A 144,179-nucleotide genomic window follows, 5' to 3' on the forward strand; every position below is an offset into this window, starting at 1 on the left:
AAAAGTGGTGAGAGAGGGCATCCTTGTCATGTTCCTGATCTCAATGGGAAGGCTGCAAGCTTTTTCCCATTGAGGATGCTATTTGCTGTGGGTCTTTCATAGAAAGATTTTATGAAGTTCAGGAATAATCCCTCTATCCCTATATTTTGAAACATTTTAATCAGGAACGGATGCTGGATTTTGTCAAATGCTTTTTCTGCATCAATTGAGAGGACCATGTGGTTCTTCTCTCTTCTCTTATTGATTTGTTCTATCACAATGATTGATTTGTGAATGTTGAACCATCCTTGTAACCCAGGGATGAATCCCACCTGGTCATGGTGGATATTCTTCTTAATGTGCTGTTGGATCCTGTTTGCTAAGATCTTGTTGAGAATCTTAGCATCCATATTCATCAGTGATATTGGTCTGAAATTCTCCTTTTTGGTAGGGTCTTTGCCTGGTTTGGGGATCAGGGTAATGCTGGCTTCATAAAAAGAGTCTGGAAGTTTTCCTTATGCTTCAATTTTCTGAAACAGCTTCAGGAGAATAGGTGTTATTTCTTCTTTGAAAGTTTGGTAGAATTCCCCAGGGAATCTGTTAGGTCCCGGGCTCTTGTTTTTTGGGAGGTTTTTTTTTTTTTTTTTTTTAAGATTTTATTTATTTATTTGTCAGAGAGAGAGAGGGAGAGAGAGCAAGCACAGGCAGACAGAATGGCAGGCAGAGGCAGAGGGAGAAGCAGGCTCCCCGATGAGCAAGGAGCCCGATGTGGGACTCGATCCCAGGACGCTGGGATCATGACCTGAGCCGAAGGCAGCTGCTTAACCAACTGAGCCACCCAGGCGTCCCTGGGAGGTTTTTGATCACTGTTTCAATCTCGTTACTAGATATCAGTCTATTCAAGTTGTCAGTTTCTTCCTGGTTCAATTTGGGGGAGTTTATAGTTTTCCAGGAATGCATCCATTTAATCTAGGTTGCTTAACTTATTGGCATATAACTGTTGATAATAACTTCTGATGATTGTTTCTACTTCCTTGGTGTTAGTTGTGATCTCTTCCTTTTTCATTCATAATTTTATGAATTTGGGCTTTCTCTCTCTCTTTTTTTTTTTTTTTTGGATTAGTGTGGCCAATGGTTTATTGATCTTATTGATTCTTTCTAAAAACCAGCTTCTAGTTTCATTGATATGTTCTACTGTATCTCTGGTTTCTGCCTCATTGATCTCTGCTCTAATTTTGATTATTTCCCTTCTTAAGTGTGGAGTTTGTTTGCTTTGTTGTTTATTCTCCAGTTCTTTAAGGTGTAGAGAGAGCTGGTGTTCTGGATTTTTCAATTTTTTTGAGGGAGGCTTGGATGGCTATGTATTTCCCCCTTAGGACGGTCTTTGCTGTATCCCATAGGTTTTGGACTGAAGTGTCTTCATTCTCATTGGTTTCCACGAATAGTTTCAGTTCTTCTTTCATCTCGTGGTTGATCCAAGCAATCTTAAGCAAGGTGGACTTTAGCTTGCAGGTGTTTGAGTTCCTTCCGAACTTTTCCTTGTGATTGAGCTCCAGTTTCAAAGCATTGTGATCTGAGAATGTGCAGGGAATAATCTCAGTCTTTTGGTATCGGTTGAGTCCTGATTTGTGACCCAGTATGTGATCTATTCTTGAGAAGGTTCCATGTGCACTTGAGAAGAATGGTTATTCCGTTGTTGTAGGGTGGAATGTTCTGTATATATCTATGAGGTCCATCTGGTCCAATGTGTCATTCAATGCTCTTGTTTCTTTTTGATTTTCTGCTTGGATGATCTGTCTATTACTGAGAGAGATGTGTTAAGATCTCCTACTATTAATGTATTCATATCAATATGACTCTTTATCTTGATTAACAGTTTTCTTATGTAATTGGCTGCTTCCATATTGGGGGCATAGATATTTACAATTGTTAGATCGTCTTGGTGGATAGTCCCTTTAAGAATGATGTAGTGTCCTTCTGTATCTCTGACTACAGTCTTTAGTTTAAAATCTAATTTGTCTAATATGAGAATCGCTACTCCGGCCTTCTTTTGAGGCCCATTGGCATGAAAGATGCTTCTCCATCCCTTAACTTTCAGTCTGGGTGTATCTTCAGGTTCAAAAATGGGTCTCTTGTTGACAACATATGGATGGGTCCTGTCGTTTTATCCAATCTGCAACCCTGTGTCATTTTATGGGCACATTTAGGCCATTCACATTGGGAGTGATTATTGATAGATATGTTTTTATTGACATCGTGTTACCTTTGAAGTCTTTCTTTCTGTAGATTGTCTCTATATTTCCATTCAATGCTATTCTTATGATTTTTCCCCTTTTATAGAACCCCCCCTTAATATTTCCTGTAGTGTCAGCTTGGTGGTCACATACACTTTTAAGCCTTGCGTGTCTTGGAAACTCTTTATCTCTCCATCCATTTTGAATGTCATTCTTGCTGGATAAAGTATTCTTGGCTGCATGTTCTTCTCATTTAGTGCCCTGAATATATCTTGCCAGCCCTTTCTGGCTTGCCAGGTCTCTGTGGACAGGTCTGATGTTATTCTGATGGGCTTTCCTCTGTAAGTAAGGAGCCTCTTTGTCCTAGCGGTTTTTAAGCGATTATATCTACAATTATGATTCCCCAATTTGACTATCAGGTGCTTGGATGTTTTTCTTGAATCTATAATCTTGGGTGGAGACCATTCGGCCTCTAGTACATGAACGCTGGTTCCATTCGTGAGATTGGGAAATTTTTCATGGAGAACTTGTTCCACTGTGTCTTCTAAACTTCTTTCTTTCTCCTCCCCATCAGGGATTCTAATAATTCTGACGTTGGAACATTTCATGGCATCATTTATTTCCCTGATTCTGTTTTCGTGGCTTCTAAGCTGTTTGTTCCAAGCTTCCTCTGGATCCTTTCTCTCTATCTGTTTTTCCTCCAGATCACTAATTCTATCTTCTGTCTTAGTTACCCTAGCTTTGAGAGAATTTAGATTAGATTGGAACTCATTGAGAGCATTGTGAACCTTATCCCTGTTAGCTTTCAGCTCTGACCTAACATTGTGGACATGATCTCTGGTTGTTTTCAGTTTGGCCCTAATCAGTTCCGTTTGGTCATCCATGGCTTTCTCCAAGCTAGCTATTCCCTGGATAATTGTTAGCCTGAATTCTCTTTCCGACATATTGTCTATGTTGATAGCCATTAGCTCTGTTGCAGAAGGCCCATCCTCTGTATTTTTCTTCTGTTGGGCATTCCTCCTCCTAGTCATTTTGGTGAGAGATGACTGAACGGATATAGCTGGATGTATTGACCATGGTGCAGTCAAGGTGCACCCTGGAACGCTTCTGAGCAATCAGGATTCCCCACCCAAATGAGAGAAAAAAGAAAAGAAAAAGAAAAAAAGAGAGAAAGAGAGAAAGACAGGAAAAAAAGGGAAGATAAAAGAGAAGGTTCAGCCTAAATGGGCCCCAAGGTAAGATTTAGGAAGTATACAAACAAAAACAGACAAACAAAAAGACTGATAAAAGTATATGACAAGAGAGAAAAAAAATATTATATATAATATATATATATATTATATATTATATAATATATATTTATAAGCCAATAAAGGAAGAACCTTGTCAAAAAGACCCCAAGTGTAAGATTTATATACTATCAGGACAAACACAAAAACAAAGAAACACTGGCAGAAGAAAATGATGGGAGAGTGATAATAAATTCTTAGTGTGGGCGAGGAAGGTTGTTTTGATTCTTCCTGGACGTATCTTGATATCTTTGTTAAAGGACTCAACTTTCCTAAGATAAAGGGGGGTTAAATGTTGGTTTACCTATAGGGGTAGCATTGATTGGGGAAAGGGGATTACCTTGAAGTTTAACTCTATATGAATATTAGAAAATAAAAATAAAAAAGGAATAAACTAGACTAAACTAAACTAAAATTTAAAAAAAAGAAATGTAAAAAATAGAAATGCAAAAGAAAAACAGGTGTATGAATCAAAAAGTTCAGGTTAGAAGGTTATTATGATGTTTGATGTACTGGACATCTCACTCACTGTGATGGTAAATAGGTTAAAAAATTATCTATATAAAAAATTAAAAGAAAATGAACGAGAATATTGGGAATGAATTAAAAATAAAAGTTTTATCTATGAAGTAGTGGTGGTTGTTCTCTTGTCTTTTTTTTTTTCTTTCCTGGTTGGCTTTCTGGGGGAGGGGCCTGCCACGTGGGTTTTCAGTCAATGGTGTTCCCTGAGTTAAGTCCTCCCACCCACCTCGAGGGGGTGGGCTCTGAGGAAACTGGTTTTTTCAGGCTTTTGTTCCCGGGAGGTTTTTATGTTTGTTCACTTTTTTTTTTTTTTTCCTTGCCTTGACTGCTTTTGATGGTTTTTCTAGGTTTAGAGGATAGCAAACTGCACCCTGACCTCCCTCTCAGAGAGAAGCCTCAGTCTGGCTGCAGAGCTCAAATAAATTCCTCCTTGGCTGCTGGCAGAGCAGGTTCCGTGTCGCGGTCCCTGGGGATGCAGGCTCTTCTGTTTGTACCCAAAACCATGGCAGTGGCAGCTGTTTGGGCAGCTCCAGACCGCCAGAGAGGTTCCAAGCAGTGATTGCACACTGAGATTTTTCCCGCTGGCCCAGGCTGGGAGTGCCTGGTCTTTCTGGGTCTAAGAGCACCGGGCTTGCCCGCACCTCTCTCAGGGGAGTGTGTGGGGTGTGCGCACGCGCGTCTTAGGCTCTAGTGGAATGGCGCGGGTCTAAGAGCACGGGGGGTGGGGGGGGGTGGGGGGGTGGGGGGGATGGGGGGGTGGGGGGGGGTGGGGGGGTGGGAGGTGCGTCTCAGGCTCTGTAGCACCTGCCCTCTGGCTCTGGAGCCTCTGCATTCTGGCGAGGATCCCAGCCCCTCACATGAGCCGAACTCCACACGATCTCGGGCGCCCTGGCGGCTCAGGACCAAGACCTGGCTTCTCTGCTGCACTCTCTCTGGCTCAGTGCCAGGGGAGGCTGTCCTGGGTCTGGGAACTTAAGCCCCTGTCCCTAGCTGCCCGGATTCCTGCAATTTCCCCCTGCGATCCATTGCTCTCTTTGAGTGCTTTCAACCAGACTCCAAGTTAATGCTGGTCCCCAGACGCAGGGCACTCTTGGATTGGGGTATTACTTTCCAATCAGTTGCCTCTGGTGGCTCCCTCCCCCTTTTGTTTATCTTCTGATATCAGTCCGACGTTCCCATTCCACTTTACCTGCCCACTGGCGTCTTCTGCCCCTGTAGAGATCTAGACGTGTATAATTCTGGTCTCAGGCTGTATTCATGGGTGATCGGAGTTCTTTGGAAGGTAATCAGCTCACTTTAGGGTACAGGTTGAAAAGGCGCCTCCTCCTACTTCCCCGCCATCTTGTCTCCGAGCAATCTATACTTTTAATGCCATTCCAATCACAATTCCACCAGGATTTTTCAAAGAGCTGGAGCAAATAATCCAAAAATTTGTATGGAATCAGAAGAGACCCCGAATCGCTAAGGATATGTTGAAAAACAAAAATAAAACTGGCGGCATCATGTTACCTGATACCAAGCTTTACTATAAAGCTGTGATCACTAAGACAGCATGGTGCTGGCATAAAAACAGACACATAGACCAGTGGCACAGAGTAGAGAGTCCAGATATGGACCCTCAAATCTATGGTCAAATAATCTTTGGCAAAACAGGAAAAAATATACAGTAGAAAAAAGACAGTCTCTTCAATAAATGGTGCTGGGAAAACTGGGCAGCTATATGTAGAAGGATGAAACTCGACCATTCTCTTACACCGTACACAAAGATAAACTCAAAATGGATAAAAGACCTCAACATGAGACAGGAACCCATCAGAATCCTAGAGGAGAACATAGGCAGTAACCTCTTTGATATCAGCCACAGCAACTTCTTTCAAGATATGTCTCCAAGGGCAAAGGAAACAAAAGCGAAAATGAACTTTTGGGACTTCATCAACATCAAAATCTTCTGCACAGCAAAGGAAACAGTCAACAAAACAAAGGCAACCCAAGGAATGGGAGAAGATATTTGCAAATGGCAGTACAGACAAAAGGTTGATATTCAGGATCTATAAAGAACTTCTCAAACTCAACACACACAAAACAGATAATCATGTCAGAAGATGGGCAGAAGACATGAACAGACACTTCTCCAATGAAGACATACAAATGGCTATCAGACACATGAAAAACTGTTCATCATCACTAGCCATCAGGGAGATTCAAATGAAAACCACATTGAGATACCACCTTATCCCAGTTAGAATGGCCAAAATTAGCAAGACAGGAAACAACGTGTGTTGGAGAGGATGTGGAGAAAGGGGAACCCTCTTACACTGTTGGTGGGAATGCAAGTTGGTGCAGCCACTTTGGAGAACAGTGTGGAGATTCCTCAAGAAATTAAAAATAGGGGCGCCTGGGTGGCTCAGTGGGTTAAAGCCTCTGCCTTCAGCTCAGGTCATGATCCCCGGGTCCTGGGATCGAGCCCCGCATCGGGCTCTCTGCTCAGCAGGGAGCCTGCTTCCTCCTCTCTCTCTGCCTGCCTCTCTGCCTACTTGTAATCTCTGTCTGTCAAATAAATAAATAAAATCTTAAAAAAAAAAGAAATTAAAAATAGAACTTCCCTATGACCCTGCCATTGCACTACTGGGTATTGACCCCAAAGATACAGATGTAGTGAAAGGAAGGGCCATCTGTACCCCAATGTTTATAGCAGCAATGGCCATGGTCGCCAAACTGTGGAAAGAACCAAGATGCCCTTCAATGGATGAATGGATAAGGAAGATGTGGTCCATATACACAATGGAGTATTATGCCCTCATCAGAAAGGATGAATACCCAACTTTTGTAGCAACATGGATGGGACTGGAAGAGGTTATGCTGAGTGAAATAAGTCAAGCAGAGAGAGTCAATTATCATATGGTTTCACTTATTTGGTTTCACTTATTTTATTTATTTCACTTATTTCACATAACAAATAGCATGGAGGACAAGGGGAGTTAGAGTGGAGAAGGGAGTGGAGGGAAATTGGAAGGGGATGTGAACCATGAGAGCCTATGGACTCTGAAAAACAATCTGAGTGTTTTGACAGGGCGGGGGGTGGGAGGTTGGGGGAACCTGGTGGTGGGTATTGGAGAGGGCATGGATTGCATGGAGCAATGGGTGTGGTGCAAAAAACAATGAATACTGTTATGCTGAAAAAAATAAAAGTATATGACAAGAGAAAATAGTATATATAAAAGCAAAACAAACAAAAAAAGAACCTCATCAAAAAGAACCCCAAGTATAAGATTTATATACTATGAGGACAAACACAAATACACAGAATCACTGGTGGAAGAAAAAGATGGCAGAGTGGTTATGAATTCTCAGTGTGGGTGATGAAGCTTATTTTGATTCTTCCTGGATGTATCTTGATATCTTTGTTAAAGACTCAACCTTCCTAAGATAAAGGGGGATTAAAATTGGTTTACTAAGGGGTAGCATTGATTGGGGGAAGGGGATTACCTTGAAGTTTAACTCTATATGAATATAAAAAAATAAAAATAAAAAAAGAATAAACTAATCTAAACTAAACTAAAATTTAAAAAAAAATTAAAAAATGGAAAAGCAAAGGAAAAACATGGGTATATGTACCAAAAATTTCAGGTTAAAATCTTATTACAGAATTTGATGTACTGGACATCTCACTGTGATGATAAATAGGTTTAAAAATTATCTATATAAACAATTAAAAGAAAATGAACGAGAATATTGGGAATGAATTAAAAATAAAAGTTGTATCTATGAAGTAGTGGTGGTTATTCTCTTGTCTTTTTTTTTTTTCCAGTTCCTTTCTGGGAGAGGGGCCTGCTGCGTGGGTTTTCAGGCTGTGTTGCCTGAGTTAAGTCCTCCTGCCCCCCTCAAGGGGGTGGGCTCTGAGGAATCCGTTTCTTCAGGCTTTTGTTCTCTGGAGGTTTTTGTTTGCTTGTTTGTTTGTTTTCTCTCACCTTGACAGCTTTTGATGGCTTTTGGAGGTTTAGAGGAAAGCAAACTGCACCCAGAACTCCCTCTCAGAGAGAAGCCTCAGTCTGTTCCCCTCTGGGTGCTCCAGAACACATAAGTTCCCCCTCAGCCGCTGGCATAGCACGTTCTGAGTCATGGTCCCTTGGGACACAGGAACTCCTGCTTGTACCCAAAACCACGACAGCAGTGGCTGTTTGGGTAGCTCCAGACTGCCAGAGAGGCCCCCAAACAGCAATAGCACACTGAGATTTTCCTGCTGGCCCAGGCTGGGAGTGCCTAGACTTCCTGGGTCCGAGAGCGCCAGGCTGGTGCCTGCACGCACCTCTTTCAGGGGAGGGTGTGGGACGTGACTCAGACTCTGGTAGTGTGGTGCGGTGCATGTGTGGGGACTGCAAAAAGGCTGTGCTTCTGCCTGTTGGCGAGGCTCTCAGTCCCTCGTGGGAGCTGCACCCCACATGCTCTCAGAGGCGCTCGCAGCTCAGGGACCAAGACTTGGTTTCTTCCTCACACTCTCTGGCTCAGCGCCAGGGGTGGCTGTCCTGGATCTGGGGACTTAAGCCCCTGTCCCTAATCGCCCTGATTCCCACAATTTCCCCCCACCATCCTTTGCTCTTTTTTGAGTGCTTTCAACCAGACTCCAAGTTATTACTGGTCCCCAGTCGCAGGGCACTCTCGTATTGGGGTATTACTTTCCAATGGGTCACTTCTCGTGGCTCCCTCCCCCTTTTGTTCATTGTCCAATATCAGTCCGATGTTCCCAATCTGCTTTACCTGTCCACTGGCATCTTCTGCCCCTGTAGAAATCCAGACTTGTATAATTCTAATCTCAGGCTGGTTTCATGGAATTCTTTGGTAGGTAATCAGCTCACTTCAGGGTACAGGTTGAAGCGTGTCTCCTCCTATTTCCCCACCATCTTGTCTCCTCAGGTACACATATTTAAATGTAACCCACCTTATGTTGATGGCTGAGGAGTAGGAGACCTTAGTTTTTGTCTAGTTCCAGGAATTCTGCTAGATAGCTAGCAAATCATTCTGAACACCTGTGAACTCAACTGGAATCTAAGAAAGAAATAACTGCAACTCTATAAATAGAAAAGCGACCACATTCTGCGAAAATGATAAGATGAAAAAAAAAAACTCCTCAAAAAAGATACAAGAATCAGTACTGGCTGCCAAGATCCTAATCAGTGTGGACATAGGTAAAATGTTGGACTAGACTCAGAATAATGATTATAAAGATACTAGCTGAGCTTGGAAAAGCATAGAAGACACTAGAGAATCTTCCTCTAATTGACTTATTTCACTTGGCATAACACCCTCTAGTTCCATCCATGTCATTGCAATTGGCAAGATTTCATTTTTTGATGGCTGACTCCTGTGTGTGTGTGTGTGTGTTTTTGTGTGTATATATACCACCTTTTCTTCATCCATACATTGGTTGATGAACATCTGGGATCTTTCCATAGTTTGGCTATTATGGACATTGCTATTATAAGCATTGGGTGCAGGTGCCCCTGTGAGTCACTACATTTGTATCTTTGGGGTAAATACCTAGTAGAGCAATTGCTCAGTCATAGGGTAGCTCTATTTTCAACTCTTTGAAAAAACATACTGTTTTCCAGAGTGGCTGCACCAGCTTTCATTCCCACCAACAGTGTAAGAGGGTTCCCCTCTCTCTGCATCCTTGCAAACATCTGTCATTTCCTACCTTGTTAGTTTTACCTATTCTGACTGGTGTGAGGGGTACCTCTGGTGTAGTTTTTGATTTTTATTTTACTGATGCTGAGTGATGTTGAGCATTATGTCTCTTTTGGATGTCTTCTTTGGAGAAATGTCTGTTCACGTCTTCTGCCCATTTCTTGATTGGATTATTTGTTCTTTGGGTGTTGGGTTTGATAAGTTCTTTATAGATTTTGGATAATAGTCCTTTATGTGTTATGTCATTTGCAAATATCTTCTCCCATTCTGTCAGTTGTCTTTTGGTTTTGTCGATAATTTTCTTTGCTGTGCAAAAGCTTTTTATCATGATGAAGTCCCAATAGTTCACATTTGTCTTTGTTTCCCTTGCCTTTGGAGACATGTTTAGCAAGAAGTTTCTGCACCCAAGGTGGAAGAGGTTGCTGCATGTGTTCTTCTCTAGGATTTTGATGCATTCCTGTCTCACATTTTGGTCTTTCATTAGTTTTGAGTCTATTTTTTTGGTATGGTGTGAGGAAAAGGTACAGTATCATTCTGCATGTGGTGGTCCCATTTTCTGAAAACCATTTGTTGAAGAGACTGCCTTTTTTAAAATTTCAATCTTCTTCTTTTTTTAAATTTCTTTTCAGTGTAACAGTATTCATTTTTTTTCCTTTTTTTAATTTTTAATTTTTTCAGCATAACAGTATTCATTATTTTTGCACCACACCCAGTGCTCCAGGCAATCCGTGCCCTCTACAATACCCACACCTAGATCCCCCAACCTCCCACACCCTGCCCCTTCAAAAACCTCAGATTGTTTTTCAGAGTCCATAGTCTCTCATGGTTCACCTCCCCTTCCAATTTCCCTCAACTCCCTTGTCTTCTCCATCTCCCTTTGTCCTCCATGTTATTTGTTATGCCCCACAAATAAGTTAAACCATATGATAATCGACTCTCTCTGCTTGACTTATTTCACTCAGCATAATCTCTTCCAGTCCCGTCCATGTTGCTACAAAAGTTGGGTATTCATCTTTTCTGATGGAGGCATAATACTCCATAGTGTATATGGATGACATCTTCCTTATCCATTTGTCCGTTAAAGGGCATCTTGGTTCTTTCCACAGTTTGGCGACCATGGCCATTGCTGCTAAAAAAATTAGGGTACAGATGGCCCTTCCTTTCACTACATCTGTATCTTTGGGGTCAATACCCAGTAGTGCAATGGCAGGGTCATAGGGAAGCTCTATTTTTAATTTCTTGAGGAATCTCCACACTGTTCTCCAAAGTGGCTGCACCAACTTGCATTCCCACCAACAGTGTAAGAGGGTTCCCCTTTCTCCACATCCTCTCCAACACATGTTGTTTCCTGTCTTGCTAATTTTGGCCATTCTAACTGGTGTAAGGTGATATCTCAATGTGGTTTTAATTTGAATCTCCCTGATGGCTAGTGATGATGAACATTTTTTCATGTGTCTGATAGCCATTTGTATGTCTTCATTGGAGAAGTGTCTGTTCATGTCTTCTGCCCATTTTCTGACATGTTTATCTGTTTTGTGTGTGTTGAGTTTGAGAAGTTCTTTATAGATCCTGGATATCAACCTTTTGTCTGTACTGTCATTTGCAAATATCTTCTCCCATTCCATGAGTTGCCTCTTTGTTTTGTTGACTGTTTCCTTTGCTGTGCAGAAGCTTTTGATCTTGATGAAGTCCCAAAAGTTCATTTTTGCTTTTGTTTCCTTTGCCCTTGGAGACATATCTTGAAAGAAGTTGCTGTGGCTGATATCGAAGAGGTTACTGCCTATATTCTCCTCTAGGATTCTGATGGGTTCCTGTCTCACGTTGAGGTCTTTTATCCATTTTGAGTTTATCTTTGTGTACAGTGTAAGAGAATGGTCATGTTTCATTCTTCTACATATAGCTGCCCAGTTTTCCCAGCACCATTTATTGAAGAGAATGTCTTTTATTCACTGTATATTTTTTCCTGCTTTGTCGAAGATTTGAGGGTCCATATCTGGGCTCTCTATTCTGTTCCACTGGTCTATGTGTTTGTTTTTATGCCAGTACCATGCTGTCTTGGTGATCACAGCTTTGTAGTAAATCTTGAAATCAGGTAACATGATGCCCCCAGTTTTATTTTTGTTTTTCAACATCTCCTTAGTGATTCGGGGTCTCTTCTGATTCCATACAAATTTTTGGATTATTTGCTCCAGCTCTTTGAAAAATACCAGTGGAATTTTGATCAGAATGGCATTAAAAGTATAGATTGCTCTAGGCAGTATAGACATTTTAACAATGTTTATTCTTCCGATCCAAGAGCATGGAATGTTCTTCTTTTTGTGTCTTCTTCAATTTCTTTCATGAGTGTTCTGTAGTTCCTCGAGTACAGATCCTTTACCTCTTTGGTTAGGTTTATTCCCAGGTATCTTACGGTTCTTGGTGCTATAGTAAATGGAATCGATTCTCTAATTTCCCTTTCTGTATTTTCATTGTTAATGTATAAGAAAGCCACTGATTTCTGTATATTGACTTTGTATCCTGCAACATTACTGAATTGTTGTATGAGTTCTAGAAGTTTGGGGATGGAGTCTTTTGGGTTTTCCATATAAAGAATCACGTCATCTGTGAAGAGAGAGAGTTTGACTTCTTCATTGCCAATTTGGATACCTTTTATTTCTCTTTGTTGTCTGATTGCTGTTGCTAGGACTTCTAATACTATGTTGAACAAGGGTGGTGAGAGTGGGCATCCTTGTCATGTTCCTGATCTCAATGAGAAGGCTGTGAGCTTTTTCCCATTGAGGATGATATTTGCTGTGGGTCTTTCATAGAAAGATTTTATGAAGTTCAGGAATGTTCCCTCTATCCCTATACTTTGAAGCGTTTTAATCAGGAACGGATGCTGGATTTTGTCAAATGCTTTTTCTGCATCAATTGAGAGGACCATGTGGTTCTTCTCTCTTCTCTTATTGATTTGTTCTATCACTTTGATTGATCTGTGAATATTGAACCATCCTTGTAACCCATGGACGAATCCCACTTGGTCATGGTGGATAATCTTTTTTTTTTTTAAATTATTTTTAATTTTTTATTTTTTCAATTTTTTTATTTTTATTTTTCAGCATAACAGTATTCATTATTTTTGCACCACACCCAGTGCTCCATGCAATCCGTGCCCTCTACAATACCCACCACCTGGTGCCCCCAACCTCCCACCCCCCACCCCTTCAAAATTCTCAGATCGTTTTTCAGAGTCCATAGTCTCTCATGGTTCACCTCCCCTTCCAATTTCCCTCAACTCCCTTCTCCTCTCCATCTCCCCTTGTCCTCCATGCTATTTGTTATGCTGGTGGATAATCTTTTTAATGTGCTGTTCGATCCTTTTTCTAGGATCTTCTTGAGAATCTTAGTAGAAGAGACTGTCTTTATTCCATTGGATATACCTTCTTGCTTTGCCAAAGATTAGATGACCATAGGTTAAGGGTCCACTTTTGGTGTCTTTATTCTGTTATGTTGATCTATGTGTCTGTTTTTGTGCCTGTACCACAACTGTCTTGATTGCAGCTTTGTAATAGAGCTTGAGGTCTGGAATTCTGATACCATCAGTTGGGTTTTGTTTTTCAACATCCTTTTGGCTATTCAGTGTCTTTCTGGTTTCATTCAAATTTCAGGATTATTTGTTCCAGTTCTGTGAAAAAAGTTGATGGTACTTTTATAGGAATTACTTTGACTTTGTAGATAGCTCTAGGTAGCATAGATATTTTAACATTTGTTCTTCCAATCCAAGAGCATGGAATATTTTTCCATTTTATTCTTTCTTCCTCAATTTCTTTCACAAGTATTCTATATTTTTCTGAAAACAGATCCTTTGCCTCTTTAGTTAGGTTTATTCCTAGGTATTTTACGGTTTTGGGTGCAATTGTTATTGGGATCAAATTTCTCCTTCTTCTGTCTCATTGTTAGTGTAGAGAAATGCAAGAGATTTCTGTGCATTGACTTTATATCTTGCTACTTTGCTGAATTCCTGCATGAGTTCTAGCAATTTGGTAATGGAGTATTTCAGGCTTTTGACATAGAGTATGATGTCATCTGTAAAGAGTTCAACTTCTTTGTCAATTTGGATGGCTTTTATTTATTTTTGCTGTCTGCTGAGGCTAGGACTTCTACTATTTTGTTGAAGAGCAGTGATGATAGGGGACATTCCAGCAGTGTTCCTGACCTTAGGGGAAAAGCTTTTTTTACACCATTAAGAATATGAAAAACAATCTGAGGGTTTTGAAAGGGTGAGGGGTGGGAGTTTGGGGGAACCAGGTGGTGGGTATTAGAGAGGGCATGGTTTGCATGGAGCACTGGGTGTGGTGCAAAAACAATGAATACTGTTATGCTGAAAAGAAATAATAAAAAAAAAGAATGACATTCACTGTGGGCTTTTTGTAAATGGCTTTTATGATATGGAGGCATGTTCCCTCTAGCCTTACACTGTAAAAAGTTTTAAAGGATGCTGTACTTTGTCAAATGTTTTTTCTGCATCTACTGAGAGGATCATGTGGTTCTCCTTTCTTTTTCTTTCTTTTTTCTTTTTCCTTTTCTTTCTTTCTTTCTTTCTTTCTTTCTTTCTTTCTTTCATTCTTCTTCTTCTTCTTGTTCTTTTTTTTTTTTTTTTTGTAGTGCATCCCACTATGCAGCCCAGGAATAAATACCACCTATTAGTGATGAATAATCCTTTTAATGTACTGTTGGATACTATGAGCAGGATCTTGGTGAGTATTTTGGCAACAATGTTCATCAGGGATTTTGGCCTCTAATTCTCCTTTTTGATGGGGTCATATCAAGGTAATGTTGGACTCATAGAACGAGGTTGGAAGTTTTCCTTCTATTTCTATACTTTGAAATAGCTTCAGAAGAATAACTATTAATTCTTCTTTAAATGTTTGGAAGGATTCCCCTGGGAAGCCATCCAGCCCTAACTCTTGTTTGTTGGGAGATTTTTGATTATTGATTCAATTTCTTTGCTGGCTCTGGGTCCATTCAAGTTTTCTATTTCTTCCTCTTTGTTTTAGTAGTTTGTAATTCTCTAGGAATACATCCATTTGTCCCAGATTGCCCAATTTGTTGCCATATAGTTGCTCATAATAGATTCTTATAATTGTATTTTTTTGGTGTTGGTTGTGATTTCTCCTCTTCCATTCACAATTTTATTTATTTGGGTCCTTTCGGTTTTCTTTTTGATGAGTATGGTTAGGGGGTTATCAGTCTTATTAATTCTTTCAAAGAACCAGCTCCTAAGTTCATTGATCTGTTCTATTGTTCTTATGGTTTCTATTTCATTAATTTCTGCTCTAATCTTTCTTATTTCTCTTCTCATGCTGGGTTTAGGCTCCCCCGCCCCGTTCTTTCTCCAGCTCCTTTAAGTGTAAGGTTAGATTGTGTATTTGAAACCTTTCTTGTTTCCCGAGAAAAGTTTGTAGTGGTATCTATAAGCTCCCCTTTAGGACCACCTTTGCTACATTCCCAAAGATTTTGAACAGTTTTTTTAAATTTTCATTTATTTCCATGAATTTTTAAACTCTTCTTTAATTTCCTGGTTGACCCTTCATTGTTTAGTAAGATGCTCATTAGCCTCCATGTATTTAAATTCTTTCCAAATTTCCTCTGTGATTGAGTTCCAGTTTAAAAGCATTGTGGTCCAAAAATATGCAAGGAATGATCCCAATCTTATACCATTTGGGACCTGGTTTGTGATCCAGTATGTGATCTATTCTGGGAAATGTTTCATGTGCACATGAGAAGAATGTGTATTCTGTTGCTTTTGGATGGAATGTCCAATACATTGATCTGAATACATCTATGAAGTCCATCTGGTCCAGTGTCATTCAAAGCCCTTGTTTCCTTGTTGATCTTCTCCTTAGATAATCTGTCCATTGCAATGAGTGGAATTTTAAAGTCCCCTAGTATTATTGTGTTATTATCATTGTGTTTCTATAATTTTGATAGTAATTGGCTTATATACTTGGCTGCTCCCTTGTTAGGGGCCTAAATATTTACAGTTGTTGGATCTTCTTTTTGGATAGACCCTTTCATTATTATAGTGTCCTTCTTTGTCTCTTATTACAGTCTTTGGTTTAAAATTTAATTTGTCTAACAGAAGGATTGCCACCTCAGCTTTCTTTTGATGTCCATTAGCATGATAAATGGTTTTCTATCCCCTCACTCTAAATCTGGAGGTGTCTCTGGGTCTAAAATGAATCTCTTGCAGACAGAATAATGATGGATCTTGCTTTTTTAAAATCCAATCTGATAGCTCGTATCTTTCAATTGGTGTATTTGGCCCACTTACATTCAGAGTAACTGTTGAAAGATACGAATTTACTGCCACTGCATTACCTATATAGTGACTGTTTCTGTAATTGTCTCTGTTTCTTTCTGGTCTATGTTACTTTAGCACTCTCTTTTTGCTTAGAGGATCCATTTTAATATTTCCTGTAGGTCTGATTTGGTGATCACAAATTCTTTTAGTTTCTGTTTGTTCTGGAAGCATTTTTATCACTCCTTCTATTTTGAATGACATCCTAGCTGGATAGAGTATTCTTGGTTGCAGTTTTCTTATTTAGCACCCATGCCTTTCTGGCCTGCCAAATCTCTGTGGATAGGTCGTTGGTCAATCTAATTTTTCTACCTTTGTAGGTTACAGACCTCTTGTCCCAAGCTGCTTTGAAGATTTTCTCTTTGTCTCTGAGATTTGCAAGTTTCATTGTTTTATTTCAGGGTGTTGACCTATTTTTATTGATTTTGAAGGGGGTTTTCTGTGCCTCCTTGACTTGGATGTCTCTTTCCTTCCCCAAATTAGGGAAGTTCTCTGCTATAAGTTGCTCTAATATACCTTCTGCCCTTCTTGCTCTTTCCTCTTATCCTGGGATCCCAATTGTTTTAATATTGTTTCACTTTATGATATCAATTATTTCTCAAATCCTCCCCTTGTGATCCAGTAGTTCTTTATCTCTCTTTTTCTTACCTTATTTATTGTATATCATTTTGTTTTCTATATAACTAATTCCCTCTTCTGCCTCATTTATCATAGTAATTAGAGCCTTTTTTTAACTGTATCTCATTAATAGATTTTTGATTAGACTTGGTTAGATTTCAGTTCTTTTATTTCTCCAGAAAGGGATTTTATTTATCCAAAAAGGGATTCTGTAGTGTCTTCCATGCTTTTTTCAAGCCCAGCTATCACCTTGATAATTGTCACTCTGAACTCTAGTTCTGACATATTACTAAAGTCTGTATTGATTAGGTCCCTAGCCATAGGTACTGGATCTTGTTCTTTCTTTCCTTTTTTTTTTTTTTTTTTTTTTGTTTATGAGTTTTGATGCCTTGTCATTTTATCCAGATAAGAATAGATGAATGAGAGAACAAGATACTAAAAAGGTAGCAAGGACCTCAGAAAAATATACACTAATCAAAGCAGCTGAAACCTGAAATTGGGGGGAGAAGAAAGGGGTAAAAAAAAGAAAAAAAAAGTATATATATTAGAGGGTGAATAGAACAGAGCCACACACTTGATTTTGGGTGTGTTTTGGTCTGTTAGAAGAAACTACCTCCCAAAATTTTAAAGAAAGAAAAACATATATATATATATATATATATATATATATATATATATAAACAAAAATAAGGGTAAACACAATGAAGGGATGGAATATGACTGTAAAAATGAAAATTAAAAAAATTCAAAAAAAGGAATTGATAAGATAAGAAGTTGGTTGAAAAAAAACAAAAAAAAAAAAAAGGAGGAAAGAATATGATCAGTCTGGAAACTAGAACAAAGCCATGCACTAGACTTAGGGTATATTTTGATCTATTAGAAGAAATAGTATCCCAAAATTTTAAAGAAAAAAACCCCAATATGTATACAAAAAATAAGTTTAAATACAATGAAGGAAAAATTAAAGATTTTTGAAAGGGTATTGATAAGGTAAAATGTTTAACAAACTTTAAAATAGGAAAGAGGAAAAATAAAAAGAAAAATAGAATAAGGGACACCTGGGTGGCTCAGTGGGTTAAAGCCTCTGCCTTCAGCTCAGGTCATGATCCTGGGGTACTGGGATTGAGTCCCGCATCAGGCTCTCTGCTCAGCAGGGGACCTGCTTCCTCCTCTCTCTCTGCCAGCCTCTCTGACTACTTGTGATCTCTCTGTCTCTGTCAAATAAATAAATAAAATCTTTTAAAAAAATAGAATAAGAAAAAATAAAATTAAAAAATTTAACTTTGAAAGACTAAAAGATCATGGGCCATAAATTCTATGTGTCTGTTTTCCTCTAGCTCTGGAATTCTGCAGTTCTCATTGATGAAGGAACTTGGTCTTGGCTGGATGTTCTTGCTGATCTTCTGGGGGAGGGGCCTGTTGCAGTGATTCTCAAATGTCTTTGCCCAAGGCAGTATTGCACTACCCTTGCCAGGGGCCAGGCTAAGCAATCTGCTCAATTTTGCTCTCAGTAGCTTTTGTTCCCTGAAAGCTTTCTTTACAGTTTTGGAGGATGGGAATGAAAATGTCAGCCTCCCAATCTCCTGTCCTTTAGGAGCTGGGAGACCAGGGCCCTACTCCTCAATGCATTCTCAGAGAAAAGCAGTTAACCCCTCCCCTCACCCTGGTCTCCGGTCGCACTCTGAGCTCACCCAGCCTGTGACTGAGCTTTTCCATCTCTGGCACAGGGCCCTGTTTGGTCTGAGTCTCCAAACTCAGATTCCTGAGTGCACTCCTGAACCACTCCTTCCAGAGCAGGAAGGAGGGGGTCTCTCTGGATCTGCCACTTATGAGGTTCCTCCTCCAAGGGCAGTGGCTCGATTCCCTTGGACGGTTTAAGGTAACCCCAAGCTGAGATCCCGGTCCTTGGTTCCATCTCTGCAGCTGGCTTCCCTGCTTTGATACCTGGGAGCTCTGCCACACTCAGACACCCCTGGTCCTTTTGTGACCCCATAGGTTCTGGGACCACACTGTCCCTGTGAGGGCTACACCACTTGCTTAGCCTAGGGAGTGAGATCCCTCAGTGGAGCAGATATCTAAAAGTTCTGATTTTGTGCTCTGCTTCTCTCACTTGCTGGGAGCTGGCCCCTCTTCCCACGGTCTTTCTTCCCATATGTTGCCTCGGATTCACTTCTCTGCACATCCTACCTTCCAGAAAGTGGTTGATTTTCTGTTCCTAGATTTGTGCTCTTCTCTTATCTCTCCTGATGAGTTTGTAGCTGTTCAGAATGGTTTGAAAACTATCTAGCTGAACTCCTGGAACCTGATGATATTTAGGTCTCCTACTCCTCTGTCATCTTGCCCCTCTGCTAATTCTATTTTATGTGTAAAGAACTTGATGCTCACTGTGAGCATCAATTGGTCAAGGTCAGAGAAGCTAATCTTTGGTAGACCCTGGATTTAAATACAAATGCATCTAATTCCAAGTCTGATCTCTAACAGTTATGCTGTGGTAGCAGTTAGACATTGATTCTGTGATGTGTCTCATGCACTGGAAATGATTGGCATCAGGGTGCAGATTCAGACCCTGCGGGATTATGTAGAGTCTCTGGTTCTCCCAGCAGTGGCAGGCAGCACACATTCCTCAGACAGATCCCAGGTGCCTCAGTGACCATAAGGAGAGCCACAGAGAAAGGAGGACATTTTTTATCTTCCTTTCCTACCTTGACTCCAATCTGAGAGATCCACTTAAATGTTATCTTAGAAGTCATGTTTCTTGAAATTTCCTGATGCCTGCAGAGTGGAAGGAAGACCGAGTAGATATTCAGACTGAGGACCAAGGACATCCTCTACATGAATGGGGTGTGCTGGTTTCCTAGAGAAATAATAAACCAAAGCCATAGATGTGGGTGAGATACCCAGTTCTTCTATTTACAAGATTCTATGTATGTCATTTCACTTACTAGAACCTGAAAATGAGCCCTATATAAATGGACATTATTGGGAAGAATACTGGAAGATTGCATATTAGTTCATCTGATGAATGTATTATACATAGAACATAATTAGAAAATATTTTCTGAAATGAATTGAGAAAATTTTTGCATTTTCTACTATTGTGATACTGTTGGCATCTGTTGAATCCTGGCTAAGCTTTGGGAGCTTGGCTATGTTACTCACCTTCCATATGCATCAGTTTCCTTTTCTGAAAAATAGAGATAACATTATCTCATGGAGTTGTTACAAGAATGAAATTAGTCACTGAGTGGAACATCAGCCTGTGGGTGAATAATTTTTGGGAAGGGTGAAACCTGATATGTTGACATGCCACAGGATAAAGCTAAGAAGGAAGTGTGGGGGAAAGGCAGAGAGAGAGAGATTGATTAGAGATGTAGGGAGAGCAGTCAGTGGAGGCAAATTAGGTGTGGCAGTCACTGTCACCCACAAAGTGGCTGTTTCCTAGGTTCTTTCTTTCTTTCTTTCTTTTTTTTACTGTTTAAGTTTTTATTTATTTATTATTTAATTTAATTTTTCATTGTAACAGAATTCATTGTTTATGCACCACACTCAGTGCTTCATGCAATATGTGTCCTCATAATACCCACCACTAGTCTCCCCCAACCTCCCACCCCTCGCCCCTTCATAACCCTCAGATTGTTTTTCAGAGTCCATAGTCTCTCATGGTTCATCTCCCCCTTCAATTTCCCTCAACTCCCTTCTCCTCTCCATCTCTCCATGTCCTCCGTGTTATTTCTTATGCTCCACAAATAAATGAAACCATATGATACTTGACTCTCTCTGCTTGACTTATTTCACTCAGCATAATCTCTTCCAGTCCCGTCCATGTTGTTACAAAAATTGGGTCTTCATCCTTTCTGATGGAAGCATAATACTCCATAGTGTATATGGACCACATCTTCCTTATTCATTTGTCCGTTGAAGGGCATCTTGGTTCTTTCCACAGTTTGGCGACCATGGCCATTGCTGCTATAAACATTGGGGTACAGATGGCCCTTCCTTTCACTACATCTGTATCTTTGGGGTCAATACCCAGTAGTGCAATGGCAGGGTCATAGGGAAGCTCTATTTTTAATTTCTTGAGGAATCTCCACACTGTTCTCCAAAGTGGCTGCACCAACTTGCATTCCCACCAACAGTGTAAGAGGGTTCCCCTTTCTCCACATCCTCTCCAACACACGTTGTTTCCTGTCTTGCTAATTTTGGCCATTCTAACTGGCGTAAGGTGGTATCTCAATGTGGTTTTAATTTGAATCTCCCTGATGGCTAGTGATGATGAACATTTTTTCATGTGTCTGATAGCCATTTGTATGTCTTCATTGGAGAAGTGTCTGTACATGTCTTCTGCCCATTTTCTGACATGATTATCTGTTTTGTGTGTGTTGAGTTTGAGGAGTTCTTTATAGATCCTGGATATCAACCTTTTGTCTATACCATAATTTGCAAATATCTTCTCCCATTCCATGGGTTGCCTTTTTGTTTTGTTGACTGTTTCCTTTGCTGTGCAGAAGATTTTGATTTTGATGAAGTCCTAAAAGTTCATTTTGGCTTTTGTTTCCTTTGCCTTTAGAGACATATCTTGAAAGAAGTTGCTGTGACTGATATCGAAGAGGTTACTGCCTATGTTCTCCTCTACGATTCTGATGGATTCCTGTCTCACGTTGAGGTCTTTTATCCATTTTGAGTTTATCTTTGTGTACAGTGTAAGAGAATGGTTGAGTTTCATTCTTTTACACATAGTTGTCCAATTTTCCCAGCACCATTTATTGAAGAGACTGTCTTTTCCCACCAGCTTCTTTTTTTCTAAGGAAACTCCATTTCTTCCAGTGTTGGGGGAAAGTGTGGCAGATCCTCAGGCCATAGTTGTGACACTGGATTAGTCTAAAACAATTATGGTAGTGCCCTCCTCTTTTCAGTGATCAATTTAAGAGCAGGCATGTGACAACATTTTGGCCAAGGAGAGAAATGAAAAACTATGGGATTTCTTCTGGGTGATGCTTCTCTGTTCCTAAAAAGAGAATCAGGAGAATAATTTTTCTTTCCTAGTAATGCCTTCCATAAGCGATGTCAGAATTGCCACCCAGAGATGCATCAGTGGGCTTTTGAACTGGGAAGTTGCCTCAAACAGCCAAAGAGTGTACAGTTTACAAGGTGATTGATAGGTTGTTATTGGACTTTATTTGAACTGCTTTTATTTTTACTGAAGGATATAACATTATTTTGAGATGTGTAATACCCATAAGTCCCGGGATATATCAGACAATCATTCTAGTAGGGAGGGAAATGAACAGAAAATTTATTTTATTCATTAGAAATATAAGTACAGGATTTATGAAAGAGGGAACCCATTGCACATATGAACAAGTCACTGCCTTGCCTTTGAGCCCTACATTAGATCCTTCTGTGGAGTTACTTACCCTCTTAGCTGAATGGGTCCTTCCCTATGATCAATTTACAGTCGGTGCCTATTTGGTGTATAGATGGTGTCTTCAGTGTGGAGAGCCATCACTCAGTCTGAAAAATGGCTGAATGGAAGCTGATTATTGAAAAGGAAACTATAAATCCACTCAGTGTGTTAAGAATGGTGTTCTTTTGGTACCAGAAGATCCTGATTATAAGAATAGTGATATAGTATGACTTTTCTTAGGTTTGGGCAATAGTCAATGGACTGGCAATGAACCTGATACAGGGGACTTGGATAACTGGAAGATGTGGGAAACCTAGGGTTATATCAAATGAGGGGTCCGAGTGAAAATTAAATCGATAGCAAGAAGTAATTGTTGTTAGAAAGGGAGCATCCAATCAATAATAGTGTAACTGTTATTTGGTTTAATATTATCATTTATAATTGGTAGGATTAATTTGATTTCAACAAAATCTATAATACTTAAATTGATGATCAAATATATTAGGAAGTGGAATAAACAAAATACTTTGTGTTTGGGGGCAGTTAAAATAAGTGGAGACCTGACACTAAAAAGAATGAAAACCACAAACAGGATTATCCTTCTGTAATTGTTCTATTTTGCTATTTTCACTCTAAGTACGCAGTCTTATTTAGAGAATGACAGCCGGTCAAATTTTCAGAGGCTACTATACCAGTCAGTTATTCTAAACTCTTTTATGCTAAATATGAACATCTTCCCAGTACTACTCTTAAGTCTGATCTCATTTATCTTCCTCCTTAAGAACTGCATAGCTTGTTTTAAATAGCTGAAACACCTGTGATACACTAGCAAGTTTGCTTTGAGGTACTCTGTTAATGCTCTGGTATGACCAGAGGAAAAAGCAAGCATTATTAACTATGAATGCAATCCTTACCAACACAAATTGAACTTTTTCCCCTATAAAAAAGCTAGTCCAGAAAAATATGTTCATTCAATGAAATCTGATTGGTTAGAGGAGGAACTAGGATTAGTTAATTGTTACAGTAAATCTACCAATTGATAATTTTCATACAATTTTAATTTCTCTAGTCAAGGGAGATTAAATAGTTCTCCAACTTGTGCTTGTTTGTGATTAAGTTTATGGTGGAATATTTGGTTAGCTGAAATGCTTCTTTAAACAATACCAATCCTTTATTTGATGATACAAGATATCAACACTTTGCACTTGGTCTGTTATTTTACCTGTTCCATAAATCATGCAAAACTTGCAGGAGAAAGAATGATTATGAGTGGTTTAGTCTTGACCAAGAGTCAGAGAGTGGAGTGTGTAAGAAAGGGTTATTTTACTACTCAATAGGAAAGTCTTAACTCCAGTCATGCAGGGTTGTGACCATTGTGTAAGACAAGACCAGGGAAATTTTTGATGTATTTTTAAAGTCCCAAACTCCCCTGATGATGTCAAGAATTTTTCAAAAAAATTTATTTATTTATTTATTTATTTATTTATTTATTATTTCTTTTTACTGTTGGCTTTTACTTAGCATAACTGACTTGACCAGAGGGACATGAATACCTCATGGCAAACTTCTTCCCTGAGCTTTCATGCTGATCTTGGTGGTTCAACTAGAGATGAAGCTTGTTTGTCTGTGTGAACAAACACTCTTGGGCTATTGTTTGGACATCTCTTCAACCTTCAGTGCTTGCCTGTACTCTGTTTCTCAGTTCTCAGTATCATTGGTCTTCAAAAAATTATATTATATGATTATGCTTTGTGATTTATTGTGAGTCCCTTCAAATATGCCAACTTGTGCAATCTTTGCAGTTGATGTCTCCACAAAAAGTGATTTTGGGGTTAGTTTGGATAAAATGAGATGAACAAAGATACAATTCCACAAATTTACATCTTCACCGTTTCACAATATTTTTCCTTTGTGTTGCCTGACACAGATCACCATTACTTGTTTAAATTTATGTATACTGAGGGAAGCTAATATTGATGCCCAACACACAATATCTTTGGAATTAAATTTGAAAATATGTATTCCTAAGATACTTTAGGGTGGATCATAACCTCATCCCAACTGCAAATGTAGCCCCATTTCCAAATGTCAAGATCAGTCCTTTGATTCCCTTGTTACCAGAGATGAGGATATCTGCCTGGGTGTGTGCCCAAAGATGTATTAGCATAGCTCCTGTTATAGTCAGTCCTGTGGAAAAATGGAAAAATTGTATGGTTGAGCTAAAAAATGAAAGGGGTAAATCAGAGGGGGAGACAAACCAGGAGAGACTATGCACTCACAGAAACAAAGTGAAGGTTTCAGATGGGAGGGAGGTGGGAGAATTGGTTAGCCCGGTGATGGGTATTAAGGAGGGCACATATTGCCTGGAGTACTGGTGTTATATGCAAACAATGGATCATGGAACACTACATCAAAAACTAATGAAGTACTGTATGGTGACTAACAAAACAGAATAATAATAAAAATTTTTAAAAAAGTGAATAAGCCACTTAGAAAAAAAAGAAAAAAGGAATTTAATATTGAAGTGTAACTGATGTAAAATGTTATCAAGGTTGACCTGTACCATGTTGGGATTTGACAGTTCTATATTCAGTGCTCACCAAGGTAAGTGTAGTCACCCATCTGTCACCATACAACAGTATTACAGTATTATTGATTATATTCCTTATGCTATACTTTTTAACTCTTTGATGTATTTATTGTATAGTGAAGTTTGTATCTTTTAATCTCCTTTACCTATTTCACTCTTCTCCCCACAACCACCTCTGGCATCTGCCACTGGTAACCAGCACTTTGTTCTCTTACTTGAGTTTGTTTGCTTGTTTTGGGACAACATATATATGAGAAGGGAAAGGGTCAGAGGGAGAAGCAGACTGCCCACCAAGCAGGCAGCCTGATGCGGGACTCGATCTAGGGATTCCAGGATCATGACCTGAGCCGAAGGCAGTCGCTTAACCAACTGAGCTACCCAGGCACCCGGGACAACATATATTTTTAAAAGGCCTTCATGTATAGTTAGATCTAACCTGATCTAAAGTCCTGAGAACATGAGAAATGCTCACATCACATGATATTCAATCCCTGGTTGTGAAATCACCCTCTGAAGACAAGTTTCTGAGCTCTTCCTCAGGAATCCCAAGCTCTGTGCAGAGATAGGTCTGTTGGTTTCTGGCACTGGGCTCTCCCTTCTCCTTCTCCCAGAGTGGCAGAAGGAGATCCATCATCAGGGAGAGCTTTTGAAATAAGTTCTGCTCAGACATGTCATGGTTGCTCCAGCCAGCTCCCCATTGGTTATTGCAGAGATGTTTAAGGGCATTTGTGTCCTAGACTGGGGAGTTGGTGGGGGGCTGGCTTTTAGTGTCCAGAGATCAGCTAACAGTTCCCATTAGATTCCTTGATGAGAAAACTCACTGCTATGCAGTTCCTACTCATGCCTTTTATGACATTTGAAGTACAGTGAGGCTGGCATAGATGTTTGGTCTTCCTGTGATCATGGTTAGTGAATGATGGTTGGTAGTGGTGTTCTTGGGCTCCTCTTGTCAGCAACCATTGACCCTGGCTTACTTTCTGTGCTTGTGACATCTCTGAAAGCAGTAACCATATCTGAGCAATATCACTAGTTTTTAGCTGATTCATTTTTTTCAATCTAAATTGTTTAATTTTTACAGCCTGAGAGTATGCAATGCTATGTCCATTTAACAGGTTGAAAAAATCAGTAGAGAGATGAAGCACAATGGTTACATTGACAAGGGTAATTAATGCAGGAGACAAGATGAGTAATCAAATCTGGTTGATCCAAAGCTTTAAATCTCTGACTTCAAAGCATCTATTTCTGAATTATTTTTGAATTTCCTTATACAAATATTATGAATTATTTTCTGTAATCCAGATCTGTGGTCATTGTTGTTCAGTTTTGTGACACAGACTTATTCCTATGTCACTGGTAATTTCCCATCCCAGCTATTTAGACTCTTCCTTTGTCCTTGTCTAAAATGCAATTTATTTATTTATTTATTTTATTATATTAGTCCCCATACAATACATCATTAGCTTTTGATGTATTGTGCCAAGATTGGTTGTTTACATATAACACCCAGTGCCCCATGCAATACATGCTCTCCTAAATACCTACCACCAGACTCATCCATCCCCCCAATTCTCCACACCTCTAAAACCCTCAGTTTGTTTCTTGGAGTCTACACTCTGTCATGGTTGGTCTTCCCCTCTGCTTCTACCCTTCACTTTTCCTTTCCTTAACCTAATATCCTCCATGTTATTCCTTATCCTCCACAAGTAAGTGAAACCATGTGATAATTGGCTTTCTCTGCTTGACTTATTTCACTCAGCATAATCTCTTCCAGTTCCATCCATGTTGATGCAAAAGTTGCGTATTCATCCTTTCTGATGGCTGAGTAATATTCCATTTAAAACACAACTTTAACATACAGTTGTTTTCTGCCTTAACTCTACAAACTTGATCAGTTATATTTCTTTTGCATCAGTCAGTTCTGCCTCTAATTCTTCTGCAGACAATTGTATACTGCAGGGAATGGTGGTGATGTAAGTTTTAAAATGTACCTTCGTGTGCAAGTGTTCTCTTATTGGGACTGCAAGAAGTAAAGAATTCTTTATTGCTGTAGTGCAGGGATATTTATTAACCTCTCAAATTCAGGAAGATAAGAAAAAGTATATTTGGATGGAAGTACTTCTTAATGACTCACTGGCTTTCTATATATTATTGCATATATAGAACTTTTCCTCTTATAAAATAAAACTTCATTCTAGCTGTAGTGCAGGGTGTAGAGAGTATTGAAAATATTGCTGCAGAACCATTTCATACCAACAATCAGGGCAACATTATGACTTCTGTGGCCCCCTTCTACTTTGTCCTCATGAGTCCTTCTCCATAAAAATTATTAAAGATAATATTTTATGAATGCATTGGTATAACGGTGACATACTCCAACTTGGATTTGGATTATATTCATTTTTTTCTTCTTATTTTAAAAGAAATTAAGCATTTCAAGGGATCCTAGAATTATTGTGGGCTCTAGGCACTGTTCCTACTATTCCTGGGTGGATATGTTGACCCTACCCATAAAATATATGATCCTGAAGAAAAGCAATCCAAACAGGAAAATTGACTGTCGCACATTTAATCAAGTAAGAAGGGGAATAAATCTCTCTAAATTTTCACTAGATAGTTTAATGTAAATACTCTAATCCCAAGATTAATTATCACCAATTTTTGTTATTTGCCTCCAGAGTTTCTTCATGACATTTTTCACTTCTGCATTTCTGAGGGTGTAGATTAATGGGTTCAACATGGGAGTAACTAGGGTACAAAACACAGTCACAGCTTTGTCAGCGGGAAAGGAGGTCATGGGTCTCAGATACAGGAATGAACAAGGTACAAAGAATAAGATGACAACAGTGACATGAGAAGTACAGGTAGACAGGGCTTTGCGACGCCCTTCAGAGCTTTTAGTCCTCAGGGAGTGCAGGATGACAATATAAGAAGCAACTAGCATAGAAAAAATGAGCAGACATAGTGACCCGCTGTTGGCAGCAATCAGGGGCCCCAAAGTGTGAGTGTCTGTACAGGCTAGTTCCAGGAGAGGTATTAAATCACACATAAAATGGTCAATAACATTGGGGCCACAGAATGGTAACTGGACCATGAACAGAACCTGGATCCCTCCATGAATAAAGCCTAAAATCACAGCCATTCCTACCAAGAAAGCACATACAAATTGGCTCATGATGGTCATGTAATGCAAGGGCTTACAGATGGCTACATAGCGGTCATAGGCCATGGCAATTAATAAGATGATCTCAGCTGCTGCAAAGAAATGTTCAGCAAAGAGCTGAGTCATGCAGCCATTGAAGGATATGGTGTTCTTGTCAGAGAGCAAGTCAAAGATCATTTTGGGTGCTATGGATGAAGAGTAGAAACCATCTATAATGGATAAATAGGACAGAAAAAAGTACATGGGAGATCCCAGGGCTGGGCTGATGAAGATGGTGATGGAGATGAGGAGATTACCTGCCAGTGTGATCAAGTAGGTGATTAAAAGCACAGCAAATAGGAATTTCTGCAGTTCTGGATTCTGGGTCAGGCCCAGCAGAATGAATTCTGTAACATTGCTCTTCCTTTCCATCAAGTCAGCTTGAGTTATGAGCCTATGGTCTATCTGGAAAGATCACTGAATTTCTGAGTAGTATTTTGAATTCAACACTGAAATCTTCCATCACCTCTTTAGTCTTGGCCTCTGGGGTTGTTGGAGCCACACTTTCCACTCACCTCAACCACTTTGGAGACTGTTATAAAAGAGAGTAGATAGAGGTAGATAGAGGTTAAGTTTCTCTTACTCATCTAAATTTTAGAATGACAATATGTTTCAATCACCAGGAAAAAAAGGAAAGTGTTATTATGACGGTTGACTCCTGATTGACTTCAAAGCTCTGGCTCTAAAATCTTATGGATGGCTCTTTTCCCTTTGCTTTGGGTACAGATTTCATCAATAGCAATTATTCTGAGATTATAGTTGCCCATTGACATGAATATTTATGGGTATATGAACACAATATTCTTTAAAATGTGAAATGTACAGCAGATAGGAAAGTGCTATCCTTCCTATATCTACATCAGCAGTGCTTTTTGAGCTAGGATTCCTTTCTGTCAAATGAATGCACGTGCACACTGAGAAACAGACCTGCAGATGGTATGTTTCCCCTTCAGGATGCTAAGGGCCCATCTTTATAACAGCTCTTTGAGCTGCATTCATTCCACTGCCCTGGATATTGTATCTGACTCCGAGAGACTGATACACACTCACTCTTCTCACATCTTTGGATGCAGAAATGGAAGCGGTCCAAAGTTCACTGAAAACTCCTCAGTAATTCTTAAGTTAATTTTCTGTGCAACTGGTCTTTAATCCCATAGAATAATGGTCTGGTGCAGAAAAGGTGGTTTTATTAAAGCACGGGCACATGACCTGTGGGCAGAAAGAACTGTTGCATCAGGGTTGTGAGGGGTGGCTGCTTGTATACTTGGGAGTTGGGGAGGTAAGGAAAAAGAAGGTTTCAAAAAGATTTTCCTATGTTAAAGACTCAGAGGATCCTGGAGGCTTTGCCTTTGTCAAGTTAAGGTTGTTTTTTCTCTCTAGCAAGGCATTAACATTAAGACATTTGGGAGCTTCCTGTCACCCATATCCCACCTCTGAAATAGATTAATAATTATTATTAATAATAATTAATGATCCTAGTCATATTTTACAAATGGAATTAAATGAGTCAGGAAGTTTCCCTGAATTTCCTATTGTCTTGGGAAAAATGTTATCTAAGATAATAGAAGTTTTTCTTTTTGACACTAAGTTTAATCATGTGAGATGAACTTGAAAGTTTCATTGCTAATTGGTTGAAAAATTGAATATATACAAGAATATATTCTTTTTTTGAATGATCTGTACAGGGATTTTCAATAGTGAGTACATGTTACACATGATCATAGGATATTTAATTCCTTCTACCCTTCTCTTTCTCCTTTCCCTATCGCTGCTGAAAAATGTAACAACTTATTTTTCCTCAAAAGTTTCTGGACACAGAAGTCAGCAGTCAGCATCATGACCTTTCAGGGCCAGTAAAAGGCGAAGAGGGGTGCCTGAGTGGCTCAGTCAGTCAAGTCATGATCCTGAAGTCCCAGGACTGAGTCCTTGGATTGAGTCCAACATTGGGGTCCCTGCTTAGCAGGGAGTCTACTTCTCCTTCTGCCCTTCACTGTGCTTTACTCTCTCTCTCTCTCTCTCAAATAAATAAATAAAACATTAAAGAAATAAAAGTGAGGAAAGTATCTTTTGTTTTTCAGAAAGCTCAGTCTCTTTAGTTTCTTCTCTATCCATGGCTTCTATAGGTGGGAACTATGTGCTTCATCATCCCTAATAGATTTACTCCACTAATTCTAACTTCAGTGTGGCAATGTAAGTCATGAAAAGGGGAGCCAACTTGAAATAATCACATATAGAAACCTACCAAAGCAATCTACTTCTACATATACATTAACCATAATTTTTAAAAAGTGACCTTAGTTGTTCTCAACAGCATCTTGTGTGGCAGCATTACAGATCACGTTTTACTGGTATTTTCATGTCATCGTGTTCAAATTCTTATTAAGAGAAAAAGGCTAACTTCACTTCACAGAATCTAGCTATAAAAACTATTCAGTAAAAGTAATTTGTGAAAATTAATTTAATCTGTTTAAAATTTGTGGAAAAAGATTGAGTTATTACTGACCTGGATCTAGTTGGTTGTGGATTCCAGTGTTTTTACATTGCACCCAGTCATTGTTTTCTTCCCCTGACAGCATAGCCCCATAGCTGCAAATATACTTTATGAACTAACAAGTGGGTCACTGGAATTCTCCCTCTGAGAACTCTCCCAGTCTTGGTCATTTTAGTCTATTTTAGTTCCCATTATCAGTCAGAATTTACCCAGAAAATGAGCTGTTTTAGTTAGGAAACTTCAATACTTTAGGATAAATTTCTACTTACTTTCTTGGCCTCCTTTGAAAGTACAAACACGTCTTCAAAATACATATATTTTTCAAAGATCAGAAGTACATTCAATCTAAAGTAAGAATAATGGGACAAAAATTCATGAAAAAAGCTAGTATATAGAACTAAAACATGTAGAGGTGCAACCACTTGATTGGATATATATATATTTTTCAAATCTTGCCAAATTTATGCTTCCCAGCAAGTCCAAGAGTAGTGTGGAGAGAATTCTTTTAATTCCCACCTTTAACCTGCTAAGATTGAGAACATGTCTCCTCTATGAATCTTAAGCTTGTTGGTTCATGCTCTGCCTCTGTCATTTACTTAAATGCCCTGTAATTCTTTCTTCATAGACTCTAGAGAAATATTTAAATAGATTTTCACGAAGTACAGGATTTGCTAGTGCATTGACCTCTTAAGTCCTCAGAGGATTAGTAATTGGTCCTGTTTGAATCTTTGCTGGAAGCCTCAGCCACAGTTTTTTGCTTACTCCTCCTTGGCACTCAAAAACATCATTAGAAGCCAGTTTTAGAAATGGGGGTGTGCTTTGGTGAGACATGTGTCTGTGGCTATAGTTTAGGGTGAGATTTTGTTAAGACAAGTAGGAAAGCTTCCTGATAGGGCTTTGTTGCTCATTTTGACATTGTTGAGCCTGGCACAGGATGGGGGTGGTTTAGGCATAGGTCAGAGTTCAGAGGATGGATTTCTTTCTGAACATATCACTGTTCTAAGTTTATAGTTGTCCTGAGAATATAAATACCAATTTTCAAGGTTATGTGCTATGTAACTCTGGGAGACTGACATTTTTATTAGTTGCAACAATGGAGGCTGATATGGCAGAATTCTCAGATACCAAAGATTGGATAATTTATGAGCTATAGATCCATCAACTTCCTTTGGTGTGTGTATCTATATGAAGGATTCTCATGATTTGTTCATGGGAATGTAGCTTTTTTCTCTATAGCTCACAGAAGGAATTGTGCAGATTTACAGTAAAGAACAGTATTTCCACATGGTAGGGGTTGAGAAAATCCCACTGAGCCCAACATTATACATGAAGACATTCAGAGGTAGAGGATGGAAAAACTACAGAAAGGAGGCTTTTCTCCCTCAGTTTCTGGGGTGTCGAGGAGCTTGTTGAAATCCTGCACCATTCACCTCGAAAAAGTCAACATTGGATTGGGATTTTGATAGGGATTATACAGACTCTAGATCACTTTGGATAGTATGAACATCTTCACAACATTGATTCCTACATTTTAGAAAGACATGATGGCTTTCCATTTATTTGCGCTTTTTTTGTTTTAATTTTCTTTCATAAATGTTTTGTTGTTTTCAGTTTGCAAATCTTTTAAAATTTTTTTAAATTTATTTTCAGTGTAACAGTATTCCTTGTTTTTGCACGACACCCAGAGCTCCATGCAATCCGTGCCCTCTCCAATACCCACCACCTGGTTCCCCCAACCTCCCACCTCCCGCCCCTTCAAAACCCTCAGATTGTTTTTCAGAGTCCATAGGCTCTCATGGTTCACCTCCCCTTCCAATTTCCCCCAACTCCCTTCTCCTCTATCCTTGTCCTCCATGCTATTTGTTATGCTCCACAAATAAGTGAAACAATATGAAAATTGACTCTCTCTGCTTGACTTATTTCACTCAGCATAATCTCTTCCCGTCCTGTCCATGTTGCTACAAAAGTTGGGTATTCATCCTTTCTGATGAGGGCATAATACTCCATAGTGTATATGGACCACATCTTCCTTATCGATTTGTCCGTTGAAGGGCATCTTGGTTCTTTCCACAGTTTGGAGACACCGTGGCCATTGCTGCTATAAACATTGGGGTACAGATGGCCCTTCTTTTCACTACATCTGTATCTTTGGGGTCAATACCCAGTAGTGCAATTGCAGGGTCATAGGGAAGCTCTATTTTTAATTTCTTGAGGAATCTCCACACTGTTTTCCAAAGAGGCTGCACCAACCTGCATTCCCACCAACAGTGTAAGAGGGTTCCCCTTTCTCCACATCCTCTCCAACACACGTTGTTTCCTGTCTTGCTAATTTTGGCCATTCTAACTGGCGTAAGGTGATATCTCAATGTGGTTTTCATTTGAATCTCCCTGATGGCTAGTGATGATGAACATTTTTTCATGTGTCTGATAGCCATTTGTATGTCTTCATTGGAGAAGTGTCTGTTCATGTCTTCTGCCCATTTTCTGACATGATTATCTGTTTTGTGTGTGTTGAGTTTGAGGAGTTCTTTATAGATCCTGGATATCAACCTTTTGTCTGTACCGTAATTTGCAAATATCTTCTCCTATTCCGTAGGTTGGCCTCTTTGTTTTGTTGACTGTTTCCTTTGCTGTGCAGAAGCTTTTGATTTTGATGAAGTCCCAAAAGTTCATTTTCGCTTTTGTTTCCTTTGCCTTTGGAGACATATCTTGAAAGAAGTTGCTCTGGCTGATATCGAAGAGGTTACTGCCTATATTCTCCTCTAGGATTCTGATGGATTCCTGTCTCACGTTGAGGTCTTTTATCCATTTTGAGTTTATCTTTGTGTACAGTGTAAGAGAATGGTCGAGTTTCATTCTTTTACATATCGCTGTCCAGTTTTCCCAACACCATTTATTGAGGAGATTGTCTTTTTTCCACCGTATACTTTTTCCTGTTTTGTCGAAGATTATTTGACCATAGATTTGAGAGTCCATATCTGGGTTCTCTACTCTGTTCCACTGGTCTATGTGTCTGTTTTTATGCCAGTATCATGCTGTCTTGGTGATCACAGCTTTGTAGTAAAGCTTGAAACCAGGTAACGTGATGCCGCCAGTTTTATTTTTGTTTTTAAACATATCCTTAGCTATTCGGGGTCTCTTCTGATTCCATACAAATTTTAGGATTATTTGCTCCAGCTCTTTGAAAAATACTGGTGGAATTTTGATCGGAATGGCATTAAAAATATAGATTGCTCTAGGCAGTAGAGATTTTAACAATGCTTATTCTTCCGATCCAAGAGCATGAAATGGTCTTCCATCTTTTTGTGTCTTCTTCAATTTCTTTCATGAGTGTTCTGTAGTTCCTCGAGTACAGATCCTTTACCTCTTTGTTTAGGTTTATTCCCAGGTATCTTATGGTTCTTGGTGCTATAGTAAATGGAATCGATTCTCTAATTTCTCTTTCTGTATTTTTATTGTTAGTGTATAAGAAACCCACTGATTTCTGTACATTGACTTTGTATCCTGCTTCATTACTGAATTACTGTATGAGTTCTAGTAGTTTGGGGGTGGAGTCTTTTGGGTTTTCCATATAAAGAATCACGTCATCTGTGGAGAGAGAGAGATTGACTTCTTCATTGCCAATTTGGATACCTTTTATTTCTCTTTGTTGTATGATTGCTGTTGCTAGGACTTCTAATACTATGTTGAACAAGGGTGGTGAGAGTGGGCATTCTTGTCATGTTCCTGATCTCAATGGGAAGGCTGCAAGCTTTTTCCCATTGAGGATGATATTTGCTGTGGGTCTTTCATAGATATATTTTATGAAGTTCAGGAATGTTCCCTCTATCCCTATACTTTGAAGCCTTTTAATCAGGAATGGATGCTGTATTTTGTCAAATGCTTTTTCTGCATCAATTGAGAGGACCATGTGGTTCTTCTCTCTTCTCTTATTGATTTGTTCTATCACATTGATTGATTTGCGAATGTTGAACCATCCTTGTAGCCCAGGGATGAATCCCACCTGGTCATGGTGGATAATCTTTTTAATGTGCTGTTGGATCCTGTTTGCTAGGATCTTGTTGAGAATCTTAGCATCCATATTCATCAGTGATATTGGTCTGAAATTCTCCTTTTTGGTAGGGTCTTTGCTGGTTTGGGGATCAGGGCAATGCTGGCTTCATAGAAAGAGTCTGGAAGTTTTCCTTCTGCTTCAATTTCTTGAAACAGCTTCAGGAGAATAGGTGTTATTTCTTCTTTGAAAGTTTGGTAGAATTCCCCAGGGAATCCATCAGGTCCTGGGCTCTTGTTTTTTGGGAGGTTTTTGATCACTGCTTCAATCTCGTTACTAGATATCAGTCTATTCAGGTTGTCAATTTCTTCCTGGTTCAATTTGGGGAGTTTATAGTTTTCCAGGAATGCATCCATTTCATCTAGGTTGTTTAGCTTATTGGCATATAACTGTTGATAATAACTTCTGATGATTGTTTCTACTTCCTTGGTGTTAGTTGTGATCTCTCCCTTTTCATTCATAATTTTATGAATTTGGGCTTTCTCTCTTTTCTTTTGGATTGGTGTGGCCAATGGTTTATTGATCTTATTGATTCTTTCAAAAAACCAGCTTCTAGTTTCATTGATATGTTCTACTGTATCTCTGGTTTCTACCTCATTGATCTCAGCTCTAATCTTGATTATTTCCCTTCTTATGTGTGGAGTTTGTTTGCTTTGTTGTTGATTCTCCAGTTCTTTAAGGTGTAGAGAGAGCTGCTGTGTTCTGGATTTTTCAATTTTTTTGAGGGAGGCTTGGATGGCTATGTATTTCCCCCTTAGGACCGCCTTTGCTGTGTCCCATAGGTTTTGGACTGAAGTGTCTTCATTCTCATTGGTTTCCATGAATTGTTTCAGTTCTTCTTTGATCTCCTGGTTGATCCAAGCATTCTTAAGCAAGGTGGTCTTTAGCTTCCAGGTGCTTGAGTTCCTTCTGAACTTTTCCTTGTGATTGAGCTCCATTTTCAAAGCATTGTGATCTGAGAATATGCAGGGAATAATCTCAGTCTTTTGGTATCAGTTGAGTCCTGATTTGTGACCCAGTATGTGGTCTATTCTTGAGAAGGTTCCATGTGCACTTGAGAAGAATGAGTATTCTGTTGTTTTAGGGTGGAATGTTCTGCATATATCTATGAGGTCCATCTGGTCCAATGTGTCATTCAATGTTCTTGTTTCTTTATTGATTTTCTGCCTCGATGATTGTCTATTTCTGAGAGACGTGTGTTAAGATCTCCTACTATTAATGTATTCACATCAATATGACTCTTTATCTTGATTAACAGTTTTCTTATGTAATTGGCTGCTCCCATATTGGGGGCATAGATATTTACAATTGTTAGATCATCTTGGTGGATAGTCCCTTTAAGAATTATGTAGCGTCCTTCTGTATCTCTGACTACAGTCTTTAGTTTAAAATCTAATTTGTCTGATATGAGAATCGCTGCCCCGGCTTTCTTTTGAGGCCCATTGGCATGAAAGATGCTTCTCCATCCCTTTACTTTTAGTATGGGTGCATCTTTAGGTTCAAAATGGGTCTCTTGTAGATAACATATGGATGGGTCCTGTCTTTTTATCCAATCTGCAACCCTGTGCCATTTTATGGGTGAATTTAGGCCATTCACATTGAGAGTGATTATTGATAGATACATTTTTATTGACATCATGTTACCTTTGAAGTCTTTCTTTCTGTAGATTGTCTGCAAATCTTTTAAATTTTTTAGTTCAGTTTATTTCTATGTATTTCATTTCTCTTTCATTCATTCATTCATTCATTCATTCTTTCTTTCTTTCTTTCTTTTTTTTGTAACAATAATTCTGACCTTATAAAGGAAGTTCAGGTGTGTTTTTCTTTTTCAATTTTTAGAAGTGTTTGAGGATTGGCATTTATTCTCCTTAAATGTTGTGTTGTAGATTTCACCAGTGAAGCCCTCTAGTCTTGGGATTTTCTCTCTTTAGAGGTTTCTCCTTATGAATTTAGTTTTCTTGTTCATTATTGATATGTTCAGGTTATATATTTCCTCATGTGTCAGATTTGATAGATTCTATGTTCCTAGGAATTTATCTATTTCTTCCAGGTTAACCAACTTTTTAAGCATATAATTATAGTAGTGTCTTATAATCCTTTTATTTCTGTGGCATGAGTTTAAATGTCCTCTGTTCCATGTGTGATCTCTTCTTAGACCAGGTAAAGTTTGACAATTTTGTTTTACTTTAAAAACTACTCTTGGTCTCAGTGATATTTTTCTATTGTTTTCCTAGTCTCCACTTCATTGATTTCCACTGTCATCTTAATTATTCCTTCCTCTGGAAACTTTGGACTTAGTTTTTTTTTTTTTTCTTTTTCATTTCTTGAAGCATAGTGTTTGGTCCCTTGAGATCTTTTTAAATGTAGGTGTTCATTGCTATAAATTTTTGTCTTAATATTGCTTTTGCTGCATCATATAGGTTTTAGTGTGTAGTTTAAATTTATTTTGTTTTGACATATTTCTAAGTCTGCTTTTTATTTCTTCTTTGACACAAAGGTTGTACAATAATGTGTTATCTAATTTCCATGTGTTTGTGAATTTTTTAGTTTTCCTTCTGCTATTGGTTTTGTTTCACTTCACTGTGTTCAGAAAAGATACCTTTGTATGATTTCAACCTTAAGTTTTTTTTTAATTTTTAATTTTTTATTAACATATAATGTATTATTAGCCCCACGGATACAAGTCTGTGAATCACCAGGTTTACACATTTCACAACACTCACCATAGCACATACCCACCCCAATGTCCATAACCCCACCCCTCTATCCCTACCCCCCTCCCCCAGCAACCTTCAGTTTGTTTTGTGAGATTAAGAGTCTCTTATGGTTTGTCTCCCTCCTGATCCCATCTTATTTCATTTTTTCCTTCCCTACCCCCCAAACCCCCATGTTTCCTCTCAAGTTCTTCATATCAGGGAGATAACTGTCTTTCTCTGATTGACTTATTTTGCTCAGCATAATACCCTCTAGTTCCATCCATGTCATTAAATGGCGAGATTTCATTTCTTTTGATGGCTGCATAGTATTCCATTGTATATATATATCACCTCTTCTTGATCCATTAATCTGTTGATGAACATCTAGGTTCTTTCCATAGTTTGGCTATTGTGGACATTGCTGCTATAAACATTCAGGTGCACGTGCCCCTTCAGATCACTGCATTTGTAGCTTTAAGGTAAATACCCAGTAGCACAATTGCTGGGTCATAGGGTAGCTCTATTTTCAACTTTTTGAGGAACCTCCATGCTGTTTTCCAGAGTGGTTGCACCAGCTTGCATTCCCACCAACAGTGTAGGAGGGATCCCCTTTCTCTGCATCCTCGTCAGCATCTGTCATTTCCTGACTTGTTAGTTTTATCCATTCTGACTGGTGTGAGGTGGAATCTCACTGTGGTTTTGATTTGTATTTCCCTGGTGCTGAGTGATGTGGAGCACTTTTTCATATGCTCCAGATGTGCTTTTCATGTGCTTTGCAGAAATGTCTGTTCATGTCATCTGCCCATTTCTTGATTGGATTATTTGTTCTTTGGGTGTTGAGTTTGATGAGTTCTTTATATATTTTGAATACTAGCCCTTTATCTGATATGTCGCTTGCAAATATCTCCTCCCATTCTGTCAGTTGTCCTTTGTTTTTGTTTTTTTTTTTTTTTTTTTTTTTTTTTTTTTTTTTTTTGACTATTTCCTTTGCTGTGCAAAAGCTTTTGATCTTGATGAAGTCCCAATAGTTCATTTTGCCCTTGCTTCCCTTGCCTTTGGCAATGTTTTTAGGAAAAAGTTTTGCTTTGGCTGAGATCAAAGAGGTTGCTGCTTGTGTTCTCCCCAAGGATTTTGATGGACTCCTTTCTCAGATTGCAGTCTTTCATCCATTTGGAGTCTATTTTTGTGTGTGGTGTAAGGAAATGATCCAGTTTCATTTTTCTGCATGTGGCTTTCCAATTTTCCCAACATCATTTGTTGAAGAGACTGTCTTTTTTCCATTGGATATTCTTTTTTGCTTTGTCAAAGATTAGTTGACCATAGAGTTTAGGGTCTATTTCTGGGCCCTCTATTCTGTTCCATTGATCTATGTGTCTGTTTTTGTGCCACTACCACACTCTCTTGTTGATGACAGCTTTGTAATAGAGCTTGAAGTCTGGAATTGTGATGTCGCCAACTTTGGCTTTCTTTTTCAACATTCCTCTGGCTATTCGAGGTCTTTTCTGGTTCCATATAATTTTAGGATTATTTGTTCCATTTCTTTGAAAAAAAAAAAAGGATGGGATTTTGATAGGGATTGCATTAAATGTGTAGATTGCTTTAAGTAGCATAAACATTTTGACAATATTTGTTCTTCCATTCTATGAGCATAGACCATTTTCCCATTTCTTTGTGTCTTCCTCAATTTCTTTCATGAGTACTCTATAGTTTTCTCAGTACAGATTCTTTGCCTCTTTGGTTAGGTTTACTCCTAGGTATCTTATGGTTTTGGGTGCAATTGTAAATGGGATCAACTCCTTAATTTCTCTTTCTTCTGTCTTGCTGTTGATATATAGAAATGCAATTGATTTCTGTGCAATGATTTTATATCCTGACACTTTACTAAATTCCTGTACAAGTTCTAGCAGATTTGGGGTGGAGTCTTTTGGGTTTTCCACATAAAGTATCACATCATCTGCAAAGGCTGATAGTTTGATTCCTTCTTTGCTGATTTGGATGCCTTTAATGTCTTTTTGTTGTCTGATTGCTGAGACTAGGACTTCTAGTACTATATTGAATAGCAGTGGTGATAATGGACATTCCTGTCATGTTCCTGACCTCAACGGACCTCAGTTTTTCTCCATTGAGAATATTAGCTGTGGGTTTTTCATAGGTGGATTTGATGATATTGAGGTATGTACCCTCTATCCCTACACTTTGAAGAGTTTGATCAAGAAAAGATGCTGTACTTTGTCAAGTGCTTTTTCAGCATCTATTGAGAGTATCGTATGTGTCTTATTCTTTCTTTTATTTATGTATTGTATTGCATTGATTGATTTGTGGATATTGAGCTAAACTTGCAGCCCAGGATTAAATCGCACTTGGTTGTGGTGAATAATCCTTTTAACGTACTGTTGGATCCTACTGGCTAGTATTTTGGTGATAATTTTCACATCTGTGTTCATCAAGGATATTGGTCTGTAATTCTCTTTTTAAAAAAGATTTTATTTATTTATTTGACAGACAGAGATTACAAGTAGACAGGCAGGCAGAAAGAGAGAGGAAGGGAAGCAGGCTCCCTGCCGAGCTGACAGCCTGATGCGGGGCTCGATCCCAGGACTCTGGAATCATGACCTGAGCCGAAGGCAGAGGCTTTAACCCACTGACCCACCCAGGCACCCCTGTAATTCTCTTTTTTGATGGGGTCTTTGTCTGGTTTTGGGATCAAGGTAATGTTGGCATCATAAAATGAGTTTGGAAGTTTTCCTTTCATTTCTATTTTTTGGAACAGTTTCAGGAGAATAGGTATTAATTCTTCTTTAAATGCTTGGTAGAATTTTCCTGGGAAGCAGTTTGACCCTGGCTCTTGTTTCTTGGTAGATTTTTGATTACTGCTTCAATATCCTTATTGGTTGTGGGTCTATTCAGGTTTTCTATTTCTTCCTTGTTCAGTTTTTGGAGTTTATATCTCTCTAGGAATGCACCCATTTCTTCCAGATTTTCAAATTTGTGGGTGTATAGTTGTTCATAATATGTTCTCATAATTCTTTTTATTTCTTTGGTGTTGGTTATGATCTCTCCTCTTTCATTCATGATTATATTAATTTGGGTTCTTTCTCTTTTCTTTTTGATAAGTCTGGCCAGGGGTTTATCAATCTTATTAATTCTTTCACAGAACCAGCTCCTAGTTTCATTGGTTTGTTCTACTGTTCTTTTGGTTTCTATTTCATTGATTTCTGCTCTGATCTTTATTATTTCTCTTCTTCTGCTGGGTTTAGGCTTTCCTTTCCATTCTTTATCCAACTCCTTTAAGTGTAGGGTTAGGTTGTGTACTTGAGACATTTCTTGTTTCTTGAGAAAGGCTTGTATCACTATATACTTTCTTCTCAGGACTGCCTTTGCTGTGTCCCACAGATTTTGAACAGTTGTGTTTTCATTATCATTTGTTTCCATGAATTTTCTAAATTCTTCTTTAATTTTCTGGTTGACCCATTCATTCTTCAGTAGGATGCTCTTTAGCCTCCATGTATTTGGGTTCTTTCCAAATTTTCTCTTGTGATTGAATTCTAGCTTTAGAGCATTGTGGCATGAAAATATGCAGGGAATGATCCTAATATTTTGGTACCATTTGAGACCTGATTTGTGACCCAGGATGTGATCTATTCTGGAGAATGTTCCATGTGCACTAGAGAAGAATGTGTATTCTGTTGCTTTAGGATGAAATGTTCTGTATATATTTGTGATGTCCATCTGATCCAGTGTGTTATTTAAGGCTTTTATTTCCTTATTGATCTTTTGCTTGGATGATCTGCCCATTTCAGTGAAGGGAGTGTTAAAATCCCCTACTATTATTGTATGATTGTTGCTGTGTTTCTTTGATTTTGTTATTAATTGGTTTAGATAATTGGCTGCTCCTATGTTAGGGCTGTAGATATTTAAAATTGTAAGATCTTCTTGTTGGACAGACCCTTTGAGTATTATATAGTGTCCTTCCTCATCTTTTATCATAGTCTTTGGCTTAAAATCTCATTTATATGATACAAGGATTGCCACTCCAGCTTTCTTTTGATGTCCATTAGCATGGCAAATTGTTTTCCACCCCCTCTCTTTAAATCTGGAGGTGTCTTTGGGTCTAAAATGATTTTCTTGCAGACAGCATAGTGATGGGTCTTTTTTTTTTTTTTTTTTTAATCTATTCTGATACCCTGAGTCTTTTGAATGGGGACATTTAGCCCATTTACACTCAGGGTAACTCTTGAGAGATATGAATTTAGTGCCATTGTATTGCCTGTACAGTGACTGTTACTGTATATTGTCTCTGTTCCTTTCTGATCTACTACTTTTAGGCTCTCTCTTTGCTTAGAGGACCCCTTCCAGTATTTCCTATAGGTCTGGTTTGATGTTTACAAATTCTTTCAGTTTTTGTTTGTCCTGGAAGCTTTTTATCACTCCTTCTATTTTCAATGATAGCCTAGCTGGATATAGTATTCTTGGCTGCATGTTTTTTCTCATTTAGTGCTCTGAATATATCATGCCAGTTCTTTATGACCTGCCAGGTCTCTGTGTATAAGTCTGCTGCCAATCTAATATATTTTTTTAAAGATTTTATTTATTTATTTGTCATAGAGAGAGAAGCGAGAGTGAGCACAGGCAGACAGAGTGGCAGGCAGAGGCAGAGGGAGAAGCAGGCTCCCCGCCAAGCAAGGAGCCCAATGTGGGACTCGATCCCAGGACGCCGGGATCATGACCTGAGCCGAAGGCAGCTGCTCAACCAACTGAGCCACCCAGGCGTCCCCAATCTAATATTTTTATCATTGTATGTTACAGACTTCTTTTGCTGGGCTGCTTTCAGGATTTTCTCTTTGTCACTAAGATTTGTACATTTTACTATTAGATGATGGAGTGTGGACCTATTCTTACTGATTTTGAAGGGGGTTCTCTGCACCTCCTGGATTTTGATGCTTGTTCCCTTTGCCATATTAGGGAAATTCTCTACAATAATTTACTCCAATAAACCTTCTGCCCCCTCTCTCTTTCTTCTTCTTCTTCTTCTTCTTCTTCTTCTGGAATCCCAATTATTCTAATATTGTTTCATATTATGGTATCACTTATCTCTCTAATTCTCCCCTTGTGGTCCAGTAGTTGTTTGTCTCTTTTTTGCTCAACTTCTTTATTCTACATCATTTGGTCTTCTATATCACTAATTCTCTCTTCTGCCTCATTTATCCTAGCAGTAAGAGTCTCCATTTTTTATTGCACCTCTTTAATAGCTTTTTTTGATTTCAGCTTTATTTTATTTCTCCAGAAAGGGCTTTTATTTCTTCAGAAAGGGATTTTATTTCTCCAGATAGTGTTTCTCTAATATCTTCCATGCCTTTTTTAAGCCCAGCTAGCTCCTTGAGAATCATCATTCTGAACTCTAGATCTGACACATTATCAATGTCTGTATTGATTAGGTCCCTAGCCTTTGGTACTTCCTCTTGTTCTTTTATTTTGTGGTGAGTTTTTCTGCCTTGTTATTTTATCCATATAAGAATATATGAATGAGAGAATAAAATACTAAAAGGGTGGCAAAAACCCCAGAAATGTGGGCTAACCAATACAGAAGAGACCCCAAATCGTGGGGAGAAGAAAGGGGGTAAAAAGAAGTTCTAAAAATTTTTTTAAAAAAAATTTAAAGAAATATACATATTAGACGGTGAGTAGAACAGAGCCACCCACTTGATTTTGGGTGTATTTTGGTCTCTTAGAAGAAACTACCTCACAAAATTTTAAAGGAATTAAAAATATATATACATATATACACACAGACAAAAATAAGGGTAAACATGATGAAAAGATGGAATATGACTATAAAGATGAAAATTTAAAAAAAAAATTCTAAAAAAGGAGTTGATAAGATATGTTGTTTGGTAAAAGAAAGGAAAAGAAAGTGGAGAGTTTTCTCAGGCTGGAGACTACAACAAAGCCCTGTGCTAGATTTAGGGTATATTTTGATGTATTAGGAGAAGTTGTATCCCAAATATTTTTAGAAGGAAAAACCCCATGTGTGTACAAAAAATAAAGTTAGATACAATGAAGGATGAAATATGACTGTAATAATAAAGGTTCAAAAAGATTTTTTCTTTAATAAATGTATTGTTAAGATAAACTAGTTAAAAATGTTAAAAGAGGAAAGAGTAAAAGTTAAAAAAAATAGAATAAGAAAAAAATTAAAATGAAAAAGAAGTAATTAACTTTGCTAGACTAAACAATCATGGGAATAAGCCATGAATTCCATGCTTTGCTTTCCCCTCCTCTGGAATTGCACTGTTCTCCTTGATCAGTGAGCTTGGTCTTGGCTGGATGTTCTTGCTGATCTTCTAGGGGAGGGGTCTGTTGTAGTGATTCTCAAGTGTCTTTGCCCAAGGCAGAATTACACCACCCTTGCCAGGAGCTGGGCTAAGTAATATGCTGGGTTTCACCCTCAGGAGCTTTTGTTCCCTGAAGGTTTTCTGTAGAGTTCTGGAGGACGGGAATGAAAATGGCAGCCTCCCAATCTCTGGCCCAGAGGAGCCAAGTGCTTGGGGCCCCACTCCTCAGTGTACCCTCAGAGAAAAGCGCTCTCACTCCCATCTTCCTGGTTTCTGGCTGCACTCCGAGCTCACCTGGCCTGTGTCTGAGCATTTCTGTCTCTGCACACAGCCCTATTTGGTGTCTCCAAACCCAGCAGATTCCTGCCTCCAGATAAGGTAGGCAGATCTGCCACTTGTGGGGTCCCTGCTCAAAGAGCAGTGGCCTGATTGTGCCACGGATCACACTTTAAGGTATTCCTGAGCTAAGAGCTCACTCCTTGGCTCTGTCTTGGTAGCCAGCTTCCCCACTCTGATACCTGGGAGGTCCGTTACACTCAGACACCCCCGATCCTTCTGTGACCCTGTGAGAGCTGAGACGATGCTGTTCCCATGAGGGCTCCACCCCACTTAGCCTCTGGAGCAATGTCCTTCGGTGGAGCAGACTTTTTAAAAGTTCTGATTTTGTGCTCCATTGCTCTGTCACTTGCCGGGAACTAGCCCCTCCCCCCACGGTCTATCTTCCCATCACTTCGGATTCACTTCTCTGCTTCTTACCTTTTAGGAAATGGTCAATTTTCTATTTCTAGAATTGCTGCTCTTCTTCTCTTTGAGCGCCTATTGGATTTGTGGGTGTTTGGAATGTTTTGATAACTATCTAACTGAACTCCTGTGCCCTGATGTCATCTCAGCCTGCTACTCCTCTGCCATCTTGGCTGCCTGTCAACCTTCTTAAGTTTTTGAAGACTTATTTTGTGACCTAACATATGATCTTTCATAATCTTCCTTGTGCACTTGAGAAGAATGTATTTTCCACTGCTATTGGGTCAACTGTTCTATGCATGTTTGGTAGGTCCATTTGGGAACAGTTTCAAGTCCACTGGTTTCTTATTGATTTTTTGTCTATATATGTTCTATCCATCATTGAAAGTAGAATATTGAAATCTCTTACTATTACTGTGTTGTTGTCTATTTCTGCCTTTGTATCTGTTAATATCCGCTTGATGTATTTAGGTATTCTGATGTTGGGTGTATAAATATTTATAATTATTATATCTTGCTAGTAAACTGACCTTTTATCATTATATAAAGTTCTTATTTGTGACAGTTCTTGTTTTAGAGTCTATTTCATCTGACATAGGTATAGTCTTGCCCTCCTGCCCTCTTTCAGTTGCCATTTGCATAGAATAACTTTTTCTCAGCACTTTACTTTCAGACAATGTGTGTCCTTAAATCTTAAGTAAGTCTCTTGCAGACAGCATAGAATGGGATTAAAAAAATCCATTTAGCCACTCTAAGTCTTTTGACTGGGGAGTTTAACCCATTTACATATAAAATAATTATTTATAGCTAAGGACTTAGTCTTGACATTTTGATTTCTGTGTGTCTTGTAATTCTTCTGTCCTTTCTTTTCCTTCCTTCCTTTCTTCATTCCTTTGTATTTTGTTGATTTTTTGGTATTGTTATGCTTTCATGATTTTCTCTTTCTTTTGCAGAACTTTTGTCTTGGATCAAATTTGGATCTCCTTTTATTTGAGTTCATTCTCTTAGAATGGTACTGTGTCTTTATCTCAGATTAATTCCCATTGCATTGATCTGCAAGTGTTCTAAATGCTGGCTTTCCAATTTGGATGTGTAGACTTTTTGTCTTGCTTACTCAATTATCATTAACTCTCTCTTTTTTCCTGGATACTTTTGTTCTATCACCTAAGGCAGAAATCCCTATAATAACAGCTAGTTCAGAGGTGAAGTTGTTTAGAGTATATCTTTGATAAAAAATATTCTACAGTTGTCTTCTGTGTAGGAAACGTGCAAGATTGTGCCATTGCTATATCAAGAAGAATTTTATATTTCTTTTTGGCTTTAGGAAGAGAAAATAATTTGTTCTAGGAAGAGCCCAGATTTCAGTATAAATGATGCCCATGGAATTGTATAAGGCAGCATTAATTTTGGGATGAATCCTCTTGCATTATTCAATACTCATTCATTTCTGGTTAATCTTTATTTATCAACCCTATAAATATTCTTTGACTACATAGTTGGGAGTGAAACTATGAATTTTCAGCAGAATACTTAGACATTGTGCCTTTTGTTTAAATATTTTAACTATCTCATTTGTATATAATCTAACCCAAAGCTTTACACAGAATTGTTCCACTAAATATATAACTCTGAGATTTTCTATACATGTGACATTTTTATGCTGATTAGCAATGTCCCTTTGATCAGCAGCTTGTAAATGCATAGAGGTTTCTAATTGGAAGAAACTAGAGTCATCATTTAGTCACATATTGATATGAAAGAGGAACCATTAAAGATTAAAGAAAGCAAGGGGTGCACACTATACTTAAACTCACTAAACTCACGTAGTTTGACGTCAAGGACTTCATTCTTTCTATGAGTCATATTGTTTTTAATATATGAATGAGTTTTTGTTTCTTCTCTGGTCACATGAATTATTACCCAAGATTACTCTGTGGCTCCAGAGCTTCCTCATGGCATTTTTCACCCCTGAGTTTCTGAGGGTGTAGATTAAAGGTTTATTAACATGGGTATTAATATGGTATAAAACACTGCCACTGCTTTGTCAATGGGGAAGGTGACCATGGGCCAAAGGTATATGAATAGGCAGTATATAAAGAATAGGATAACTACAGTAACATGGGAGGTGCAGGTGGAAAGGGCCTTATGCTGTCCTTTATTACTGTGAGTTCTTAGGGAGTAAAGGACGAGGACATAGGAGGTGACAAGAATAGAAAAAATGAGGAGACACATCAGCCCACTGTTGGTAGCAACAAAAAGTCCAAAAATGTGAGTGTCAGTGCAAGAGAGTTTTAGTAGAGGGCAGAGGTCACAGATGAAGTGGTCATTGACCCTGGGGCCACAGAATGGCAACCAGACCTTAAAAAAAATTTGAACCAGAGTGTGAAGAGATTCCCCAGCCCAGGCCATGGCCACCAGGTGGTCACACATTTGCCTGCTCATGGCGATCCTGTAGTGTAGGTGCTTGCAGAAGGCCAGGTAGCGGTCGTAGGCCATCACAGTGAGCAGGATGATCTCCACTCCTCCAAAGAAATGCTCTGCAAAGAGCTGAGTCATGTACCCACTGAAGGAGACAGTTTTCTTTTCTGTGAGTAAGTCTGGTATCATTTTGGGAGCCATGGTAGAAGAGCAGCAGCTGTCTACAAAGGACAAGAAAGACAGAAAGAAATACATAGGGGAGCCCAGGGCTTTGCTGGATTTGATTGTCATGACAATGAGTAGGTTGCCTGCCCCATTGAGAAAGGAGATGATTATAAACACAATGCACAAGAGTTTCTGCACATCTGGGTTCTGTGTCAGGCCAAGCAGGGTGAATTCTGTCACATTGTTCATTAGTTTATGAATCCACTGTGGCATCTGGACAATTGATTTGTCTATGAATAGCACAGGGATTGCAATTATGGCAGGTGAATTTTGATCAAGCAAATCGTTTCTGTCAGAATTGCTTTCTTTCAGAAAGAAGGCAACTCCAGGCAGATAAACAGACTTAAAATTGGGCCTTATTACCAGTTATAATGAACACATTGCCTCTTCACCCTCTGACTGACACACAAACATATTCACACATACATGCATTCACACATACACTCATCCATATCCACAAATACAGTTTTACAAATGCACAGCCCTTCCTATAATTACACATAGTTGGATATTCATGCCATCACCAAAAAAAAAAAAAAAAAAGACGCAATAGAGTGTATTAATGCCTTCAAATAAGATATAGATTTGTTCAAAAAGAGAAATCAAAAAAATAAGTTTATATGTAATTTCTGGCTGAAGAAGAGCATCTAAAGCAGATACAATGGTATGAGAAACAGGACAAATTAATGGATTCAGTTAAATAAAGGTCTGCAACACACTGGAAATAACTTGAAACAAGTACAATAAGTAACCATTTTTATGCAAATGGTTTTTGCAAAAAAGATCTACTCATACCATTGTGAAAATAAGGGCATAGTCATCAAAGAAGTATGTTTAAACAGTGAAATGCTTTTGATTGACGGGTTTTCCAAGATTTATGATAGTTACATTACCCAGTGCTGGTGACTGTGTGTTGATATAAATTCTTCTGGAAAGAAGTTTGACTCCATGTAATAAGGGCTCTATAACTGGTTATGTCTAGTATTCCTTCAGTTTGGGAATCTATTCCAGATTAAAAAAATGGATAAAAATTAATCATGCAGGTTGTATTCCATAATTTTTTGATGATAATAAATAAGTGAACATATTCCAAATATTTGCATTAATATGAATAATTAAGTGCATTATAGTAATGAAATATCAGGTGGACATTACAATTATTTCAAGAGTTTGTAGTGTGGAAAGATTTTTATTCCAATATAATATTGAGTGGAAACCACAAAATATAAAACAGTTTATGTATTATGATCTAAAATGTCCAAAATGACATGTATACATAGAAAGGTATCTGTAAAAAAATACACTATAGAGATTAATAGTGTTTACTTGAGTTATGAGTTAAGGGCATTTTTACATTCTTTAAAAAATTTTTTGAACCAAGTTTTCTATAGTAGATTACCTTCATAACCAGTGAAATAATTCAGTAAAAGTAATATTATTTTCTTATCTCTGGTGTGGGTTGGTTCATAATCTCCTGAGTGACTGTGCTTTTTTTAAATAAACTAAATATAGTCATTATGCATAAAATTCTGTGAAAGTAGGTACACATATTTAAATCTAACTCACCTTAGGGACCTAGTATTACTTTGAGAACAAACTACTAATAAAAAAATCAGTGTACCTACCTGTTGATGCCTTTGAGAAAGAAGTAACAGATTCATTCCAGAACAGGTGTCTTCTCTTAGAGCACACTTGGCATGAAGGTTGCTGTCACTACCCATTCCCAGCAACTGTTCTGCAAGTTCAACCATTTTTATCTTAGGTCTATTTCTTTTGCTCACTTAGTTCCTTGAAAATTATTGCTGAGAGAGACTTCCTAAATAATCAAGTTTATCAGCTGGGTTTAGTTTTGGATTCTAGGGTCACACCTTCCTGTGAGTGCCATGCAGGAGTATCCCAGGTGAGACACTTATTCTTTTCTTTTCTTTTTTTAAAGATTTTTTTAAAAAATTATTTATTTGACAGAGAGAGAAATCACAAGTAGGCAGAAGTAGACAGAGAGGCAAGCAGAGAGAGATGGAGATGCAGGCTCTCTGCTGAGCAGGGAGCCTGATGAGGGGCTCAATCCCAGTACCATGGGATCATGACCTGAGCTGAAGACAGAGGCTGAACCCACTGAGCTACCCAGGCACCTTATTCTTTACTTAGCTTCTAAAGAGTTGGACTTCATAAGAAATTGAGGGGAAAGCTTAAACAATGGGGGGACTTCTCTCTCCAACCCACCGTACTTCACATTTGCCAGTTTTTTTGTTTGTTTGTTTGTTTTTTTGGTGACAAGATGAAGTATATTGTAAAGACTACTTGATCTGAGATCCACACTGATATAAAGCCATGAAAATAGCATACTTTATTAAAGCACAGACATTAGGGATTGCAAGCAGCATACAATCAGCAACAAATGCAAGATCCCTGAAGTAGCAGGCAAGTTAACTGCAGTTAGCTCTTATAAGTCTTTTTCTTAGTAAGCCTGTGCTCAGCCCAGAGTTATTTTCTTTGGTCCTTGGGAGTCTGGATCCAGCTATGTTGGAAACTCAGAACCAAACAGCTTCTGTGACGTGTGGCTGGTTATTTTTATGTGGTCTTCCTGGGTCCATTTTTATTAATATTTTCATGGATGGTTTTAGGGAAGTTTTATTTTTTTTAATTTTTAAAAAGATTTTATTTAATATTTGACAGAGAGAGATCACAAGTAGGCAGAGCAGCAGGCAGAGACAGAGGGAGAAGCAGGCTCCCCACTGAGCAGAAATCCCAATGCGGGGCTTGATCCCAGGACCCTGAGATCATGACCTGGGCCAAAGGCAGAGGCTTAACCCACTGAGCCACCCACACACCCCATTAAGGAAGTTTTAAAATGGGTATTAGGTGTTAGGGAGGCTCTGATCTCCCAGCTCCCAGAGGATCAGAATTAGCAGCTTCAACCAAGATGGCAGCCAGGTCAGTTTATCATTTCTCTCCGGGGACCATGGCATCTGTGACCTAAGGGGTGGGGGAGAGCCAGCTGAGCTGGGTTAGCAGCCCCTCTATGATTATGTTTAGGAAGTGGTCCTAGGGCCTGGGATGAAAGGCACAGAATGTTCTATTCATGGGGGTATGGATGCATGAGCCAGTCAGAGTCTATAAAATAGTCTTGATAATACCTATCTCACGGAGCTCTCGGGGTGGGGGGGATTGAGCAAGATGACACAGGATAACATCGAAGCCAGTGAAAAACGGTATTCTAATGCTAATGCCCCAATGGTCTACACCTGTAGGCTAGAGAAGGTGCTCTTAATAATAGATATCTGAATCATGCTGAAGAGAAAAAATTTGCTGGTTCTTCTATTTGCTAACTGTGTGACACTGGACAAGTTCCTTAGCCTTTTTATACCTGAGTTCCCACATTTGTAAAAAGGGGTTGATAATGGTATCTATCAGAGGACTGTAGTAGGGTTCTATAAGATAAAGAGCAAAGATTCACTGCTGTCTGTTATTTTCTGTGCAGATATCAAAGCTCATGGTGTGACCAGTTTGTTTGGGTTCCTGGCAAGAATATATATATATATATATAATTATATATATATATATATATATATATATATATATATATATAATTATATATATATATATATATATATATATATATAATCTCCATTAGTCTTTTGGTTGCTAGACTCTGTACACATATAGAAAGTAGAGACGATCTATTTAAAGTAGCAAATACTGATTCATAGGACATTTTAATTTTAAAATCTTTCTATCAAAATTTGATTTGTCACCACTAAAGAAATCTGACAGTGAAGTTGGGAGTTCCTGAAAAAGTTGTAGGAATAAAGCAAAAAGGGACACAATGAGTACTGACAAGTAATAAATTAATGTCACTCTGCTAAGTATGGTATTTTATATAATTCTTATATAATCCCAAGAGGACGGTACTGCTAATTCTGTTTTATGTGTAAAGAGGTCAGTGTTCACTGTGAACATCGTTGGTCAAGATCAGAGACACTAATCTTTGGTAGAGCTTGGATTTAAATGCAGGGATCTAATTCTAAGCCTGAGCTCTAACAATTATGCTGTGGTACCAGGTAGACACCGGTTCTGTGATGTGTCTCATGCACTGGGAATGATGGGCATGGGGGTGCTGATACAGACCCTGGGGGATTATGTAGGGTTCTCCCAGCAGTGGCAGGCAGGACACGTTCCTCAGACAGATCCCAGGTGCCTCAGTGACCATGAGGAGAGCCACAGAGAAAGGAGGACATTTTTTTATCTTCCTTTCCTACCTTTGGCTCCAATCTGAGAGATCTGCTTAAACATTATCTTGGAAATTTTCTCTCTGAAAATTTCCTGCAGAGTGGAAGGAAGACCAAGTAGATGTTCAGACTGAGGAGCAGGGACATCCTCTACATGAATGGGGTGTGGTAGGTTCCCAGAGAAGTAATACCTCAAAGCGATGAGCCTGGGTGTGAAACCCAGTTCTTCTATTTGCAAGACTCTATGTATGCCATTTCACCTACTAGAGTCTGAAAAAGAGCCCTATATAAATTGACATTATTGGGAAGAATATTGGAAAATTGTGTAAAAGTTCATCTGATGAATGTGTTATACAGAATTTACTTAGAAAATACTTTTCTGAAAAGAATTGAGAGAAGATTTTGTATTTTCTACTATTGTGATACTGTTGGCTAGTATTTGTTGAATCCTGTCTAACTTTGGGAGCTTGGCTGTGTTATTTACCTTCCACATGTGTCAGTTTCCTTTTCTGCAAAATAGAGATAACATTATTTCATACAGTTGTTACAAGAATGAAATTAGTCACTACGTGGAACATCAGCATATGTGTGAATGTTTTTTTTTTAAAGATTTTATTTATTTATTTGTCAGAGAGAGAGAGGGAGAGAGAGCAAGCACAGGCAGACAGAATGGCAGGCAGAGGCAGAGGGAGAAGCAGGCTCCCTGATGAGCAAGGAGCCCAATGTGGGACTCGATCCCAGGACGCTGGGATCATGACCTGAGCCGAAGGCAGCTGCTTAACCAACTGAGCCACCCAGGCGTCCCCTGTGTGAATGTTTTTTAAGATGGGAGAAACTTGATATGTTGAAATGCCAGGGGATAGAGCTAAGAAGGAAGTGTGGGGGAAGGGGAGAGAGAGAGATTGATTAGAGATGTATGGAGAGCAGTCAGTGGAGGCACATTAGGTGTGGCAGACACTGTCACCCACAGTTGGCTATTTCCCAGCTTCTTTCTTTCTAAGGAAACTCCATTTCTTTAGGTGTTCAGAGGAAAGTGTGGTCCATCCCCAGGCCACAGTTGTGACCCTGGATTAGTCCAAAACAATTATGGTAATGCCCTCCTCTTTTCAGTGATCAATTTAAGGGCTGGCATGTGACAAAATTTTGACCAATGGGAGATAAGAAAAACTTTGGGATTTCTTTTGGGTGATGCTTCTCTGTTCCTAAAAAGAGAATCAGGAGAACAAATTCTCTTTCCTAGTAATGCCTTCAGTAAGGGACGCCAGCATTGCCACCTAGAGATGCATCAGTGAGCTTTTGAACTAAGAAGTTGTCTCAAACAGCCAAAGAGTGTACACTGTTTACAAGGTGATTGCTAGCTTGTTGTTGGGCTTTACTTGAAACTGCTTTTATTTTTATTGAAGGATATAACATTATGAGATGTGAAATACCCATGAGTCCCGGGTTATATCAGATAATTATTCTAGTAGGAAGGGAAATGAACAGAAAATTTCTTTTATTAAATAAAAATATAAATACAGGATTTGTGAAAGAGGGAACCCATTGCACACATGAACAAGTGACTGCCTTGCCTTTGAGCCCTATTAGATCCTCCTGAGGAGTTACTTACCCTCATAGCTGAATAGATCCTTCTCTGTGACCAATTTTTGGTGGATTCTTAACAAGCAGTTTGGTTTATAGATGGTGGCTCTGGTGTGGAAAGCCATCACTCAGTCTGGGAAGTAGTTTCATAGAGGTCAATTAATTGAAGAGGAAAATATAAATATACTTAGTGGATTGAGCTAAGGGTGGTGTTCCTTGTGGCAGCTGAAGTTCTGGATTATAAGTATAGTGATATATGGCTCTTCTAAGCCTAGGGCAATAGCCAATGGACTGCCAATGCAGTCTGCTTCAGGGGTCCTGGATGACAGGAAGATGTGGAAAACCCAGTGTTACATCAAATGAAGGATTTGAGTGAAAATTAATTCAGTAGTAAGAAGTAATTGCTGTTAATGAGGGAGCCAGTCAATCAATAATAATGTTACTGTTATTTGGTTTAATACTGGTATAACTGGTAGATTTAATTTGATTTCCACAGAATCTATAATACTATTATTGATGATCAAATTTATTAGGAAATTAACTCCTTCCATGATATTCATAAAATGAAATCTGGTTAGAGAAGGAATCAGAATTAGTTAACAATCAATTAATTGTTATACTAAATCAACATATTGATACTTTTCATAAAATTTTAATTTCAGTAGTGTGATAAGATAGAATAGTCCTTCAACTTGGGCATGATTGTCAACAAGTTTGTGGTAGAATATTTGGTTAACTCAAGTGCTTATCTAAACAATACCCATCTCTTATTTGATGATACAAGTAGTGAGCATTTTGGAAGTTGTATGTTTTTTCCCTGTCCTATAAATGGTACAAAATATGCAAGAGAAGGAATGATTATGAGTGATTTGAAGTCTTGACCGAGAGTCTGAGGGTGCACTATGTATGAGTCATTTACTACACAACAGGAAAGTCTAACCTGATCTCTGGTTATGCCTGGTTTTGAATCTTGGCTAGGATAAGACCACTGGGAGTTTTGATCATTTTTGTAAAGTCCCAAACTCCTTTGATAGTCCCAAACACACCAAGAATCATTTTTTACTAATGGCCTTTACTCAACATAACTGGCTTGACCAGAAGGACATAAACACCTCATTACAAACTTCTGCCTTTGTTTTCCTGAAGCCAGGACTTATCTCATGGTGATCTTGGTGGTTCAAAAGGAGATGAAGCTTATTTCTCTCTGTGAATAAGGACTCTTGGGAGATTGTTTGGACATTTATAGAATCTTCAGTGCTTTCCTGTATCCAATTTCTCTTTTGACAGTAACAGTGGTCTTAAATACATTATGTGAGAATGCTTTCCAAGGTCTTGTGAGTCCTTTCAGATATATAAACTTGCGAAACCTTTGCCATTAATGACTCCACTAGAAGTATTTGCAGGATAGGTAGGATAAAATGAGGTGAACACTTATGCAATTCCACAGTTTATATCTTCACCATTTCACAACATTTTTCTTTGGTGTTGTTTGACCCTATGAACATCATTATGTGTCTAAACTTATGTGTATTGATGGAAGCTAATACTAATGCCCAAGACATAATATTTTTTCAATTAAATTTGAAAACATGTATTCCTCAGATACTTTAGGGTGGACATATCTTTATCTCATGTAGCTAAATTACGGATAACTACAAATTTAGCCCAGTTACCAAATGACAAGTTCAATAATGTGATTCTTTCCCTATCAGAGCTTAGGATATCTGCCTGGGTGTGTGCCTAAAGATGTGTTAACACAGCTATTGTCATATTCAGCCATGTGGAAAAATAGAATGGTTGAGCTGGGAAATCTGGTGATAGGGAGAGATTGTGGAACAAAAGTAGTAATAAATGGAAAGACGTTGAAACACTTGTAAGTGGATCATAATTCCAGAGAAGAAAATCATGCTATTTTCAAGCATTTCAAGCATTTTTTTCTTTGGAAAAAAGAATTAGTACTATTACCACTTCTCTCATAGGCTACTGATGAAAGAAAGACTTACTAGAGAAATCCTGTGGACTTGTTTTCTCCATAGTAGTGAACTTGCCTTCCTGCTCAGGCTCTACCTAAAACCCCCCCAACTGGATAATTTGGAGAAAAGAAGTGAGGTTACACATTGACAACTCCATTCATGGGTAGATGACTATAGGTATAGTTTGGCTTAAGCTTTATAGGTTATATTTATCATGTGGTTATTTTTCAGATGATCTGAGAAACACTACCGATAAATCAGACACGAGATACAATGTTGCATAATAGACATTCTGTGTGGTCACAAGTGGATATGATAAATTGCTAATCTTACAGATAGAATGGAAGGTAGATTATTGCTGACTTCCAGAGCTAGCAGAGCTTCATTTGCTCCTTTGAATATACCAGATGTGGAAGTAGAATGAATGTGTTTAGGAAAGCAGAAATAAAACCCAGACAGACCTGAGGGAAGCCAACTTGGGTTTGATAAAATGGCCCCGTATTTCTGACTTTTCTCCTCTGGAGGTATGTAAAGGACATTCCTGGGAAATGCTATGACACACCAGATGGAGCAGTATTTGGGATAGAACATAGCCAATTGATAATCTAATAGGGCCATGCAACACTTTTTTGTGAAACCTTTTCCCCAAATTGCACAAAACCATCAATGTCCAATGGCAACAAAAGATCTGGTGATTTAATTAGCACTGTTATTTAATTACCACCTTGCTTTATAATCTGCAAGAATTTTAGTCTCTGATTTTGGGCGTATTGAATCTATCTAAAATAATGTTCACAGAGGCTAATCATGATGAGAAAGATTTGCTCCCCCAAACAGGGCCACCAGAGGGCTCTCTGTTGCAGGAGATAGACTGTGGCTTGAAATTGGTTTGGGGTAAGGTAAAACTGTAGTGAGTGGAGAAAGTGGGTAATTGTTATAATGCAATACCATATCTATCACTGTTGATGGGAGGAAACTTGCACCTTATGCGGGAAAACATATTGACTATTTTAATCACTACGTAATCCAGTGTCTGTAAAGTCTAATGGCCAGAAGAGCTAGAGGTCCAAGGCAAAGAGGAGGTTTCTATAGGAACATTATGTAAGCTTAATTTATGGCAGGATGTTATTTCACAATGTTGCCTTTATTGTTTTGTAATGGCCTGATACCACAGATATATCTGTCAGTTTTATTTCCCCTGTGGTTTGATTTTTTGGGAATGAACAGATAGAGGAAATAGATTGTGTTGATCCTATTAGGGAAGGGGTGGCAGATGGATAGTGTTACACAATGATACTTGGAAGCCAGTGTATGAAACTAAACCTGTACTATGATATCTGGAATCTGATTATATACACACACCAGTAGGAATCCAGAATTTAATAAAAGGTGACCTCTATTTCAGTCACTGGGAATATGTAGTGCATGGGAAAATTTGTTGGCAAGGAAGAGAATGATCCTGTAAGTTCACTAGCTTTATGGTGGTGGAACACTAATCTTCCTGACATGGCTTTCTGGTAGAACAGAGGATTTGTGAGTTTGTTGATGAAAACATATTTTGGAACGTTGATTTGATGCCCACAATTGTTATAATACCCATGGAATTTGGTTGAGCAAAAAAGAAGTGAATTTGTTCTTAGAGAAATTAAAACTGTATGAAATGGCCCCATTAATATGTAAAAACATTTTAAATAAGTGGATAATGTAAGAAAAGCCTAGCTGCAAAAAATATTCAGATTTTTGTAGGGATTACTAATTACGAGTGGTATGCTTTGTTCACAGAATTTCTAAGTTTGTATTGAATGTGGCCAATCCTGGTGGTCACCAAAGAATTAGTAGGCTTATTTTTCTATATAATTTATTGTTGAAAGTGTTATGAGCTAAATTTTAAAAGATGCATGAGAATATGTTGAAAAGAGATATTGACTGAGATCATAGGTTGGACTGGGAAGCAAAGAGTTAGAAGCTTGTTAGCAACACATTTTCTCTCTATACACAGGCCTCAGGCAAGAGGGTTAGTTGATTCCTTTAAAAGACTATAGAAACATGTTAATGAGCTCTTGGGAAACACACTCATGGTATTTACCAGGGGGAAAATTCTTGAAGCAGTATGCTATGGAATGCTTGAAGCAGGATTTATCTCATTTACCTAGAATTACTAATGGAAAACAAACCTAGAATTCTGTGGGTTTATGGGACATGGCTTTCTGGAAAAATCTCCCCCTCCCCCAGGAAAATTTTTTAATTTAATTTAATTTTTATTTTTTTAAAAGATTTTATTTATTTGCTAGAGAGATAGAGAGAGCCAGAGAGCACCAGTGGGGGGGGGGGGGAATGACAAAGGGAGAAGGAAAAGCAGGCTTCCTGCATAGGGAGCTCAATGTGGGGCTCGATTCCAGTACCCTGGATTCATGACCTGAGCTGAAGGCAAACACTTAACCAACTGAGCCACCCAGGTGCCCTGCTTTCTGGAAAATCTTGCATAAGCTGTGTGGCTATTAGAATATAAAGTGTCATGACCAAAATAGTTTCCTTTTATGTAAATGATGGCTGAATGGATTACTTACCAAAATCATATGTTATGTATCAAGCAGAGAGCACTTGAATACAGTAAGAAAGGGCCTAAAGGGTGATACTGATAGTCCTGAACTTCTCCAGTTTTCTACAGTATCTCATGATTACTTGTATCCTTTCAGTTATTAATAAAACTTGAAACCAGATAAGATCTTTAATTTTTGTACATTTGACCTTGCAATCTGATTCTGTTTTCTCAATCAATAAAGTCAGATGTTTATTTTTTGAAAAGACTTAAAAAGTTGATGAATTATGAACAAGACTAGTTAAGAACAAAAAAGAGAGAGAGGGAGAGGGAGAAAACAGTTATCCACATGAGGGATGAGAAAATTACTATAGTTTTTAAATTGAAATTAAAATAAGAGGCTTTTATAAAAGCTTTATGACAATAAAAGTGAAATTTTAGATGAAATAAAAAATAAAAAATAAAAAATAAAAAAAATTATAGATCTTATCAAAACCTGTAAAAGAGGAAATTTGAACATTTCTCTTTATATTCATTTAATTCTCTAATTAAAGCCTTACCTCAAAAATTATAGGCTTGATGTCTTCCCTGGTGAATTTACAAAATATTTAAGGGAAAATTTTTCAAGAGAAAAAGAAAAGGTGAGGGTTGTATAACCATGAGACCAAAACCTGACAAAGACTTTACAAGGAAGAATTACAGGATGATTTTGATATAAAAATCCTAAATAAAATATTAGTAAATTTAATCCAGTAACATTCAAAAGAGTAAAACAACTTGGCCAAATTGTATTTGTTCCAAGAATGCAAGATTGTTTTAATATTAAAAATTTAATCAATGTAATTTATCACCTTAGTAGAATAAGTGAGAAAATCTGTAGAATTATCTCAATGGATGTGGAAAAAATGTGATAAAATTAATGGGACTATTTTAGATTAGAATCTTCAGCAAATACTAGGTACTAGATATTTATAAATCCTCCAGATGGTAATATTTGTGCAGAGAGAAAAATGAATGAAGAAAAAAAATGAACAGAGCCTCAGATACCTGTGGAATACCAGCAAGATTACCAAAACAGGAGCATAATGGGAGTTCTAGAAGGAGAGAAGATAGAGAAGCAGAAAGAGTATTTGAAGAGATAGTGGCTTGTATCTTTCAAGAACATTAATCTACCATCCAACAACAAACTCAAAATAGGATAAATACACAGATATGAGGTAACAATCAAATGACCTGAAGCCAAAGACAATGAGAGAATCTTGAAAGTAGAAGGGGGAGGCAACTCACCATGTACAAGTGATTCTCATTGAGACAAACAGCTGATTTCTCATCAGAAATGGTGGGGTCAGAAAGCAATGGGATGGTATATTCCAAGTTTTGTCAACTAAGAATTCTATATTTAATACAAGTATCTTTCAAAAATGAAAAAGAAATTAAGAAATTTCCAGATAAACTAAAACCAGAAAGGTTTCATCACCAACAGACTTGCTCTCCAATAAATACTAAAGGGAGTCCTTTAGACTGAAATGAAGTTGATACCAGGCAGTAATTTGAATCTACATGCAGAAATCAAGAACTCTGGTAAAAATAACTACATAGGTAAATATAGAAGACAATATTTGTGTACTTAGTTTGTATCTCCATTTTCCTTCTATCTGATTTAAAAGGGATCTGCATAAAGCAGCAATTATAAATCTGTGCCAATGGGCTTACAGTGTATAAACATGCACATTGTATGGCAATAAAAACACAAAAGGAGAGAGGGACTAGAGCTACACAGGAATAAAGTTCTTATGCAGTATTGTAATTGCTCTAGTATTAATCTGAGTTGTATTGTTTAAGATTTTAACTATACTTTCCAAAGAAACCAAAATAACTTAGTTATAAAAAGTTCTATTAAAAAAAACCCTAAAAATACAGTAAAATAAGCAGTAAGAAAAAAAGAACACTATGAAATATCTATTTAGCCCATCAAAAAAGGCAGTAGCAAAGAATAAAGACATAAAAAAGAAAGGACAGTAGAAAACAAATAGCAAAATAGATGTAAATTCTGTCTTAACAGTAATTACATAAAATATACATTTTGGAACTCCATTTAAAAGGCAGAGATTCACAGAATGGATACAAAAATATGATCTACATACAGTTGAACCTTTTTTCTTGTTATTTTTCTTTTTTGTTTCAAGTTTTTATTTAAATTCTAGTTAGTTAACATATAGTATAATATCTGTGTCAGGAGTAGAATTTAGTGATTCATTACTTACATGTAACACCCAGTGCCCTTGAACAGCATGGGTTTGAACTGTGTGGGTCCACTTACAGGCAGATTTTTTTCAATAAATATAGTACAGTACTATAAATGTATTTTCTCATCCTTAAGATTTTATTAACATTTTCTTTTCTCTAGCTTACCTTATTGTAATGGTACAGTATATAACACATATAAAAATATGTGTTCATTGATTATGTTGTTGATAAGGCTTTCAGTCAACAATAAGCTATTGTTAGTTAAGTTTTGGGGGAGTCAAAAGTTATATGTGGATTTTTGACTGAGGTGTCAGTGTCCCTAACCCCCACTTTTTTCAGGGGCCAACTGTATATTTCGTCTATAAGAGATATAGTTTAGATTCATAGACACAAATAAGTTAGGAAGGGAAAGTATGAAAAATCTATACCATGCAAAAGGTAATCAAATGAGAGCTGAAATGGTTATAGGTTATTTTATATTAACATAAGATGGGATAGACTTTGAGATGTAAATTACTAGAGACCAAAAAGATACTTTATAATGATGAAATAGTCAATTAATCAAGATATGATAATTATAGACTTATATGCAGCTAATAGAGCCCCAGAATTCATGAACACATGTATAATACTGACACAGTAGAAAGAATACACAGACATCTTCAACACTAATAGTTGGAGACTTTAATATCCCACTTTCAATAATGGATAGAGAGCTTACCAGTTCAACAAGAAAACAGGAGGCTTAATACTATAAACCAACTATACCTAACAGATAACTAATATAGCTCTTCAACAACAGCAGACTGTAAATTCTTCTCAACCTCATGGAAAACATTCTTTAGGTTGGATCATATATGAAGACATAAAATAAGACTCAATAAATTTAAAAGTATTGATCCTACAAAGTATGTTCTCTGACCACAGTGTAACAAAATTGGAAATTGTAATAGGAAGAAATTTGGGAACTTTACAAATGTGTGGAAATTATACAACATACTCTTAAATAACCAGGGGGTCAAGAGGAAATCATGAGGAAAACTAGAAAATACTTTGAGAGGAATGAAAATGAAAACACCCCATACTGCAACCTGTAGAATGCATCTAAATCAGTGATTAGTGGGAAATTTATACCTGCATATACCTATATTAAAAAAAGAAGAAAGGCTTCAAATAATCTAACCTTCCCCCTTAAGGCATTTGAAAAAGAAGTGCAAACTAAAACCAAAGTAAACAGAGGAAGGAAATAACAAAGATTAGATCAGAAACAAATGAAGTAGAGAAAAGAATAGAGAATAGAAAAACAATCAAACCAAAAGGGGGTTCTTTGAAAAAAAAAACACTGAAATGCCAAACCTTTTGCTAGATTGACCAGGAAAAAAAAAATGGAGGGAAGACTCAAACAGCTAAAATCAGGTATAAAAGTGGGGACATTATTATGAACCTTAAAAAATTAAAAAAAAAATCATAAGGGGATCCTATGAACAGTTGTATGCCAACAGTTTATAAAATTTAGATGAAATGAACAAACTCTAAGTAAGATACAAACTAATGACTCAAGTGAAATAGATAATCTGAATATACATATAACAAGTAAAGAGATTGGATTAATAATAAAAAAAAAAACTTGCCACAAAGAAAAACTCATGCCAAGATGGCTTCATTTTGAAGTGAATTTCATCAAACATTTGGGATAGAATTAACACCATTCTTTCCCAAACTCTTCCAGAAAATAGGAGAGGAGGGAACACATTCTATAAGACCAGTATTGCCCTAATATCAAGACTAGACAATGATACCATCGGAAAACTATAACCAACATCTCTTATGTAAAGACACAAAAATCCTCAAAAAAATATTACTAACCTGAATCCAATAGTCTATAAAAATAATTATATACTGAGAGCAAGTGGGATTTTTCTCAGGAATGCAAGTTTGGTTTAATATATGAAAATCAATCAAGGTACTACACCAAAATGAGGGAGGAAGGGACATAGGGCTTAGTAAGGATAGCTGCTGTTACATTTTTCCTGGTCTGCCATCTACTGCATAGCCATACATTTGAATATAGCCGCTGCTTCAGTTCTCATGATATGTGATTTTAATAATACCTTTTTCCTTCAGGTCAGAGTACTTGCTACAGTATATGTTTGCAAGACCACAGAACATTCTGATCTCCATTGACCTGGGAATACTATGTGTGAAGAAAATTTGAAGAAATCTGTTTGCCTAGGAAAGATTTCCACTATCAGGTGGCCAATAGAACTCCAGATTTCTAAAAAAAGGCCATTGAAAATCCATCAAAATCTGTGTTTTTTAGATTTCTACATCAGACAAGTTGGACAAGAACTTTTGACCTCCTTTTGGCCTCCAACTCTACATCTTAGTCTGCTTGAAAATATATCAAGTCCAAATGTTCTTATGTGTTTATTTATAGTATAGTCGAGAGGTTGACTTACTATCTTAACCTTCTCTGGTGCCCTCAGCCAAGGAAGATATTTCCTTGGGGATAAGCAATCTAAATGAAACCCCATGTTGTTTTTACAGCCTTTAGCGCCCATTTTGTGATACCCAAGGGCTGGGAGGAGGAATGCTTTATCACATAATTTATAGACCAAGAATGTAGTTTATGCCACATAGGCATAAACTGCAGGGAAAAGAGACATTTGGGTGAAGATGTGTTGTTCACAGATGCATTCTCTCAAATAGTCATTTCTAAGGCAAATCTTTAAAAAACAGAGATAATTAATTCCTGAGAGAGCAAAGCCTTAGATAGAAAGCCTTGATGCTCTCAGTATCATCTCTAAACATGATGACTCAAGAGGAAGTTGTTTTCTTATTTTAAGGGCAGAATAAGAGAGTTGTGTAAAGTGATAGAAATACGTGTGTGTTTTTTTTTTCTATAGCCATAGAGCTAGGTGCTGAAGATTAGAAGATTCTCAGTACCTAAGGACTTTGAATTCCATGTTCGAGATAACAATTTCTTTTCCTTTGACTTGAATATCTAAAGCGTTGGAGCTTTGAAAATGCCATTGTCCTGTTGGTGGGGACTTGAGAAATATACATGTATATGGCATGATGTTTGAACAGTTACGTATAATGGTTATTTCTTTTTCCTGAATACATTGGGCATTCTCCTTAACAACAGAGGCAACCAGGTAAGTTAACTAGAATTGCTGATTTTTAATCCAGTTTCTTACATTTCCATTTTCCCTCAAGGGGTTTTGAAACTAAAATCGTTGAAATATTGCTTTCTGATATTTTATGGGCGACCACTTTGAGATATTGTAGGATATTTTGCAGAAATATTTGTTCTCTTCACTCTATATGGATATATCCATAATATATCAGGAATAATTTTACATTTTATGGATTTCTGTCAATTGCTAGGCTTTTGAATGTGGAGACAGTGCAGTAGAGCAGCAAATTGGAACTGGATGGTCACTGAAGGGTTTCCTTCAGCATTAGGGCATATAGTGTGGGTAGCTTGGATAGCCAGGGACTGGCTTATGTATGGTCACTCATTTCCTTGAAGTAGTACTCTGATTTTCATAATTTCTATGGATGAAAGAGGGGGAAAATCTCTTCTAATGATAGGAGCAGATATGAGAGGCAACTGAAAAGAAACAAAGGGAAATTTGAGGTGAAGCCAAGACAGGCTGTGTGACTTTTACTATCGTCAAGATAGGTCAGCATGGAAGAGAGGAGAAGGACAATGTTTGGATTCTGTTTCTTAAAGGAAATCTTAAGCCCTAAAACTGAGAACCATGAGGAGGGTGCATTAATATATAAGATCTGCAAGAAGGAATGTACCTCCTGCCGTGGTTGGGAAACTACACTAAATTTCAGGCTTGGAAGCACTTGTTATTCTGACTCTTAACCTTTCTTGGATTTCATTCTAACTTAGGTTATTTCTGCTATAATGGATGTAGTCCCAACAGTATGGGATGGCATTTTTGCATCCTTAACTCACAGTTAGCTCCCCCCACCCCTCCCTCTTTTTTTAGAGATTCAAGGCAGGCATTGCTAAAGATAAGAGAAGAAAGTTAATTCTCTTTGTTACCTTAGGGTGATTTTTTTCTTGTAAACATTCATTTCAAGGGAAGCAAGATGTGATGGTAGAAAAAAAAATCACTGCATTGGGCACTAGAAGACTTTTTCCTGTGGTCTGATCTAAACAGTTAGCTGTGTTTTCTTGGACTTTATCTCTCTGCAACTTAGTGTCCTCATCTTTAAAGAGCATATATGTTTTCATTGCAAGGAACTAGAGCATTTTTACTGTACAACAATTTTAGCATTCAATGGACCCTTGAACTCATTAGCATCTGACTCTACATTTCATAGTTTAGCGAAATAACTGCCATGGATTTTATATGGTCTCAGGTGGTGGCTTTAGTTACCAACCCACTTGTCCAAACTCTGACATTGGCTGATTCTCAGAAGTAAACTGGATCTGTATTGGAGATGCATTTAGTGCTGACGAGCTAGAGACAGACATCCTGGGTTTAAAAGCAGTCTCTGCCCCCCCCCCTTTTAAAAATCATTATCACTTTTGGCAAGTCATTTACCTTCTCTCTCTTTTTTTTTCAAGATTTTATTTATTTATTTGACAGACAGAGATCACAAGTAGACAGAGAGTCGGGCAGAGAGAGAGGAAAGGAAGCAGGCTCCCTGCTGGGCAGAGAGACTGATGTGGGGCTCGACCCCAGAAACCTGAGACCATGACCTGAGCCGAAAGCAGAGGCTCTAACCCACTGAGCCACCCAGGTGCCCCCATTTACCTTCTCTTAACCAGAGTTTCATTTTATTTTATATATATATATATATATATATATATATATATATATATATATTGTGTACCCATGTCATAGCACTGTTGTGAAGATTAAGTGAAATAATGCATGTGAAGTATTTAGTATGGTGCCTAGCACATGACCACCACTCATTAAAAATGAACTATTATTGTAGGACCTACATAGTGTAAAAATAAATCTCCACATGCTATTAATAATGGAGTAAAACAGAGCTGTAATAAAAATTTCCATTTTGAAATGTTTGAGTATGTGAATTTAAACAAGTAACAAAGATTTCTGTGCTTAGAAGAAATTTATCTGAAATAAGAAGTAAGTCGTTACTTTTTTTAAAAAAAGATTTTATTTATTTATTTGACAGACAAAGATCACAAGTAGGCAGAGAGGCAGGCAGAGAGAGAGGAGGGGAAGCAGGCTCCCCACTGAGCAGAGAGCCCAACGTGGGACGTGGGGCTCGATCCCAGGACCCTAAAATCATGACCTGAGCTGAGGCAGAGGCTTAACCCACTGAGCCACCCAGGTACCCCCATAAGTCCTTACTTTTAATTGTAGTCTGAGGATTCTTTTATGGAAGACCAAGTTCATTCTGTTTGATCAACACTATTCTCCATTTCTCACTTATCCAAAAATATGAGTATTAGAGGGTTTGAGTAGTAATAGGTACATTATTGGTCTTTGGATTAGGACAAGAAAAGAAACTGATCCTGTGCTTGAGTCTTTCAATTAATAGAGGGCACCAAACACATTAATTTTGACATAAGACCAAGTTGTGTTTGTATGTTTGTTTCTGTATGGTGTGGAACAAAAAGGGATAAATGAAAATTATAAAAGACAAGCATTTAAAAAATATACTCAAATTACTTCAAGATTTGCAAGAAACAAGTAAGTGAAATAATAGTAATGAATGAGTCAAATTTGGGGTTTTATGTCTGATTTTGATCATAAAACCCAACTTTTGGCCTGGACCTTCAGGAAGCTATAAAAAAATATTAGTTGGTTGTTGGTTCTCCCAAAGGATTTCTCCTTTAGAGAAGAGTTGGCAATTAGAAGTGCACTCAACTTTCTTCTCAAGGGTTCTCATCGCTGGAAGGATTATCTGATGCATTGGGCTTCCGAAGGGAGACCACTGTCTTGGGGCTTGGACTCTAAAACTACCTTTTCAGTAAAGCATTTATGGGATCATCTGGAAGAGGTGTTCTTTCCATGTAACTCATATGTAACTTGCCCATATGTAAGAGGAACAGTTTATCTTAATCTTCTCTGCCTTTGTGATTTAAGAATACACTGAGATACAGAGAATAAAGCAACCTGAGGTCCAGGAAAAAGTGAGCATTAACAATGGCAAAACTTAGCTTTAAATACTATATTGAAGTTTATTTCCATGTCCACTAAGAGAAGTTTTGACCTACCTATTCCTAGAAAGTTTTGGAAAGGGAAGGAATCATCTGAGATTGTTAGACTACTGTTAAAAGTCAGAGTTTTGTACTGTTTGATGATTTTATGGTTCCTTATTTCTTATTTCTTTCCTTTTTGTTTTTTAGAAGTAAAGCATTCCTTCCTGAAGTTTTTTTTATCCCCCACAGCATATAGATGGAGAATAAAAGAAATGTGACTGAATTTATTTTAATAGGTCTTACACAGAACCCCATGATGCAGAATATAGTGTTTCTGGGATTTTTGGTTCTGTACTTGGTAACACTCTCAGGCAACCTACTCATTGTGGTTACCATTACCACCAGCCAGGCTCTGAACTCTCCCATGTACTTCTTTCTGACTCATCTTTCCTTGATAGACACAATTTATTCTTCTTCTTCAGCTCCCAAGCTGATTTTGGATTCCCTTCATGAGAAGAAAACTATCTCCTTTAACGGGTGTATGGCTCAAGTCTATGCAGAACATATTTTTGGTGCTACTGAGATCATCCTGCTGACAGTGATGGCCTATGATCGCTATGTGGCCATCTGCAAACCTCTGCACTATACAACTATCATGAACCACAGGCTGTGCCTTCTTTTGCTGGGAGTGGCCTGGACTGGAGGATTTCTCCATGCAACGATTCAGATCCTCTTCACAGTCTGGCTGCCCTTCTGTGGCCCCAATGTTATAGATCACTTCATGTGCGATTTGTACCCTTTGTTGAAACTCGTCTGCATGGACACTCATACCCTTGGTCTCTTTGTTGCTGTCAACAGTGGTTTCATCTGTCTTTTAAACTTCCTTCTCTTGGTGGTGTCCTATGTGGTCATCCTGTGCTCCCTAAAGAGCTATAGCTTGGAGGGGAGGCGCAAAGCCCTTTCCACCTGTGTCTCTCACATTACAGTAGTTGTCTTATTCTTTGTGCCCTGTATATTTGTGTATCTGCGCCCAGTGATCACTCTGCCCATTGATAAAGCTGTTGCTGTCTTTTATACTATGGTGGTCCCGATGTTAAATCCCTTAATCTACACCCTCAGAAATGCTGAGGTAAAAAATGCTATGAGGAAGCTCTGGAGAAAAAAAGTTACTTCAGATAATAATTAAATGAATCTTTGATATAGAAGTAATAGAAGTAATCTAATACAAGCTTCTTGATATATAGATGAGGACATCAGCTCTAACAAGAATTTGGATAACACTTGCCAATAGCCACTTAAATGCAAAACTAAGGGTTGAACTGGAATCCATACTTACTGTCTCCCATCCCACACTCGTTTCATTACAATTTGCTGCTTCTTACTCCATAAATATTTACTTATTACTTAGAATCTCAAATATCCTTAGAACTAAAAGATATGAATCTAGAATATTGTACTGGTATTAAAATGATCTTATATAACATTAAGATATTGGTTATTACTGATTATTAAAAATAATAGGTTTAATGATATTCCTTTACTTTGCACTCTAGCACCAATATAAATTCTTCCCTTTGTGAATTCTCTTGTCCATTAAATTTTGGTTATACAGGAAAAAGAGATACTATTTATCAAATACCTGTAAGTCTGTTGTTGTATTAGGTATTTTCCATGTTGTATCTCAGGGCCTAATTAGGAGACAGATAACATAGTAATTTGAACAGGGAAGGGTTACATACCTTCATGTTCATTATAGCAGAGCATTAATTGGAAAGGGCTACTGATTACTCTAAAGAATTCCCTGGGACTAAGAGGTGAATATCAAAGGAAGGAATAAATTTAAAAGGTAGAATTCCCCCCCAAAACTAGGATTCATCTTTTGGAGAAGGAGTAGTTATTGCCCATTGGATGGTGAAGTTCACTAGGTTATCTTGGCCGGGACTAGTTTATGGTAGCTGGAGAGAGACTGACAGGAAAAAAAAATGGACTGGTAAGCTGGGAACCTCCCTCTGGGTTGCTGATAGCCTGAGGCTGCTAAGTAGAGGACTGTGGCCTGGACTGGCAAGAAGGAAACAACCCTCTAAGGCACAGATGGACCAAGGCTGGTGGAAACCACCCCAACTAAGGTGCAGATCCACTGAACTGAGAACCTGATCTCTGAGTGCTTGTGTGATTTACTGGAATTTGCCTGCAGAAGTGCCTCTGAAACTCATTGGGAAATCATCTATGGAGGTGGCAGTGTCAGCACCACCAGATGTTTCTCCAGCCTCCTCCCCCAAGCAGGCACTCTTGGAAGCTATGTAGAACAAGCTGAGATGAGAAGCATATCCAAGAAATCATTACCCAGGCCAATGTCAATAAGCTTTTTCCATATGTTTTCTTCTAGCAGTTTTATGGCTTCAGGTCTCACATTTGAGTCTTTAATTGATTTTCAATGGATTTTTATATGTGGTACAAGATAAGAATCCAATTTTGTTCTTTTGCATGTGAATATCCAGTTTTCCTAATACCGTTTATTGAAGAGACTATCCTTTCCCCATTGAGAAGTCTTGATATCCTTGTCAAATATTAAGGGGCTGCATATGCAAGTGTTTATTTCTGGACTCTCAATTCTGTTCCATTTATCTAGGTGTCTATTTTTATTCTAGTACCATACTGTTTAGATTACTACTGATTTGAAATATAGTAGTTTGAAATCAGGAAATGAAAGTGTGATGCCTCCAGCATTGTCTCCTTTCTGGGGTTGCTTTGGCCATTCAAGGTCTTTGGTGGTTTCAGATATATTTTAGGATTCTTTGTTCCATGTCTGTGAGAAATGCCATTTGAATTTTGATAGGCATTTTATTGAATCTATGGATTGCTTTGAGTAATATAAACATTTTAACAATATTAATTTTTCTAATCCACTAACATGGGATCTTTCCATTTATTTGTGTCTTTTTCAATTTTTTCAATCAGTGTCTTATAGCTTTCAGTGTGAAGAATTTTCACTTACTGATTACATTTATTCCTAAGTATTTTTTTCTTTTTGATGCTATCATAAATGGAATTATTTTCTTCATTTCCTTTTGGTATAGTTTATTGTTAGTGTAAAGAAATGCAAATAATTTTTGTATGTATTCTGCATCTTTATTGAATTCATTTACTAGTTTTATAGTTTGTGTGTGTGTGTAGGTTTTAGGGTTTTCTATATATATGATCATGTCATCTAGAAACAGATAATTTTACCTTTTTCTTTTCAGTTTGGATGCCCTTATTTATTTTTCTTGTCTGATGGCTTTTGCTGCTACTTCTAGTACTATGTTGAATAGAAGTGGCATGAGCTTCCTTGCCTTATGCTGGATCTTAGGGGAAAATGTGTCAGTTTTAACCACTGATCATCATGTTAGCTTTGAGATTTTCACAGATCATCTTTTTTTTTTTTTTTCTTTTTGGCATGTGTGTTGAGGCAATTTCTTTCAAATCTATTTTGTTGAGAATTTTTATCATGAAAGATTGTTGAACTTTGTTAATACAATTTTGTGAATCTATCGAGATGATCATATGGTCTTAATGTGATGTATCAGATTGATTTTTTGCATATTTTAAACTAACCTGGCATCCCAGAGTTAATCCCATTTGGTCATGGTGTATGATCTTTTGAATCCATTGAATTCAGTTTGCTGAGGTTTAATTCTTGAACAATTAAATTTATGAGTCTTTGTATGTCTGAAAATCTATTCATTTTATTCTCATGTTTGAATTCTGTATTGCATGATACAGAATTAGTTGTTACAGTCCTTTCCCTTGAGAACATTAAAAAAATTTTTCATTAACTCCCAATTTCTACTTTTGCTGGCAAAAATTTTGATGTCTGTCTGATTTTTAAAAACTTCTTTCATAGCCTGTTTTTATTTTATAGGTTTGGTGTTTCACTGAATTTATAATAATAGACCAACTGACATTTTTAGAGTTCTATTTTTTTTTTAAAGTGATGGCCTGAGGCACAGGCATCTTTTTTTTTTTTAAGATTTTATTTATTTATTTGACAGACAGAGATCACAAGTAGGCAGAGAGGGAGGGAGAGAGAGAGGGGGAAATAGGCTCCCTGCTGAAAAGAGAGCCTGATGTGGGGTTTGATCCCATGACCCTGAGGTCGAGACCTGAGCTGAAGGCAGAGGCTTAACCCACTGAGCCACCTAGGCACCTCTAGAGTTCTATTTTAAGATCAAATTTTTTTTGTTTTCTTTCTAGAAATATCAAAATAGCTATTTGATAGACCACTGAGGACCACCCATAGTTGACCAAATCATACTCCTCATAGCTGATATCTAATACTTCTATGGTTTTTTTTTTTAATTTTTTATTTTTTCAGCATAACAGTATTCATTATTTTTGCACCACACCCAGTGCTCCATGCAATCCGTGCCCTCTACAATACCCACCACCTGGTGCCCCCAACCTCCCACCCCCTGCCCCTTCAAAATTCTCAGATCGTTTTTCAGAGTCCATAGTCTCTCATGGTTCACCTCCCCTTCCAATTTCCCTCAACTCCCTTCTCCTCTCCATCTCCCCTTGTCCTCCATGCTATTTGTTATGCTCCACAAATAAGTGAATATGGTTTTTTTTTTAAAGATTTATTTATTTATTTGACAGAGGGACAGAGAGCACAAGTAGGCAGAGAAGCAGGCAGAGAGAGAGAAGGAGAAGCAGGCTCCCCCACTGAGCAGAGAGCCTGATGTGGGACTCAATTCCAGGACCCTGAGATCATGACCTGGGCTGAAGGCAGAGGCTTAACCCACTGAGCCACCCAGGTGCCTCTACTTTTATGGTTTTATTGGCCTTCTATGTGTTCAAGTTTTCTACATTTCTGTGGCCTACATCTTTCTGAGGATCAGAAACATATATTTAATTGTACATTGTTACTTAAAGGTCATCTAACACATTAAAAAAACATTAATCTTTTCTCTGTTCCATCCATTTGGTAATCTACTCTAGAAACTGGATATCATTGATGAATCCTCTCTCAAATCTTTATCCTCAGACACATGAAAAAATGTTCATCATCATTAGCCATCAGGGAGATTCAAATTAAAACCACATTGAGATATCACCTTACACCAGTTAGAATGGCCAAAATTAGCAAGTCAGGAAACAACATGTGTTGGAGGGGATGTGGAGAAAGGGGAACCCTCTTACACTGTTGGTGGGAATGCAAGTTGGAGCAGCCACGTTGGAGAACAGTGTGGAGATTCCTCAAGAAATTAAAAAGAGAGCTTCCCTATGACCCTGCCATTGCACTACTGGGTATTTACCCCAAAGATACAGATGTAGTGAAAAGAAAGGCCATCTGTACCCCAATGTTTATAGCAGCAATGGCCACGGTAGCCAAACTGTGGAAAGAACCAAGATGCCCTTCAACGGATGAACGGATAAGGAAGATGTGGTCCATATACACTATGGAGTATTATGCTTCCATCAGAAAGGATGAATACCCAACTTTTGTAACAACATGGACGGGACTGGAAGAGATTATGCTGAGTGAAATAAGTCAAGCAGAGAGAGTCAATTATCATATGGTTTCACTTATTTGTGGAGCCTAACAAATAGCATGGAGGACAAGGGGAGTTAGAGAGGAGAAGGGAATTGGGGGAAATTGGAAGGGGAGGTGAACCATGAGAGACTATGGACTCTGAAAAACAATCTGAGGGTTTTGAAGGGGCAGGGGTGGGAGGTTGGGGGAACCAGGTGGTGGGTATTAGAGAGGGCACGGATTGCATGGAGAACTAGGTGTGGTACAAAAATAATGAATATTGTTATGATGAAAATAAAAAAAAATTAAAAAAAAAGCAAAAAAAAAATCTTTATCCTGTATCAAATTTTTTTATTTGTAGTACCAAGTATTTCTTGAGCACTTTTCTATCTCTGTGTTAGTTTGGGCTCCCCAGATGCAGACTTTGAGATGGGAATTGGACACAGTTGTGTCCACCAAACTCTGCCTCCTCACTGGCACCACCAGACTTCAGACCTCAATCCTTTTGCACCCAAATCACCCCTGTGACCTCTAACTACTCTCCTGTGGGTCTCATCCCCTTCAAACCATTTCCCACACTGTAGCCATAGTTATCATTCTAAAACTCAAAGCTTTTTTTTTTTTTTTTTTAATTTGACACAGAGAGAGAGAGAGAGATCACAAGCAGGCAGAGAAGCAGGCAGAGAGAGAGGGGAGGAAGCAGGCTCCCCGCGGAGCAGAGAGCCTGACGCGGGGCTCTATCCCAGGACCCTGGGATCATGACCTGAGCCGAAGGCAGAGGCTTTAACCCACTGAGCCACCCAAGCGTCCCCCCCTTTTTTTTAAATATTTTATTTATTCATTTGACAGAGAGAAACACAGCAAGAGAGGGAACACAAGCAGGGGGAGTGGGAGAGGAAAGCAAGCTTCCAGCAGAGGAGGAGCCTGATGCAGGGCTTAACCCCAGGACCCTGAGATCATGACCTGAGCCAAAGGCAGACACTTAATGACTGAGCCACCTAGGCTCCCCTCAAAGCTTTTTTTTTTTTTTTAAAGATTTTATTTATTTATTTTACAGAGAGTGAGTGAGCACAAAGCAGGGGGCGTGGCAGGCAGAGGCAGAGGGAGAAGCAGACTCCCTACTGAGCAAGGGGCCCCATACAGGACTTGATCCCAGGACCCTAGGATCATGCCCTGATCCAAAGGCAGATGCTTAACCAACTGAGTCACCCAGGCACACCCACTAAAACTCAAATCTAACTGCATCATTCACTAGCTAAAAACAAACTTCCAGTGTTTTTGAATTGATTACCATATTGAATTGGTTAGGTTTCCGGTGTACTCTTTTTCACCTCCTGGCCTTTGTTATGTATTCCATTTTCTAGGACAGTCCACCAATCCCATTCCTATTCATTGTATCAGCGGACTTATTTTTACCACTGCGTTCTGTTTTTTACATCTTTTCATCTAGGCATCTTCTTTTGATCCTGTATCCCTCCAATGTGGTTTCATAGCACCTTGTGATTCTGCTCTCTTATCATTTATACTTGTTGTAATTTTCTGCTTCATCTTGGGAGACTTTCAATGGATTCTAAGCTCTGTGGAGGCAGAAACTTGTTCTCTTTTGTTCACCACTGAGGGGCCAGCAACTATCAACCTGCCTGATACATTTCTTGGGCTCAAAAATATTTGTTGATTATGAAGATAGGACAAAAGGGATGAATGGAAAATATCCTGAGATAGCTTTGTGTGTAGAAAGAGCCACATATTTTAATAATGGCATGGTACCAAAAAGTAAACTGATTAACACAGAAACATAATATAAGCAGACCACATTCATAAGGTAATAAAATGTCAGTGAAAGCGGGAGAGTATCAAGGTAAACTATTTTGCATATTGTAGTTTCATATGCTGTGAATTGCAGTTTCAATTTCTTTCTCATCCTTAGTATAAGCAAGAGTGAAAACAAACTGTAGTTTCCCCAAGAGGTCTAGCCAGATTTCTCCTTAGAGTTGAATCAGATAAAAGTGGGAAAGAATTCCCTAGCCTCCAGTACTGCTTTCTTGCTCTTTATTTTTGAATTTATTCATCTTCCTTTATACTTTTAATTAATTAAGTAATTAATTCAATACTTATTGTGCACCAGACATTATGCTACCTTGGGGAGACTATTGTTACACAGTAGGCAAGTACTTTATAGAGTATGACTGTATATTCAGTAATCAGAAATTTCTGTCCTACATCAAAATTTTTGAGTCATTACTCTTTCTGATAGGGTATCAGCATAAAATGAGTGATATGAACAATGCAAAATGGTTCTGAAGCCTACAAGGGAACCTGGAAACCTGGAATAGTCTTCATTACCTACCCCTCAGAGGTTAAACCGCTAATGGTTCTATAGCCCTAAATAGTTACCTACCACAATGTTATAGGCAACATATAAAATCAATTGTGATATGTAAAAACCAAGCAGTTATTCATGAAAAATTATTAGGCTTTTGTTATAGATAATGAACTAATATATACATTGTGTCCAGTGCAGTCTCTGGCTCAGTAAATGTTAACTATATATTTATCTGTTCTTTTGATCATTGTTGCCTGGCAGTTAACAGCAGTTTAGGACATGATCTGGGAAATCAGTCAATTCTGGTTGCTGGTTTTCCAATATATCTGCTTTGGTACCTTTCCATTTCTATCAGTTTTCTCACCTGTAAAGTGGTGATAATTTCAGTGCCTACCTCCTTGGATTGTTAAAGAGATTATTGCTTGATAGCAATAAATTCTAGTATTTCTTTAAGTTGTTATTAGAAGGAAGGCATACGAATCCATATATTTGGTTGAAGCTAGCAAAACTAAACTCCAACTTGGTAGAATTTTCTGAATAAGCAGTGGTCCTTGTTTATGTTTTCTCTCTTTTCTTGCATTTATTTCTGATATCCTCAATGCAAAATTTATGATTAATAGTGGTTAATTTATTTCTCCATCCTTTAAGTATTACTTGCTGAAATCATGCAAAATGTCCTTTTGAGCTTTCTTTCCACTGAATCAGTGTTGAGCTCCAGGCACATTTATTTGTCACGTGAAATAGTTTTCATACTACACAATTTCTTAATGGCATTTTTCATTTGGGCATTTCTCAAGGTGTAGATTAAGGGGTTTAACATGGGAGTTACAATAGTGTAGAACACTGCGACTGCTTTATAAATAGATAAAGTAGCTGCGGGTCTCATGTACACAAATATGCAGGGCACAAAGAATAGGATGACCACTGTGATGTGGGAGACACAGGTGGAGAGGGCTTTGCGCTTTGCCTCCAAGCTGTGATTCCGGAGGGAGCACAGAATGACCACATAGGAGACCATCAAGAGGAGGAAGTTTAACAGACAGATGAAACCGCTGTTGGCAGCAACGAAGAGCCCTAGTGTGTGGGTATCAGTGCAGGCAAGATTGAGCAAGGGGTTCAGATCACACATAAAATGATCTATGACATTAGGGCCACAGAAGGGTAATCGGAAGATGAAAAGGATCTGTATGGTTGCATGAAGAAAGCCTCCCACCCACACTACTCCCATTAGCAGGCCACACACTCACCGACTCATGATGGTTGTGTAGTGTAAAGGCTTGCAGATGGCCACATAGAGGTCATAGGCCATCACAGTAAGCAGGATGCCTTCAGCACCTCCAAAAAAATGTTCCCCAAATATTTGGGTCATGCATCCATTGTATCCGGTAGTCTTCTTTTCATGGAGGGAATCTATAATCAGTTTGGGAGTATTGACAGAGGAATAACAGGCATCAATAAAGGAGAGATAGACCAGGAAAAAGTACATGGGGGACCCCAACAATGGGCTGGCAGTGATGGTGATCACAATGAGCATATTACCTACCACAGTGATGGTGTAGATGACAAAAAACACGACAAATATAATTTTCTGCATCTTTGGATTCTCTGTAAGCCCCAGTAGAACAAACTCTGTCACATTGTTCCTATTCTCCATGTGTTTCACCTGATAGTTAATTACATTGCCTGAAAAGAAAACAATTTTTATTAACACAACCCTGAATTTACTAAACTTTCCATTCTAATATATAATGCATTCTTGGATTCTATTGAATCATGAATGCTTTTGAGGTTCTGTGTGTGTTGGAAATAAAGATTCTGAGTTATTGGAAATTAATCAAACTGCCCCCACTGAAGTTATTGACAAGATTATGGACATGAAGAACTTTTGTAAACACATAGGCAGGAGGCCATGTGTGCACTTAGTCATCCCAAATGACCAAGAGTCTACGTTGTAGTAGTAGATTGTACACATTGTGCTAGTCAAACCTAAAAAAGTGGTAGTAGATGGATGTAGAGCTTCCAAATGCAGAGCTTCAGAATTTTCCCTTTAATATCTAGGAAATGGGGAACCATGGAAGTTAATTAAGAATATGAGTGGGAGTATAAAGAAGAATGTGAAGGGGGGAAACTTAGACATTTTTTATTCTCCTAAAGATCTTTGTATTCTTTGACTGAAATGGGTTGAGGTTCAGTGAGGGGGTGGAAGGAAGACACAGGAATCCCAGTAGCAAACTATTGATAGTAGTTGAATAAAGAGTAACAGGTGATGGGAATGTAATGAATGGATTCAAGAGCTACTTAAAAGTACTCATAATGTATGTTTCCCAAGTCAAATAACTTTAAAATAGCTAGTAATATATACTTTCGAATGATTGATTGCTGTGTGTGTGGCATGTAACAAATGCTTTGTATACATGGTAATTTTTCATATGATAAACTGTGTGGATGGTGTTATAGCACTCATTTTGCAGAAGAGGAAACAATCTCAGAGACTAATATTAATAATTATAATAATGATGGCAATACTAACTAAAGCTTTCTGAAAAGTTAGTAGTGTACTCTAAGTATTTTTGCAGACATTTGGTTATTTAATCCTCACTACAAACCTACAGAATGGTTACTGCTATCATTTTTATCCATATTTTACACATTAGGAAATAGAAGCATAGAGAAGTTAAGGACCTTGCCCAAGATGACTGAGCAGCTAATACAGACTGGAGCCAAGAAATAACTCAGGTTATACTTGCTAACTGTTTTGCCTCCCAATTTTTAATCCATGCCCTATATTGTTACTTTATAATAAACAATGTTGAACTAGTAATCTCCTTTTGATATAACCATGATATCTGTAATTACTTTAATACTCATTTAGAGTCAAGCCCATGTGGAGCAGTTTCATCAGTAGACACAAAACACACACAGTGGCATATTGGAACTCTCAAATATTAAGAAAAATGTGGCACAGCTTTCATCAAATAACCCTTTTATCTTGGCCTCTCTCCTAGCCCTAAGTGTTTCTTATTGTAATATATATATATATATAAAATGGGCCACCAGACTCTTCTGCAAAATATCAAAACAAATGATCCCGTGGTTAATTGCATTGGTTTGGAAATCAGGAAGACCAAAGTAGAACCCTTGTTCTTCCACTTGTAGTTTCTTTTATCTGGACTATATTACTTTAGACCTTACATCTCTGTTTCCTCATCTATAAAGCAAGAATGATAATACCCACCTAAAAGATTATCACAACAATTATTTGAGACATTGACCACACCTGTTTAGGATGTACACAGGATTTTCATTTAATTTTATGACTGTGAATGCCCCTACAAGATAGGAAGGATTGGCAGTTTGGGCAATAATACAGAGAAACATTTAACTATGCAATTGAAGGTTCATCACCAATTTTACTCTCAAAGGAACGATAGAGACTTGTGCAAGACATAGCAGTGGATCCCAGAAACTGTTCTCTATGTTTGTGTTTGGGTGAAATAGCTGGTGACTCATATCATTTAATTTTCATATTTGTGTGTTTGAAATGTAATAAATTTTTGTTTTCATTCTCATGATTTTTCTTCATTATTAGGAGATGTCTCCTGGCCAAAGCATGGTATCTGGTGTCAGAGAGCTGGGTCCTACCATTTGCTTAATCTCTATGAGCCCCCAATTTTTTTTAACTGTCCAATTAGCTAATGATATTCATGAATTATCTTTTGAAGCATTGGGATAAGGATAAATTATTTTATTACTATGTCTGAAAAGTTGGAAAATAATTAATAGTATATGTGGAAAGTAACAATCTTTAATAAAGCATCAGCACTATTGAAAAACTTACCTCATCTCTCTTAGATGATCTTAATGATGTTTGAGGGTATTCAGAAATAGTCCCGTCTTCAAACTGACCTCTTCTTGTAATAAGTAATTTTCAGTATGAGAAATGTGTCACACTTGGGAAGAGCCTATTCAGATAATTCACTCTCAACAGTTATTAAGTAATTGTATACATTGAATGTATGCACTTTTGGGTGCTATATAATTTATAACTCCACGAGTCTACTAAAATGAGAGTGTTCTTATGAGTCCAAATCTTTACATCTAGCCTAAAACCTCAAAACTTTTTCACAGAAAATTTGTTTGAAATGTGTTTCCTGGTTTTGAATTTAGAATGGATTCACTTAAGACACTACAGAGAAATGATCTATACATGGCTCTGGTCCTGCAAGGCAAGAGGAAAACAGTGTGGAGAAATCACATTCAGGTGGTTCACTCTGCCCATGATGAATTTTGCTCTGGAGAGGTGGAGAAAAACATTTTCACCTTGCCCCGTATGGATAGTTAAGAGGTTTCCATCAAGGTTCAGGGACCTTGTCTTGTAGTTCTTGCTTCCTCTCCCAGGAATTAATTATCTCTTTTGATGGAAGGTCTTTGTCTTAGAAACAGTATTCTAAAGAGACATGTTGAGAAACACTCATTCTTATGTGGGGAATTGTATTCCCTACACTTGGAACCTAAGCCTGTAAGTCTCCTTCCTCTATGTCCTGGATTTTTAAGAAAGCTGAATGCCATGTGAATAGCAAGGTGCCATAATTCCAGCGGTGCTGTGACGTAGTTTCCCTACAGGCTAATGTCACAGAAGAGTTTCTCTTTTCTCATCAATATTAAACCTTTATTGGAAAACCACAACTGATTGCTTGACAGCTACAGCAGTGAAAGCAAATGGAAATGGCTGCCATTTTAAAGTTCTTGGCTCTAATAGCTCTTTTTCTTTGATTTATTGAAGAATCACAAACAAACAAAATTGTGTGTATTTAAGATGTATAACTTGGTATGTTAACATAAGAATGCATTGTGAAATAATCATCACAAAGAAGCTATTTAACATTTTCATCACTCACAGTTACTATTTGTGTGTGTGTGCGTTTGTGTAGTGAACACTTAAGATCTGCTCTTTCAGTAAATTTCATATATATGATAGAGTATTAACTACAATCACATTGCTGTATAATTATCTATTTTGCATAAATGAAACTTTCTTTCCCTTGATCAATATCTTTCTATTTGTCCCTTCCCCAGCCTCTGGCAACACTCATTCTGTTCTCTGCTTCTGTAAGTTTGACTATTTTAGATTCCACATCTAAGCAGGATAATATAGTATTTTACTTTCTTTCTCTGATGTATTTCACTTAGCATAATGTTCTGCAGGTTCATCTATGTTGTCACAAATGGCAAGTTTCCTTTTTTTAAAAGGTTATATATTTCATTGTATATATGTTTCACATTTTCTTTATCCATTCATCCACCAAGGAACATACAGGTTGTTTCTGTATCTTCCATATCTTGGCCATCATGAATGAAATTAGATGTAGAATAAATTCCCCAAATGTATATATTTTTTTCTTTGAGAATGATTAGCTATTCTAGGCACTTTTGAATTTCTACATTTCTGTATAGATTTCAGAACAGATTTATCAATTTTTCCAATAGTCCTGTTGGGGTCTTGATTGAAATTGCATTGAAAATTTAGAAATAAAATGGTAAAAAATGGGTTTTCTATTCTATCAACATGGTACATCTCTCCACTTATGTATTTAATTTTCTTAGCAGTGTTTTCTAGTTTACATACACAGATGTTGAATATATTTAAAAAAGGTGGGCGCCTGGGTGGCTCAGTGGGTTAAGCCGCTGCCTTCGGCTCAGGTCATGATCTCAGGGTCCTGGGATCGAGTCCCACGTCGGGCTCTCTGCTCAGCAAGAAGCCTGCTTCCCTCTCTCTCTCTCTCTCTCTGCCTTCCTATCCGTCTACTTGTGATCTCTCTCTGTCAAATAAATAAATAAAATCTTTAAAAAAAAAAAGGTAACCTTAATATTTCATTTTTAAAAAATAGTATTGGACATAATTTCAATTTCTAATTGTTTAATATTATAGCAGAAATATAGTTGATTTTTTATATAGATTCATAAAGTATGACTTTGTTAAGTTCACTGAATAGATCAACTATTTACCTTAGCACACTTAATATTTTCTCTGCACACAATTATGCCATCTGCACAAAAACATTTTTATAATTTTGCTTCTTCTTTTCTTATTTATTCAAGAGAGAGAAAGAGAGAAAGAACAGTGGTGAGGAGGAGCAGAGGGAGAGAGAGACCAGAGACTCAGAGACTGCCTGCTGAGTGGGGCTTGATTCCAGGACCCAGAGAGCATGGCATGAGCTGAAGACAGTTGCTTAACCGACTGAGCCACCCAGGTGTCCCAGCTTCTTTGTTTCTAATTACTGGGTGTTTTATTCCTTTTTCTTTTCTTGTTTCAATGGCTAGACCTAGAGTACAATATATAATAGTAATAGTGAGTGTATATCTCTACCTGTCTCCAAGATCAAGAGTGGCATGCTGGCATGCTCTTAGGGAGAGAGTATTCATCATTAATGTGATGACAGTTATAGATTTTATAAAGATGTTCTTTATCAGGTCAAACAAATAACTTTCTATTGTTCATTTGCTAACTTCTAAAAGAAATCTTAAATCTGGGTTGAAATTTACCAATTTTTATGCATCTTTTGACGTGATCATGTAGTTCTTCTTCTTTATTCTGTAGTGACTGATACTGAGAGATGGTTGGATGTTAAACCAACCTTTTATTCTTCAAACTCTGTAAGATTATGGTGCATTCTTAGTTTTAGAAATTACTGATGGAATCGACTAACTGGTATTTTGTTAAATGTCCTTTGCACATGTTCATAATGGATATGTGTCTGTCAATTTCTTTCTTGTAATGTCATTTAGTATTTAGGGAATGCAGGGTCATATAATGAGTTGCATAATGTTTTATCCTCTATGTTTTGAATGAGTTTGTATGGGATTAGTTTTATTTAGTTAGTTATTTATTTCTTGGGTCCGTCAGTTTTTTATCGAACATGTTACAAAAAAGTTTTAGTCAAAAAGACCAAAGTTCATGACATCATCACACTCCTCAGATTCTTCTTTCTCTTCCCACTTTCTTCTCCTCAGCTGAGGCAGTGATGGCAGAGAGAGAAGGACCTCCTGCCAATGCAGTGGGAGCTGCTGGCCAGGTTCACCTGCCTTAATGTTGCAGGCGAGGCTCCTGATGTTGACATTGGCCAGGGCCTTTACAAACAAGCCTGGCCAGAAAGGTTCTACTGACTGCTTTAATGATGTCATTGATCTTTCCCACATTCACCATATTGTGGTACAGGATGAGGGCTGAATAGATGCAGGTAAGGTCTGAAACACAGGTGATAGTGTGTGCAAGTGCTGGGTTGCTGGGTTTGGTGCTAGTTGCAGCATGAAGTTAGGGCCTCACCACAATGTAGACTTACCCTCTTCTGAAGGACTGAGGAATCTTAGCAGTAGCTAAGGAAAACAGTAATACTTATTTTTATAAAATATGTAGTAAGTAAAAATATGTAATTAAAAAGTGAAGCCATTGGGCCTGGAGTTAGTTTTGAGAAGGATTTAAACCACACATTGTATTTCTTTACTGATATAAGACTATTCTGGTTTTCTATTTCTTCTTCAGTCAGATTTTGTAATACTTTTAAAATAATTGGTTTTTAGGTTGTTGGATTTTTTGGCTTTAATTTGTCATAATATTTCCTACTATCCTGTTAGTGTCTGTAGAATCTGTAATACTGTATTATCTTTTATTCTTTTTTTTTTTTTTTAAGAGAGAGTGTGTGTGTGCACATGTGTGAGTGGTGGGGGGAAGGTCAGAGGGAGAGAAAGAGAGAGAGAATCTTAAGCAGGCTCCACACCCAGTGTGGGTCCTAACCCTGGGCTCTATCTCACAACACTGAGATCATGACCTGAGCTGAAATCAAAAGGTGGACACTTAATTGACTGAGCCACCCAGGTGTCCCATCCTTTATTCTTGATATGAGTAATTTGCCTATATTTTTCTCTCTTATCCTTTCTCACATTTCCTCCTTCCTTGTCCCCTTCTCCTCATTATTCTGGCTAAGACATTGTCAATTTTGTTTAAGCCTTTCAAAGAACCAGCTTTTTGTTTCATTGATTTTTTTTCTACTGTTTTTCATTTTTGGTTTAATCAGTTTTTATTCTTATCCTCATTATTTCCTATCTTCTACTTTCTGCTTACTTTCCTCTTATTTTCTACCTCTCTAGGTCAAAATCTTTGATAATTGATTTTAGACATTATTTTTTTCTAATATATACATTTAATGGTCCAAATTTTCATCTAAGGACTTTTAATACTTTTAGATATTCTGATATGTTGTGCTTTCAATTTTATTTCTTTCAAAAATTTTTTTGTCTTGTGATTTTCTTTTTTGATTGAGGTAAAACTCACATATCATAAGAGTTACCATTTTAAACATTTAAAACTTTACAATTCATCACAAATGTAGTACATTTACAATGTTGTGCAATCATCACCAACTACCTACTTGCAGAACATTTATATCAGCCAATACCAGTTAAATAGTCAATTTCTATTTCTCCCCTTACCTAGCCCCTTGTAGTCACTAACCTGTTTTCTGTTTCTACAGGTTTGTTCATTATGGATATTTTATATGCATAGAATCATACAGTATATAGCTTTTGTGTCTGCCTTTCACTTAGCATAATGTTTTCAAGGTTCATCCATGTTGTAGATGTAACAGTATTTTATTATTCTCTATGGCTGAATAATAATCTACGGTATGGGTATACTACAATTTAGTTATCTATTGATCAGTTGATAGAAATTTGAACTGTTTTAACCTTTTAGCTATTGTGAATGTTGCTGCTATGAAAATTTTTGTACAAATATGTTTGAACACCTGTTTTTAATTCTTTTGGGCATATATCTAGAAGTAGAATTGTTGAGTGGTATGATAATTTTAAATTAAATTTTGAGGAACCACCAACTGTTTTTCCACATCTCTAGACCATTTTATTATTTATGTATTTATTTATTTATTAAAATATTTATTTATTTAATTACAGAGAGAGAGAGAGAGAGAGAGAGAGGAGTAAAAGCAGGGAAGGAAGCAGGAAAAGGGAGAAGAAAGCTTCCACTGGGCAGAAAGCCTGATCCAGGTCCCTGAGATCATGACCTGAGCTAAAGACAGATGCTTAACTGACTGAGCCACCCAGGTGTCCCTCTAGACCATTTTACATTCCTATAAGCAATGTATCAGATTTCTTTTTTTTTTTAAAGATTTTATTTATTTATTTGACAGAGATCACAAGTAGGCAGAGAGGCAGTCAGAGAGAGAGAGAGGGAAGCAGGCTCCCTGCTGAGCAGAGAGCCCGATGCAGGACTCGATCCCAGGACCCTGAGATCATGACCTGAGCCGAAGGCAGCGGCTTAACCCACTGAAACACCTAGGCGCCCAATTTATCAGATTTCTAATTACTCCTTCCTTGCCAACACTTATTAATTTCCTTTTTTGGAAAAAAATATGGCTACTTGAAGGATGTAAACTGGTATCTTATTGTGAGTTTTATTTGAATTCCCCTGATTTGCAAATACAGATAGTTCTTTCTGTTCAATTTGGGTGCCTTTTATTATTATTTTCTAAACCTAATTTCCATGGTAGGAACTTGTAATGAAATGTTGAATGGAAGTATTTAGAGTAGATGCTCTTGTATTGTCCTGACTTTATGAAGGAGGCTTTTTGGTGGGGTGTAGTTGTTTGCTGGTTTAGTGTCTTTCTGAACTATTTTTGAAAAGACTGGAGGTCTTACTGCAATAAAGAAGAAAAAAATGATATAGTTTGGAAGGGAATTAAACTATGTATTTCCAAACTTTGTGGTTTTCTATGTAGAAAAATCATGACTGCATAATAAGTGAATGTAGCCATATTGCTGTATAAAAGGTCGATATATGAAAATATGTTCTCTGTACCAAGAATAAAAACATTGGAATATTAAATTGCAAAACACTATTGACATTAGATAAAAATGAAAACACTTAGGAATAAACTTAACAGATTATGCAAAAGAGATTTGGAAAGTTTATACTACCTGATTCCAAGACTTCATATAAAGATACAACAATCAACATAAGATAAATATATACAAATCTATAGATATATAGAACAGAATAGAGAGTTCAAAAATAAGCCAGCACACACAGAATTAATCTATTTTCACAAAACATTGTCAAAAGAGTTATGGAGAAAGGAAAAGTCTTTCCACCGAAAGATGCTGGAGTAAGTAAATATTCATATGGATAATAATGAAACTTACCTTGTAAGTCACATCACATAAAAAATTAATTTAATTAATTTAAAAATTAATAAAAAATTAATGAGGTGAATCATATACATAAAATAAGAGTAAAAGCTATAAGTCTTCTAGAAGAAAGCTGGAGCATATCTATGAAGACTTGGGTTTAACAAAGATTTAAGTTAACATCAGTTAGTTTTAGAATTTAAATATCAATAGCCAAACATCAACTATTTCAGAAGAAAATACAGGTGAATATCTTTGTGACCTTGAGGTGTGCAATTTTTTTCTCAAAGAAAACAGAAAAACCTTTTTTCATAAATAAAATATATATAAACATCAATATTTAAACTCTGAAATGCTGTTAATGGGAAGAACTTTAAAATAAATGTAAGGACTAGAAAACATTTGCAAGATATTTAAGTTACAAATGATTATTGCTTACAATAATAATGACCTTATGTAAGTTGAAAACAGAGACAATTGGAAAATGGGCCAATGATACTAACAAGCATTTCAGCCAAAAGAAAGATGTGAATAAACATGTGGAGTGATAATCAGTTTATTAGTAATTTTGGAAATCCCAAGGAAACCCACAATGAGATAACATTCTACATTTGTTTAATTTGCAAAAATTAAGAAGTTTGAGACTAACATGTGATCCAGAGGATATGAACAAATGGGATGTATGTTACATTGCTGCTGGAAGTATATATTAATGAAACTATTTTGGAAAATAATTAGGCATTATCTAATAATCTTGAACTTCCAATAACCTTGATTTATAGGTTCAACTCCTACATACATACTCAAGCAATTGTTGGCATGTGCCCATCTGGAATTGTGTACCAGAGTTGTCACAGCAGTCTGTCAGTAATACTGAAAACCTGGAATTACACAGAAGTCTGTCAACCAACATCAGCTGAAAACAGATTCTTAAAATTTTGGTGGAAATTTCTTCTCAAGTTTGAGATTTTTTTCTTCTGGTAGGAATATGACTGTCAAATGTCTACAATAGTCAGACTGTGGAAAGAACTGAGATGTCCATTGACAGTGATGGTCAAACTGTGGAAAGAGCTGAGATTGTCCATCGATGAATGGATAAAGAAGATGTTGTATATATATACACAATGCAATAGTACTCAGCTATCAGAAAGGATGAATATTTACCATTTACATTGATGTGGATGGAACTGGAGGGTACTATGCTGAGCAAAACAAGTCTCTCAGAGAAAGACAAGTATCATAAGGTCTTAACTCATATGTGTAATATAAGAAACAGGGCAGAGGATCATAGGGGAAGGGAGGGGAAACAGAGTGGGAAGTCATCAGAGAGGGAGAAAAACCATGAGAAACTCTTAACTATAGGAAAGAAACTGAGGGTTCCTTGAGGGGAGGTGAGTGAAGGATTAGGTAACTGAGTGATGGGGATTAGGTAACTGATTGATGGGCATTAAGGAGGCACATGATGTGATGAGCACTGGGTGTTATATGAAACTGATAAATTATTGAACACTACATCTGAAACTAATGATGTACTATAAGTTGGCTAATTGAATTGAAATTTAAAAAAAGGAAAGAAAAAGAAATATGGCTTTCATTCATTCATTTATTAATTCCCATGGGTCTCTTTAACCCTCAAAACAATAAGATGTATTGTTAGTCCCTTTTTGGAGATGAGAAAAATTAAGTCTGAGAAAGCTAAATAACTTATTTCAAGGTAAGGAAACACTTGACACTGCTTAAATTGGAGGCTGGGTCTGTGTTTATGTGAGGTCCAAGTCCTTTAAGCTGTCTTTGTTCCTCTTTCAAATGAGCCAGTTATAACTGGGGTTTTTCAGTTGCTTGATGTATTTGAACTCTTCTGCTCAAGTAATTTTCAGCTGATTGATAGTGACAATGAAAGCTTATAGTCAACTTGAATATGTGATTGGAAAAGTACAATTGATTGGACATAACTCTAACAGAATGAAACCACAAATGCTCTTGGTGGGCTCACACAGAAACCTTATTCATTGGTCACATTCACCACATGGTATAGTCCCACTCAATCCCCTCTCCTATATATCTGTTCTCAACCTTGGGTAGTGTTTTTTTCTTTTTTTTTTTTCTGTCTTCAACTTAAACATCACTTCGTCCCTGAACATTCTACCTTCACCCCAGTTTAACGCATGTTCCCATCACAGCACTGTGTTCTTTTTTATAATGCTCACCACTGTCTTTTTTTAATAGTTGAATTCTTGCATGTGAGGGCAGCGACACTTTCTGAGCTATGGGGGCAGATATGTATTTAAATCCTAGTTTTATGGAGTGCCTGGGTGGCTCAGTCAGTGAAGCCTCCAAATCTTGATTTTGGCTCAGGTCATGATCTTGGAGTCCTGAGATTGAGACCTGTTTTGGGCTCTTCACTCAGTGGGGAGTCTGCTTCAGGATTCTCTCCCTATCCCTCTGCCCCTTGTCCCACTCCACACATGCCCTCTCTTTCTCTGTGTCTAAAATTAAATAAATAAGTAAATAAATTTTAGTTCTGCTGCTACTCACTTCTGATCTTGGGTAAATTACCATACTCACAGTGCCTCATTTTCCTCATTTGTAGAATGAAAATAATAATAGTGCCCATCGTAAAGGGTACCTCATGTAATGCATTTAATAAATGTTTAATGTGTTTAGCACTTAATAGTTACTGTCATTATTAACATTGAACAACACTGTACTTGGTACATTTTAGATGTTCCATGAACATTTATTGGAAAAAAAAATGAAACATCTAGCTTGATGTTTAACTGTAGCTTGATAATTATCCTATTCCTGTAGATCAATTCTAACGCTTGCAAAAAATGTCCTTCTGTGGTCAGAGGGACTATTGGAGGAAGGGAGAAGCATTTTGCTGCCATTTTGGCAAAGGTGATAAAATTAACCACTCTTCCCTTGGGAAAACAGCATAGAGGTGAGTCACCACTTAAATAAAACTGGTGCCTTTTGACTGTGAGAACTGAATGAGTTGAAAAACAGGACTCTGTGGATTCCTTGGCAGAGTGAACCACAAAGGCAGTGACTTTCCCTGGCTATGTCTGTGGCTAGACATGGGGAGCTAGTGAAATGATGGGAGAAGGGGGGTGCATCCTCAGGACCAAAGTATGTAGTTCAGCACTGAGCATAGGTGTTCTGAAAAAAGGCTCAGAAGAATTGGCTTCAAGAGATTCCTCATCCCAGAGACTTTTAGTCAACTGCTGATGTTTTGGTAATTGGATTTTCTTTTTGGCTCTAGAAATGGCTGCCATGTTCTTATGGTCTATATTAAGTCTCTCACACCAAGTTCTGCAGAAAAAACTTAAAAACCTATAGATTTATATGAATACCATAGAAATAGAAATGTGCTAAGCTGCTGAAATCTCCCCACACCCACAACCCAAATTACATTTAAATACAAAGTGAATGTGTCTACTGTCTGGGTTTGCTTATTATCTGAACAAGTCAGGCCAGGGTGACAAGTCCCAGACAGACAAGATATGGGGAGGATTGGTATGTAAGAAGAGCACAATTTTCTTCTTTTTTTTTATTTAAAGTTTTTTTATTTATTAATTTGACAGAGAGAGAGAGAGACAAGCAGGCAGAGTGGCAGGTGGCGGGGGGGGGGAGCAGGCTCCCCACTGAGCAGAGAGCCCCATGCGGGGCACGATCCCAGGACCCTGAGTTCATGACCTGAGCCAAAAGCAGAGGCTTAAATCACTGAGCCACCCAGGAGCCCCACAATTTTCTTCTTTTTGATTTTACTTCAGAATTTTCTTTTCTGGAAACACTTTTTTTTTAACTGTAAGTTTACATAAATTAACATGACCAAGACTCTGGTTTTATATACCTTGGATTGAATGGAGTTTAAGTATTCTTGAGTCTGCAAAGACCAACTGACAAGACAATTGTTTACAGCCCTCAGCACTGAGTTAGGCAAAAATAACTTTTTTTTTTTCCTGACAAGTTTGTATGTAAGGACAACCTATGACTTCTTGATTTGTCAGCATTTTTCTCTGATGTTGATCCTGAGGGCCATAATCAGCAAACAAGTTTGATAAAAAGTTCAGACTTCAAGTACAGCGGTTATTGGAAATTTTACAACACACTTATTAAGTCTTTCTTAGATGACTTTGTAGTGTATCTACTTTTCTCTGTTTGCCTTTTTTTTTCTCTTTTCCTTTTTGGTTTTACATTTTCTCCTCTTCTCCCTTTCTGTCTCTATATCCCCTTTGTTGCTCTCTCTCTCAAATGCTTTCTAATATATTGGCTATCACTGTGGATGTAAAATTGAATAGGATTATAAAACTAGTAAAACACAACACTGTACAAAGCATTTATTTGAATAGTGAACAGGATCTACATTTAGATTCCTGTTTCCTGGAAAAATCTATACTTAGTCTTAGAGTCAAATTTGGAAGGAGTACATTATTTTATGCTTAGGATATATCTTCAGCAAATCAATTAATGAATAGACAATAAATCCTGAAAACAAAGCAAGCAAATAAACAAAAAACAAGTATTTATATTAAAGATTCTTTTAGTCACTTGCTGTAATTTTTTTAAAGATCTTATTTATTTATTTATTTGACAGCCGGAGATCACAAGTAGGCAGAGAAGCAGGCAGAGAGAGAGGAGGAAGCAGGCTCCCTGCTGAGCAGAGGGCCCCATGCAGGGCTTGATGCCTGGACCCTGGGATCATGACCTGAGCCAAAGGCAGAGGCTTTAACCCACTGAGCCACCCTGGTGCCCCATAAAAATTTTTTTTAATCTGATGACCTTTCTTTTTGACATTTGTCACTGTTTTTCTTTTTTTTTTAAGATTTTATTAATTTATTTGACAGAAAGAAAGATAGCAAGAGAGAACACAAATAGGGTAAGTGGGAGAGGGGGAAGCAGGCTTCCTGCTGAGCAGGGAGCCCAATGAGGGACTTGATCCCGGAACCCTGGGATCATGACCAGAGCTGAAGGCAGATGCTTCTCAGGCATCCCTGTCACTGTTTTTCTTATTCTCCTGTTTCTTCTCACTTGTTCAGCTTATATTTTCAGAATCTTTGCCTTTTGGAGATGTTCAGGGGCAATTTTGAAATATTTCTTTGATGATGCTCCTGTGAGAACAATAAAATCATATTAGCAACAACAGTAAATTTAAAATTATTTAACCTCACAACACTCCTAAATACAGATACATTTAGTCCCTACTTACACAGATGAAAAAAATTGAGGCACAAAGAGATAAAATAATTTGATGTATAGTTAGTTAGGGGTGCATCCCAGATTCTAAGCTTTCTTTGGATTTTAAACCCATTTCTCTTTGCTCTTTTTCCTTTATTTCTGTCCCTCTTTCCTTTGCCTCTTGTTTATCTTCTCCCTTTCTCAGAGAATGCTTTATGAGTGTTTACTTTTTGGGAATACAAAAATGAGTAAGATTACAATTTCAGTAAGGCACATTTTTGCCTTCAAGGATACACCCTGTTGAAGAAAAAGAGATGAGTAGGAGATAATGTGGCCAGTACTCTAAGGGCCATTTACCACCTTCTCTGATATTGGGAGGTGCTAGCAACACCGTTTTTAGTCCTGAGGAAGCTGAGAAGCTACCAAACAGAGAAAGTAGGAAAAGAAAATGGCTTGTGAAAGAATTTTTATGTCTTTGAGTCTTTTCATTTGACCTTAATTAGAACAAATTAGATTTTTCACTGGTAAACATGTCCAGCAATGTTGGAGGTAAAATAGGTAAATCTTTGGGTATAAGTGAAGGTACCACATGTATGGCTATATCATGGATTAGTTCTTCCATATTGTTGCATGATATTTTTATGATTTTAAACGTTATACATTTTTGTTGTAGAAAATTAAAACAAGGAGTTCCTGGGTGGCTCAGTTGGTTAAATCTTTTTGACTCTTGTTTTCAGCTTAGGTCATAATTTCAGGGTCATGGGATTGAACCTGCTCTGGGTGTGGAGCCTGCTTAAGATTCTCTCTCTCCCTCTGCCCACTTGTGCTGTCTCTTTCTCTGTCTTTCTCTGTCAAAAAAAAAAATCAGGAAAGTATAAAGAACAAAAAAATACCACCTCTATTGTTATTTGTAAGAATATAAGAAAATGAGACCGTTGATAGAGTTTTGTGCTTGTTTTTGCCTTCTGTAAAACTAGAAAAAATAAGGCACTCCATGAATATTTATTCATTAGGTAAAGATGTCTTTATTGAGGATGAGTGTGACTTTCTTTTCAGGGAAGTTGCTTGCCGCCTAAACTGAATTGATGGAGAAGGTGAATAATGTGACAGAATTCATCCTCCTGGGCTTGACTCAAAATGTGGACCTTCAGAAATTCTCATTCGTTGTGTTTTTAATTGTCTACTTGGTCACCTTGGGAGGCAACTTACTCATCATGATCACCATCAGCACCAACAGGGCCCTGGAAACTCCTATGTACTTCTTCCTGTGTTACTTATCTCTTATAGATGGCTGCTGTTCTACCTCCATGACCCCTAAAATGCTTGCTGACACTCTTACTGTGAGAAAAATAATCTCTTTTAGGGGATGTATGACTCAAGTCTTTGCTGAGCATTTTTTTGGTGCTGCTGAGATTATCCTTCTCACAGTGATGGCCTATGATCGCTATGTGGCCATCTGCAAACCCTTGCACTATACAACCATCATGAGTCAACAGGTGTGTAGCCTTCTTGTGGGAGTGGCCTGGGCTGGAGCCTTTGTCCATGCAACCATTCAGATCTTCTTCACAGTCTGGCTGCCCTTCTGTGGCCCCAATGTCATAGATCATTTCATGTGTGACTTAAACCCTTTGTTGAAACTCATCTGCACGGACACTCATATCCTCGGTCTCTTTGTTGCTGCCAATAGTGGGTTCATCTGTTTGTTAAACTTCCTCCTTTTGGTGGTCTCCTATGTAGTCATTTTGCACTCCTTAAGGACCTATAGCTTGGAGGGGAGGCGAAAAGCCCTCTCTACCTGTGTCTCTCACATCACCGTGGTAATTTTATTCTTTGTGCCCTGCATATTTGTGTATCTGCGTCCAGTGATCACCTTTTCCATTGATAAAGCTGTGGCTGTGTTTTATACCATGATAACTCCCATGTTAAACCCTTTAATCTATACCTTGAGAAATTCAGAGGTGAAAAATGCTATAAAGAAGCTCTGGATCAAAAGTTGACTTCAGTGGAGAAATAATCAAAATGGTGATTTGTGATAAAATGGCTCCATCTTTTAAACAGGAAAGAGAAAATATAATGTGTATGGTTCAGGGCCAAGTGAACACTATAAGTAAAAGTATTTTGATGTTGGCATATAAATTCTCTGAGGAAAGGCCCTGGCAGGAAATTATGATTTTAAAATATCCCATTTAGATTATTTATGGCCCATTTAGTTGTCAAACTTTGATTACTTTCAGAATCAGTTGGAATTCTTATTAAAATGCACGTTTCCAGGATACAGGCTCTAGAGATTTTAATTCAGTGGGACTGTTCCTGGATTGGCATATTTGCATTTTAAACAAATTATGCAGATGTTTCTAAGCAGGTGATGTATACATACACTTGGAGCAATACTGCTTTAGATTATGTTTGCATCATTGGCCTATTAACGGATCACTTTGTTAAAGCATTTCCTGGGAACTATCTTTCATAGCAGATGCTATGAGCCTCATGAAACTCAATTCTTCATAAGTCATGCAATGCAAGATCTCTACCTTTGCCAAAAATGTAGTATTCTGTGAAGGTATAAAAGCTTTCTGTATTCTTTATCTTCACTTTCCATACTTTTGAATCTTTTGCTACATCGGGTCTGATTCTCTCTTTTCCTCTTTTACATCCAAAGAGAAGGTTTACTATTCTCACCGGATTATTTGGACCAAAATTCATTGCTATTATAATAGGAACTAGTCATTTACATTGGGAACATTCTCTTCATGATTTTGCTATGTGAAGGAGATTTTATATGCACATTTGGAGGAATGGGTTTAGTATATCACAATCATTAAGAGAATAGTTCTAAGTAAGATAGTTCTGAGATCAAAACTTAGTTTTGCCACATACAGTGTGAATTTTAGCAAATCATAACTTCTTTGAGTTAAAGGATTGTGTTACAGATATTATCAGGATTAATAAATAATTCTTGTGAATCTCTTATTACCAATAAATTCTTGATAACTGTTAGCTATTATGAAATTTATTACTGGAATCTCTATAACATTACAGAATTTCTTAATCTATTTTTAAGCATTAGAATGGATAATGCATAGTTTCTTTGTACCTTCTGTGAGGAATAATACTTGGAGCTCACTGGCCTTGTAAAATTCTTGGGGGCTGGAATGTTTCCCAACATCCTTGGCCATTACTTTCCTACAATCTCCTGTTTTTCTCATTTCCATTGTCCTTATGCTTCTTAGGCCTTGGGGTGATCCATTTGTGGGTATGATTTTCTTCTGATGAGTCTGAATTGAAGGGCCAAAGAAGTAATTTTATTATGGACCTGAGGTCAACAATAGCAGGCACCTGCTGTACGAATGGAATTAAGTGAGATATTTGTTTAGAGAAGGTGGTGTGGTGGTGCAATGTTATTTTACCTTTCGATAGCATTTTTTTATTTGTAAAAATGATAATAATAATAATAATACTTATTTCATAATATTTTCGGATATTTATGTAGGCTTATATATGTTAAGTGCTTATGAAAGTTCCTGGCACATAGTATACATTAAAAAAGTATGTTTAGAAGGGAAAAAATCCTGGTGTTGGCCCTACTCTTAATATGGACAGATTTTTGCTTATATCTCTTGAACTTGCAAGACCCTCATAATGTCTGGGTCAGGACCTCTATGGATCTTGCTTTTGTCCCTGTCTTTTAGGTGAAAAAGACAGCTCCTTGTATGACCAATACTATGTCAGATAACTTTTCCCTTGAACTTTATATAAGAGTGTTATTGACTTTTAGGTTATCATTCAGCCTCTGAAAGTTAGTGCTAGTGGCAGCTTTGGGTGATGTGGAGTAAACAGAATTAGTAGTGAATTCTGTCTTATTAAGTTTTTGTTACATGTGAATTTCATCAACTCTCAGGATTTTATTTTAATTTTAGTTCACATGGACAGTGAAATGGTAATACATTTTTCATACTATAGTTTTAAGCATTAGATGAGACATTGTATCTGAAATATCCAGGACAATGCGTGTCACTTAGTTACTTAATAAATGTCATTGTCTTTGTTGCTCCCTCACTAATTTGTTTGTGTTCTATTTCTATCTGACTTTAAAAAAAACCCCTCTGATTTATACATGTTATTCAGCTCCATGTAGATATTTCTGTTAAGAGATCATGAGGCACTTCAAAATTCTGAGAGTAAAGCCTGCAAAATTACACAAGATGGATGAGATTCACTCTAAAAAAATCACCTTAAAAATGTGAATGTCTCCAAACTTACAATTAGGTTAAGGAAGATACCAAAATTTAATACACTTTTTATGACAAATAAAAATCTGTAGTACAATAATTAGTAATTATAGTAAAAGTGATTCCCTACTTATTACAATTTGGCTGATGCTACAAAGGCAAGTTACTGTTTAATCCCCTAAGATCTCTATGAAATAGGTAATGTTATTCCTGCTTTCTAGAAGAACTGAAGTGTGGAAAATTTCAATAATTTACGGTAGGTCACACTAGAAAATGCCTAAGATGGGATTTAGAACTTGCACTCTTAAACACTGTGATGTACCTCATAACAATGACAGATCACATTAACACTTTCTAGTGGAGGGAAATAGGCAATAAGCAACTTAACATATATAAAAAATGTTACATTTAAGGAGAAAAGTGCTTAAAAATTGAAGGATGTGATGTGATAGTGAATCAGAAGGCTGGGTCCCTCTCCAAGTTTTGTGCTCGAGAAAGACCTCAAAGCAAGAATTTATAGTGTTTATCTGTGTTTAGGCATGAGAGACAGTGAGCTGAAAGGTCACAAGTAAAACCACTAGAGAGGAGTTTCTGTATGTAGGAAGAGGAGTTCTATCTGACATGGGTGAGTGTCATTAACTACTCTCTTCTGACTCGGAGATCACCTTAACCTTACAATTATTTCAGTGATAATTAAAATGAATATGAAGTGAGGTGAGCCTTGGTGGCTCAACAGTTAAGCATCTGCCCTCAGATCAGGTCATGATCCCAGGGTCCTGGGATCGAATCTCACGTCAGACTCTGTTCAGCGGGGAGCCTGCTTCTTCCTTTCCCTCTACCTCTTCCCTCCTGCTTGTTCTCTCTCTCTCACTCTCCTCACAAGCTCTCTCTCTTTCAAATAAATAAATAAAATCATTTAAAAAATCAGGATAAGTGAAATAAAACAACTGTACTCAAGCAGTGACCTTTCCCCAGAACTTGTGTGTGCTTTCTGGCAGATGTTTTCTTTGGTGGACTTGGTATAGTCAATGACATTAATCTCCACTTTGCCTCTTCATGGCTTCTTTAATTTCTACAACTTTTTCCCATGTGAAAGCATTTGCTTAAATGGTACATTTCCGTACAGTTGTCCCACTCGAGCACATCTCTTTGACCCTATCATTTTATTTTCTCCCTTGTTCACTAGCTCCAGCTGCAATGGCCTCATTTTTGCCTTTAGGCCTTTGAACTAGTTCTTTATTCCCCAGTGATCTTCCTCTAGACATTCCTATGCCTGGGTCATTATCCCCACTCAGTCTGCAACTCAACTGTCACCTCGTTAGAGGTCTTCTTTAACCACCATATAAAGCCACTCTCTATCTCCCTGAGTTATTTTGTCACATCACTCACAATTTCTCTATAGCATCTTCACCATCTGATTATCTTATTTAATCATTTATTCTCTCTCTTTTCCAATTAGCATGTAAGTTCCATGAAAGTAGATGCATTGGCTGTTTTGTTCACTACTGTATTTCCAGCAACTAGAGTAGATTTGACACATAGTAAATGCTTCCTACATGCTTACTGAATAAAAGGCCATCATCTCCACTTAACTCCCTTAAGAATAAATGCATTTTTAAAAGTTACCCTTGTTAACTGGAAGCTCCTGAAATTGGCGACTTTTCATTCTTGGTGATAAATTGAAATGGAGAATTTTACATCAGTTAGTAGATCAGCTGGGGTTCTTAGCTAATGATGCAGAATCTCTGTAGCTAACTTAAGTAGAAGGGATATATAATATGCAATTAAATAACTTATGGCTATTTGGAAGAGTGGGAATCACAGATTCTAGGCTGAGCTATCAGGAAGTGCTCGCAGAAGCACAGCTGACTGGACTGGCATGCTAAGGGAGCTACTGCCTGTCCTGTAATCAGGATCACCCAGCCCTGTGATGGTACACACATTACTGACCTCAGAGCCACTCTGATGCTTGGAACCACCTAGCCCTAGATAATCGACTTCCAATCCAAGACTTGCACACATACTGTTGGTTGACATCACATGCCTGTACCAAAGTGGCAGGGTGACAGGGAAAGCAAATGAGGTTCTTTGGATTTTACATTGGAAAGTGGATAATATTTTGGAAACTAACATGTGCAGGATGCTTATAAGAGATTTTTGGGCAGCCACACACTCTGGATGTGCACAGTGGAGGATGGGAAGTCACAAAATGGATTTCATTTCTCCCGTAGTTTTTAATTTCCACAGAATTTAAGGGTGTCCCAGTCTCTGTCCTACATCTAGGGGGAAGAGCAGAAATAAAGGACCACAAGGAAGCTGAGAGCAGGAAAATTGTTGATACCATACAGTTATTCATATCATTTATTTTTCCCAAATAGCTGCTGTGCTTAGTTGTGGTTAGTGCTAAAGTAGAAACACAAATGGACAGCATGGTCCTTCACCTTGTTCATTAGCATAGTGTAGCATTTGATGCAGTGGCACTTCCCAAATACCTCTTCTGCCCTAACTTTGAGCTGTTTATTAGGAGGAAGATTTCCTCAATAAGAAACAAAAATGCTTGTCTTACTTTAGTGACCCTAATCCTTTAAAAAAAATCACCCCCAAATATATTGTGTACTACCATGCATCAAGCACTTTGCATACATTATATCGCCCAGTCATTATAATTTCTGGAAGTACATACTATTCTCTTAAAGCTAAAAAATGAGGCTTAGAGATATTTAAAATAAGGTTCTCAAAGTTATGCTATTATAATTAAGAAGACTAACTAATCCTGGTCACCTCTCCCCAACATATTTGGGATTCTGTTTAAAATCCACAATGGCTAAGTTCAAAATGGTACACTCATTCCATCTTGCCTCATATCTCTGTCTGTTTGGACCTTGGCACTTAATGCAGGTCCCCAGGCCGTCCAGCTTATCCATATGCACTTACATGCTTCCTCTTCCTGGACACATATCACCTTAAAAAACTAATAAGCTTTACTTTTAGGAATGTTTTCAGCTTCTGGTTATTTGAGAAGAAAGTACAGAGAGTTCCTGTATAATCCTTGTTCCCACACATGCAAATTTCTCCCACTATGGACCTCTCATATGACAGTGGTACATTTGTTACAACTGATGAATTTATATTGAAACATTACTATCACACAAAGTCCATACTTTGCATTAGGGTTCTCTCCTGGTGCTGTACATTCTATGGTTTTGGACACATGTATAATGACATGTACCCACCAGTAGTATCATAAAGAGTAGTTTCGTGGCCCTAAAAATGCTGTGTGCATTGCCTGTTCATTCTTCCCTCTCTCCTAACACCTTGATAGCCACTGATATTTTCACTGTGTCCATAGTTTTCCATATTTCCATAGTTTCCACAATTTCATGTCATTGGAATCATTCAGTATGTGGCCTTTTGAGATTGGCTTCTTTCACTTAGTAATACACATTTGAGTCTCATCTATGTATTTTCCTGACTTTTTAGCTCATTCTTTTAGAGATGAATAATATTTATTGTCTGGATGTACCACAGCTTGTTTATGCACTCATGTACCCAAGGGTGTCTTGGTTGCTTTCATGTTTTGACAATTATGAATAAAGTTGCTAGAAACATCCAGGTATAGGTTTTTTTTCTTGTCAACTTGATTAAAATATAACTGACATATAATATTTTATAAGTTTAACAGGTACAATGAGATTTGGTATACATACATATTGTGAAATTGTTACCACAAAAAGGTAGGTTAAAACATTGGTCACCTCACATAATTACTTTTTTTGGGTGAGAATGTTTAAGATCTACTCTCAAATATGGAACACAGTATTGTTAACTATGTTACCATACTAATTATTAGATACCCAGACTTTATTCATCTTAAGCTGGAAGTTTGTAGTTTTTGATCAACATCTTCCCCTTTCCCTATTTCCAGCTCCTGGCAACCAATGCTCTACTCTGGTTCTGAGTTTGACTTTTCTTCTTCACTTTTAAGGGATAATACACAGAGCACAGAAATTTTGGTTGGTGTTTGTTTTTTCTCTCAACATTAAATACTTTACTCCATTCACTTCTTTCCTCCATGGTTTCTGAGGAGAAGCTAGATATAACCCTTGCCTCTGCTCCTTGTGGTGGTCCCAAACTACTGATAGTGATGATGTTGTCCAGGAATGCCTGTGGCACTCACCTGGGCTCATATTACTTGTAGTAAGTCCCCACAGACATTTCCCCTGCTGAGGTGTTGTGGCTGGACTGGCTCTTATGGTTCTTATTATGATTGCAGGATACACTTGACTGCAGTAGAAATGATCAGGGAACTTTAAGGTATGATATATTATGCACTAGTCCGGAGGGTGCATGGCATATCTGAGTGCCACACTGCAGGTTGCAAGTAAAGAGAGCAGGAGAGCACAGAGCTGGTCCTCTGCCTTTATTAGGGTCTGGAGGTGGTGGGGAGGTATCTAGGGTTTCGTGGGTTCAGTCTTTATTGGCTAAAGTATAAGAGTGGGAATTAGAGCATGGAAAAGGAGAAGCAGGGTCATTCAAGTGGTCATTTATTGAAGTTACACAGGGCTTTCTGAAAGAGGGAACTTCATGAATGGAGATGACTTAATTCCTTATCCTGTTGCTTTGCTAGTAGCTGTGTCATAAACTGGCAATATGTTTATTCACGACGGATGCCTTTTGAAGTGGATGCTTTGGCAATCAAAAACTTAATGTCAAGCACTTACACTACAAGAGTTTAATATCAGATACTTACCCTTCTACAGGTAAGAACTTTTTTCCTCTGGCTGCTTTCATAATTTGAAAATTTATTTTGACTTTCTGAAGTTTGATTATGACATACGTCTATATGGTGTTTTGTTTGTTTGGCATTCATCTTATGAGGTATTCTCTGAGCTTCCAGAGACTTGGGTTCAACATTAATTTTGGGGAAAATTCTCAGTCTTTTGCTTCAAATACTGCTTCTGTTCTTTTCATTTTTTTCTTCTTTTCCTGGTATTCCCATTACATGTATGTTACCCCATGGATAGTTGTCCCACCTTTTTTGCATAATCTGTTCTGGTTTCTTTTTCTGGGACTGTATAGTTCAGCAGTAATTCTTGTCCAACTTCTCTGTAATGTAATAGGTCTGAAAGTATCCTTACATACAGATTCTCTTTTAAATTTTTTAAATTTGGGGGAAAATCACAGTGAATAAAATGAAGCAAGAGTCAGTCTTGGACATACTCCCAATTGTATGACTCGATGATATATCTGGTTAGAAGGTGAAAAATGACCTGTGATATTTGTCTTTACTGGGGATAAGACACTATTCTCTTCAGGACTGTTACAACTCTTTCAGGAGGAGATTTCATGAATGTCCTCTCAAGATCTCAGTCCAATTAGTTTTGCCATACTAACAGAATAAGATGGCTCCAAAATGTGGATGGTGATTTTTCTTTTCTGAGGGTACTAAAAATAAGTTCGTTTCTAGGGAACAATTTCCCTTTTGAAAGAGCCTGTTATTGACTTCTTGTGTTACATAGGTTTGCCTGCCTTGATAAATTACCCTAATATTTTTATAATAATTATATTATCATATAATTTATTATTATTACTAATTAATAATGTGGAATATTTGGTTTTTCTGTTTGTATCATGGAATTCCTTTTAAATAGATCTACAATAAATAATAACAATTTTCTGATGTACTTAGAGGCCTCTGTGTAGAAAATGGACATACATAGTCATGTGAAGCCAAAAATATCCTTAAGGACTAATGCAGCTTTTTGTCCTTGGTAGTGACACCAAATGGAAGAGACATTGCCAGGTCTTTATGAGTTAGTTAAAAAGTCCTTTTGCTGACTGTGAACAAGCCTTCAAAAAGTAAGCCATTGAGAGGTAATAGTGGAAGCCAGGTTTTTCAATTGTGTGAATTATTTTATTATGCAGGAAATTCTTATAAATAAATAAATTCTTATAAAATTGATTTTATAAGAATTGAAAAGTTGGAAAGTTCTTTGGAATCACAGGAGATCTGAGGTCAATTGAAGTTAGTTTTTAATTCCATCTCTGTCACTGAAGGGTGTATGACTTTGAGAAAATTAAGTATTTTAAGCCCATTTCTTCAACTATAAAATGGGGATGAAAATACTTGCTACTGTAAAGATAAAATGTGGTACATTAAATGTGATTCTATATAAATGTGCATATAGAGATGTAGATATATATATGTATAGGTGTGTATATATTATAAATACACACACAGTGTGTGTATTTTGTACACATATAATGTGATGAAAAATATTTTGTACCATATAATGAGATGGAGGTCATTTAGGAAGGAATAGGTTTATTGTGGAAAATGAAAAGATTATCTTAAAAATAATTAATTGGTACCTATTTGGAAATGTCAGTTATGTAATTGTATACAGAGAACCATTCATAAATTGTTCTCCCACTTTGAATATGTAAGTTACCTTAAGTGATTCTTCACTTAGGAATTACACTTTATGTATGACTTTTTACATGGTGCATCTTTCATGGAATTTCCTTTCCATCTTCTCTTGTTCTCTCATGTCTCCTTCAAAACTCAGCTAAAGCACTGAGTGTTATGTAAACAATGAATCTTGGAACACTACACCAAAAACTAATGATACAGTGTATGGTGGCTAACGTAATACAATAAAAAAAAAAAAAGGAAAAAAATAAACTCAGCTCAAGTACTGCTTTCTCTGGAAGCCTTCCCAGATCGGATGTTGATTTATGTATTCTGGCACAGGGAACCCTTAGTCTACATGAATGTACTTACAGTGACTCTTGTTAAACTGGTATGTAATGATCTGTCCCCTATGTAGGAAATCACCGAGAGGAAGAAACCATGTTGTGTTCAACTGGGTGATATCAGTTATGACAGGTTTGACATAAATAGATTTTCCATGTGTATTGTTTATTGAATAAATAAAAAATTAAGTTTATAATATATTAAATGACTTTTCCTTTTTTTTTTCTTTTAAGGGAAGCTGTTTCTGATAACTTAAATCAGCACCTATAAGGAATAGAGAGAGCCAAGGAATGGAACCAAAGAACAACGTTACCGACTTTGTCCTCTTGGGCCTCACACAGAATCCAAAGGAGCAGAAAGTACTTTTTGTTATGTTCTTGCTCTTCTATATTTTGACCATGGTGGGCAATCTGCTCATTGTAGTGACTGTTTCTTTCAGTAAGACCCTGGGATCACCTATGTACTTTTTTCTTGCTAGCTTATCATTTATGGATGTCATTTATTCCTCCTCTATTTCTCCTGAACTGATTTCAAGTTTGTTCTTTGGGGAAAATATCATATCCTTCCAATCTTGTATGACTCAGCTATTTACAGAGCACTTTTTTGGTGGCTCAGAGGTCTTTCTTCTGCTGGTGATGGCCTATGACCGCTATGTGGCCATCTGCAAGCCCTTGCATTACTTGGTGATCATGAGGCAGTGGGTGTGTGTTGTGCTGCTGGTAGTGTCCTGGGTTGGAGGATTTTTGCATTCAGTAATTCAAGTTAGCACTATTTATAGGCTCCCATTTTGTGGCCCCAATGTCATTGATCATTTTTTCTGTGACATGTACCCCTTATTGAAACTGGTCTGTACTGACACGTATGCCATTGGCCTCTTAGTTGCAGCCAATGGAGGGCTGATCTGCAGTATTGTGTTTGTGCTCTTGCTCATCTCTTACGGTGTCATCTTGTACTCTCTAAAGAATCTTAGTTCAGAAGGGAGGCGGAAAGCCCTCCAGACCTGTGGTTCCCACATCACTGTGGTGGTCTTCTTCTTTGTTCCATGTATTTTCATGTATGTAAGACCCGCTAAGACCTTCCCCATTGACAAGTCATTGAGTGTGTTTTATACAGTCATAACTCCCATGCTGAACCCATTGATCTACACCCTGAGAAATTCTGAGATGACAAATGCAATGAAGAAGCTCTGGGGAAGAAATATCATATCTTGTAGTAAATGATCACATCTTCCACCATGAAGAGAGTCATTTGGCATTGGGTTCATTTCCTTAGAATGCAGAGGTCTTCTTATATCTGATTCTGACTCTCCTTTCTTCAAAGAATTTCTGATAATTATGATTAAAGAATGGACTTGATGATTGTACTGTAATAAGCTTTCTTCCCTGCTAGAATATAAGGTCTATAATGTCTTCTGTATCACTTCACTTAGAATGGAGTAATGCCTTCATAGCAAGGAATCCATAAATAGGTAATGCATTAGTGCGGAAATTTTTATAAGATTGCACTAAATTTTTTTTAAAGATTTTATTTATTTATTTTACAGACAGAGATCACAAGCAGGCAGAGAGGCAGGCAGAGAGAGGGGGAAGCAGGCTCTCTGCTGAGCAGAGAGCCCCATGTGGGCCTCGATCCCAGGACCCTGAGATCAAGACCTGAGTGGAAGGAAGAGGCTTAAATCCACTGAGCCACCCAGGTGCCCTTTTAATTATATTCTTGTCATTTAGTCATTTTATTACACTATTTAAAATATTCAGTCATGGATGGAATGTCCTCCTTGTTAAATTTCAGTTACCTTATATAAGAAAAGTTGAAGTGTAATAGCTAATAATAGCAAAAATGAGAATCTTACAAAATAAGATAAGGTGTAGCATAAATTTCTTACTTATTTCTCAGCATGGTCTCTAGTCCTCTTCCCCAGGGACAGTCACTTCATCAGTTTCTTAAAATTTGTCAGGTAATAATCTTTACAAATGCCTGTACATTTAATTATACGCATATGCATTTTTTCTGTGTATGTAAATGTTTGCTTTTACTATGCAACATCTTTAAAAATATTTCTTTACTAGTTTATTTAAGTTCAATTCATTAACATATGGTATGTCATTAGTTTCAGATGGAGAGTTCAGTTATTCATCAATTGCATATTATACCCAGTGCTCATTACATCATGCCCTGCATATCACTTATGCAACATCTTTTAAATACACTTTTAATTTTATGATTGTTTTTATATATTTTTATTTTTGTTTTTAATTGAAATATACTTGACATACTGTCTTAGGTTCAAGTAACATAGTGCTCTGACAATTATACAGATGACAGAATGCTCACCGTGATAAGCATAGTCACCATCTGTCACCATACGAAGGTATTAGGACAGTGTTTATTATATTTCCTATGCTGCACTATACCCTTGGGCTTGAATATTTTATAACTGGACGTTTGTACCTCTTAATCACCTTCACCTATTTTGCTGGTCCCCTCAACCCCTCCCCTCTTCCAATCATCAGTTTGTTCTCTGTATTTGAGTCTGTTTTTGTTTCTATTTTTTTTTATTTTAGATTTTCTGTAGAAGTGAAATCATCTGCAACATTGAAGACATTCCATACCATTCTATACAGATCTAACTCTAGTTTTTCTTGTACTAGGTAATCCTGCTATAAATATATACTGAAATTAATGTATGCATTTCTCTTTGGATTGTTCCTAAACTTTCAGTATGACAAACAATTTTGCAATACATATATATTTTTGAATATGTGCAAAGATGAGTTCCTAGGAGTAGAGTTGTTGCTATCTGTATTTGAGTTAATCAATGGTCACATAGTTAAATCTCATTGTTCACACTTATTGCCAAACTGCCATCCTTGAGGTGGTACTTACAGCTACACTGCTGCATCCAAGAGGCCTTCTATCCACATTCTCAACAACGTGTGCCTATAAATACTTAAGGCATAGAACAATCTGATTAGAAATATTTTATTTCATTTTTATGCTTTAATCAAAATCATTTTCTTTTAAATCTTCTCATATAATTGAGTTTGAACAATTTGATTAAAATTATTTTATTTCATTTTTATATCCTTTTTTTCAAAATCCTTTTTGGTATGGTATGTCATTAGTTTCAGATGGAGAGTTCAGTTATTCATCAATTGCATGGGTATTTGCAAGGTGCTCTGAGTTTGAGCACCTTGTCATATATTTAGCATGATTTGTATTTTTTTTTTTCTGTGGATCATCTATTAAAGCTTATTTCATTCAATTGTTGACCTTTCCCATGATGATTTTTATGAGTCATTTGTGTACTAAAGAAATGATCCTTTTTACTGTTGAATATATTATTATTATTTTTCTGACTTGTGATATTTTTAACTTTTTTATACTAGGCATATGTGATATTTTAACTTTGTATACTACTTTTTTTTATTATGTTCAGTTAGCCAACATGTAGTACATTATTAGTTTTCGATATAGTGTTCAGTGATTCATGAGTTTTGTATAACACTAGTGCTCATCACAACATATGCCCTCCTTAATACCCATCACTGGGCTACCTCATCCCCGCCCCCACCAACCTTTCTGTAACTGTCAGTTTGTTTCCCAGAGTCCAGAGTCTATATTTTGTCTTACATTATACATTTAATGTTTTTTTGCTTTGTATTTTTTTTAAAGATTTTATTTATTTATTTGACAGAGAGAGAGAGAGAGATCACAAGTAGGCAGAGAGGCAGGCAGAGAGAAGGGGAAGCAGGCTCACTGCTGAGCAGAGAGCCCGATGCGGGGCTCGATCCCAGGACCCTGAGATCATGACCTGAGCCGAAGGCAGCGGCTTAACCCACTGAGCCACCCAGGCGCCTCTTTTGCTTTGTATTTTGCTTAAAATGACTTTCCTTACTTCATTCATGCCAAAATATTCTTCAGCTATTTCTAGCACTTAATTTTTAAGTACTTCTTTTGGTCTTATATTAAAATTGTTGATTCATTGGGAATTTATTGTGATATAGGGATTAACTGGGGATTGAATTTTTTTTTCTAATTTTTAGTTGTTCTTTTAAATAGTTATCTTATATAACTATAATTATAACTATATAACTATATAGTTATATAATTATATAACTATAATTATCTTTTTACCATTGACCTGAAATCTTGACTTTTATATTCTAATGACCCATTGGTATTTGGATCCAATTTAGGACTATTCTGTTTTATTGATGTTTTTGTTCAAGTCCCAATTGAGATACAATATATGTTTCATATATATAACACATATTGATATGTGATGAGACTAGCGGTGTCTCTTTTCTGTTCTTTTTCAGATTTGTAATTAGTCTTGCATATTTATGTGTCAAATTCAAGTTTAAAATAATAAGTTTATATGTAAATAAGATAAATGTTTAACATTAAAAATGTTGATAATTAAGTTAAAAAAAGTTGAACATGGTTTCGTTACAAAACAAAGGCAGTTATCATGTTTAGGATGAATCAGTTTAAGATTAATTTAAGAAGAGTTTATAGCTTTCCAGTACTGAGACTGTTATCCATGAGCAGGTCTTTTCATTCAACAAGTCATCTTTCATGACTTTGGGTACTGCTTCCATTTTCTTCCTGTGTGAGTTATGCCTTCTAGATATCTCCTGTTTTTCATCCATGAAGCTGAAATGTTGTTTGGCACTTTTGCTATAAGAAAAACCATCTCTTTCAGGAAGTGTGTGACTGAAGCCTTTGCTGACTATCCATGTGGCCATCTGCAAATACATATACTATCTAATCATTACAAGTGACAGGGATAGGGCTGCTTCTTTCAGTTGACATGTCCTAGAGGCTTTGTCCTTGCAAACATTCAGGTCCTCCTCACAGTGTGGCTGCTTGTGTGCAGCTCCACTGTCATATACCATTCATGCATGATGTAAACCCTTGGTTGAAACTCATTTAGATGGACACTCATACCCTTGGTCTCTTTGTTGCTGTCAACAGTGGGTTCATCTGCCTATGAAAATTTTCCTCTTGATGGTCTCCTAGGTGGTCACCGTATGCTCACTGAGAACCTGTAGCTTGGAGTGGAGACACAAAGCCCTTTCCTCCTGTGTCACTCACATCACTGTGGTGGTCTTAGTATTGTGTCCTGAATATTTATATATTTGCACCCAGTCACCACCTTCTCCACTGATAAAGCTGTGGCTGTGTTGTATAGCATGGTAACTCCTTTGTTAGACTTAAACTTGCAGACTCAGAAATTTGGAGGTGAAAAATGTCATGAGGAAGATCTAGGGTAAAAATGGTAAGTTTAAGAGATATCCATAAATTTATAAGATAAATTTGTCTCTTAAATGGAACAGAGAAAAGGTTATTCCTATGTTACAGAGGCACATGAACACTATTTGTCCAAGGTGTATTTATTTTAGCATATAGACACTGGGAGGAAGGGTCAGGGACAAATTATCATTGTAAAAATACCCTATTTTAGATATATGTATTGTCAAATTGACTGTCAAAGTTCAATATACTGAGAGAATTAGATTTCTCATAAAATCCAGATTGTCAGGACACAGCTCTGGAGATTTTAATTTACCAGTTTTGTTGTTGGAGGACATATTTACTTTTAGAAAAATTACTCAGGTGTCTCTGAAGCCAGTAATCTTTGCATATACTCTAGCTTTTATGCTATAATTTGTGTTCACAACATGAACCTATCAGTGAAATCAACTTAGTTCTTTTTTTTCTGGTACTCTAAATTTTTTTTCCCTATATTTTTGTATTTTTGAAATTCCAATATAATTAACATTTAGTGTTATATTAGTTTCAGGTGTACAGTGTAGTGGTTCAACAATTCTATGCAATACTCAGTGCTCATCACAATTAGTGTACTCTGGATCTCCTTCATCTATTTCATCCATCATCCCACCCACTTCCTCTTTGGTAACCACCAATTCTCTATATTTAAGAGTCTGTTTTGTTTATCTCTTTTTTCCCCATTGCTCATTTGTTTTCTTTCATAAATTCCACATGAGTGAATTCATATGGTACTTGTCTTTCTCTGACTGACTTATTTCATTTAGCATTATAACCTCTAGATCCATCTGTGTTGTTTCAAATGGCAACATTTCATTCTTTTTTATGGCTGAATAATATTCCATTGTATATACATACCACTTTTTTATCCATTCATCAATCAATGGACAGTTCCATAATTTGGATATTGTAAATAATGTTGCAAAAAACCTAGGAGTGCATTTATCTTTCCAAACTAGTGTTTTTGTTGGGGTGCCTGGGTGGCTCAGTCAAGTTACCCATCTAACTTTGGCTCAGGTCATGATCCCAGGGTCCTGGGATCTAGCCTTGGGTCAGGTTCCCTGGTCAGCAGGGAGCCTGCTTCTCCCCCTCTCCCAGCTCATGCTCTCTCTTGTTATCTCTCCTTCTCTCAAATAAAGAAATAAATAAATCTTCAAAAAATTGTGTTTGCATATTCTTTGGGTGAATACTCAGTAGTGGGAGTACTAGATCATATGACAATTCTATTTTTAATTGTTTGAAGAGCCTCCATGCTATTTTCCACTGTGGTCGCACCAATTTGCATTCTCTCCAACAGTTCCCTTTTCTTCACATTCTTGCCAACACTTGTTATTTCTTGTGTTTTGATTTTAGCCATTCTGACAGGTGTGAGGTGATATCTCACTGTATTTTTGATTTGGATTTCCCTGATGATGAGTGATGTTAAGCATCTTTCCATGTGTTTGTTGGCCATCTTTATGTCTTTTTTGGAGAAATATCTGTTCATGTCTTTTGCTTATTTTTAGTTGGATTATTTGTGGGGTTTTTGGCATTAAATTGTATAACTTCTTTATGTATTTTGGATACTAACCCATTATTAGATATGTCATTTGCAAATATCTTTTCTCATTCCTAGGTTGTCTTTTAATTTTGTTTATTATTTTCTTCACTGTGCAGATTTTTATTTCTATGTAATACCAATAGTTTATTTGTGGTTTTCTTTCTCTTGCCTCAGGATGGTGGGGTTTTAGAATATAGCTGAAATTTGGTGGGGTGAGTTCCAGAGCTGTCAGCCAAGAAAGAAATCTTGAGATGTCTCTGGTGCAAAAAGGTGGTTTTATTGAAGCATGTTGTCAGGACCCATAGGGATAAAAAGCTGCCCAGGGTTTGTGAGGTGTGGCTGATTATGTTTGGGATTTGGGGCAAGTAAGGAAAAAGGTGGTTTCAAAAGGATTTTTGTATGTTAAAGAAGACTCACAGGATACCAGAGGCCTTGTGAAATTAAAGTTGTTTTCCCTTCTAGTAAGGCATTAACAGTAAAAGAGTTGGGAGCTTCCTGGAGGAACAAAAATTTCACTTCACCTGCTTCAAGTTTCTGTCAATGGGCTGCAGATTATAAGGACCTTTAATTGTATTTACATTCACTTCTTGAAGCTATACCATTGATAGAAATGTGATTGGAAGGGGAGGTGAACCATGAGAGACTATGGACTCTGAAAAACAATCTTAGTGTTTTGAAGGGGCGGGGGGGGGTGGGAGGTTGGGGGAACCAGGTGGTGGGTATTAGAGAGGGCATGGATTGCATGGAGCACTGAGTTTGGTGCAAAAACAAGGAATACTGTTATGCTGAAAATAAAAAAAAATAAAATTTAAAAAAAGAAAAAAAGAGAAATGTTTCGTTCTTGTAAATTGTAAGAGTTTTGTAAATTTAGGGAGACTCATGTCTTGTAGGATTGTAATCTCTATAAATTAATTTGTTTTTCCTTTAGAGCAGCCAGGAATGCCTGAGGACTGTCACATATATCCCATGGAGTGGTGGGCTGTGGACTGTCATCTTCTGCCTGTCCTCAGTTAGTCTTCTGCTCCTTCATCAAGGAGACATATCTAGAAAAATGTAACTGTGGCTAATGCCAGACACAGTACTGTCATTGCTCTGTTTTAAGGTTTTTATGTTTTCAGGTTTCACATTTAGGCCTTTAATCTATTTTGAGTTTATTTTTGTGTATAGTGTAAGAAAGTGGTCCAGTTTCATTCTTTTGCATGTAGCTGCTGTCCAGTTTTCCCAGCGCCATTTGTTGAAGAGACTGTTTTTTCCTTACAACATATTCTTACCTCCTTTCTTGTAGATTAACTTCCAATAATCATGAGTTTATTTCTGGGTTCTCTATTCTGTCTATTGAACTGTGTGTCTAATTTTGTGCCAGTAACATACTGTTCTCATTGCTACAGCTTTGTAGTATATCTTCATAGCTGGGATTGTGATACCTCCAGTTTTGTTCCTCTTTTTCAACATTGCTTTTGTAATCTGGGTCTCTTGTGGTTCCATGCACATTTTAGGTTACTTGGTCTTGTTCTGTAAAAATGCTGTTGGTATTTTGATAGGGATTGCTTTAAATCTGTAGAGTTCTTAGAGTTATTATGGACATTTTAACAATATTTGTTCTTCCCATCCTTAAACATGAAATATCTTTCCATTTGTTTGTGTCATTTTGAATTTTTTCATCAGTGTTTTATAGTGTACAGAACTTTCACCTCCTTGGTTAAGTTTATTCCTAGGTATTTTATTATTTTTGGTGCAATTGTAAATGGCACTGTTAATTTCTCTTTCTGCTACTTCATTATTTCTGTAAAAAATGCAACAGATTACTGCATATTGATTTTGTATCTTGTGACTTTAGTGAATTCATTTGTTCTACTGTTTCTTTTTGGTAGAGTCTTTAGGGTGTAGTTTATATAGTATCATGGCATCTGTTAATAGTGAAACTTTTACTTTTTCCTTGCCAATTTGGGTATTTTTATTTCTTTTTGAGGTTTGATTTCTGGGCTACGACTTTCAGTACTATGTTGAATAAAAATGGTGAGAGCAAACATCGTTGTCTTATTCATGACCTTAGGGAAAAGCTCTCAGTTTTTCACCATTGAGTATGATGTTTGCTGTGGTTTTTCATATATGGCCTTTATTATGTTAGGGTATGTTCCCTTTAAACCTACTTCGTTGAAGGTTTTTATCATGATGTTGCACTTTGTCAAATGCTTTGTATGCATCTACTGAAAGAATTATGTGGTTTTTATCGTGTTCTCTCTGATTTATTGTGTTGATAGATTTATGAATATTGGAACACTCTTGCAACACAGGGATAAATCTCACTTGATCATGGAGAATTTTTTTAATAATTATTTAATTATTATTGAATTAAGATTACCAATATTTTGTTGAGGAGTTTCGCATCTATATTTATCAGAGATGTTGACCTGTAGATCTCTCTCTCTCCCTCAGTCTCTCTTTTTTTTTTGTAGTGTCTTTATCTGTTTTTGGTATCAGGGTAATGCTGGCCTCATCAAATGAATTTGGAAGCTCTCTTTCCTCTACTTCTTCTTCTTCTTTTGAATAGTTTGAGAGGAATAAGCATTAACTTTTCTTTAAATGTTTGGTACGATTCACCTGTAAAGTCATCTGGTTCTGGACTTTTGTTTGTTGGGTTTTTTGATTATTGATTCAATTTCATAGATAGTTATTTGTTCAAATTTTCTATTTCTTCCTGACTCAATTTTGGTAGGTTTTTTTCCCCTCTAGGAATTTATCCATTTCTTCTATGTGTAGAATTGATTTTCATAATATTCTCTTATAATCCTTTGTATTTCTATCATGTTGGTTGTTATTGATCTTTAATTTGTGATTTTGAGTTCTCTCTTTTTTTGATAAAAAAGCTAAGGCTTTATCAATTTTGTTATCTTCAAAGAATCAGGTCTTCCTTGCAATGATGTCTTTCATTTTATTATTATTATTATTATTTTTTTGGTTTCTAGTTTGTTGATTTCTGCTCTAAACTTTATTATTTCCTTTCTTTTACTGGTTTTATTTGTTTTTCTTTTTCTAGTTCCTTTAGCTATAAGGTTAGGTTTTTTATTTGAGATTTTTCTTGCTTCTTGATGTAGGCCTATATTGGTGTAAATTTCTCTGTTAGAGGAGCTTTTTGCTGCTTTACAAAGAATTTGGATTGTTATATTTTCATTGTCATTTTTCTTCATGTATATTTTGATTTCCTCTTTGATTTCTTGCTTAACTTCTTTATTGTTTAGTAGCATGTTATTTAACCTCCATTTATTTGTGTTGAGTCTAGGTTTTTTTTTTTTTCTTTTTCTTTTTTGTGGTTGATTTCTAGTTTCACAGCATTGTGGTCAGAAAAGATGCATAGTATGATTTCAGTCTTTTTGAATTTGTTGAAACTTGTTTTGTGGCCTAACAAGCAACCTCTTCTGGAGAATGTTCCATGTGAACTTGAAAAGAATGTATATTCTGCTGTTTTAGGGTGGAATGTTCTGAATATGTCTGTTAGATCCACCTGGTCCAATGTGTCATTCAAAGCCACCATTTACTTGTTGACTTTCTCTTTGGACGATCTGTCCATTGGTGTGATTGTGATGTTAAAGTCCCAACTTTAATTGTTGCATTATTTATTACTTCCTTTATGTTTGTTAATAGTTGCTTTATGCATTTGGACGTTCCCATGTTTGGTGCATAAATATTTACAATGTTATGTGTTCTTGATGGATTCTTCCCTTTGAGGATGTAGAGTTCTTTTTGTTTCTGTTAACAGTCTTTGTTTATTTTTTTTTTTTTACTTTTTATTTTTTTATTTTTTTTTAAAGATTTTATTTATTTATTTGACAGATAGAGATCACAAGTAGATGGAGAGGAAGGCAGAGACAGAGAGAGAGGGAAGCAGGCTTCTTGCTGAGCAGAGAGCCCGATGTGGGACTCGATCCCAGGACCCTGAGATCATGACCTGAGCCGAAGGCAGCGGCTTAACCCACTGAGCCACCCAGGCGCCCCAACAGTCTTTGTTTAAAAGCCCATTTTTTCTGATGTAAGTATTGCTGCCTGGCTTTCTTTTCACTTTCATTTGCATGGTAAATGTTTTTCTATCCCTTCACTTTCATTCTGCCTGTGTCTTTAGGTCTGAGATTAGTCTCATGTAGGCAGCATATAGATGGGTCTTACTTTTTTTTTTTTGTTTGTTCTTTCACTCTAAGTTGTTTGATTGGAGCATTTAGTTCATTTATGTTCAAAGTGATTACTGATAGGATGTACTTATTGTTATTTTGTTACTTGTTTTATGGTTGTTTTAGTAGTTCTTCTCTATTCCTTTCTTCTCTTGCTCTCTTCTCTCATGGTTTGTTGGCTTTCTTTAGTGATATACGTGGATTCCCTTCTCTTATTTTTTCCATATTTATTACTGGTTTTAGTTCTGTGTTTACCATTAGGTTTATATGTAATATCTTAAGCTTATAGCAGTCTCTATTAAGCTGATGGTTACTTAGGCTGGAAGCCCTTATAGAAGCACTACATTTTTCTTCTCCTCCGGCCATGTTTTAGGTATATGGTTTCATAATTTACATCCTTTTATTTTGCGAATCCCTTGACTGGTTTTTATAGATATTTAATTTACTGCTTATGGAAGTTATCTTAGTTTTTAAGTTTAGCTTTTAAATTGTGGTAAAATATATGTGGCAAATGTACAGTTTTAGCCATTTGTACATTCATAGTTCAGGGACATTAAGTTACTTCACTATGTTATAATAACATCACCACCATGTGTTTCTGGTACTTTTTCATTTTCCCAAACTGAAACCGGACACCCATTAAATACTAATTGCCATTCCCTCTCCCTGATGCCTAGGCAGCCACCATTCTATATACGATCTGTGAATTTGATATGCTAAGTACATCTTGTAAGTAGGAACAGACAGTGCTTGTCCTTTTGTGACTGCCTTATTTCACTTAGCAGAATCTATTATAGGTTGGTATGTTTTGGCATGTGTCAGAATTTCCTTCATATTTCAGGGCTTAATAGTATTCCACTGTGTGTGTACACCTCATTTTATTTATACAGTTACCTGCTAGTAAATGCTTCAGTTGCTTCTTCTTACTGGCTATTGTGAATACTGCCATGAAAATGAGTGTAGAAATATTTGATTGAATTCCTAATTTCCATTACTTTGGGAATATACCCAGAAGTGAAATTGCTAGATCATGCAATAATTCTTTTTTTTAAGAGTTTTTTTTTAAAATTTATTTGACAGAGACACAGAGAGAGAGAGATCACATGTAGGCAGAGGGACAGGCAGAGAGAGGGGGAAGCAGGCTCCCAGCCGAGCAGAGAGCCCGATGTGGGGCTCGATCCCAGGACCCTGAGATCATGACCTGAGCCGAAGGCAGAGGCTTAACCCACTGAGCCACCCAGGGGCCCCTCATGCAATAATTCTTTAAGTATTTGAGAACTACCATAACATTTTCCATAAAGCAATATCATTTGACATTCACAACAATAATGCACAATTATTCCAGGTTTTCCACATTCTCTCCTACATTTATGTGTGTGTGTGTGTTCTTTAATAGTTATCTGTGTTGGTCTGAAGTGGTATTTCATTATGGTTTTAAAATCCATTTTCTAATGATTAATGATACTGAGATCTTTTATTGTGCCCACAGGCCATTTATATATTTTCTTCTGAGAAATGTCTATGCAAGTTCTTTGTTTTAATCTGGTTGTTTATTTCATCATATTTTTATTTTTATTTAGTTATTTTTCTTTAAAGTTTTTTTATTTATTTGAGAGAGTGAGAGAGCTCACACAAACTAAGGGAAGAGGCAGAGCAAGAAGCAGACTCACCGCTGAGCAGGGAGCCTGATGCAGGGCTCAATCCCAAAAGCCTGGGACCAAGACCTGAGCCAAGCCTAAGGCAGATGCTCAACCAACTGAGTCACCCCCCAGGTGCCCTTCATTATGTTTTAAGATGCAGAAATTCCTTATGTACTCTGGATATTAATACCTTATCAAATATATTATTTGCAAATATTTTCTCCACTTTTATGTGTTGTTGTTTCACGTTGTTGGTGGTGTTGCTTGATGCACAAAAGTTCTTAATATTAATAAAGTACAATTTATCTATTTCTTTTTGTCTGTGTTTTTGGAATCATTGCCAAATCCAAGGTCATGGCTTTTCTTCTATGTGTTCTTATAAGAGTTTTATAGTTTAAGCTAGATTTTAGGTCTTGATCCATATTGAGTTAATTTTTGCATATGATATGTGTTAAGGGTTCAATTTCATTCCTGTCTATACAGGTATCCAGTTTCACAGCACCATTTTTTTGAACCACCTGTCTCTACCCCATGACTACTCTTGACATCTTTGTTGAAAATCATTGAATACATATGCAAAGGTTTATTTCTAGGCTCTGAATTTTGTTCTATTACTATGTCTGTTTTTATGTCAATATCACACTCTTTTGATTACCATAGCTTTGTAGTAAGTTTTAGATCCAGGAAGTTTTCCAACTTTGTTCTTTTTTTTCCCTCTTTTTCTTTCCAATATTATTTTCTCTGTTTGTGTTCCTTGACATTCCATGTGAGTTTTTGGATGGATTTTTCTATTTCTCAAAGAACATTTCTTTTTTTGGGGGGGGGGGTTTATAGGGATTACATTGAATCTATAGATCAGATTAGGTAGCATTGACATCTTAATGGCATGAACTATATCAATCCATGAAAGTCTTTCCATTTATTTGTATCTTTCAGATTATCTTTCAGCAACATTTTGTAGTTTTGCACTGTAGAAGACTTTTGCCTCCCTACTTATGTTTTTTTCTTAAATATTTATTATTTTTGATGTTGCTGTAAAAGGAATTATTTTCCTAATCCTCTCTGGGTTATTCATTGGTAACATAGAAATTCAATATACTTTCATGAAAAAAGTAACCTCTCAACAAATTGGGTAGAGAAGGAATGTACCTCAACATAAAAGGCCATATATAACAGATCCACGTGTAACATCACATTCAACAAGGAAAGGTTGAAAGCTTTCCCAGCACACTCAGGAATGAGATGAGAGTGCCCACTCTCACCGCTCCTTCTCCCAAAAGCATTGGAATAAAAATCCCTGTGATATTTTTAGCAATTTCTACATGTAGATCAGGCCATCAGTGAAGTGAGTTCATTTTACTTACTTAATTTTTACTTAAAATTACTAGCTGTGACAATGTTTCTTTCTCTTTTTTCTTTTTAAATATTTTATTTATTTGTTTGACAGAGATCACAAGTAGGCAGAGAGGCAGGCAGATATTGGAGGGAAGCAGGCCCCCTGACCACGACCCCAGCTGAAGGCAGAAGCCCCAACCCACGGAGCCACCCAGGCGCCCCTGTGACAGTGTTTCTGATGTTGGGAACTATCTCAGATTAAACATTATCTTTGAAGAAAGGCCTTCACTGATCATCTTCTTCATAGTAGAATTCTCCTTGGGTACCTTGTTTGCCTTATTATTAGCACTGAAAAGATTATGTATAGTATGCTAAATTGTTCCTTTATTTATTGTCTGATTCTATTATGAGAATATAAGGTCCATGGAGGAAGGACCCTTTGCATAATTTTTGCCTATTTCATTTATTGCTGTGTCCTCACTCATAGCACGGTTCTTGGCAGTAAATAAGTGTTCCAAATTTAAAATTTAAAATTTTAAAATTAAAAAAAATAACAATTGAATAATTATTATGTCTAAATCTGTGAATAAATATCTAGAACATCTAACCAAACTGCAAGGTAACATAAATTGACTATTAAATGAAAGGAAAGAAAAACTTGCTATGACAAGTGGGGAAAGACATGATAAATTAATTTTCCCTAACACAACATGGCAGAGCTGAAATTTTATTCTTGATTAATGGTAGTCTTACAATGGTTCTAAGGATATATATATTTTTTATGACCCTAACTATGTGATTTGACTTAATAGCTTCCTCCTAAAGATATTTTTAAAGTTTTTGTGGAAATTCCCAGCGAATTTAATTAAGCAAGAATTAGTCTTGGACACTTCCCAATTCTAGAACTTAATGAAGAGTTTGGTTAGAAGGCATAAAATGTTCAGCGATCTTTGCTTGTGTTGGGAAGAAGATGCTATGCTCCTAACAACTGATATATATTTTTTAGGGGGGTTCTGTTAGGCTTACAGCATTACCTAAAGAAAAGCATAAGAATGTCTCTTAAAATATCAAGTCAGCTAATCTGAGCAAACCGACAGGACAGAATGAAGTTAACTAAAGAGTTGAATGGTATTTTTTCCATTTTCCATTTTCCATTAGTAGGAGAGAAGTTACTTGAGAAAAGACTCCCTCGGGAATGTCTGGTTGCTATTTCCTTATGTAAGAATAGGAATTCCTTGTCTTTTTGATAAATTCTCCTAATTTGCTAAATTTTTGATTTCTGTGTGGACCCTGGATTTCCTAGGAAGTATTTTACAGTACAAATAAAAGCAACTTTATGAATAACCAGAAGACTCCATGGAGAGAACGGACAGACAGTTGAATGAAATAAAATATGTCCTCAAGTAATAATGCAGCTTTTTACCTTCTCTTGTCAGACTGGATGATAGAAGAATACCAGGTTCCTGTGAATGAATAAAAAGTGTTCCTTCAGATTGTGGACTTTCCTACCTAAGGTAAGAATAACAGTAAATAGTGGAAACCAGGCGTTGCAATTGTGTGAGTATATTTATTATGTAAAAAAGATTACTTTAGATAAAGCAAACTTGGATTGCAATTCTAGCTTTATCACTTAAAAATGAATGACTTTGGAAAAATTAATTAGATGTTCTGAGCCTCGGTTTTTCAACTATGAAGTGAGGATTATAGTTCCTGTTACTGTAATAGAAATGTGGTTCCTTAAGTTGTGAGCCCATGAGTAAAATCCCCTATAGTTGTGAGCAGTGGCATTATCAGATCAGAATCAGATTTAAAAAGGATCATTTGGACTGCATCAGGGCCACACACTGATGGAAGCCAGAATGAAAGGGGAGGGATGTTGTGGGAGGCTAGTGCAGTGGACCAGAAGTGGTGCAGGGAGGTAAATGATCAAGTTAGTGATATATTTTAGATGGGGTTAATAAGATTTATTAAAGGTTTCAATAAGCGATACAAGAGCAAGAATGGCATGAAGGACATGGCGATAGTTCTTGTCTGAGCAATGACATGGAAGGTGGTACCATTTAATTAGATGGGAAACACAATATGTTTATTGATGAAAACTAAAAATTTAGTTTTGAAAGTACTGAATTAATATCCAAGTGGAAATGTCCAGAGTTGGAGACTATATATATATATATATATATACCTATAGATATACATACATACATACATACATACATACATACATAGTTTAAAAATTAAGGGAGATACACAACACTGGAGTGCTTTCTCATTTATTGGTCAGGAAAAGAGGCCATATCCAACCAATCCTATGAAAGAAGTCTTAGCGAAGATGCAATCGAGGGCTGCAAACTTCCATTCCTAGTTTGATCCACTCACTTCGAATATGTCAAACCTTAAAGGGGCCTCAAGTATTTAGTTTTATGATTTTATAAACTGTGTACCTTTGCATGGAATTCCCTTTCCTTCTTTTCTGGTCCTTTCAATTTTCCTTTGCAACTCAGTTAAAGCATTGCTTCCTCTGGGAAGCCTTCTCTGACTGCTGTTTGCTTATGACCTTCACACTGCACAACTATCTTTATAGTATCGCTTATTACATTGGTGAGTATTACGTATGCTATCACTGAGTGTTGGAAACCATGGCTTATTCAACTTGGAAATCACAATGTCTGTGACACATGTGACATAAACAAGTACTTCTGCCATAATCTTTTAATTGAATGAGTCAAAAAAGAGTAATCTTATAATGCATTTAAAATTTTCCCCTTTCTTTTGTAGATCACTTGCTTCTAATATGAGAAGTCAGTTCCTGATGCAGACAGATGGAACCAAATAGCAGTGTAACTTACTTTGTCCTCTTGGGCCTCACCCAGGATCCAAAGGAACAAAAGATCCTTTTAGTTATGTTCTTAGTCTTTTATATTTTGACTGTGGTGGGAAACCTGCTCATTGTGGTGACTGTAACTGTCAGTAAGTCCCTGAACTCACCTATGTACTTTTTTCTTGCTAGCTTATCATTTATGGATGTGATTTATTCATCTTCTATTTCTCCCAGATTGATTTCAGACTTGTTGTTTGCAGAAAATACAATATCCTTCCATGCTTGTATGACCCAGCTATTAACAGAACACTTTTTTGGTGGCTCAGAGGTCTTTCTTCTGCTGGCGATGGCCTATGACCGCTATGTGGCCATCCGCAAGCCCTTACATTACTTGGTGATCATGAGGCAGTGGGTGTGTGTTGTGCTGCTGGTAGTGTCCTGGGTTGGAGGTTTTCTGCATTCAGTAATTCAAGTTAGCACTATTTATAGGCTCCCATTTTGTGGCCCCAATGTCATTGATCATTTTTTGTGTGACATGTATCCCTTATTGAAACTTGTCTGTACTGACACGTATGTCATTGGCCTGTTAGTGGTGGCCAATGGAGGGCTGATCTGCAGTATTGTGTTTGTGCTCTTGCTCATATCTTATGGTGTCATCTTGCACTCTCTAAAGAACCTTAGTGCAGAAGGGAGGTGGAAAGCCCTCCAGACCTGTGGTTCCCACATCACTGTGGTGGTCTTCTTCTTTGTTCCATGTATTTTCATGTATGTAAGACCTGCTAAGACCTTCCCCATTGACAAGTCATTGAGTGTGTTTTATACAGTCATAACTCCCATGCTGAACCCATTGATCTACACCCTGAGAAATTCTGAGATGACAAATGCTATGAAGAAGCTCTGGGGAAGAAATATTATATCTTTGAGTAGATAAATGTATCATTCACCATGAAGAGAATTATTTGCCTTTAGGATCTATATCTTTGGAGTAGAAATCCTCTTAAGTTTGATTTTGACTTCCTTTATTTGTAAGAATTATAAGTAAATTATTATTAAAGTATGAAAAATTTCCCTTGAGGCTAGAATGTAAGGTCCATAACACCTTGTCAATCTCTAATTAGAAATGTGTGATGCCTCTATAGCAAGGAATCGATACTAGGTAATGAAACACTGAGGACATTTTTATATGATTACACTAATTTTTAGTTATTTAAAAACTTTAAAAACATTTTTTTCTGAGGCAGTATTATTTTTTTTAGATTCTATCAGTTAAGTTTATCCTTTTATTATATTATTTGAAATAATGCTATGTAGAGTTTTCCATATTAATTTTTGGTTGCTTTACATAAACATATGTAGACTAATACTTTTAGTTTATATAAGAAAAATTGAAGTGTAATAGCCAAAAATAGATAAAAATAATAATATTGAAATCCTTTCAAAAAGAGATACAGTGTAGGATTAAGTTCTGTTTTACTCTCAGCATTGTTTCCAATTCTCCTCCCCAGAGGCAGTTGCTTGATCTGTATCTTTAAACTCATCAGGTAATAATCTTTACAAATGCAAGTGTAAATTTAAATATCTATGTGTGAGTCTTTCAATGTGTATGTAAATGCTTTCCTATAGAACTTTTTATCAATAAACTTTTAATTTTATAATAGCTTTATTGATTTTTTAAAAGATTTTATTTGTTTATTTGGCAGACAGAGATCACAAGTAGGCAGAGAGGCAGGCAGAGAGAGAGAGGGGAAAGTGAGCTCCCTGCTGAGAGAGCCTGATACAGGGCTAGATCCCAGGACCCTGGGATCACGACCTGAGTGGAAGGCAGAGGCTTGAGGCTTAACCCACTGAGCCACCCAGGCACCCCTATTGATTTATGTTTAATTGAAATATAGCTGACATACAATATTATACTAGTTTCAGGTTTATACCATCGTGATTCAACAGTTATGTACATTATGATAGTGTGTGGGATTAAGGAGGGAGAGAGGTGTTGAACAGTCCCTTGGAGAGCCCTCATTTTTCCAGACCCCTTGGCTTGGGCTCCTTCTGTTCCCCATGGCAGGATGCCTGGCCTCTGACTTGGCATTCTTGTATCCACAAGGGGATGGGAGTGGACGGGATGGGCCAGGAGGGCTAGAGCCCTACTGGGTTAACCCTCTCACCTGGCTGACCATCTGTTACCCTCCTGGTGGGTCAGGAATTGAATCAGGGTTTGGGCCAGTTGCGGAATTTTGGGGGGTTCCCCTATGCCTCCCTGCCATATGAGTTCTGCAGAGGGACAGCATACTGTGGCCATGAGGTTAAGGTGGAGTGGGTGCTTCAAGGTAGCCTGGAGACCTCTCAGGGGGAGGGCAAGCTAGGAGCTGAAGTGGAGAGCCAGCTCCAAGGATGCTTTCCCTGAGCAGAGGAAAAGCTGGAGCTAAACCCCGCAGAGCCCCAGGACATCAAAGTTCTTCAGAAAGACCTGGAACAATTTGCCAAGCCCCTGAGGCAGAAGAGGATCAATCTAGGATATACCCAGGCCCATGGGGGCTCACCCTGAAGATTCTTTGGGAAGGTGTTTTGCCAAATAACCTTATCTGACCCTTTGAGCCTCAGCAGCTCAGTTTCTACAACACATGTACGCTGCGGCCCCTGCTGTAGAAGTGGGTGGTGGAAGCTGACAACAACGAACATCTGCAGGAGATATACAAAGCAGGGACCCTTGTCCAGGCCCTGAAAGCGCAAGTGAACAAGTCTGGAGAACTGTTTGAGGTAACCTGGAGAACATGTTCTGGTAGTGCCTGAAACCCACCCACGTGCAGATCAGCCCCATTGACCAGCAGCTGGGGCATGAGAAGAATGTGGTCTGAGTGTACTTCTGCAATGGTCTTCAGTATGGACTACTGGCCAGGAGAGGATTTTGAGGCTGCTGGGTCTCTTTTTTCAGGGGTACCCATATCCTTTCTTCCAGCACCACGGCCAAGCTAAGTCACTACCCTATACTCCTTGATTCGTTTCCCTGAGGGTGGAGCCTTTCCCTCAGTGTCTGTCACCACTCTGGGCTCTCCCATGCATTCAAACCGAGGTGCCCTTCCCAGGAATTGGTGGGGGGCAGGGGAGAGGGGAGAGCTAGGGAACAAGTACCTGGGGTTTGTCTCAGGGCTTTGGGATCAAGTTCTTCATTCACTGAGAAAGGATTTGGGAACACAAAAGATGTGGGGGCTGGGAGTTTGAGAGGTCTATTTGGAGGGAAGTCAAAGTTCAAGGATGCTCTTTTTTTTTAATCCCTGCATCACTCACCACTTTGTTCTTTTTTTTTTTTAAAGATTTTATTATTTATTTGACAGAGAGAGAGATCACAAGTAGGCAGAGAGGCAGGCAGAGAAGAGAGAGGGGGAAGCAGACTCCCCACCAAGCGGAGAGCCGGATGTGGGGCTCGATCCCAGGACCCCGGGATCATGACCTGAGCTGAAGGCAGAGGATTTAACCCACTGAGCCACCCAGGCGCCCCCACCACTTTGTTCTTAAAGAAGCCTGGGACGCAATAAACCAAAAAGTACATTACAGAATGCTGATCATGAAAAGTGTAGCTTCCATCTGTTACCATCTGTTACCAGCCAAACTCCCTACAATATTATTGGTTATACCCCCTAGGCTGTACCTTTCATTCTTGTGAGTTATTTATTTTATTCCTCAGATATTGTACCTTTCAGCCCCTTCACCTACTTCCCTGATCCCTCCCCTCCCTTCCCCTTGGAAGCAGGTATTTGTTCTCTGTATTTATGAGTCTGTTTTTGTTTTTTGTTTGTTTCGGTGAGTTGATTAAATTCCACATAAAAGTGGAATCTTTTGCAACATCTTGAATATATGCCATTCTAGTCTATATAGATCTCTTCATTTTTCTTATACTCCATGTTACTCACTTACAAATATATACTAAAATAAATATCTCCATTCCTGTTATGTTATTACTTTTTTCTGTAATGAAGAATTTTATAATTGGGTGTTTGTGAATATGGGCAAGTATGAGTTCGTAGCAGAGGACTTGTTAGGAATGTATTTGAGTCAATGGTCAGATAGTTAAGTGTCGAATTTCATATTTATTGCCAAACTGTTGTCCTTGAGATTGTACTAATAGCTACTCTGCTGCTCAGTCTGTGAAAGTACTTCTGTCCATATTCTCCACAACCACCCCCAGATACATACTCATGGTATAAGGCAACCAGAAAAATTGCAATCTTTCTCGTATTATTGAGTTTGGGTATCTTTTCATGTGTTTAGTGAATCATCTGTTTTTTTAATCTATTTTGTGTAATTGTTGATCTTTTCCATCCTGATATTAGTGAGTGCTGTCTTTTACTGAGGAAATGATCTCTTCTACTGTTGTATAAGTAATTGATATTTTTCCTGTAATTGAACCCGTGATGTGTTTTAATACTTGTAATTATAGAATGCTTTTAGCATGTAAGTAATGTCCTTATTAATTTAATGTTAAGTTATTTTTGGCTTATATATCTTGCTTAAAAAGTCTTTCCCCATTTCCTTCATACCAAAATATTCTTCTACTGCTTTTTTAGCTCTTAATTTTAAAGCATTGTTGAGCCTGTGTAATTACATTAAAACTTTTGATCCATCTAGAATTTATTTTTATATAGGCATTAAAGAGGTATGGATTTTTTAGTTGGTTTTCTAAATTTCAGGGTTTTTTAAATAGTTTCATAATTTTTTTTTGCCATTGACTTGAAGTCCTATTGTATCTAAAGCTCCATAAACACTTGGATCCCATCTAAGATTTAATTCTGTTTCATTGATCTCTATTCATGTCCCAGTTGGTACACAATAAAATTGCTTTCATATATAACATATTTTGTTTATACCTCATTTTAAAATTCAGATTTATGCCTATTCTTGTATATTTACATTTCAAAGAGAAGTTTAAAATAAAAAATGATTTTACATTGAAATAAGATAAATAATTTTAACATTAAAATAAATTGACAAATTAAAATAAGTTTAAATAAAATAATTAAAAAATAAGTTTAAAATAGTTTAGATACAAAATAATTTTATTTGTAAGAAGATTCAATTTAAGAAGATTAATTTAGGAAGAGTTTACAGCTTTCTAGTACTGAGAACTGCTATCCATGAGTAGGTCTTTTCATCAACAAGTTATCTTTCATGACCTTGGGTACTGCTTCCGTTTCTGCCTGTGTGAGTTATGCCTTCTAAGTATCTGCTGTTCTCCATCCATGGCCCCTGAAATGCTGCTTTGCACTTTTGCTTTAAGAAAAACCATCTCTTTCAGGAAGTGTGTCTGAAGTCTTTGCTGAGTATTAATGTGGCCATGTGCAAACCTCTGTACTATGAAATTATCACAAGTGATGGGGATAAGGCTTCCTCTTTCAGTTGGCATGTGCTAGAGGCTTTGTCCTTGCAATCATTCAGGTTCTCTTCACAGTGTGGCTGCCTGTGTGTGGCTCCACTGTCATAGACCACTCATGCATGACATAAACCTTTGACTGAAACTCATCTGCATAGACACTCATTCTTTTAGTCCCTCTCTTTCTCTCTCTTTTTAAGATTTTATTTATTTATTTGACAGACAGAGATCACAAGTAGGCAGAGAGGCAGGCAGAGAGAGAGGGGGAAGCAGGCTGCCTGCTGAGCAGAGAGCCCAATGTGGGGCTTGATCCCAGGACCCTGGGATCATGACCTGAGCTGAAGGCAGAAGCTTTAACCCACTGAGCCACCCAGGTGCCCTCTCTTGGTCTCTTTGTTGGTGTCAACAGTGGGTTCATATCCCAAATAGCCAAAGTAATGTTGAAAAAGAAAACCAAGGGAGCCTGCTTCTCCCTCTCCCTTGGCCACTCCCCCTGTTTGTGCTCCTTCTCTCTGTCAAGTAAAGAAATAAAAAAAAATCTTAAAAAAAAAAAAAAGAAAATGAAAACCAAAACTGGAAGCATCAAATTCCAGACCTCAAGCTGTATTAAAAAGCTGTAATCATCAAGACAGTTTGGTACCTGCATAAAAACAGACAAATAGATCAATGAAACAGAATAAAGTATCTGGAAATGGACCTCAACTCTATGGTCAACTAATCTTGGACAAAGCAGGGAAGTATATCCAAGGGAAAAAAGACAGTCTCTTCAACTAATGCTGTTGGGAAAACTAGACAGCCATGTGCAGAAGAATGAAACTTTCTTATACCATACACAAAAATAAAAAAATGGATGAAAGACCTAAACGTGAGGCAGGAATCCATCAAAATCTTAGAGGGAAACATGGGTAGCAATGACCATTGCTCATCATCCTTCGCCTCTGATGCAGCAACTTCTTACTAGACACATGTCAAGAGGCAAAGGAAACAAAAGCAAAAATGAACTATTAGGACTTCACCAAAAAACATCTGCAAGCAAAGGAAACAATTTAAAAGGCAACCTCTGGAAGGGGAAACGATATTTGTATGTGACATATTTGATAAAGGGTTAGTGTTGAAAATCTATAAAGAAGTTATCAAATTGAGCACACACAAAATAATCCAGTCAAGAAATGGTGAGGGACGCCTGGGTGGCTCAGTTGGTTGAGCGGCTGCCTTCGGCTCAGGTCATGATCCCAGCGTCCTGGGATCGAGTCCCACATCGGGCTCCTTGCTCGGCGGGGAGCCTGCTTCTCCCTCTGCCTCTACCTACCACTCTGTCTGCCTGTGCTCATGCTCGCTCCCTCTCTCTCTCTCTCTTTCTAACAAATAAATAAATAAAATCTTAAAAAAAATAAAAAAGAAATGGTGAGAAGACATCCACATGGCTAACAGACACGAAAAGATGCTCAATATCCCTCATCGTTCGGGAAATACAAATCAAAACCATGATGAGAAACCACTTTACACCTGTCAGAATGGCTAATATGAACAACACAAGAAACAACAGGTGTTGGTGAGGATGGGAGAAAAGAACTCTCTTAAAGTGTTGGTGGAATGCAAAGTGGTGCAGTCACTCTGGAAAACTGTATGAAGTTTCCTCATTAACTTAAAATGGAACTATCTTATGATACAGCAATTGCTCTACTAGGTATTTACCCAAAGGACACAAAAAACACTGACTTGAAGGGGCACATCCATCTTGATGTTTATAGCAGCATTATCAACAATAGCCAAATTATGGAATGAGCACAAATATTCATTGATTAATGAGTGGATAAAATAGATATGGTGTGGGTACACACACACAGACACACACACACACACACACACAATGAAATATTACTCAGCCACCAAAAGGAATGAAATCCTGCCATTTGCAGTGAGGTGGTTGGATCTAGAATGCATTATTCTAAAGGAAATAAGTCAGTCAGAGAAAGATAAATACCATATGATTCCACTCATATGTGGATTTTAAGAAACAAAGCAGGTGAACATAAGGGAAGGGGAAAACTAAGAAAGGGAGGCAAACCATAAGAGACTCTTAACTATAGAGACAAACTGAGGGATGGGGAGGGAGGGAGGGAGGAGGATGGGTTAGATGGGTGATTAGTATTAAGGTGGGCATTTCTTGTGATGAGCACTGGGTATTATATGTTAGTGATGAATCATTAAATTCTACTCCTGAAACTAATACTACACTATATGTTAACTAACTAGAATTTAAATTAAAAAACTTAAAAGGGAAATAAAAGAAATAAAAAGAAACTGATTTACATAAAGAAATGGAGTCCACAGGAGAGAGGTAAATTAAGGCAAAATAAAATATTTTATTTATCTTAAAAATAAATTTAAACTTTGAAAGAAGTTTCAGAAATAATTTAAACTCTATTTACTTTTGCCAGTAGAACAAGAAATTAGATGCTCTGTAAACATACTAAAATGTAAAATAAAAATCATTTACAGAGTGAAATAAAAAAACCCCATCTTAACAAGCTGGGTATAGAATGAATTTACCTCAACATATAAAGGCCATATATGACATATCCGTAGCTAACATCATACTCAACAGGGAAAGGTTGAAAGCTTTCCCACTTATAATTGGGCACAAGATGAGTGAGCCCACGCTCCCATCTCCTTTTCACATAACAATGGGCTAAAAATTCTTGTGAAAACTTAGCCTTTTGTACATATAGGTCATGCCATTAGTGAAGTGAAAACATATACTTAGGATGTTTAGTTAATTTTACTACCTATAACAGTGTTTCTGATCATAGCCACTATCTACCCTTTGCATTGCAGCTTTAACATTCCCTTTGAAGGAAGGCCTTCCCTGATCGACTTCTCCATAGTAGAAATCTCCATGAGTACCCTGTTTGCTTATTGTTAGCTTTGATGAAGACTATATTTAGTTTAGTAAATTGTCTCATTATTTACTGTCTGACTCTCTTATGAGAATATAAGGTCCATGTAGGAAGGACCATTTGTATAATTTTTTCCTCTATTTCCTTAATTGCTATGTCCTTACAGCATGTTTCCTGGCAGTAAATAGGAACTCCAAATTAAATAAATTATTAATTTAACAAATAGTTTTTATGCCTAAATCTGTGAGTAAATAAAATGCCTAACCACACTAAAATTGACTATTAAATAAAAGGAAAGAAAAACTTGCTATGACAAGAGGGGAAATACATGATGAATTAATCTTCCCTAACACAAAATGGCTGGGCTGAAAATTTGTTCTTGACTTGGTAGTAGTTTTACAATGGTTTTAAAGGTATGTTTTTTGTTTGTTTGTTTATGTTACCTCTTTCTGACCCTAATCATGTGATTTGGCCTAATAGTATCTCTTTTGTTTTTTAAGATTTTATTTATTTATTTGGCAGAGAGAGACATAGTGAGAGAGGGAACACAAGCAGGGAGAGTGAGAGAGGGAGAAGCAGGCTTCTCCCTGAGCAGGGAGCATGATGCCAGCTCCCCAGGACCCTGAGATCATGATCTAAGCCCAAGGCAGACACTTAACCAACTGAGCCACCCAGGCACCTGGCCTAACAGTATCTTTCTGGAGATATTTTTAAAAGTTTTTTATGGAAATTTCCAGTGAATTTAATTAAGCAAGAATCAGTCTTGGATACTTTCCAATTCTAGGACTTAATGAGGAATGTGGTTAGAAGGGATAAAATGTCCAGTGGTCTTTGATTATGTTGGGAAGAAGATACTATGCTCCTAACAACTGATACTCATTTTTTAGGAGGTTTCTGTTAGGCTTAAAGCATCATCCTAATGAAAAGCACAAGAACGTCTCTTAAAAATCTCAAATCAGCTAATCTGAGCAAGCCAACAGGACAGAATAAAGATGTCTAAAGTGTTGAATGATACTTTCCTATTTATAAATTAGTAGGAAAGAAATTACTTGAGAGAAATCTCCCTGGGAAATGACTAGCTGTTCCCTTCTTGTGTAAGTATGGGGTTTACTTGTGTTTTCGATAAATTATCCTAATGTGCCAATTTTTTGTTTTTCTTTGCAGACCCTGGAATTCCTAGGAAGTAATCTACAATGTAAATAAAAGCAAACTTCTGAATAACTGGAAGACTCCATGGAGTAAATGGAGAGTCGATTGAAATTAATATATCCTCAAGTAATACTGCAGTTTTTTTGCCCTCTCTTGTCAAACTGGATGACAGAAAGATCCCAGGTCCCTGCGAATGAGTAAAATGTGTTCCTTCAGATTGTGGATATGCCTACACAAGGTAAGACAAACAAAAAATGGCAGAGGCCATTTTTTGTTTGTTTGTTTATGTTACCTCTTTCTGACCCTTTACAATTGTATGACTATTCTTTATTATGTAAATGTAGATTACTTTGAGATAAAGAAAGTTGGATTCTAATCCTAGTTTTATCACTCAAAACTGTGTGACATTGGAGAAGTTAATAGGGATTACAATTCCTTTACTGTAATATAAGATGTGATTCATTAAGTTGTGAGGAACTGATTGGAATCCACTGTAGTATTGTGAGCAGTGGAGTGATACATCAGAATCAGATTTAAAAAAGACCATTTGGCTGCATCAGGACAACAAACTGTTGGAAGACAGAATGCAAGGTGAGGGATGTGGCAGGACCCAGAGTGCAGGGAGAGAGAAGAGAGGGGGTAAGGGAAATGATTATATTTGTGATATATTTTAGAGGGGGTTAAAAGGATTTGTTAAAGGGATCAGTATGTGATAGGAGAGCAAGAAATGCATGAAGGACACTGTGATATTTCTTGTCTACGCAATGATGTGGAAAGTGGTACCATTTAGTGAGCTGAAAACTCCTATGTTTATCATGGAAAATTAAAATTTAATTTCATGAGTCCTGGAATGATATCCAGTTGGAGATATCAATAGGTAGAGATGTCGTATATATGAAGTTCAAAAATTAAGGGAGAGACACAACACTGGCATGCTTTCCCATTTATTGGTCAGGAAGAGGAGACATATCCAACCGAAGACCATAAGAAGGAAATCTCAGAGAAGGATGAGACAGTCGAAGGCAGTGATCTTCCATTCCTAGTTGATCCATTCACTTTAAATATGTCAATTACCCTAAATGGGTCTCAAGTATTTCACTTTTGTAACTGTGCACCTTTACTTGGAATTCCCTTGCTCTCTCTTCTTGTTTTTCCTCTTTTCCTTTGAAACTCAGATAAAGCGTTGCTTCTCTGGGAAGCCTTCCTTGACTCATGTTTGGTAATGTATTCCTACCCCTGATCTTTGCATTGTGTGACTATTTTTGTAATGGCACTTATTTCATTGGTGATTATTATGTATGCTATCACCAAGGGGAAGAAACCATGGCTCGTTCAACTGGAAATTATAACGTGCATTACACATTTGACACAAACAGATATGCCTTCCACATTCTTTTAATTGAATGAGTCAATAGAAGATTAATCTTGTAATGCATTTAAAAGATTTCCCCCTTGTTTTGTAGATCACTTCCTTCTAATAGGAGAAGTCAGCTCCTATGCAGACTAGATGGAACCAAGAAACAATGTAACTTACTTTGTCCTCTTGGGCTTCACCCAGGATCCAAAGGAACAGAAGGTCCTTTTTGTTATGTTCTTGATCTTCTATATTTTTTCTGTGGTAGGAAACCTGCTCATTGTGGTGACTATAAGTGTCAGTAAGACCTTGAGCTCACCTATGTATTTATTTCTTGCTAACTTATCATTTATGGATGTCATTTATTCATCTTCCGTTAGCCCCAGATTGATTTCAGACTTGTTGTCTGGAGAAAATACAATATCCTTCCATGCTTGTATGACTCAGCTATTTACAGGGCACCTTTTTGGTGCAACAGAAATCTTTCTTCTGCTGGTGATGGCCTATGACCGCTATGTGGCCATCTGCAAGCCCTTGCATTATTTGGTGATCATGAGGCAATGGGTGTGTGTTGTGCTGCTGGTAGTGTCCTGGGTGGGAGGTTTTCTGCATTCAGTAATTCAGGTTAGCACTGTTTATGGGCTTCCATTTTGTGGTCCCAATATCATTGACCATTTTTCCTGTGACATGTACCCCTTATTGAAATTGGTCTGTACTGACACGTATGTCATTGGCTTGTTGGTGGTGGCCAATGGAGGGATGATCTGCAGTATTGTGTTTGCGTTCTTGCTAATCTCTTATGGTATCATCTTGCACTCTCTAAAGAACCTTAGTCCAGAAAGGAGACAGAAAGCCCTCCAGACCTGTGGTTCCCACATCACTGTGGTGGTGTTCTTCTTTGTTCCATGTATTTTCATATATGCAAGACCTGTTAAGACCTTCCCCATTGACAAGTCATTGAGTGTGTTTTACACAGTCATAACCCCAATGCTGAACCCACTGGTCTACATGCTGAGAAATTCTGAGATGACAAATGCTATGAAGAAGCTCTGGAGAAGAAATATGATGTCTTTTAGTAGATAAGTGTATTATCCACCAAGAAGAGAATTATTTTACATTGGATCCCATTTTCAGAATATGCAGAAGTCTTCTTAAAATGATTAAGACTCTTTTTGTTTCAAGTGAATTAAATTAATTAAAGGATGAACAGGATGATTGTGCTATAATAACATTTCCCTTCTTGCTAGAATGGAAGGGCTATAGTGTCTTGTTGATCACTTTATTTAGAAAGGTGTAATACCTTTTTCTCAAGGAGTTAACAATGGGTAACGAATTAGTGAGGAAATTTTTATATGATTACAATAATTTTTAATTAAGTTTTGTTTTGAAATTTGTTTTCTGAGATGTGTATTATTTTTCATTAGATTCTTGTTATTTAAGGTAATCTTTTTATTATACTCTTTATAATATTTAATGAAGTATGGACTGTCTTGTATATTAAATTTCTGCTGCCTTAGATGTAAAATAAGTGTTTTTATAAGAAAAATTGAAGTGTAATCAATAATAAGGAGTACAAGAATAGATCTCACACAATTGAAAACAATGTTGAATAAATTACCTACTTCTCTCTCAGTGTGGTCTCTACTCCTCTTCCCCAGAGTTAGTCTTGATCTGTTAAAGACTCATGAGGTAAAAACTTTGCAAATGCGTTTCGATTTAAATATACGTATGTAATTTTTTCTCTGTGTATTTAAATGTTTGCTCTTATTATGCAACTTCTTTTATAAACATAAACCTGTAAGTTGGCATAGTTTTGCTTATTTCTAATTTTTTAACTGAAGTATAGTTATCATACAACATTACAGTAGTTTCAGGAATATAGCATAGTGAGTCAACAATCATGTACATTAAGAGATGCTCATTGTGATAAGGGTAGTTTTGATGTGTTACCATACAAAGTTGCTACGTTGTTTGTGTTTGTGTTTCCTATGCTGTCCTTTTCATTCTTGTTACATATTTATTTTATCACTGAAACTTTGTGCCTTTCATCCCCCTCACCTATTTTTCCCTATCCCTTCATCCCCCTCTGTTCTGGCAATGACCAGTTTGTTTTCCGTATGTATGAGTACATTTCTGGGTTTTGTTTGTTTCACTGTTTTTTTTTTTTTTTTAATTCCACATATAAGTGAAATCTCTTGCAACATTTTGAAGATATTCCATACTAGTCCATAAGATCTCTTAGTTTTTCTTGTACTCCATATTACTCATTTATAAACATTTACTAAAATAAATGTATTCATTTCTTTTCATGTTTTTACTAACCTTTTCCTACAAAAATTTTTTTGCAGTAAGTATATGTTTGTGAACATGTGCGAGTATGAGTTCCTAGGAGTGGAATTGTTGATGTATGTATTTGAAACAATGATCAGATAGTTAAATGTCAGTATTCATAGTTATTAACAAACTGTCATGCTTGAGATTGTAGTAGTAGCTAAACTGCTACTCACAATCTGTGAGAGTATTTGTGTCCACATTCTCAACAAGCCATACCTGATAAATATTCATGGCAGAAAATAATCTGATTAAAATGTAACCTTTTTCATATCATCGAGTTTATCTTTAATATGATTTATTTTCCTTTTTCTGTGAATCACCTATAAATGCTTTTACATATTACATTAAATCATTGATCTTTTCCATAGTGATTTTTATGATTGATTAGATTCTGAGGAAGGATCCCTTTATTGTTGTGTATGCAACAATTGTCCTTCTGGCTTGTGATGTGTTTTTAACTTTTGTATAGTTTGTAGAATCCTTTTGGCATGCAAAAAAATGTTCTTAAATTTAATATTTAATTTTGTTTTGGATTGTTGTTTTGAAAGATTTTTCCACTTATAACAAAATATTCTTAAACTGTTTTTCAGGAGTTAATATTTTTTTGTTTTCTTTTTTAAAAATTTCTTTTCAGTGTTCCAGAATTCAGCACTTAATTTTTAAAGCATTTTTGAGGTTGTATATCTTACATTAAAACTTTAGACTCATCTGAAATTTTTTGGTATAGGCGTTGAAGAAGTATGGAGGAATAGTCAGTTTTATGAATTTCAGGTTTTCTTAAAAAAATCTGCATACCTTTCTTTTTGCCATTGACCTGAATCCTGAGTATTATATTCTAAAGTCTTATTTTTATTTGGATCCAAATCAGGACTCCTGTTTCATTCATCTCTTTGTTCATGTCCCTACTGATACACAATATTATTGCTTTCATATATAACATATTTGTGTTACATATAGGTTTGCAGATGACCACATGGATGCTCAGCAAAAACTTAAGTCACACACTTCCTGAAAGAGATGGTTTCTCTCTCTCTCTCTCTCTCTCTCTCTCTCTCTCTCTCTATATATATATATATATATATATATATATATATATATTTCTATTCAGCGTAACAAAATTCATTGTTTATGGTGCGTAAACATGCAATACGTGTCCTCCATAATACCCAGCACCTGGCTTCCCCAACTTCCCACTCCCCGCCCCTTCAAAACCCTCAGATTGTTTTTCAGAGTCCATAGTCTCTCATGGTTCATCTCCTCTTCCATTTTTTCTCAACTCCCTTCTCCTCTCCATCTCCCCATGTCTTCCATGCTATTTGTTATGCTCCACAAATAAGTGAAACCATATGATAATTGACTCTCTCTGCTTGATTTATTTCACTCAGCATAATCTCTTCCAGTCCCGTCCATGTTGATACAAAAGTTGGGTATTCATCCTTTCTGATGGAGGCATAATACTCCAGAGTGTATATGGACCACATCTTCCTTATCCATTTGTCCGTTGAAGGGCATCTTGGTTCTTTCCACAGTTTGGCGACCGTGGCCATTGCTGCTATAAACATTGGGGTACAGATGGCTCTTCTTTTCACTACATCTGTATCTTTGGGGTCAATACCCAGTAGTGCAATTGCAGGGTCATAGGGAAGCTCTATTTTTAATTCCTTAAGGCATCTCCACACTGTTCTCCAAAGTGGCTGCACCAACTTGCATTCCCACCAACAGTGTTAGAGGGTTCCCTTTTCTCCACATCCTCTGCAACACATGTTGTTTCCTATCTTGCTAATTTTGGCCATTCTAACTGGTGTAAGGTGGTATCTCAATGTGGTTTTCATTTGAATCTCCCTGATGACTAGTGATGATGAACATTTTTTCATGTGTCTGATAGCCATTTGGGTGTTCATTGAAGTGTCTGTTCATGTCTTCTGCCCATTTTTTGACATGATTATCTGCTTTGTGTGTGTTGATTTTTAGAAGTTCTTTATAGATCCTGGATATCAGCCTTTTGTCTACTGTCATTTGCAAATATCTTCTCCCATTCCGTGGGTTGCCTCTTTGTTTTGTTGACTATTCCCTTTGCTGTGCAGAAGCTTTTGATCTTGATGAAGTCCCAAAAGTTTATTTTGGCTTTTGTTTCCTTTGCCTTTGGAGACATATCTTGAAAGAAGTTGCTGTGGCTGATATCAAAAAGGTTACTGCCTATGTTCTTCTCTAGGATTCTGATGGATTTCTGTCTCATGTTGAGGTCTTTTATCCATTTTGAGTTTATCTTTGTGGGCGGTGTAAGACAATGGTGGAGTTCCATTCTTCTACATGTAGCTGTCCAGTTTTCCCAGCACCATTTATTGAAGATACTGTCTTTTTTCCACTGTATATTTTTTCCTGCATTGTCGAAGATTATTTGCCCACAGAGTTGAGGGTCCCTATCTGGGATCTCTACTCTGTTCCACTGGTCTATGTATCTGTTTTTATGCCAGTACCATGCTGTCTTGGTGATCACAGTTTTGTAGTAAAGCTTGAAATCAGGTAACGTGATGCCCCCAGTTTGTTTTTCTTTTTCAACATTTCCTTAGCAATTCGGGGTCTCTTCTGATTCCATACAAATTTTAGGATTATTTGCTCCAGGTCTATGAAAAATTCAGGTGGAATTTTGATCAGAATGGTATTAAAAGTATAGATTGCTCTAGGCAGTATAGACATTTTAACAATGTTTATTCTTCTGATCCAAGAGCATGGAATGGTCTTCCATCTTTTTGTGTCTTCTTCAATTTCTTTCATGAGTGTACTGTAGTTCCTGGAGTACAGATCCTTTACCTTTTTGGTTAGGTTTATTCCCAGGTATCTTATGGTTCTTGGTGCTACAGTAAATGGAATCGATTCTCTAATTTCCCTTTCTGTATTTTCATTGTTAGTGTATAAGAAAGCCACTGATTTCTGTACATTGACTTTGTATCCTGCCACATTACTGAATTGCTGTATGAGTTCTAGTGGTTTGGGGATGGTTTTTCTTACAGAAAAATGCAAAGCAGCATTTCAGGGGACATAGATGAAGAACAGTAGATATCTAGAAGGCATAACTCACACAGACAGAAAATGGAAGCTGTACTGAGGTTCATGAAAGATGACTTATTGAATAAAAAGACCTGCTCTTGGATATCAGTTCTCAGTACTGGAAAACTTTAACTGTTCCTAAATTAATCTTCTTAAATTGATTCTTGTTGAAAATAATAACTGACTTTTGTTTTATATCTCAACTATTTTAAATTTACTTTAACTTATATATAACACATTTGTTTTATATATGTTAACACATACATCATGAGATGAGCAGTCTCTCATTACTATTCCTTTTCAGATTAATGACTATTCTTCCATTTACCTATCAAAAACAAGTTTAAAATAAAATAATAAGTTTACATTGAAATATGATAAATAAGTTTAACTTTAAAAGAAGTTGATAAGTTAAAAGAAGTTGAGAATAGTTTAGTCACAAAACAAGTCATGTATTATTTTTAGGAGATGCACTTTAGGATTCATTTAGGAAGAGTTTTTTTTTTTTTTAAGGTTTATTTATTTTGAGGGAGAGGAGAGGGAGAGAGAGAGAGAGAGAGAGAGAGAGAGAGAGAGAGAGCGTGGGGTGAGGGGCAGAGAGGGAAAAGACGATTCTCCACTGAGCAGGGAACCTGATGTGGGCCTCAGTTCCAGGACCCTGGGATCACGACCTGAGCTGAAGGCAGACGTTTAACTGACTGAGCTACCCAGACACCCCTAATTTAGGAAGATTTCTAGTAATAAGAACTGTTATCCATGAGTGGGTCTTTTCATTCAACAAGTCATCTTTCATGACCTCGGGTACTGCTTCCATTTTCTTCCTGTGTAACTCATCCCTTCTATATATCTGCTGTTCTTCATCCATGACCCTTAAAATACTGTTTGGCACCTTTGTTGTAAGAAAAACCATCTCTTTCGGGAAGTGTGTGACTGAACTCTTTGCTGAGCATCCATGTAGCCATCTGCAAACTCCTATACAATGAAATCATAAAGAGTGGCAGGGATATGGCTTCCTCTTTCAGGTGACATGTACTAGAGGCTTTGTACTTGCAACCATTCAGGTCCTCTTCACAGTGTGGCTGCCTGTGTGTGGCTCCACTGTCATAGACCATTTGTGCATGACATAAATCTTTGGCTGAAACTCATCTGCATGAGCATTCATACCTTTGGTGTCTCTGTTGCTGTCAAAAGTGGGTTCATCTGCCTGTGAAAAATTTCCTCTTAATTGTCTCCTAGTTGGTTATCATAGGCTCATGGAGGACCTGTAGTTTGGAGGGGAGACACAAAGTTGTGTCCACCTGTGTCTCTCACGTCAGTGTGGTGGTTATAATACCGCATCCTGAATATTTGTATATTTGCACCCAATCACCACCTTCTCCACTGATCAAGCTGTGACTGTGTTGTATAGCATGGTAATTCCCTTGTTAAACTTAAATTGCACACTCAGAAATTTGGAGGTGAAAATGCCATGTGGAAATTCTGGGGTAGAAAAGGTAACTTTGAGAGATATCCACCACTCTATAAAATAAATTTGTATATTAAATAGAATAGAGAAAAGAAGATAATTGGTACAGAGGCCCATGATCACTATTTGTCCAAAGTACGTTTATTTTGACATATAGGCACTTTGAGGAAAGGTCCAGGGAGGAAATCATTTACCATTATACAAATAGCCTATTTCGGTTTATGTATTATCCAGTTGATGGTCAAAGATCAGTGTGCTGGGAGTATTAGTTAGAGTTCTTGTACAAAGCAGATTGTCAAGACACAGATCTGGAGATTTTAATTTACCAGTTTTGTTGTTAGAATGACATACCTACTTTTTATACAGGTGTATGTGTAAAGCCAATGATATGTGAAATACTCTAGCCATGGTGCTGTAGTTTATGCTGACAGCTTGCACCTATTAATGAAGTGAACTTAGTTTTTATTTTTATTTATTTTTATTTTTTATTTTTTTAAAGATCGTATTTATTTACTTATTTGACAGACAGAGATCACAAGTAGGCAGAGAGGCAGGAAGAGAGAGAGGGAGAAGCAGGCCCCCTGCCGAGCAGAGAGCCCGATGTGGGGCTCGATCCCAGGACCCTGGGATTATGACATGAGCCAAAGGTAGAGGCTTAACACACTGAGCCACCCAGGCGCCCCTCAACTTAGTTTTTAAATGTAGTTTTTAACTTGTAGTAAAATCCAAATAACAAAAATTGAAGTTTTAATCATTTGTATTTGCAAAGTTTCAGTGGCATTGAATCAATTCACATTGATATGATGATTAAGTAAGTTATTTGACATTTGTAATGCAGACACCAGCACCATATGTCACCAGAGCTTTTTCATCTTCCCAAAGTGAAATTCCACATTCATTAGACACTGATTTCATATTCCTTCTCTTTGGGCCTTAGCAAACACTGTTCTTTTTTTTTTTTTTTAAAATTTCTGTATCATTGATTTCTCCTCTAATCTTTATTATTTATCTTCTCCTGCTGGCTGTAAGCTTTATTTGCTGTTGTTTCTAGTTCTTTTAGCTGTGAGGTTATGTTGTGTATTTGAGACTTCTCTTGCTCCTTGTAGAAAGCCTGTATTGCTACATACTTCCCTGTTAGGACCACTTTTGCTGCATTCCAAAGGTTTTGAACTGTTGTGTTTTCAGTTTCATTTGCTTCGTGTATTTGTTTAATTCTTCTTTAACTTCCTAGTTGTCCTATTTGTTCTTCAGTAGGATGCTCTTTGACCTCCATGTATTTGTGGTCTTCCCAAATTTCTTCTTGTGATTGACTTCTAGTTTTCTAGCATTGTGGTCTGAAAATATGCATTGTATGACCTCAGTCTTATTGTATCAGTTGAGGCTTGATTTGTGGCCCAGTATGTGATTTATTGAGGAGAATGATGCATATGCACTTGGAAGAATGTGTATTCTTCTGCTTTAAGATGGAATGCTCTGAATATATCTGTGATATACATCTGGTCCAGTGTGTCATTCAAGGCCCCTTTGTTTCCTTGTTGATCTTCTGCTTAGATGATCTGTCCTTTGCTGTGAATGGGGTGCTAAATTCCCCTGCTATTACTGTATTATCATCAATGAGTTCTTTAATTTTGTTATTAATTTGTTTACATATTTGGTTGTTCCTAAGTTGGAGGCATAAATATTTAGAATCATTACATCTTCTTGTTGGATGCACCCCTTTAGTATGGTGTAGTGTCATTGTTGTCTTGTTACAGTCTTTGGTTTAAAATCTATTTATCTGATATAAGGATGGCTAATTTAGCTTTCTTTTGATGTCCATTAGTATGTAAATAGTTCTCTGCTCTTCACTTTGAATCTGGAGGTGTCTTTTGGTCTAAGATGAGTCTCTTGTAAACAGTATATACATGGGTCTTATGGGGTTTTTTTGTTTGTTTTATTTTGTTTTTAATCCATCTGACACCTTATGTCTTTTGTTTGGAGCATTTACTTCATTTACCTTCAGAGTAATTTTTGATATGTATGTATTATGTTATTTTATTTCTTATTTTGTCATTGTTTATGGAATTTCTTCATTTCTCTAGTTTTTGTCTCTTTTGGTCTTTCTTTCCCAGTCAAAGTGTCTCCTTTAATATTTCTTCCATGCTGGTTTAGTGGTCATTAACTGCTTTGGTGTTTGTCTGGGAAACTCTTTATCTCTTCTTCTGTTTTGAATGATTACCTTGCTGGATAGAGTATTTGTGGCTGCAGGTTTTCCCCATTCATCATGGTGAATATATCATTTCCCTCTCTTCTGTCTTGCCAACTTTCTGTGGAGAGCACTGCTGTTAACCTTATTGCCCCTCCAATTGTCAGTTAGGGACTTCTTTGTCTCATTGCTTTTAGGATTATTCTTTATCTCAATATATTTCAAATATAACTGCAATATCTTGGTGTTGGCCTGCTTTTGTTTAGATGGAGTTTCTCTGTGTCTTCTGACTTTGGCTGTCTGTTTCATTCTCTAGATTAGGGAACTTTTCAGCCATAATCTTCTCAAATAAACCTTCTGTTACCTTTCTTTCTCTTCTTCTTCTGGGACTCATATGATATGAATGCTATGTTTGATGGAGTCTCTGAATTCCTTGTCTATGCTCATGATCCAAGCATTTTTCTTTTTCTTTCTTTTATTGTTTCATTATCTTCCATTATTCTGTCTTCTATATCATTTATTCATGTCTCTGCTTCTTCCATTCTTGTGGCCATTACATGCAGTCTGTTGTGAATCTCAGTTACTGCATTTTCCATTTCAGCCTGATGGTTAATTAGCTCTTTTATCTCTGTGGTAAGGGTCTCCCTGATGTCTCCTATGCTTTTCTCCAAGCCCAGCTAGTGTACTTATGATTATTGCTTTAAAGTCTGCATCAGGCCTATTACTTACATCTGTTTTGATTAGATCCCTGGTTGTGATCTTTTCTTGTTCCTTCTTTTGGGATGAATTTCCCCATCTTGGTATTTTGACTAGGTCCTGCTTCTTCTCTGTGTTAAGAAAGTCTGTTATGTTTCCTGTTCCTGAGAGTAATGCCTTTAAGTAGAAGAGGTCAAATAATGGCCAGGGTCTAGTGCTTCAGGAAGTGTTTTTGATGTGTGCTGCATGTACTCTGCTACTGTGTTTTGGCTGCTCTATTTCTCAGGTGAATTGTATGTAAAGGTTCTATTTGCCTGCAGAGGGGGCTCTTTGGTCCTTGTTCAGAGTGTGGTGAGTTTTAACTAGATAAGATCTGATCTGCTTGTTAAAGGAGACCTGATCATATTTCCACTATAAGTGAAGCTTTGAAGAACTCTGTGGTCAGTAGACATGGTGAAGGCAGGGGTTTCTGTTGGTCTTCTGGGGAAGGGACCTGCTGCACTGGTCCTTAGGTATACTTATCCAGGAAAAGTATTACTAGCAAGTACAGAGGAGGGAGACTTGGTGTAAGCAGTTTAGGCAGCCAGTGGGGGCAATGTGCTATTTACTGAAGCTGGTCTACGCTAAGAGGTGGGGGAGGGAAATGGCACTAGCAAGCTTTTGTCCCCAGAGAGGGGAGTCCATGCTTGCTGCTCTCACAAAAGCACATTAAAAAGAGCAAATAATTTTCCCTCATGTGTCCCAATATTTTCTAGATCTCATTTCACACTGTCTCCAGGTTGCTTGCCTGCCTTGAGCAACACAATTCACCTTCGGCTCTAGCCCAGCCAAGCTTTCCCGTCTTATAAAACTCTAAACTTTTAGAACCTGGAGTGAGAACCTTCGCTTGTCTTCTGGAGGATGGTGTCACTGTGCTGGGACTCTTGCAGGTTTGATCGAGAAGGGCAATCGTGACAGAATGCATGGGCATGGAACTTGGAGAAATGCAGGCTAAAGAGCCAGTGTCCAGTGTAGCCACATCTAGCAGGTGTCTCTGCCTTTGCTGATGGGTGGAGTAAGGAAATGGAGCCTGCAGAGTCTTTTGTCCCCAGAGAGGCAATGCAACCTCTCAGAGATGTGCACTAAAAAGTAAAAATAATCTCTCCCCATGCCCTGTAGATGATCCTCAGATTGTGCTGTCTTGCTTGGTTACCTGCCTGCTTCTTCTCCTGGAGCTGGCCAACATACTCAGATCCCTGTCCTAGCCAAGCCCAGGGACCTCTGAAACTCCAGCATTTGAGGCCCATTGGTTGCAAAAACTTACCAAAATCAGCCACTCTCATTTTCCTTACCAATGGCTTTGGGGAAGTGTTCTTCTTGTGTGTATTCCTGTGTGCTCTGCTCTCTCTCACCATTCCCTGCAACCAGGACTCCCTCCCCTCTGCAGCACCTGGGATCATTTTCAGCATGAAACATGTCTTCATACTTCTTACCTTCCTTTATATGGCTTCTTCTCTCCCTTCAGCTGTGTATAATTTCTTCTATCAGTCCTCAGGTCAATTTCTTGGGCATTCAGAATGATTTGAAGGTTATATGGATGTGTTTCATGGATGAAGCGAATTTAGGGTCCTCCTACTCTTCTGCCACACCAGGTACTCCAACTTACGGTTTTAACCATTTGTAAGAGCATAGTTTAGTGACATTGAGCCAATTTACATCGTCATGATGGTTAATTAATTTAATTGACATTTATAATGCAAGCACCAGTACCACCCACCTCCAGAGCCTTTCCATTTTCCCAAACTGAAATTCTACACTCATTAAACATTAACTCCCCAATCCCTCTCTCTGGGCCTTAGGCAGCCACCATTCTGTTTTCTTATTTCTTATGAATTTGGCTACTTTAAGTACCTGTGTTTATGGAATCATACAATATTTGTCTTTTTGTGATTGTCTCATTTCACTTGGCTGAGTGAATTGCAGGATACCAGTGTCTTAATATGTGTCAGAATTTCCTTCATTTTTAAGAGTGAATAATAATCCATTGTGTGCATACACTTCATTCTGTTCATACATTTATCACACTTTGTACACACTTTGGCTGCCTCTACTTTCTGGGTATCATGAATAATACTGCCATGAAAATGGGTATAGAAATACCTATTTGAGACTGTGATGTCCATTATTTTGTGTATATACCCCAAAGTGGAATTGTGGATCATATGATGTTTTTTTGCTTATCTTTTCAGGAAGTACAATAGCATTTTCCAAAGCAGCTACATCATTGTGCATTCCCACCAGCAATGTAGAGTCGTTCTGATCTCTCCACTGTCTTACGTGTGTTACAGTTTTTACATTTTGTGATCATAACTCTCCTGTTGGGTGTGAACTAGTATTGCATTATGGTTTTGAAATGCATTTCAATAATGATTAGTGACATTGAGCATCTTTTCATGTGCTTATATGGCATCACATATATTCTTTGGAGAAATGCCTATTGAAGTCCTTTGCTCATTTTTAATCAGGGTGTTTTTTTTTCTTTTTATGTGTGTTTTTGAGATGTGTGTCTGTTATGTATTCTGGATACCAGCATATTATCAAATAAATCAATTTCAGATATCTCCTCTCATTTGTGGGATCGCTTTTTTCTCTGTTGATAGTGTGTTTTGATGTACAAAAGTTCTTAAATGTGATAAAGTGTAATTCATGTTTTTTTTTTTTCTTTTCTTGTCTGTGGTTTTGGTGTCCTACCCAAGAAATCATTATCAAATCCAAAGTTATGAAGTTTTCTTCTAAGAGTTTCATAGTTCTCGGTGGTAGTTTAGGTCTCTGATCCATTTTGATTCAATTTTTGTGTATGGTGTATGTGATTAAGGGTTGAACTTCATTCTTTTGCATGTGAATATCCAGTTTCACAGTACTATTTTTGGAATCATCTGTCCTTTCCCAATGAATGCTATGTCACTTGTGAAAATCATTTGGACACACAGGCAAAGGTTTATTTCTAGGATCTGTATTTATTCCATTGTTGTGTCTGCCTTTTGATTCCCATACCTCTGTAGTTAGTTTTAGAACCAGGAAGTCCTCCAATTGTTTGTTTGTTACCCCAGGGTTATTTGGCTGGTTGGCATGCCTTGAGTTTCCACCTGAATTTTAGGATAGATTTTTCTATTTCTGCAAAAATATTTCTTTTTTATTTTAGTAGGAATTTTTTTGAATCTGTAGATCGCTTTAGCTAACACTACAACTTAGTACCATGAACCATATAAATTCACGAGTGTCTTTCCTCCCTTTCATTTGTGTCTTCTAGAATATCTTTCAACACCACTGTGCAGTTTTTCAGTGTAGAAGAATTTTGGGTCCTTGTTTAAGCTTATTCTTAATTATTTTGTTCTTTTTGATGTTCTAGTAAAAGAAATTGTTTTCTTAATCCTCTATGTATTATTAAATGGTCACACAGAAATTCAATATATTTTCTTGATTAAAAAAATCTTCTCAACAAATTGGGTATGGAAGGAATGTACTTTAAAATAATAATGGTAATATATGACAGAGCCACAACTAACATCACACTCAGCCAGGAAAGGCTGAAAGCTTTTCCACTATAATCAAGGAAAAGATAAGAGTGTCCCTGCTCACCACTCCATTTCACAATAACATTGGAATAAAAATCCCTATGAAATTTTTAGCCTTTTCTACATATAGGTCATGCCATCATTGAAGTGAGAACACATTACTTAGAATGTTCACTTAATTTTACTACCTAAAATAGTGTTTCTGATGGTAGCTACTAGCTTTACATCTCAGCTTTAACATGACCTTTGAAGAAAGGCTTTCCCTGGTCACCTTTTCCATAGCAGTAATCTCCCTGAGTATACTTTGTTTGCTCTGTTATTAGCCATAGTGAAGACTATATTTAGTTTAGTAAATTGTCCCCTTATTTACTGTCTGACTCTATTATAAGAATATAAGGTTCATGCATGAAGAAACTTTTACATAATTTTCCTATTTCTTTAGTTACTGTGTCCCCATTCATAGCATGGTTTCTGGCAGTAGATTGGAGCTCCGAATTAAAGAAATTAATAGTTTAATAGTTATTTTATATATAAACATATATCTAGAACATCTAACCACACCTTAAGGCAGGATAAATTTACTATTAAATGAAAGGAAAGAAAAACTTACTATGACAAGTGGGGAAATATATGAAAAATTTTTTCCCTAGCACAGTATGACTGGGCTAAAATTTTATTCTTGACTGGCAGTAGTCTTACAATAGTTCTAAAGCTATATTTTTATGTTACATCTTTCTGACCCTAATTATGTGATTTGGCCTCCTAGTATTTTTATAGAGATATTTTTAAAGTTTTTGTGGAAATTCCCAATGAATTTAATTAAGGAAGAATCAGTGTTGGACACTTTCCAATTCTAGGCCTAATGAGGAATATGGTTAGAAGGGATAATATGCCCAGTGTTCTTTGCTCATATTGGGAAGAATATGCTATGCTCCTAAAAACTGGTACACATTTTTGAGGAGGTTTCTCTTAGGTTTAAAGCATTATCTAATGAAAAACACAAGAGTGTTTCTTAAAAATACCAGGTCAGCCAATCTGAGCTAAGCAAAAGGACAGAGTAAAGATGAATAAAGAGTTGAATGAAATTTTCCTATTTAGAAATTAGTATGAAAGAAATTACTTGAGAAAAATCTCGGTTGGAAATGTCTGGTTGCTATCTTTTTTTTTTTTTTTTTTTTTTAAAGATTTTATTTTATTATTATTTATTTGACAGAGAGAAATCACAAGTAGGCAGAGAGGTAGGCAGAGAGAGAGGAGGAAGCAGGCTCCCTGCTGAGCAGAAAGCCCGACGTGGGGCTCGAACCCAGGACCCGGGATCATGACCTGAGCCGAAGGCAGCGGCTTAACCCACTGAGCCACCCAGGCGCCCCTGGTTGCTATCTTTTTATGTAAGGATAGATTTCCTTGTCTTTTTGATAAATCATCCAAAATTTTTGTTCTAAATTTTTGTTTCTCTCTGTGGAACCTAGAATTCTTAGGAAGTAATCTACAATATAAATAAAAGCAATCTTCTGAATAACCAGAAGACTCCACGGAGAGAACTGACAGATAGTTGAATGAAATAAAATATGTCCTCAAATAACAATGCAGCTTTCTGTCCACTCTTGTCAAACTGGATGACAGAAGAATTCTAGGTTCTTGTGAATGAGTAAAAAGTGTTCCTTCAAATTGTGGACTTGTCTTCCTAAGGTAAGATTAACAGTAAATAGTGGAAACCAGGCTTTGCAATTGTGTGAGTACCTTCATTATGTAAAAATTAGATCACTTTGAGATAAAGCACAATTGGGTTCTAATTCTAGTTTCGCCACTTCAAAATGGGTGAACTTGGGAAAAATAGATGTTCAGAATCTCAGTTTGTTCAACTGTGGAATGGGGATTATAGTTTCTGTTACTGCAAATATGAAATGTGATTCATTAAATTGTGACTGAGTGAGTAGAATCCACTGCAGATGTTGTGAGCAGTGGACTGATCAGATCAGTATCAGATTTAAACAGGATCACTTGGGCTGTGTTAGGAAAAAAAAAATTGGTGGAGGCCAGAATGAAATGCAGATGTCTGGTGCAGTGGGCCAGAAGTGGGGAGAGAAGGGAAATAACCAACTTTGTGACCTATTTCAATGGGTCTAATAAGATTTGTTAAAGATATCAATATGTTATATGAGAGCAAGAAAGGCATGAAAGGCACGGTGATGTTTCTTGTCTGGAAAATGATTTGGAAGGTGGTACCATTTAGTCAGATGGTAAACACCTACATTTGTGGCTGAAAATTAGAAATTTAGTTTTATAATTTCTGAATTAATATCCAATTGGAGATGTTCAGAGTTGGAGATGCAGCATATATGAAGTTTAAAAATTAAGGAGAGACCCAACACTGGAAAGGTTCCACATTTACTGGTCAAGGAAAGAGGGCATATCCAACCAAAGACCCTAAGAAAGAAGTCTCAGTGAGGGAAGAAACAATCCAGGGCAGCGACTTTCTATTCCTAATTTGTTCCACTCACTTTGAATATGTCAGTTACCCTAAATGGGTGTCAAGTATTTCACTTTTGTGACTTTATAAACTGTGCATCCTTGCATGGAATCCCTTGCCCTCTTGTCCTTCCACTTCTTTAAATCTCAGGAAGGAATGCTTCCTCTTGGAAGCCATCTTTGATTGCTGTTTTGTTGATATATTCTTACCCCTGACCTTTGCATTGTGTGACTACCTTTATATTGGCACTTATTTCATTGAATTTTATTATATATGCTATCACTGAGTGTAGGAAACCATGACTTGTTCAATTTGGAAATCACACTGTGTGTGACACAAATAAGTACTTCTGCCTATTTTTTTTCTTTTACAATCTTTTACACAATCTTTTAACTGAATGAATCAATAAAAGATTAACCTTATAACGCATTTAAAGGCTTTCTCCCCTGTTTTGTAGATCACCTGGTTCTAATACAAGAAGTCACTCCCATCCAGACTAGATGGACCCAAGAAACAATGTAACTTACTTTGTCCTCTTGGGTCTCACACAGGATCCAAAGGAACAGAAGGTCCTTTTTGTTATGTTCTTGCTCTTCTATATTTTGACTGTGGTGGGCAACGTGCTCATTTTGGTGACTATAGCAGTCAGTAAGACCCTGGGCTCACCTATGTACTTGTTTCTTGCTAACTTGTCTTTTATGGATGTCACTTATTCCTCTTGCATTTGCCCCAGATTGATTTCAGGTTTGTTGTTTGCAGAAAATACCATATCCTTCCAATCTTGTATGACTCAACTATTTACTGAACACCTTTTTGGTGGCTCAGAGGTCTTTCTTCTGCTAGTGATGGCCTATGATCGTTATGTGGCCATCTGTAAGCCCTTGCATTATTTGGTGATCATGAGGCAATGGGTGTGTGTTGTGCTGCTGGTAGTGTCCTGGATTGGAGGTTTTCTTCATTCAGTAATTCAGGTTAGCACTGTTTATGGGCTCCCATTCTGTGGTCCCAATGTCATTGATCATTTCATCTGTGAAATGTATCCCTTACTGGAACTCATCTGTACTGACACATATGTCATTGGCCTATTAGTGGTGGCCAATGGAGGGATGATCTGCACTATTGTGTTTATGTTCTTGCTCATCTCTTA

At 37.2% G+C, this 144,179-nt stretch overlaps 9 protein-coding genes and 3 pseudogenes across 9 annotated transcripts in view; 7 read left to right on the plus strand and 5 right to left on the minus strand.

Moving 5' to 3' along the window:
• The window catches only part of LOC125079811 (olfactory receptor 4C5-like), a 12,517-nt pseudogene extending 4,129 nt beyond the window's left edge, over window positions 1–8,388 (minus strand).
• An 18,911-nt stretch (window positions 8,389–27,299) lies between these two features.
• LOC125079812 (olfactory receptor 4C45-like) lies at window positions 27,300–28,229 on the minus strand. The gene has a single exon (XM_047693549.1). It carries the CDS (start codon window positions 28,227–28,229, stop codon window positions 27,300–27,302), a length of 930 nt encoding a protein of 309 aa, XP_047549505.1.
• Window positions 28,230–46,157: 17,928 nt separating this feature from the next.
• Window positions 46,158–47,188, minus strand: LOC125079972 (olfactory receptor 4C5-like). Its single transcript, XM_047693726.1, has one exon. The coding sequence runs from the start codon at window positions 47,022–47,024 to the stop codon at window positions 46,158–46,160; it is 867 nt and encodes a 288-aa protein (XP_047549682.1). The 5' UTR covers window positions 47,025–47,188.
• A 12,621-nt stretch (window positions 47,189–59,809) lies between these two features.
• Window positions 59,810–66,711, plus strand: LOC125078744 (olfactory receptor 4C12). Its single transcript, XM_047691822.1, has 2 exons — window positions 59,810–59,818; window positions 65,782–66,711. Exons 1-2 carry the CDS (start codon window positions 59,810–59,812, stop codon window positions 66,709–66,711), a joined length of 939 nt encoding a protein of 312 aa, XP_047547778.1.
• A 7,373-nt stretch (window positions 66,712–74,084) lies between these two features.
• LOC125078777 (olfactory receptor 4C46-like) lies at window positions 74,085–83,655 on the minus strand. Its single transcript, XM_047691936.1, is given in 3 exon segments — window positions 74,085–75,023; window positions 77,830–77,861; window positions 83,616–83,655. Coding segments are annotated over 3 exon segments (1,011 nt in total).
• On the minus strand, window positions 80,294–81,898 carry LOC125078553 (60S acidic ribosomal protein P1-like; annotated as a pseudogene).
• Window positions 83,656–89,823: 6,168 nt separating the features above from the next.
• LOC125079813 (olfactory receptor 4C12-like) lies at window positions 89,824–99,994 on the plus strand. Its single transcript, XM_047693550.1, has 4 exons — window positions 89,824–90,723; window positions 99,624–99,707; window positions 99,798–99,856; window positions 99,958–99,994. Exons 1-4 carry the CDS (start codon window positions 89,824–89,826, stop codon window positions 99,992–99,994), a joined length of 1,080 nt encoding a protein of 359 aa, XP_047549506.1.
• A 14-nt stretch (window positions 99,995–100,008) lies between these two features.
• LOC125078808 (olfactory receptor 4A47) lies at window positions 100,009–100,944 on the plus strand. Its single transcript, XM_047692001.1, has one exon. The coding sequence runs from the start codon at window positions 100,015–100,017 to the stop codon at window positions 100,942–100,944; it is 930 nt and encodes a 309-aa protein (XP_047547957.1). The 5' UTR covers window positions 100,009–100,014.
• A 15,572-nt stretch (window positions 100,945–116,516) lies between these two features.
• Window positions 116,517–117,446, plus strand: LOC125078930 (olfactory receptor 4A47-like). Its single transcript, XM_047692204.1, has one exon. It carries the CDS (start codon window positions 116,517–116,519, stop codon window positions 117,444–117,446), a length of 930 nt encoding a protein of 309 aa, XP_047548160.1.
• A 1,124-nt stretch (window positions 117,447–118,570) lies between these two features.
• On the plus strand, window positions 118,571–119,367 carry LOC125080067 (POU domain, class 5, transcription factor 1-like; annotated as a pseudogene).
• An 8,066-nt stretch (window positions 119,368–127,433) lies between these two features.
• Window positions 127,434–128,363, plus strand: LOC125079141 (olfactory receptor 4A47-like). Its single transcript, XM_047692583.1, has one exon. It carries the CDS (start codon window positions 127,434–127,436, stop codon window positions 128,361–128,363), a length of 930 nt encoding a protein of 309 aa, XP_047548539.1.
• Window positions 128,364–143,532: 15,169 nt separating this feature from the next.
• Window positions 143,533–144,179, plus strand: part of LOC125078944 (olfactory receptor 4A47-like) — a 930-nt gene continuing 283 nt past the window's right edge. Inside the window, exon 1 of the mRNA XM_047692227.1 lies at window positions 143,533–144,179. This exon is cut by the window's right edge and continues 283 nt beyond it. Within this exon, the coding sequence (XP_047548183.1) occupies window positions 143,533–144,179 (647 nt within the window).

This window comes from Lutra lutra, chromosome 10 (assembly GCF_902655055.1).
Source record: "Lutra lutra chromosome 10, mLutLut1.2, whole genome shotgun sequence".
Classification (NCBI taxonomy): Eukaryota; Metazoa; Chordata; class Mammalia; order Carnivora; family Mustelidae; genus Lutra; species Lutra lutra.

Coding starts and splice junctions, on each gene's coding strand:
- LOC125079812 (XM_047693549.1), bottom strand. CDS start 28,229: ATGGAAAGGAAGAGCAATGTTACAGAATTCATTCTGCTGGGCCTGACC.
- LOC125079972 (XM_047693726.1), bottom strand. CDS start 47,024: ATGCCACAGTGGATTCATAAACTAATGAACAATGTGACAGAATTCACC.
- LOC125079813 (XM_047693550.1), top strand. CDS start 89,824: ATGGAGAAGGTGAATAATGTGACAGAATTCATCCTCCTGGGCTTGACT. Junction 99,708..99,797: donor CAGATCGGATGTTGATTTAT/GTATTCTGGCAC, acceptor TCCCCTATGTAG/GAAATCACCGAGAGGAAGAA. Junction 99,857..99,957: donor GGTGATATCAGTTATGACAG/GTTTGACATAAA, acceptor TTTTCTTTTAAG/GGAAGCTGTTTCTGATAACT.
- LOC125078808 (XM_047692001.1), top strand. CDS start 100,015: ATGGAACCAAAGAACAACGTTACCGACTTTGTCCTCTTGGGCCTCACA.
- LOC125078930 (XM_047692204.1), top strand. CDS start 116,517: ATGGAACCAAATAGCAGTGTAACTTACTTTGTCCTCTTGGGCCTCACC.
- LOC125079141 (XM_047692583.1), top strand. CDS start 127,434: ATGGAACCAAGAAACAATGTAACTTACTTTGTCCTCTTGGGCTTCACC.